This window comes from Tachyglossus aculeatus, chromosome 16 (genome assembly GCF_015852505.1).
Source record: "Tachyglossus aculeatus isolate mTacAcu1 chromosome 16, mTacAcu1.pri, whole genome shotgun sequence".
In the NCBI taxonomy this organism is placed as follows: domain Eukaryota; kingdom Metazoa; phylum Chordata; class Mammalia; order Monotremata; family Tachyglossidae; genus Tachyglossus; species Tachyglossus aculeatus.
Genome location: NC_052081.1, coordinates 20,309,305 through 20,438,073, shown reverse-complemented (window position 1 = coordinate 20,438,073; position 128,769 = coordinate 20,309,305). Strand labels below are relative to the sequence as shown.

Sequence of the window (128,769 nt, the reverse complement as noted above, 5' to 3'; positions counted from 1 at the left end):
CTGACTCCTTGAGGGGACTGAATTTAAGGCTCCCCTGACCCAGAATCCATTCTTTGCTGCCATCCGAAGTGGCCTCATTCTGGCCTTTAGGGTGTTTTGGGGGTGCACAGTCCCAAGCGCTTAGTACAGTGCTCTGCACACAGTAAGCGCTCAATAAATACGATTGAATGAATGAATGAGCCCCCTCCATCCTCTCCCCCTCCTCCCCTCCCCATCCCCCCCGCCTTACCTCCTTCCCCTCCCCACAGCACCTGTATATATGTTTGGACGTATTTATTACTCTATTTTATTTGTACATATTTATTCTATTTATTTTATTTTGTTAATATGTTTTGTTTTGTTGTCTGTCTCCCCCTTTTAGACGGTGAGCACGCTGTTGGGTAGGGACCGTCTCTAGGTGTTGCCAACTTGGACTGTACAGTGCTCTGCACACAGTAAGCACCAATAAATACGACTGAATGAATGAATGCTAGCTCCCGGTCCCATTTTTTGCTTTAAAAAAAATTTCCTTGAAAAATTTTGCAGTTTGAATTTTACATAAATCCAACGTTAGTATTGGCAAGGTGAAAGATGCGCACATTTTAAATGTGAACTGGTCAAAGAAACCAAGTGAAGCAGAAGTAGCAAGGCCTAGTGGAAAGTTCAGGGGCCTCGGAGTCAGGGGGCCTGGGTTCTAATCAGAACAAAGCCACTTGTCTGCTGTGTGACCTCTGGCAAGTCACTTTACTTCTCTGTGCTGTAATTACTTCATCTGTAAAATGGGGATTAAGAGTGTTAGCCCCATGTGGGACAGGAACTGTGTCCAACCTGATTAGCTTGTACTTACCCCAGCGCTTAACAAGTAACATAATTATTATTATTATAACTATTATTGAGCACCTACTATGGGCAGAGGACTGTTTCCTCATTTGTAAAATAGGGATTAAGACTGTGACCCCCATGTGGGAAAGAGACTATATCCAACCTGATTAGCTTGTACTTACTCCAGCGCTTAACAAGTAACATAATTATTATTATTATAACTGTTATTGAGCACTTACTATGGGCAGAGGACTGTTTCCTCATTTGTAAAATAGGGATTAAGACTGTGACCCCCATGTGGGAAAGAGACTATGTCCAACCTGATTAGCTTGTACTTACCCCAGCGCTCAACAAGTAACAAAATTATTATTATTATAACTATTATTGAGCACTTACTATGGGCAGAGGACTGCTTCCTCATTTGTAAAATAGGGATTAAGACTGTGAGCCCCATGTGGGAAAGAGACTATGTCCAACCTGATTAGCTTGTACTTACCCCAGAGCTCAACAAGTAACAAAATTATTATTATTATAACTATTATTGAGCACTTACTATGGGCAGAGGACTGTTTACTCTTTAGAGAAGCAGCGTGGCTCAGTGGAAAGAGCACGGGCTTTGGAGTCGGAGGTCACGGGTTCGAATCCCGGCTCCGCCACATGTCTGCTGTGTGATCTTGGGCAAGTCACTTAACTTCTCTGAGCCTCAGTTACCTCATCTGTAAAATGGGGATTAAGGCTGTGAGCCCCACATGGGACAACCTGATTACTTTGTATTCCCCCCAGCTCTTAGAACAGTGCTTTGCACATAGTAAGCGCTTAACAAATGCCAACATTATTATTATTATTACTCATTTGTAAAATAGGGATTTAGACTGTGCCCCCCATGTGGGAAAGAGACTATGTCCAACCTGATTAGCCTGTATCTACCCAGCACTTAGTGTAGTGTCTGACCTATAGTAAACGCTTAACAAACACCATTAGAGAGCAGCATGGCTCAGTGGAAAGAGCACGGGCTTTGGAGTCAGAGGTCATGGGTTCGTATCCCGACTCCACCACATGTCTGCTGTGTGATCTTGGGCAAGTCACTTAACTTCTCTGGGCCTCAGTTACCTCATCTGTAAAATGGGGATTAAGACTGTGAGCACCACATGGGACAACCTGATCACCCTGTATCCTCCCCAGTGCTTAGAACAGTGCTTTGCACATAGTAAGCGCTTAACAAATGCCAATTATTATTATTATTATTTAAAAAAGAGAAAGTGCAAAGGGGAAAAATGTCATTTAGGGAGTATTTGTAATCTGCAATTTGAGTAATGACCTGTAGGTGGGGCTACTATCACATAAGCACACGATGCCCAGTGAGATGCCTTAAATTTGCCATTTTTCATAATAACTAGCCAGAAATCACAACTTCAAGAAAGAAAGAAAGGCACAGCAGAGCCAGGATCCACCCCGCTTGAAATCAAGATCCACTTATTTTCTTTGTCCTCACTTAATTAAGGTGCTTGTTAATTACGGTACTTGTTAAGTGCTTCCAATGTGCTACATTGTGCTACATTGTGCTACACATTGGGGTAAATACAAGATAATCAGGTCGGACATAATCCCCATCCCACATGGGACTCACAGTCCAAGTACTTAGGGAGTAGGATCGAATCCCCATTTTGCAGGTGAGGAAACTGAGGCCCAGAGAAGTTGTGACGTGCACATAGTAAGCGCTTAACAAATGCCATCATCATTATTATTATTATACAGCAGACAAGTGGGAGAGCTGGGATTAGAAGCCAGACCCGTGCCTTTCCACTAGGCCATGCTGCTTCTGAAAAGACAAACCAAGGCTGGTGGTATTGTACGAATGTCTTTCAATTCACCTGAAGGCACATGAAACAACCAGACGTAGGGGAATCCTTCTAGGACAACCCCAGAAGAAGTGCTGAGAGCTCACCTCCTCCAAGAGGCCTTCCCAGACTGAGCCCCCTTTTTCCTCTCCTCCTCCCCGTCCCCTCACCCTACCTCCTTCCCCTCCCCACGGCACTTGTATATATATTTGTACTTCCCAAGCACTTAGTACAGTGCTCTGCGCACAGTAAACGCTCAATAAATACGATTGATGATGATGATTTGTACAGATTTATTACTCTATCTATTTTACTTGTACATATTTACTACTCTGTTTTGTTAGTGATGTGCATATAGATTGAATTCTATTTGTTCTGATGACTGACACCTGTCTACATGTTTTGTTTTGTTGTCTGTTTCCCCCTTCTAGACTGTGAGCCCATTGCTGGGTAGGGACTGTCTCTATATGTTGCCAACTTGTACTTCCCAAACGCTTAGTACAGTGTTCTGCACACAGTAAGTGCTGAATAAATACGATTGAATGAATGAAAAGTAGTGAAGGTTTCTAACATCTAAGACATCGCACGTGGTGGACGGGTCAGCAGGAATCCTGAAAATACCTGGGGAACTAAGGATGTCGAAGGCCACAGGGGCATCATGGCAACCACCATGGTGACTACCACTGGCCTGTGGTGCTACAGCACAGCAACAGCACCACTTTGCCATCACTGGACTTTGTATGAAAATGAGTTTTTGTTCTAAAATTCTTGTGCGAACTTCATAATGTGCTGCATCCTGCCTTTCTCCTGGCTTGAGGTTTTGTGAGGGGGCTGCACGTACCTCTAGCATTAAAGGCAGTACTTTTGTGAGAGTTCTCTGACCCAAAGTCTCTGTGATCCGACAGCCATTCTCAAAGGTTAAACTCCACAAGCACTTAGTACAGTGCTCTGCACACAGCAAGCGCTCAATAAATACGATTGATTGATTATTATTCATCATCATAATGATATGTTAAGTGCTATGTGTCAAGCAGTGTATTTACAGTTGGGGTATCAATCAATCAATCAATCATATTTATTGAGCGCTTACTATGTGCAGAGCACTGTACTAAGCGCTTGGGAAGTACAAATTGGCATCACATAGAGACAGTCCCTACCCAACAGTGGGCTCACAGTCTAAAAGGGGGAGACAGAGAACAGAACCAAACATACCAACAAAATAAAATAAGTAGGATAGAAATGTACAAGTAAAATAAATAAATAGAGTAATAAATATGTACAACCATATATACATATATACAGGTGCTGTGGGGAAGGGAAGGAGGTAAGACGGGGGGATGGAGAGGGGGACGAGGGGGAGAGGAAAGAAGGGGCTCAGTCTGGGAAGGCCTCCTGGAGGAGGTGAGCTCTCAGCAGGGCCCTAAAGGGAGGAAGAGAGCTAGCTTGGCGGATGGGCAGAGGGAGGGCATTCCAGGCCCGGGGGATGACGTGGGCCGGGGGTCGATGGCGGGACAGGCGAGAGCGAGGTACAGTGAGGAGATTAGTGGTGGAGGAGCGGAGGGTGCGGGCTGGGCAGTAGAAGGAGAGAAGGGAGGTGAGGTCGGAGGGGGCGAGGTGATGGACAGCCTTGAAGCCCAGGGTGAGGAGTTTCTGCCTGATGCGCAGATTGATCGGTAGCCATTGGAGGTTTTTGAGGAGGGGAGTAATATGTCCAGAGCGTTTCTGGACAAAGATAATCCGGGCAGCAGCATGAAGTATGGATTGAAGTGGAGAGAGACACGAGGATGGGAGATCAGAGAGAAGGCTAGTGCAGTAGTCCAGACGGGATAGGATGAGAGCTTGAATTAGCAGGGTAGCGGTTTGGATGGAGAGGAAAGGGCGGATCTTGGCAATGTTGCGGAGCTGAGACCGGCAGGTTTTGGTGACGGCTTGGATGTGAGGGGTGAATGAGAGAGCGGAGTCGAGGATGACACCAAGGTTGCGGGCTTGTGAGACGGGAAGGATGGTAGTGCCGTCAACAGAGATGGGAAAGTCAGGGAGAGGACAAGGTTTGGGAGGGAAGGCAAGGAGCTCAGTCTTCGACATGTTGAGCTTTAGGTGGCGGGCGGACATCCAGATGGAGATGTCCTGAAGGCAGGAGGAGATGCGAGCCTGGAGGGAGGGGGAGAGAGCAGGGGCAGAGATGTAGATCTGGGTGTCATCAGCGTAGAGATGATAGTTGAAGCCGTGGGAGCGAATGAGGTCACCAAGGGAGTGAGTGTATATTGAGAACAGAAGGGGACCAAGCACTGAACCTTGGGGAACCCCCACAGTAAGAGGATGGGAGGGGGAGGAGGAGCCTGCAAAAGAGACTGAGAAAGGGTAGATACAGTTGGGGTGAGAAGCAGCCTGTCTCAGTGGAAGGAGCACAGGCTTTGGAGTCAGAGGTCACGGGTTCAAATCCCAGTTCCGCCAATTGTCAGCTGTGTGACTTTGGGCAAGTCACTTCACTTCTCTGGGCCTCAGTTATCTCATCTGTAAAATGGGGATTAAGACTGTGAGCCCGCCGTGGGACAACCTGATCACCTTGTAACCTCCCCAGTCCTTAGAACAGTGCTTTGCACATAGTAAGTGCTTAATAAATGCCATTATTATTATTATAATACAAGTCAATCAGGTCAGACACAGTCCCTGTCCCATGTGGAGGGAGTACAAGAATTGAATCCCCATTTTACAGAAGAGAAAACTGAGGCCCTGAGAAGTTAAACCACCTGCCTGAGGTCAGCAGGCAAGTGGCAGAGCTGGGATAAGAACCCTGATCCTCTATTAGGCCCATGCTCTTTCCACCCACCAGACCATGCTGCTCATTTCCAAATGCTGCTATCGTTATTACTGACATTGACTAATGCTCACAGCATCACAGGCATTGCCCCAAACTCTGGGAAGACTGTGGAACAATCGCTTCATTCATTCATTCATTCATTCAATTGTATTTATTGAGCGCTTACTGTGTGCAGAGCACTGTACTAAGCGCTTGGGAAGTACAAGTTGGCAACATCAAGTTGGCACTCCATCTGCAAAAAATAACTCACCCACCTTAAATGGATATAATGAAGCATTGCATCTATTCAGAATCACACTGAAATAAGAAGAGTAATTAGTCTGAACCAGAACTATCCACTAATGATAAATATTACATTTGTGGGTAGGAAGGACAATGACAATACCCAAGATCCCTTTAATACACACATAAGTGCTTAGTATAGTGCCCAAACATTTAAGGCTTACCCACAATAAATACCCAAAAAAGTGTTCTGCAAACAGCAGCTGCTCAATCAATACCAATGATTAATTGATTCAGACTTGTCAGAAGCAGCGTGGCTCAATGGAAAGAGCACGGGCTTGGGAGTCAGAAGTCATGGGTTCAAATCCCGGCTCTGCCAATTGTTAGTTGTGTGACCTTGGGCAAGTCACCTAACTTCTCTGTGCCTCAGTTCCCTCATCTGTAAAATGTGGATTAAGACTGTGAGCCCCACGTGGGACAACCTGATCACCTTATATCCTCCCCAGCGCTTAGAACAGTGCTTTGCACATAGTAAGCGCTGAACAAATGCCATCATCATCGTCTGGGGTCTTGCACTCTAAATCTGGAGGGCCAGACTCAGAGAACAGTGAGAGTCGAATCCAGGGAGCAAGATAAAGCGGGTTAAAATTCGACAATTCAACCCTACCCGTAAACCAGTAAACGCACAAGGATCTAACACTATTTGGTGCTGGAATCCCTCGGTAACCTCCCTCTCCGGCAAAACCATCCCAAGGAAGCCGACCTTCCCATCATTCTCACCGAAGTGAAGGAGGGAGAACCTGCAGGAAGAAGAGCACTTGGTTAATCAGTGGAAGAGGGAAGAGGGTGACCCTGGCTATCAATCAGGCTGCCTCCCCTCAAACCCCGTGGCATCAAAGGAGCTACAGATTGAAGATCGTGAGACGGCCGAGGCGCGGGGGCTGTGTCTAATTCCTACCTGTCCATTCTCTCCCAGTGCTTAGCACATTGCCCTGCACACAGCAAAGGCTTAATAAATACGTCTACCATGACTGGCCAAGGATAACTTCCTCCTTTGCTCCCGCAGGTCACTCAGCACCACATTTTCAGCAACGGTACTACATTTCTCCTCTGTCCTACCCATATATATCATCTCATTCACCACCTTAGCACTGTCGCATATAGATTTTATCGCTTTCATTGTCGTGATGATTCTTTTACCTACTGTACGTTTGGCAATCTGTATCTGCCTGTCTCCTCAGTGACTTTTATTCTTAGGTCTTTCATTCTTACCTATGTTCCCAAGCGCCTAATGCCATTAGGCAATCCCTGGTATTTATTGAGCATTTACTGTGTGCAGAGAACTGTACCAAGTGCTTGGGAGAATACAGGAGAGTTGAGAGATACAGTCCCAGCCCTGAAGGAGTTTAGAGATTAGTGCAGTGCTCCGCACACCATAAAAATGCTCAATAAATCCGGCGTGCAAACACACACGCACGCACTTTTCTCTCTCTGTCCTGTATGCTTTCCCACTGGACAGTATCCACATTAGGAAATACGGAACCAACCTCCATATTCCTCGTCATTCTCCCTGCTGCTACTACTGCTCTCCCCATAAGGGCCTGGCAGGGCACTGTCTCTCGTTATTGCTGTACTGTACTCTCCCGGGAGCTTAGTACAGTGCTCTGCACACAGTAAGCGCTCAATAAATACAACTGAAGAATGAACGAGACTGCGTGGAGGGTGGGCTCGGGACTCCGGGAGACCCACAGAGGTGCCGCAGCTTCAACCCCTTCGTTCATTCATTCAGGCGTATTTATTGAGCACTTACTGTGTGCAGAGCACTGTACTAAGCGCTTGGAAAGTACAATGCCGCCATAAAGAGAGACAATCCAGGAATTAGCCCTGGAGGTGGGTGGGAGGTGGTGGGAGCACCTGGCTTAGTGGCAAGAGCCCAGGCTTGGGAGTCAGAGGTTGTGGGTTCTAATCTTGCTCCGCCACTTCTGCGCTGTGTGACTTTGGGCAAGTCACTAAACTTCTCTGTGCCTCAGTTACCTCATCTGGAAAATGGGGATTAAGACGGTGAGCACCACGTGGGACGACCTGATGACCCTGTATCTACCTCAGAGCTTAGAACAGTGCTTGGCACATAGTAAGCATCATTATTCCAGCCCCTTGGCCTAGTTTATTAGGCTGCCCATCGGCGGGGCTCAGTTTAGCAGGGCCCTAATGGGGCCCAGGAGGTCTGACCTAACTTACCTCCAGCCTTATGGACCCATCCAGGCAAGGAACTGTAGCCACAGCATGGAGAAGGCACAATCCCTCTGAAACTCTGGGAAGAAAGTAAGGAGAAGGAGCGTGGCTTAGTGGACAGGCTTGGGAGTCAGAGGTCATGGGTCCCGGCTCTGCCACCTGTGACCTTGGGCAAGTCACTTAACTTCTCTGCGCCTCAGTTACCTCATCTGTAAAACGGGGATGAAGACTGTGAGCCCTACGTGGGACAACCTGCTTATCTTGTATCTACCCCAGTGCTTAGAACAGTGCTTGGCACATAGTAAGCGCTGAACAAATACCTTAATCATTATTATTATTATTGGAAGCCCTGGACCAGGTCTGCGAGGAGTAAAGGGAACTTGTTCCCACTGTCTCCACTGTGGGATCTAGTGGTGGGGAGGGAAGGAGGGAGGAAGAGGATGGGGGGTGAGACAGACAGAGAGGGCAGGTGGGCTGCTCCTCGTGAGACAGAACCTGGAATCTGACTGATAACTCTCCCTACGGCCCAGGGTTAGAAATATTCATTGAACACAAAAGAAAGAAGGTCCTGGAAGGCTTGCTCACCGGTGATCCCGTTGTATTCCCAGCAGGTAGTAACCTCTCCCGTCTTCACCGCTTCCATATTCACTGAGCATAATTTTCCAAGCATCCTCTTGGTGCTGCCGACGGATGCCCCTTTGCTGGCCTAGTGGATAAAGCATGGGCCTGGGTGTCAGAAGGACTTGGGTTCTTTCTAATCCCGGCTCTGCCACTTGCCTGCTGTGTGACCTTGGACAAGCCACTTGACTTCTCTGGGCCTCAGTTTCCTCATCTGTAAAATGGGGATTAAGACTGTGAGGTCCATGTGAGACAGGAATTCTCTTCAACCCCATTTACTTGTATCCAACTCAGCAGTGTCTGGAAATACCACAGTCATTATTATTACTATTATTATTATTAATAATGATCCAGATTGGCCTTTTCTAAACTATTCTTACCTTGGCTTCAAATCCAAAGAGCCCAACTCAAGGTTCTTCAGACACTTGTTTCCCTTGAGACAGTTGCACAAAGCATTCCATATTGGCTTTCCCAAATTGCCAAGATAGTTCTAAGCGTCTCTCCCTACGGGAGAGGGTCCTCCCTGAGATGCACGGGCACTTTGATTTCAAGTCTGCTCGCTCCATGAACATGTTCTAGAAATATTTAAAGTGAGTCTGAGTTCTTTTGGTTTATTTTAGAAGAGATATCTTAGCAAATCTCGTCACGACTTTGAAGTGCCCAACTAACATATGTCTAAATCCCCGTAAGCCATATAGTATAATGTGAATTCTCTTTGGAACTTAGGCTGTTTCCAGTGAGTTCAAGGTCATTTCACTCTGTACTATGGTACCAAACCTAGTTTTCCTTTTATGTTTACAGTTTAATCAGGATCCAGAGCCTGTTATTGTTTCAGTGAGTCACAGGGTTATGCATGCTTAATCCTAATGGAGACTACTTTCTCTGGACGTCAAAGATTCCATACACGGAGCAGTGGTGTTTTTTTTTTTTTTTACGGGTGATGAACTTTATTAGAAGCTTCAAGCCTCCATTAGGCTACAGTTTAGTCAGCACTTAGTAAACTGAAGTTGTTTTCTGTTTCTATTCAAGCCACATTTACGTGATCGGCAAGACGAGAGTTGCCGAGAGCAGCCAGTCTCTCCAGAAGGGGCCTCATCTTACCCTAGTCTCATCATCATCATCATCATCATCAATCGTATTTATTGAGCGCTTACTATGTGCACAGCACTGTACTAAGCGCTTGGGAAGTACAAATTGGCAACATACAGAGACAGTCCCTACCCAACAGTGGGCTCACAGTCTAAAAGTCATAGTCTCCTTGGCTCCTGGGGACTGGGGTGGGCCGAGGGGAGAGTTGCCTTTTTCCTTGCCTTTGGTGCCACTTTGGCACCTCCAGGACCTTTCCTTCTTGAATCCTGTGTCATAATAATAATAATTAGTATTTGTTAAGCACTTACTATGTACCAAACACTGTTCTAAACGCTAGGATGGATACAGGGTAATCAGGTTGTCCCATGGCGGGGCTCATGCTTTTAATCCCCATTTTGCAGATGAGGTAACTGAGGCACAGAAAAGTTGACTTGCCCACTGTCACACAGCAGACAAGTGGAGAGGCGGGATTAGAACCCACGTCCTCTGACTGCCAAGCCCGGACTCTTTCCACTAATACATGCTGCTTCACATCCACCGCTACCACCCGCTTCAACTTCCACGCCAATCCCAGCCACACTTCTGCTTTCCAGAGCAACCTTGTCCCCTTTCTCTCTTTCTCCTTTCCTACCCTGATCCTTAGGAATGACACTATCCACATGGACATTCCCTTCTATACTCCAGCAGTCTGATTTCTCTCACTTCTCAACTCTGAAGACAGCCCTCCTCTGCTGTACCCATCTCACCCGTGCCTCTACCTGGATAATAATAATAATCATCATCATCATCAATCGTATTTATTGAGCGCTTACTGTGTGCAGAGCACTGTACTAAGCGCTTGGGAAGTACAAGTTGGCAACGTATAGAGACAGTCCCTACCCAAAAGTGGGCACACATAATAATAATAATAATGGCATTTATTAAGCGCTTACTATGTGCAAAGCACTGTTCTAAGTGCTGGGGAGGTTACAAGGTGATCAGGTTGTCCCATGGGGGGGGGCGGGGGGGGCTCACAGTCTTCATCCCCATTTACAGATGAGGTAACTGAGGCCCAGAGAAGTTAAGTGACTTGCCCGAAGTCACACATTTGACAATTGGCAGAGCCGGGATTTAAACCCATGACCTCTGACTCCAAAGCCCGGGCTCTTTCCACTGAGCCACACTGCCAAAACAGAGCCCATGAAGTTGTGTTGTGAGTCAGTTTGCCTGGAAGGAGGGGAAGTGGGGCAGAGGAAATTTTATTCCTAAACTGTTTTCCTTGCCCTGGTTCTAGCTCTTAACTAAGAGGTAGTCAGAACCATGAAGTACGCTAAAATAAATACTTTAGCCGCATTGAGAAGCAGTATGGACTAGTAGAAAGAGTATAGGGCTGGGATTCAAGCTTAGTGGAGAGAGCATGGACGTTGGCGTAGGAAGACCTGGGTTCTAATCCTGTCTCCACCGCTTGCCTGTTTTGTGACCTTGGGCACATCAGTTCTCAGTGCCTCAGTTTCCTCATCTGTAAAATACTCTTCCCAGGCGCTGCTGCCACCCCACACTGCCCCACCGGGGTCTCCTCACAGAAGTAGCGTGGCTCATTGGTAAGAGCACAGGCTTGGGAGTTAGAGGTCATAGGTTCTAATCCCGCCTCCGCCACTTCTCAGCTGTGTGATTTTGGGCAAGTCACTTAACTTCTCTGTGCCTCAGTTACCTCATCTGTAAAATGGAGATTAAGACTGTGAGCCCCACGTGGGACAAACTGACCACCTTGCATCCCCCCCAGCACTTACAACAGTGCTTCGCACATAGTAAGCGCTTAACAAATACCATCATTATTATTTATATCATATATATGTACATTTATATATATTTATATAATATATAGAGATATCTATATCTATACATATATATATCTGTATATATATGTATAGACATATATATATATACATCTATACATGTGTATATATATATGAACAGATGATAGATAGATAGATATAGATATATATACCATCAATCATCACCTGAGACAGAGACCTGCCAGAGGATGCCGAGATCTCTCCACCGAAAGGACACAAACCAGCGCAGACCATTTAACATCGTCCCGGACGGAGACCTGCTCAAAGGCACCGAGAGGCTGCTGACAAGCACGGACCATCGACATTGAACGAGACAGAAACCTACCGGAGGACCCTGAGATCCCTCCTCCGAGCAGCCTCAGCCTGACCAGATCACCAGCCACTGGAACCACTGCCTACTGTCTACCCACGGGCCAGGATTATAGGACATTCTGTTCCCAATCTGCTGCAGCCGAGAAGCGCACATTTCTCCACTTTCCCTCTTTACCTGCAGTCAGATCAGGGAATGGCTGCCTAACCCTAAGGTGACAAAGGCCCAGGTTCGTACATTTTTACATTTAATCACTGGCCTCTTCACTCTCAAGGGCCCAAGGACAATTCCACCACCCACTCAGGATATCACCGGATTAAGTGGTTACTGCTGTCTTCTACCTCAACTACAATGTTTAAACTTCACCGACCTTACCATGACCCCACTACTGTGGGCCGTCAACTCACCCCCATTCAACCCCTCCCGAACCCTTGCATCTTCCTCACCTCTCTTCCCCACCCCATCCCTGTCATTGGGCCACCCCTCGTCCCCCTTTCCTTGCCATGGTCCCGGTCAACTCACTCCCATCCAAACCTCCCCACCCCTCATGCCGTACTCTCTCCCAAAACCCTCCTCCACAGCCACAACTAAGTGTGGCCTGTTCCTAATAATTATAATGTTGGCATTTGTTAAGTGCTTACTGTGTGCAAGGCACTGTACTGTGCGCTGGGGTGGATACAAGCAAATCAAGTTGGACACAGTCCATGTCCCACGTGGGGCTCAGTCTCGATCCCCATGTAACAGATGAGATATCTGCGGCACAGAGAGGTGAAGTTACTTGTCCAAGGTCACACAGCAGCGAAGTGGCAGAGCCGGTTTTAGAACTCATGACCATCTAACTCTCCAGGCTGTGCTCTATCCACTACAAACATGCTGCTCTTCTTGACCCAAGCATTACTCCTCCTCATCACTGAAACCTGACAACATGTTCTCCCCTGCTGGTTCTCTCCCGAGGGGGCCTCATCTTCTCCCACTCCCCCAGACTCCCTAGGAAAGGAGGGAAATTCTCATCCCACAACGCTGCTTTCGCACCATTCTACCTCCCCCGTCCCGTTCTTTCCCTTCCTTGGAATCATCCGTCACTACCACCCACACCAGATTCTAGTAATGGTTATTTCTGGCCGACCTCGTCCACTTCAAGTTTATCCTTCCAAGCATTTGACTCAGCCCTATCCTCTACCCGGCAAAATTATTTCTCCACCCTGATTTACTCCCATGCCCATCACCCTCACCAGTTGTTCCAGACATTTAACTCCCTCTTCTGACCCCTGGCTTCCCCTCCCTCCAATTCCTTGCCCCCAGTGACCCGCACACCAACTTTATTAAGAAAAGTGACAATATCAGGGCCTTCAACTCTCCCTCTTTCCTAGCAGCATCTTTAGATATCACCTGCTGTCTCTCAAAATCCACCCCTTCCACCTGCTCATCCAAGCCCATTCCTTCCCATCTTATTGAAACTCTCGCCCCCTCCCTTCTTCCTTCCAACAGCCATCTTCAACTGTTCGCTCTCCAATGGCTTCTTCCTCACTGCTTTCAAACATGTTCATGTCTTACCCTAACCTAAAAAAAAGCCTCCCTTGACCCCATGGCTCTCTCCCGTTATCACCTCATCTCCCTCCAGCATACACCTTGTGTGAGTTGTCTACTCCTGCTCTCAAATTCCAGTCCTCCAATTCTTTCCTTGACCCCCTCCAATCTGGCTTTCACCCCCTTTACTCCACAGAAACCACCCTCTCAGAGGTCACCAATGATCTCCTTCTTGCCAAGCCCAATAGCCTCTACTGCAACCTAATCCTCCTAGACATTTCAGCTGCCTTCGACACTGTCAACCACCCACTTCAAGTTCTATTTTCTATGGTGTGGTGGTTCGTTCATTCATTCATTCACTCAATAGTACTTGAGTGCCTACTGGTCACTAGGTGCTTGGGAGAGCAGAGTGGATATAAAACATTGCTCCTGCTCTCAATACAACTGCTCCACAATGAATGGTGGAGACAGGTAATCAAACTATACAGCGGGAGCAAGATTCAATTAGTACCACTTCAAGAGCATGTAAAAATGATTAAATGGAGTACATAAATCAATATTAACCCAAGTGCGAAAATGATGGGATGACGGGACTGGGGTGGTGGGAATTAGTTGGGCATAGATGGGATTCTCAGACTTCGAAGATGGGAGAAGATGGAGGGTTTCAAAGGCCAGGGGCTTCTAGGGAAGCCCGTTTGGTGTAATTTCCCCATTGAAGGAAGAAGTCCAAGGATCAGTTTGGTACAGGGAGCTATGGGATGTGGGAAGATGGAGAGGCTGAGAGTAAGACAGATGCTCTCAAGGTTGAGCCTATGGAGTCCTGGGACATTCCTGCCACCTCATTCCAGCCCATCTCCCAAGAGCCATCAGAATAGCGGGTGGGTACATGGGTTTGGAAGAGGCTACAAGGTGGAATGGGTGTTCGTTGGGATGGTGGGGCTAGTTGGAGGGGAGATGGAGGAGCCGGAGGGGCCAGAGGAAGTGAGGAACGGAAACCCACGTGCTTGTTCCATGTAAAATATATTTTTTCCACTTTGAAGGAAACGGGAACGACATTCCGAGAGAAAGCGGCAACTATTCGGGTATTCAAACTAATTTATTGACCATTCAAATGTGTTATATTTACAAGAAATGGCACAGGTTTGAAAATAATTTAACAATTTTCATAGATTTGAAAACCTAGTATTAGGTGACCCTGACAATTACCAACCACAAGAATACTTGTCCTATGCTACTGAACTACTCGAGCAGTTCTATTAGAAAGTCCCTAAATGGAGCTAAAAGCTTGGCCTCCACCCATTACGTTAAGCTGCCAATACCAAAGTATACCAAGATGAACATGCAGTGTAAAAGCTGTACCAAAGAGAGTGAATTTAGGTTTTAAAAGTACAATAAAAACATTAATGCAAAGTATCACATGCTCATGAAAAGTAGTATTTCAGAAGAGCTATTATTTTTTACCCAACATTTAAATCTGCTTTATTTAAAACTGGTTAAAAGGTTCCATTCTAAGGTTAGTTTTCACATGTAGTTACGAAGGACATTTTCTTTTAATTATAAATAGAACACAAAAAACAGGTTAGCTTATGATTATGACAACTGAATAGTTCTTCTGTAATCTGCTTTTTTAACTGAAGTTTAGTCTACCCTGGTTTTGGAAAGACTGCTTAACCTTTGGATCCCAGTCTTTTAGTAGACAACTTATGTCATAAGTCCAACTCAGAAAATGAAACTTTGGGACAGAAATCTATTAATTTCCAAAACAAGAACTATTGCCAAACTAAAAAGTTTGAATCACAAAAAAAGCAGCACATTAAATTCAAGATTCTGTTTGGTTTAGGCAGGCATCTTTTGAGATTGAACCACGAAATAGTACATGCTCAATCTAGACTTAAAATGATCCTAATTCAACTTTTGAAATTCAAAGGTTCTTAAATGGAGTTGTTTGCATTTATGACACCCCCATGTGACATATAACCTGAATTATATCTGAAAAACATACATATTGCACAGCTAGCAGATGCAGTACCAGCATCCTGGAATTCCCCTAGCAGAAAAAAAAACAAAAACATTAATACCTTAAATAGTCTTACACAAACTTTAACTTTCAAGAACAATTTAATCCCAAGGTTTAAAACCATTAAAGTAGAACAGTACGCACATCAATCTCAAAATGTAAAAAACAAAATGAGAAGACACAGGCACTTGAATATAGATTATTAGTGCACAAAAATTACAGGCCACAATAGTAGGATTTTGAACACATGTTCATCATCAATGTCATTCCAAAAAAATAAACTTGAGGTCTTTCACGGATCCAAATATAGAAACAAGAAGTGTTCACACAACATTGATAAGAAAATTAAAATCTCTCAGAAAACAGATACCAAACAATATAATTTTTATTATTTCATAAGTAGTCTCTTGCAAAGCCTGACAAAATACAATATAAAATCTAGTAATAAGTTCAAATATCAAAGACGCGGCATTTTGATCTCCTTTAAACCCCCGGCCTCAACCCATTCCCCTCAATCAAAACACTCGGTGGTCCGACAGGATTCAATGTGCAAAAAATAAAAATCAAACACAAAAAAGAGCTCACCGCGGGAGAGGCGTGCATCCGAAATATTGTTAAATATCGGAAATAGTAACGCTAGCTTCCTAATGCAAATATTCAAGCACCCTTGGCAAAATTCTAAGTAATATAGAAATCTTGGCCTGCTGGTGCTTCCAAAGTAGAAACTGATCAGAATCTACATAATTTACTGTGTGTGGGGATACGCACGATAATCAAGCCGATCTTTTCTTTTTAAGGATTGAAAAAAAAAAATCCCCAGATACGCTTTAATAGTCATATCATCTATTTAGTGTTGAAACCGACTCATTTTTCTACAGATTGAAAACTACAGTAAAAATGGTCAAAAATTGTAACTGCCCAAATGAGGCCAGAAAAGCTTTACAGATGTTGGTACCTAGACACACTCAGGAACTGTATGCACTGTATTAGTTTGGCTCCTCCCCATTTTAAGGGACAGGGAGAAAAATACAGTGTCCATTCTCCATTCGGACCTACCAGAACCCAAATATGTGTATATCTGTGTACCCACACATCATTGCATTTTCCCCCCTTTCTTTCTCTTTGGCTAGAAACCCTGGGCCCAGAAGTTGTTGAAGGGCCCACGGGTGGATCGTTCTCTAAGCAGTTCCTCCGCTACACATCACTAACTGGAAGGCTCGCGTCATCCAAATCCACTGGGCCGAAATCCCGTTCCGGATCCCCGGGGTCAGAATCTTTTTCCTGAGGGCCATTTTCACTTGGCGGTTCCAAGGGGACTTGCCCAGTCACTTTGGAAGCTGGTTCTCTTGGAGAGACAGTCTGGACCTGGACGCTCCCTGGCTTGGCCTTGGCAAGAGATTCGTAAAATCCTCGCTTCTCCATGGTAAAGCTTGAGACCAGAGAGTTGTCGCGAGAGGCTGTGGAATGTGAGGGGGCTGCTGTGGCACCGGCAGCCCGGAAATTAGAGGAGGAGTCTGAAGGACCGCTGGAATGCTCCTGTAAAGAGGAGTGTTGATCAGACACACCATCAGTCACCAGTGACGGGTTAGTAACTCAGTGTGAGACTTTATTCTCTGAAAAACAACAGCGACAACAAAAAACAGAGAACGTACACACTGCAAGCTTCAAGCCACGACAGCAATAAAGCAGGGTGAGTGGGTAGCAGACAGCCAACACCCATTTCAGCCAAGAGACAGCTTTCCTCGCTCGTAGGATCTAGAAAGCCCAAGCTGAGTTTTACTGAATCAAGGGTTCCAGTGGCAGCTGAACTGTGCTTAAAGAGATGAGTTTTGAAAGACGCTTTACAGTCTTTTCATCTTACGTTAATCATCGACCACATTCTCATTCTACTGAAGCGTATGAGGGTATCCGATCGTAATGCTACGGGGAAATACAGGGTACCTGTTTTCCCACTCTTCTTCCAAAACAAAAACCATCATAAGAAGTCTACAGAGGATTTCATTAGGTAGCTGAATGCCTCAGATGGGGCTTCTATTTCTTATATCTTCAACATCGACTTCAATTTGAGGTAAATTTTAAACAAGTTCTGATAGAACAAAATGAAATGACAATGATGAAGGCCATTTTTCTGTGTTTACTAAATCTCACCCAATGACTTTTTTTAAGCATGATTATTCTAACTGGTCGTAATTCCACAGCCCAGGCAAGTATGACATGAATGGCTTTGAAAACAAAAAGCCGCAAATGCCTAAAAGACAAAAGGCAGTTGCCGTTTGGAGGCTACCTTTCACCTGAACTTTATCAATGCCATGCAGGCTCTCGGACTGTGCAGTTTTCCAGGTAGATCTGCATAGATGAATTTGCACCCATACAGTTTCTAGTTTGGAAATGGACTTGAATTACTTGCAACACTTCTCAGTGGGATGGATAAACGGAAATAGGAACTCCCACAGGAATTAAATTCAATCAAAACTAGAGGCAGATTCCGTTTTACGGATGGGCAACTTTTACACCACATCAGATGGGAATCTTCTTACATCACAGAGCCAATCTGAAGGTTTTCAATGCATACGTCAAACCCGATGACTGGTGTAAAACAGTGGATGAGTTAGTGTTAACAAAGGAGGTTATGGTCACTGCAAAAGGGGGTTGAGTTCACTCAACTTCATGTAAGTTGTTAAGGAGTGTTGTAAGTCCTAGCCCTCTCCTAAGGAGGCAAGTTTACATCAGACCCCACATACGTGCTGCATTCACCAGTTCTTGCTGTATACCTCGGTATACAAGGATTCGACAGCCTTCTGGCCTGCCGCATCTGGAACACAGTGCAAAGCTAAGATTAGAGTTGACCTATACTTGGGAAAGGGAGGAAGACAGAGAGAGAAAGTGTTGCTGAGAGTCATGAGCTGGATCACCCAGTTTGCCCCCACCACAAAGCACAAACGTGAATACCCTCTCCATCCTCTCTTCTCCCCAACAGTCACTGTTTTTGCAGAGAGTCTCATACTGGAACGTTGGAAAACGTTACATGAAGCACTAGTCAATTATACAGTTATCATCTGTACAAGAAAGAGCTTAGGTAGTCAAGGGAACACACGGATCAAATGAGTTAATGTTGAGAAGCAGGTAAAAACAAATCCCCTGTGTTTCATGCACATCTGCTGCTTGCAGGGGTGGAAGGTGGGGTTTGGTGAGGGGAAAGAAGACCATACCTGACCAAACTCTGACCTGAGAACACCCCATGGGTAGAAAGAAGCAGGACACCACATTACCGAACTCCCCACATGAAGGTTCAGAAGTTGGTGATACTTGAGAAGAATTTTCTCACACTTCACTGGGCACAGATCACCAGAGGAATTAATTCCTCTAGGAATTCATTCAATTGTATTTATTGAGCACTTACTGTGTGCATTTCTAGGAGTGAATTACTGATCACCAGAGGAATTAAATATCCATTCTCCACCCCAGATATGTGTGAGTCTGGGTGTTTTAGTCTCTCACCCTGATCCCTTTTCTTGCCTTTCTTCCTGTATTTCTTACTTTCTCTTGAGCCCTGCTCCCTTTGCCTCAAAGAATGATCATTCTCTGCTGTCCTAACAAAATGAAGTGTTACGGTCTCCTACTTGTATTCTGGCTTTTCTGATTTTTTTTTTCATTCGCTTTGCCTGTTCTCTCTTTCCTGAAACCTCTAACCCATAACCCTCACAATCTATCTGTAGGCTCTTCCTTCTTTGCTGCCTGATTCTGTCAACATCCTAACTACTTTCATGCACAACAACTTCACTTTTATTAATGACAGGTTGTAAAACCTTTCTCTTGCATTTTTCTCTTTCAGTTTGTCTGTTATTACTTCTGTTCTTTTCCTTTTCTGATTTCCTCACTATCCCTCTACCCCAACCCTCTCTGTGACTGCTTTTCAATTTGTCTCGGAGAGATTAGGCTGGTTAATGGGCAGGGAACATGTCTGCAAATTCTGTTGTACTGTACTTTCCGAGCTGTTAGTACAGTGCTCTGCACACAGGAAGTGCTCAATAAATATAATCGATTGATTTTTGGCTTTCTTGGGTATTTTTCAGTTGTCTCCTCTTTTTCCCAATTCCTACTTTGATTTTCCCTTACTCTCCCTTCCCTCATTCTGATCCTCTGTCAGTCTCCTCCTTTTTTCTCTCTTTCTAATGGTACAGAACAACCGCCTACAGAACAAGGAGAACACACTGATGTTTAAGCTGCACCTATGCTCAGCATAAACTGGGCCCAGAATAGGAATCAAAGCAACCAACAGCCAGAAATTACCCATTGGATGAACACTGTGGTTCTCTGACACCCTCAACATAAATGGCCACTTGGATGGAAAGATACAATTAAATATATTTTCTAAGTGTTTTGTTAAAGCCCAAGATGTATTGCTGTTATAATAGCATAACAAATTAACTCAAGCCCTTGGAATGAAAGGAGTAAGGCCAAGATTAAAAATCAGGCTCTGAACAAAAACCAAAATAGCACAAGCACAAATTCTGTCATTCACTACGTTCCTTTTGCTCAGAGCTTCTTTATTCTTGGTAAATGTGGGAACAGCTGGTGAAAAAATAGTGAGCTCGGTTTTTTCTTCAGTTTTTCTTAAAGGTCTATTACATAGTGCACGGAAAGAAATCTGCAACATTATTAAAACTAATGCTCAACCCTATTATTATTATTACAATGATTAAATCCTTATCTTCTAGAATAAGCTCTCTCCTCTTATGCTCAGGTCCCGTTTGTGAATTTTTATGTTTTGAGGACCTGGAATAGCATAAAGGACCTCAAAAATGTCACGGGGGTGGTGGTTGAAGGAGAGAGGTGGTAGAGGGAGGAATTGGGGGAGGAGGGAGGAGGAAAGGAAGACAGTGAGGGTCAACGGCTGGGGCACAGGGCGTGACCTGCAGGAACTTGAGGGGCAAAATGTTAGAAGGGACCAAGAGATCAGGCTTGAGAAACTGCCCCTGATTTCCTGCTGAGCTGGGTTGGGGGCAGCTAGTCTCTTCCTTGCCCCTCATAGTGGCATTTTTTTCCAGCCTCTCCTCCATAAGGCTCTTGTTGGCCAGCTCAAAACCTGATCCAGACGTCATTCCTCAAGAGATTGTGGCATGATTAATTTTGATTGGTTATCAACTCTTGACATATGCACGGGAGGTCTGGATAATAATAATGATGATGATGATGGCATTTGTTAAGTGCTTACTATGCGCCAAGCACTGTTCTAAGCGCTGGAGGGGGATACAAGGTAATCAGGTTGTCCCACGTGGGGCTCACAGTCTTAACCCCCTTTTTACAGATAAGGGAACTGAGGCACAGAGAAGTGAAGTGACTTGCCCAAAGTCACAGAGCTGACAAGTGGCGGAGCTGGGATTAGAACCCATGACCTCTGACTCCCAAACCCAAGCTCTTTCCATTGAGCCACGCTGCTTCTCAAACAAGAAGAAGATACCCGTCACAAATCGCTCAGGTGTTAATCACGGTGCAGACTGCCCAAAATGAATCTTTTAGAAAGGCTCTTCTAAGCAGAAAATTTGGGGTTTTTCTGCATATTTAATAACGGATTTCTAATAAAAGCCTTCCTGCACCTGTAGGTCTTACTAAAGCCCTCTCCTTTTTAATCACAGTTCAAGACAAGCCTCTCCCCAAAGATGTCCCTCAGTAGCTCCACCCACTCTCCAACTTATTTTCACAACCTAAGGCCAAATTCTGGATGGAATTCAGGGGTTCTCTACAGAATAAGGCTTCTAATTCACGCTTTAATAAATAAATCCCACTTTTCTTTTGCAAGGAACATGAATATTTAGCACCTCTAACTTCACTGATTAAAAACTCTATTGAAGATATTACCTGATTCTGAGAATATTAAAATTATTTCCTGACAAAACTACATTTTCATTCATTTAGTTACGAACTTTCAGTAACTCGCACAAGAATATTTAGAATTAGTGAGGCTGATTTTTTTTTAAACCTAATGGAAGTAATTACAAGTTCCTACTCTTAACTAAGCCAGGAAAAATGTTCACACTCAGCAGTTGCCCTGCCTGTGCATTGAAGGCAAAACAATGCACAGCAGAAGGTAAATACAGATAACACTCAGAGGAAGTATTAAATCAGAAATGCATTAATTTTTTGCTAGTCCAATCGGTAAGAAAGACTTCATGCAAATATACTTCACCACCAACGGAAAGGCAAGGAAGAATAGTTAGAGAGAAAGGAAAGAAAACCACTGGATTTAATGGGTGAGTTGGGAACCATCTAGAAGAGTATTAAAGGCTCAGGAGACAGAAAACATACAGAAGCTGCTGATCTTCCAGGTCCGCGCTGTGCTACTATAGCTCCAGAAATCGCTTTAATCCAGCTATGCATTTCTTCTGGACTGTCAGCCTGATGGAGAATGAAGGAAAAAACAACAAAAAACATTATAAAAGGCAAGAGACGCAGCTGATACCTATTTTCTTAGAACGTAGTTTCTGTGATGATTTTAAAAAAGCAATACGGAAAACTGGAAAATGAAAATATATTAGGACCACTTTTGAATAATATTTTTGGAAGTACTATTGGTTTAGTTTATTAATTTAAAAGTGAGAAAGGCGCTAAGGCCAAACTGTACAGACGTCACCTAGTGACAATTCAGAGAAAAAGAGTCACAGAATCTGTGTGAGTCCAGTGATATCTAATTCATTAACCAGATGCAATTTGACATCAGCACTCGAGGCAATTCAGCGTGGAAGAGCCGAAGCTGGGCCGTTGCTCACCCAATTGGCAGTTGCTGCCGGTTACTACGCTTTTTCCATCCCCTGCCAAAGCCGTCAATCAATGTTTTTTATTGAGCACTTACTGTGTGCAGAGCACTGTATTAAGCACTTGGGAGAGAAAAATACAAGACTGGGTAGACACGTTCCCTGCCTATAAAGAGCTTACAGTCTAGAGGAAGAGGCAGACATTAAAATACACTACAGATCTACATGCTGTGCGAGGGAAGGTGAGATGATTATCAAATGCTTAAAGGATACAGATCGAAGAGCATAGGCAACAAAAAGGGAGAGGGAGTATGGAAAAAAAACGCCTAATGAGGGAAAGCCTCTTGGAGAAGTGATTTTAATAAGGCTTAAAGATAGAGAGAGTGGTGGTCTGTCCTATATAAAGGAGGAGGGAGCTCCAGGCCTGAGGGAGGACAAGGAATCAGTGGTGGGATAAAGGAGATGGAAATACAGTGAGTAAGTTGGCTTTAGAAGAACAAATTGGGCAGACTTGGTTGTAGCAGGAAAGCAGCAAGGTAAAGTAGGTGAGGATGAGCTGATAATGTCTGAAAGCTGGTGGAAGGAGTTCTGCTTGATGCTGAAGGGGATGGGCAGCCTCTGGAGGCTTTTGGAAAGTGGGGAAAGATGGACTTAATTTTTTTTTTTTTAATGACCTGGACAGCAGAGTGAAGTATGGATTGGAGTGGGGAGAGACAGGAGGTGGGGAGGTCAGTGAGGAGACTGATGCAGTTGTCACAGTGGGGTGTTAAGTGGATCAGCAGTTCAGCTGGGAAAGGAAAGGGCAGATTTTAGTGATGCTGCGAAAGCAGTATTAACAAGGCTTGGTGACAGACAATATCTGGGCTGAATGAGAGAGGAACTGAGGATACCGTCAAGATTACACGCTTGTGAAACAGGGTGGATGGCGTTGGCTTCAGTGATTTTCGCCTTCTAGACCTTAAGCTCATTGTGGACAGGGAATGCGTCTGTTTGTTGCTCTCCCAAGCACTTAGAACAGTGCTCTGCACCCAGTAAGAGCTCAATAAATGACTGACAATGAATGAATGACTGGAAAGATGGGGGAGGACAGGGATTGGGTAAGAAGATGAGTTCTATTTTGGACATGCTTCAGCAGTCTTGTCCCTCTCTATTCCTGGTCCCCTGTTGCCTCACATTTCCCCTTTTCCTCTGACACTTTACTCTCTTTTGTTTCTGCTGTAATTCACATTTCATCTCACCTTTGTTTTTTAACTTCCTTGCAGGCTCTCCCTATGCGTTTTTCTCCCCCTCTGCTTTTCATTCTCCACAGGACTAGTTTTCCCAGACTTTTGTTTTTTCTGCCTCCCACCCCCTAAAAGTGGGAGGCCCTCAAGGTTCATTTTTGGATCCCCTTCTATTCTCCATCTACACCCACTCACATGGCTTCAACTACCACCTCTGTGTGAATAATTCCTAAATCTACATCTCCAGCCATGACCTCTCACTTTTTCTGCAGTCTCGCATTTCCTCCTGTCTTCAGGACATCTCTACATGGATGTCCTGTTGACACCTCAAACTTAACATGACGAGAACTCCTCATCTTCCTACACAACCCATCCTCCGCATGACTTTCCTGCCACTGTAGAGAGTACCACCATCCTTCCTGTCTCACAAGAGCAGAACCATAGAGTTATCTTTGACTCATCTCTCTCATTCAACCCTCATAAATTAATCTATCTCTAATTCCCGTCGGTTCGACCTTCACAATCCTGCTAAAATCCACCCGTCCCTCTCCATCCAAACTGCTACCCTGTTAATTCCAGCTCGTGGCCCATCCTGCCCGATTACTGCATCAGCTTCCTTGATGACCTCCCTGACTCCTGTCTCTCCCCACTCCAGTCCATACTTCGCTCGGCTGCCCAGATTATTTTTCTACAAAAACATTCAGTCCATGTTTTCCCACTCCTCAAAAACCTCCAGTGGTTGCCTACTCACCTCCACATTGAACAGAAACTCCTTATCATCAGCTTTAAAGCACTCAATCACCTTGTCTCCTCCTACCTTACTTTGTGCTTAGTGCAGTGCTCTGCAAACACTAAGCACTCAATAAATGATTGATTGACTGACTGCTGCTTTCCTACTATAGCGTAGCTTGCACACTCTGCTTCTCTAATGGCAACCTACTCACTGTGCTTCAATCTCATCTCATCTAGACTGTGAGCCCACTGTTGGGTAGGGACCGTCTCTATATGTTGCCAACTTGTACCTCCCAAGCGCTTAGTACAGTGCTCTGCACACAGTAAGCGTTCAATAAATACGATTGATTGATTGATTTATCTCACTGCCAATCTCTCGCAGTGAGACGACTCTCCAGACAGACGATCCCTCCCCACCTTCAAAGCCTTACTGAAGGCATATCTTCTCCAAGAGGCCTTCACTGACTAAGCTCTCATTTCCTTTTCTCCCTCTTTCTTTTGCATCACCTTTGCACTTGGATTTGCTCCCTTTATTCACCCTTCCCTCAACCGCACAGCACTTATGTACTGTAATTTATTTATTTATATTAATGCCCTCTAGACTAGGAGCCTGTTTGGGTAGGGAACGTCTCTACCAACTCTGTTATACTGTACTCTCTCAAGAGCTCACTACAATGCTCTGCACAAAGTAAGCACTCAGTAAATATAACCAATGGATTTTTCTTTCCTTTTGTTGGTCAGCTACCCTGCTTGCAGCTCAAAACTCCTGATTTCAACTTTTTCCTATCCCACCTTCTTTCCCTCTGCTCAGCTTTCCTTTCCATTCCCTCTCTCACACATATCCCTCTTCCCCATCTCTCTCTGTCTTATCCAATTGCAGTCTGTTCTGTTTCTGCAAAATGCAGATACGGTTAAGTCACAAAAGGGAAGTAAATGAAAATTTTTGCTTGTGTTTTGGCTGTTTCCCTTCCCTCCCCGTTCGGGATGAGAATCTGTACCGCCAAAGGAGATGACTCCCTAGCCTGTATATATCATGCTGTTGGGGGAGAGGTATGGGGGTCGGGGAATGTCTTTGCTTAAGGCTGTGAAACCCTGGTGGTCACTGCCATGTGGCTATGCCTTATTTGTTAAATGTATAGAATTAATATTTAAAGGAAAGAGTCTTGCTAGCTACTTTGATTGTTAGCGTCACCTGAAATAACATTTAGACAAAAAATATTATTTTAAGCCTGTAATTAAACGAAACCATACACTTCAAAACCTTCAGCCTAAAGAGTCTACATTCATTGTTATCCTGGACTGAATGTTCCAGAAAGTATAGAGGTAGATCTTTGCCACAAATTGATCAAACCTGCATCACCAGGAAGAAAAAAATACTTTCCTATTTTGAATGTTTCAAACATCTCTTATTCTGTCAACTGCTGATTTGTATTGTATGTCTAGGAACTCTTTCTTATGGAAAAAATCAATAACTGATTAGTTTTTTTTTTACCTGAACAAAGAAGGTGCGAGATGCTGTTACGATTTCAAAGAGATTGTCCCTCATCATAATATCACTGCGGACACAAAAAAATTCCAGTTATTTTCACAGAGCAGTGAATTGTGGGTATTATTTCTTTTACTTGTTCAATTCTGCATCAAATCGAAACTTAAAGCACACAGGACAATTTAAAAGAATTTCCTTCACAATAAATTTTAATTTAAATTAAAAAAATCAAATGCAGCCACTGCAAATTATACTATAACTCACTCTACTTTGTTCAACATCCAACTTGAGCCCGGTAGCTCTAAGTGCTCAGATTTGCCTTTAGAGAAATTTTCTGAGATAAATGTAAAGAAGCTCCTTAATATTCTTAAAAATGTATACCGATTAATTTGTTACTTTAAAACTTTCAGGTTGAGTTTTACAGAAACACCAGCAGAGTTGAAAATCTATTATTTTCCCCCTTATCTAGCATTTTTTTAATGGTATTTGTTAAAGGTCTACTATGTACCAGCCACTGTATTAAGCCCTGGGGTAAATACAAGATAATTGGGTTGGACACGGTCCTACATAGAGCTCACAGTCTTAATCTCCATTTTACAGATGGGGTACACAGAGAAGGTAAGTGACTTGCCCATGGTCACACAGCAGACAAGTGGCAGAGTCGGGTTTAGAACCCAGGTCTTGTGACTCCCAGGACAATGTTCTTTCCACTAGGCCAAGCTGCTTCTGACCACACATAAGCCTCATTAAAGGTAAAACCTAGATTACCATTGCAGCAACTTCAGGAAGGTTATAGAATGAGTATTCCTCACCTTTGTTTACATTCCTGGACTTTATGAACCTCTTTAAGTGGTATTATCCGGAGAGGTTCCTTTTCCTGTGAAAAAGAAAAAAAAAATAACCAAAGAAGAAATCCAAGACATTACTTTAAAAAAAAAATACATTTTAAGAATCAGATTCATTAACTGATGTTATGAGTTCAAATTGCAATTTTACTGTTAATCATTCATAATAACATGAGTAACATCCTTAAAAGGTCAGAACTAGAATACCTGCTGTTTGTGGATCTAGATGAATACACATTTTCTGGAATATTTGGGAAAGCTACACGCAGTATTCATAGTTCTAACATTTAATTTGCAATCTACAAAATGTACAAGCATCACAAAAAAAAAAACCCTAAGGAGGTAAACCTAGAACCTTTAATGCCTCTTGCTACCTCAGAAATAAAAACTCACTTCTGGATTAAGGGAAGCAGGGCCTGAGCATTAGTGAACCTAATTGAAAAAAATATTTTTATGCAGTTTTATTACATGGTCTGTGGATCTGTTCCTCTGTACTTTCTGGTGTATTTTTCTGTCTTCAAATCAATTTATGAAGTACTGGTAGATTTACAAACTGCTCTTTTCCCCATGGGCTCTGCATATTCCCCTACCAGCCAGGTGGCTTAACTAAGGATTTGTCAACCACTGCAGTCAAAAGCTTCTGAATACAGAACACGACCTGCCATTCCTAGGTAGTTTAGCAGACCATGGTTTCCTCAGCCTTCCTTCCAGTCCAACTGGCTTCTGGAGTTCTTGGGAAGAAGGTTAGGATATCCAATGGTATTAATTATTAATTAGGGCTTACTATATGCCAAGCGCTGGGCTAAGATATACTATGATCAGATGGGACACAGTCCCTGTCCCACATTAGGATCACAACCTAAGGAGGAGGGAGAACAAGAATTAAATCCCCATTTTACAGATGAGGAAAGCAGGGGTTCAGAGAAGTTAAGTGACTTGCCCAAGGCCTACACAGCAGACAGGTGGCAGAGCCAGGTTTGGAACCCAGGTCTTCTAATTCTCAGGTCCGTGCTCTAGGCCTGGGACTTTGTACATCCTTAAAGCCCTCTGGGTTTTCCCTACCAGGAATGGGGACCTCTGAAAAAGAAAACACTAATTCTCCACCCGCCACTACTCCCACAAAATGGGTCTCAGACTTGCACTTTGAAACAGCAAGGGGATCGTTAGGACTCCAAACCGCCCTCCCTCACAAGACTAAGCGGCTGGAAGCTCAGAGAAGTCTTACCTCCTTCCCCACAACCAGTACCTGCCCAAATACTGACATGACAGTTGGAGTTTTTCTGGATTTTTTTCACAGAAAACTACAAACACTCTCAGATTAATAAGGTAACAAAGATAAAAGAGCTCCAATCTAAAATTCCTTCCCCTTTCCTTTATCACATTCTCTTCGGGAGCTTCACATTCTGTCCCCCATGATCCTTTCTACTTTTCTGCATGTATTCTGGTGTTTACGCTCTTCTGGTCCAGTCGGGCTCCAATCTAAAATTCCTTCCCCTTTCCTTTATCACATTCTGTTCGGGAGCTTCACATTCTGTCCCCATGATCCTTTCTACTTTTCTGCATGTATTCTGGTGTTTACGTTCTTCTGGTCCAGTCTCCTTAGGATCTCTTGGGGAATTTCAGGCTGCCTTTTTTTTTCTTTTTATGGTACTGGTTAAGCACTTACTTTGTGCCAGGAACTGTATTAAGTGCTGAGGTAGATACAAGCTAATCAGGTTGGACACAGTCCATTGTCCCGCATGGGGTTGGTTCACAGTCTTAATCCACATTGTACCAATGAGGTAACTGAGGCACAGAGTAGTTAAGTGACTTGTCCAAGGTCACAGAGCAGACAAGTGGTGGAGCTGGGATTAGAACCCAGGTCCTGACTCTTTCCACTAGGCCACGCTGCTTCTCAATTGATATACTTTGTGCATGTTCTGTTGACCAATCATGATGTTAAGAAAAAGAAAAAGGACAATTTTCAAAGTGGCGACATATACTCACTCCAGTAAGGCTGCCCTTTTTTAAACCTTGAACAACATATTTCCAGTTTGGAACGTGGACCTGGGTTCTAATCCCAGCTCCGTCACTTGTTTGCTATGTGACCCTGAGCTAGTCACTTAACTTCTTGGCCTTCAGTTATCTCACCTGTAAAATGGGGATTAAGACTGTGAGCCTCAAGTGGAACATGGACTGTGTCCAACCTGATTACCTGTATCTAACCCAGTGTTCAGTATAGTGCTGGGCATATGGTAAGCACTTAACATAAAATAAAAATAAATAAATGAATTTAACAGGACTCAGAGTGACTTAGATGTATGCCAATGGGAAAAATGGCATTTCAAAACAGGATGAAATTGAATAGGAACAAATGAAACATAGCACAATGGGGAAAAAAAAACCCAAAACCCTCATAAATCAGATGGGGAAAGAATTACTAAACAAAAGTCCAGCAGAAAAAGACCTCAAATTCATATAATCCATCAAAAATTAGATGAGTGAGCAATGAGGTAACATCAATATGGCCCTATGATACATCAACAAGAATGATATGCAAGAGTTGGGAAGCAATCCTTCAACTAAACCCAGTCTACTTTGAGTTATCATACTTTAAAGGTTTTAGGACACAGAGAGAAGCAACAGAAATGATTAATAAGATGGAAAATAGGTCCTTGGAGGGAAGGTCGAAGAAAGTGGGTTGTTTATTCTGGAGAAGAGATTGAACTAATATTTATCTTCAAGTACATGAAGGGGCTTTATGGACCATTAAGTTATTCATTTCTACTGACAACCAAACTAAAAGAAATGTATTTGAATTCAGGCAGAAAAGATTCAGCTGGATATCTGGAAGGAAAAGTTGCAGAAAAAATCTGAAATGGGTTATCAGAGGAGGTGAAAATTCTTATAATAATAACTTTGATGCACTTACTATGTGCAAACTATATTAAGCCCTTGGGTAGATACAGATAAGCAGGTTGGACACAGTCCCTGTCCCACATGAGGCTCACAGTCTAAGTTAGGAGGAGAACAAATATGAAAACCCTATTTTACAGATGAGGAAAAACAGAGGAGGTAAATAACTTGCCCAAGGTCACACAGCAGGTAACTGGTGGAGCCAGGGCTAGAAACCAAGTCCTCCGACTCTCGAGCCCATGCCCTTTCCATTAGGCCACCCTGCATGGAAATTATCCTTAAGAAAATACTAAACAATCTTTGGTACTGGATGGTTTAGTTGATTAGCATATCTCAATACAGTGGGGTTATGTTCTTGGAAATGAATATGTATCATGAAAGGTTGTGGAGGTGTATTTTCCACTGGAATTACATGACACAAATTAGGATCTGTTCCAGAACCTCGGGAAAAATTCAAAGAAATTCTTTTGTGTGCTACATACTGAAAAAATAAACAGAGCTAACCTATTGTTTAATTTGTCTACTAGTAATTCAAAGCATACCATAATAACAGTAACTGAATGAGTAGGAATAGGGTTGTTTTGAATCTGCAGGAGACTGCAGAATTAGAAGCTGGTTCTAGTGACTGCTAGTGGCTTTTCAACTTTATTGTAGAATTTGTCCCTTTTAGTTTGAGCAGTCTTTTTTTCTTCATGAAGTACCCTGTATCTTCCCCAGGACTTAGTACAATGCTTAAACTCCATATGGTGTTAACATGGTATCACAGAGGGCAAATTCTAAATTAAGTTGCCTCCCCAGTGCAAAACCTTCTTTGTTTATTGGTTTAGAGGTCCTCTTTTCTACACTTTGAAACACTGCCCCAAACTGGGGCAAAACGTCCTCCAAGATTTATCAATGGCTGCTTAATTTCAGGCCAGGTGTAGAAGAGGCAGAGGAGGGGTTTACTTGCTGGTGGTACTCAGATGAAACACCAGGCTTGTCAGTATCAAAAAACACCGGCTGTATCCGTGGGGTGCCTATTACTAGCTGTGGATTCAGTGTATTGAGGCATGGTTGTGTCAGAAGTAGAGCTGTATACAGAATATTCATCCCCGACTAGATCAGAAGCTCCTTATGGGCAGGTACGTCTCTCCCAACTCTATTCTATGCTTAGTAGCAGCGTGGCGCAGTGGAATGAACATGGGTTTTGGAGTCAGAGGTCATGGGTTCAAAACCCGGCTCCGCCACTTGTCAGCTGTGTGACTTTGGGCAAGTCACTTAACTTGGCAAGTCACTGTGCCTCAGTTACCTCAACTGTAAAATGGGGATGAAGACTGAGCCCCCCGTGGGACAACCTGATCACCTTGTAACCTCCCCAGCACTTAGAAAAGTGCATTGCACATAGTAAGTGCTTAATAAATGCCATTATAATTATTATTATTAGTAGTAGTAGTATAGTACTCTGCACACAGTAAGCGCTCAATACCTACCATTGATTGTATTTATTGAGTGCTTACTGTCTGCGGAGCACTGTACTAAGCACTTGGGAGAATAGAGTTGGGAGAGATGTTTCCTACCCACAATGAGCTGACAGATCGGGGGTCACGTAGAAGGTCACTTCTAATACAATTTAAGGCTTGTCCAATCCCCCGGCTGCGGAAGAGCTCTGCCTGCCATCCTACTGATGACACTTTCTTCTCTTACAGTGTTCTTACTTGAAAACCATATCTTCTATTTTTAGGTGCACTTGTTCTCAGCTCCCAAGGGCCCTTGGGGACAAGGGGAAATTGGGAGAGAAGCTTAAAATTTGGGATAATATTCAATTTACCTACAATTATGTACGTTGATCACAGTTTCAGTCTTACTGTATTATAATCCATCTTCAGAAAAATTAACCACAATGCAATTTCTTAAGGGGAAAAATACATTTTAAGGCAATTGTATGTCTATAAAGCATACCAGTTCAGATTTGAAGTAGCCTATTGTATTTTCGTCTAATTGAAAATATCTTCTCTTCCAGTTCTTCATCTATCAGAGAGAAAAATAGAAATGTCAATACTGAACTCCATTCATAATCTAACAAATTGTTAGAAATCAGAAATGCAGAATATTGGAAAAAAAAATCTTTCAACAGATACCTAAGTATGTTGAGTCAGGGGAATACATCTGATATCTAGAAGCAAGGGTAATACTATCCCTTCTCCACTAGCCCCGCATCTCAACTATCTTTTCAATATTTTGAATGACTTCATGCTAATACAGAAATGTATAATGCCAGTAAATTTTAGGCATTTCTAATATTACATACATTTTAGAATGATTTTTTAACAACCGACTTGGGACAAGAATGCTGGAAAATCTATCAATGGGCTGCCAGAATATTTAGCAATTGTACGCCCATCACATGGGATACGAACTATCTAAGATGAGTGAAAGTGTTGATGAGTAGTGAAAAATAGTGCTGGCTAGCATTTACTACTAGACTGCTACAATATAAATATGACTGAGGAACTAAGTTGTCAAACTTAATATTGTTATATTATACTCTCCCAAGTGCTTAGTACAGTGCTTTGCACACGGTAAGCGCTCAATAAATACAACCGACTGACTGATTGGGTCATCTTCATAACGCAGAAACCAGAATGAAAATATTTAGTTTACTCGGAAAATAATGTGACATTTGTGAGTAGCAGTTTGGCCTAGTGGAAAGAGCAAGGGGCTGGGAGTCGGGAGACCTAGATTCTAATCCCAGCTTCACCACCGGCTTGTTATGTGACTGGGAAAATTCACTCTGCTCCGTTGCCTGTTTCCTCATCTGCAAAATGGAGACTCAATACCTGTCTCAATACTAAGTCCCCCCATTAGACTGTGAACCCCATTTGGTCAGCGACTATGTCTGACCTATCTTATATTTACCTCAGTGCTTAGTACAGTGCTTGGGAGTCAGAGGACCTGGGTTTTAATCACAGTTCCACCACCTGACTGCTGTGTGATCTTGGGCAAATCGCAACTTCTCTGTTCCTCATCAGTAAAATGGGGATTGAGGACTGTGAGCCCCCCATGGGACATGGACTGTGTACAACCTGATTAACTTGGATCTAACCCCAGCATTTAGTACAGTGCCTAGCACATAGTAAGAGTTAACAAATACCATTAAAAAGCCAAAACTAAACACAAAGTAAGCACTTACATACTATAATTATAATTATCCTTATTTGCAAAAAGATCGGCTGGACTAGGAAATGCTTATTTTACAGTACTTACCACTGCTCCTTGTTTAACACAGTATCCAGCTTTGATAACTGCATTATCTGGGGGAGGTTTAGGAGTGAAGTACGGAAGATGACTTTGTGACCTTTTCAAATTGTTTCTGTCAATCCCATCTGCACACTCATTTAAATCTTCTTTCTAAAATTAAGCAAAGATCAGATTCTTCATGTTTCTTCCTGTAGGTTGGGCAGACCATACCTTAACTCCTGTCTCAAATTTCGTCTGAACTAAAGTAATAATTACAATAATTGTGGTATTTGTTAAATGCTTACTGTGTGCCAGGCACTGTACTAAGTGTTGGGGTAGATACAAGCAAATCAGGTTGGACAGAGTTCCTGTCCCACGTGGGGCTCTCAGTCTCAATCCCCATTTTACAGATGAGGTAACTGAGGGGCAGAGAAGTGACTTGCCCAAGGTCACACAGCAGACAAGTGGTGGGGCTGGGATTAGCACCCATGACCTTCTGACTCTCACACCCACGATCTACCCACTACGACATGCTGCTTCTCTAAAATAGTCTAATCAAAACTACATTACTTCAATTTAACTCAAAGAAAAGTGAATCTCTTCAACTGAGAGTGGGTATGCGCATGTGTACACGCACATGCCAATATTCCACCATTTCCTTCTGCCATAATTCCCTCTGGCACATGTTTACAGACCATTTTAATTTCCTTAACATTTCCCTTTCAAATTACACCGTTTTTAATCTTATAGTTTCAGGTCTCTTTTCCTCCCGACTTTCCAATAAATAATGACAGGTCTTTGTTCCTTTCCGTTCGACTAACCCTTCCAGGGCCTACTCCTTACCCACTACGACATGCTGCTTCTCTAAAATAGTCTAATCAAAACTACATTACTTCAATTTAATTCAAAGAAAAGTGAATCTCTTCAACTGAGAGGGGGTATGCACATGTGTACACGCACATGCCAATATTCCACCATTTCTTTCTGCCATAATTCCCTCTGGCACATGTTTACAGACCATTTTAATTTCCTTAACATTTCCCTTTCAAATTACACCGTTTTTAATCTTATAGTTCCAGGTCTCTTTTCCTCCCGACTTTCCAATAAATAATGACAGGTCTTTGTTCCTTTCCGTTCGACTAACCCTTCCAGGGCCTACTCCTTACAGTATCCGTCTCAACCACTTCCACAATAAAATTCCATTTACTGAATCCTTCCCCTGATACCTTAAGACCATCCTCACGCTTTATAAGCTGTCGTCCCAAGTCATACTGGTTCCCAAGGGCTCTTGAACTTGTGGTTCTTCCCTCTCCAACCTGTTGCCTATCAAAGCTTGGGAATTTAGGGTGGGCTTTGATAGCAGCACAGTGGCACTGCCAGAGCTGAGTCAGGAAGAGTGAGGGGCAGTGGGGGGCTCAGGAGAGCCGCTGCCACTTTCAGTCCCTTCTGATTTTAAACCACAAAGGATTCATTCCTATTTACTGAGCACTTACTGTGTTTAGAACACTGTATTAAGCGCTTGGAAAGTACAATTCAGCAAACAGAGACAATCCCTGCCCACAATGGGCTCACAGTCTAGCGGGTGGGGGCTGGAAGGCAGCAGGTAAGAAGAGATGCTGTGCTGGAAGTTTTGTCCCACCATGCAGACTACTTATTGTACTTGTTTAAGATAATAATAATAATAATGATGGCATTGTTAAGCGCTTACTATGTGCAAAGCACTGTTCTAAGTGCTGGGGTAGATACAAGGTAATCAGAGTGTCCCAAGTAGGGCTCACAGACTTCACCCCATTTTACAGATGAGGGAACTGAGGCCCAGAGTCGTTAAGTGACTTGCCCAAAGTCACACAGCTAAGTGGCAGAAGAGGGATTAGAACCCACGACCTCTCCAGCCCAGGCTCTTTCCACTAAGCCACGCTGCTTCTCCAAGACACAGAGTGTGTTGGCAAAGGACAAAGAAACCAGACAACTGATTCACAAAATGGAGATCAGAGATGCCCAGAAAAATCCAGAGAAGCAGAAATCCTACTGGGACCCTAATTTGAGTAACACGGTCCGAATTCTACACCATACTTAATTTGCAAATATTTTCAGGGCCAGTCTTCTGGTCAGTCTCATTACAATGTTCCTCACTGACGTTCAAAGTTTCAAAGTCTTTGGACAGAGTCCAAGTTTGAATCAATCCTTTAGATGTATCGCTGAAGTGCCACTATTCTTAGTAAGAGCCAGATGGCAATTTAAATGTCCACTGGAAACAGAGGGGGTTTTTAGGCTTTACATATAACAGCCAGAAAGACCACTGAAGGAGAATATTTCTCTTAGACTGAGGTTTTATCTTTGTTACATGGACAACTCATAAGTGGACTGTACTACTAATAATAATTGGGGTACTTGTTAAGCGCTTAATATACGTCAAGCATTGTTCTAAGCATTGGGGTAGTAACAAGATGATCAGATTGGACACAGTCCCTATATCTGATAGGGCTCACAGTCTAATAGGAAGGAGAACAGGTACTGACACATTTTACAGATGGGGAAACTGAGGCACAGAGAAATTAAGTGGCTTGACCACGGTCACACAGCAGGCAAGTGGGAGAGCCTGGGTTAGACTCTGTTCTTTCCACTAGGCCATGGTACTTCTCTGTCTTCAAGGCTCAAAACTCCTCTCAATTCTCCTCACAGAGGAGCAGTGTGGCTCAGTGGAATGAGCACGGGCTTTGAAGTCAGAGGCCATGGGTTCAAATCCCGGCTCTGCCACTTGTCAGCTGTGTGACTTTGGGCAAGTCACTTCACTTCTCTGGGCCTCAGTGACCTCATCTGGAAAATGGGGATGAAGAATGTGAGCCCGCCAGGGGACAACCTGATCACCTTGTAACCTCCCCAGCGCCTAGAACAGTGTTTTGCACATAGTAAGCGCTTAATAAATGCCATTATTATGAATTGGCTTCAGGGCTCTCCACCATTGGGTCTATCTATCTGTTCTCTTTGCCTGCTATTTCCCATCTCGCTCTCTTTGTTCCTCCCAAACCAACCTTTTAGCTGTCCCTTGCTCTCGCCTCACCCACCTCCATTCCCTTGCCCCTGCTATTCCCCTAACTTGGAATTCTCTCACCCTCCCACCTCAGACAGAACACAGTTCTCTACATATTCAAAGCCCTCCTCGAGTCCCACTTTCTAAATCAAGCTTTTCCCAATTAATTTCCCAGCACCCTCAGCCACGTCATCCCTTCAGCAAACTGTAGCACTTGGGTAAATATTTAGATTTTCCCTAGCATTCATTGTTCATATGGCCACTCTATTTATTTTGACCAAGTTGCAACTATTTTTATGCTTGTCTCCTCCAGAGCGTAGGCTCCCTGAGGCCAGGGAATGTGCCACTTCATTAATCAATTTTTTTTAAATGCCTAATACAGAGCACCTCCCCAAGCGAGCACTTAATAATTACTACTACTCTACACAATGTAGACGTAAATTTTTCCAACTCATATTTTCAAGTTTGAGACAGTACAAAGTGCTAGAAAGTCAATCTAGCTACTGCTTTAACTAAAATCACACTAGATAGCTACCTCTGGAAAAGTTCTACAATCCTGGCCCGTCTGGTTCCACACACTGGAAAAAGGTATGTGGGTTAAGAATTTTCTCTGCCTGTCTTGCAAACAAAGCGTGAAAGATCCAGCACAGAATGTAATTATGAGCTATTCTTCCTCTGTTTACATCATTTAAAAGTCTGGAACATGTGAACTCACGACTGGCATGGCCAAAACATCTCTTTTAATAACACCTTATGACACACACATCTTCCAACAATAAACAGGGGTTTATGCTTTTTAATGCAAAATTTGAACAACTGGATCGGATTCTGTGTTTTTTAAGTAACACCACCTTTAAAATAAAATAATTTTGCAAACATACTGTTCAAAATTTGGTGAGTTGCTGGCTCAGTATTATCTTCATTTTACAGAGGGAAACTGCTCTGGACTGTGAGCCCGCTGTTGGGTAGGGACCCTCTCTACATGTTGCCAACTTGTACTTCCCAGGCGCTTAGTACAGTGCTCTGCACACAGTAAGCGCTCAATAAATACGATTGAATGAATGAAAGAAAAATACAGCAATGAAATGAGTTGACTAAAAACACAAGTTAACACATCTACAGATCAAACCGCAAAGTACCTGCGTCTTAGTCTTTGCTGAGCAGGCAACCACAAAACTAATCAGAAGAGCATACTCCCAAAAGACTTTAATTGTGTAGCTAATGAAGTTGAGGATCAACTAGGTAGCAATGTGAATACACTGCAATGTGAAATCAAAAATTTAAGTCAGAGATATTTAGTTTTACGTTACTACCTGAGTTGGCGTAATGATAGGTACTCCACCAACAATTTCAGTTCGATAAGATACTTGCTTCTTTCCACCGGGATTTTCAACTTGGCGATTTATATTATCAGAATGAGTTTGAGGATCTGGTTGCTTTGGTACCTGAAAAATCAGGGTAACAGGATTACTCTGTAGGTCTTCATTTAGAGGTCACTCCTGAGAAATACCGAAATAAGTAGGTTGCTATGTTACTTGTACAGGCTTAACGATACCTAGATTTCATTTACTATCAAGTATGTAGCAATTCATACACATTTATAAACCAAAACTTTTTGAGGGGAAAATTAGAAAAGAAATTCGAAATACCATGCAACAAAAACTGTCACCTGGCATTTCATCATTGAGAACTTCTAGAAATGAGCATTTCTGAGATACCCAATATTGGGAGTCAGAGGTCGTGGGTTCTAATCCCGACTCCGCCAGTTATCACCTGTGTGACTATGGGCAAGTCACTTAACTTCTCTGTGCCTCAGTTACTTCATCTGTAAAATGGGGATTAAGTCTGTGAGCTCCACATGGGACAACCTGATTACCTTCTATCTACCCCAGTGCTTAGAACAGTGCTTGGTGCATAGTAAACACTTAACAAATACCATTATTATTATTATTATGAACAATCTTTGCTGGTAACTGCCTCTGTACTTCCCAAGCACTTAGTAAAGTGCTCTGCACACAGTAAGCGCTCAATAAATACGACTGGATGAATTAATGAATGCCTGCCTGGAGACATGTGCAATCATCACAATAAGTGTACATCCTCCCCCAGAGGTAGGCACGGGGTGGAGAAGAATCAAAACCTATGAATTCTAGTGGAGTTGTCTTAGGAAATAGACAGTAGTAATAGTATGTATTAAGTGCTTGCTGTGGACAGAGCACTTTATTAGGCCCTGGGAGACAATATACAGGTGATAATTAGACATGGTCCTTGTCCCTCAGGGAATTTACAAGGTCAGGGCAGGCAAACCACATGTTCTCCAGAGGCAGCATCCCCACCAAACAGCTAAATCCTAATTATGTTTAAATTAATCAGTTTTTGTAATCGACCAACTTCTAGACTGTACGCCCGTTATAGGCAGGGATTGTCTCTATTGCTGAACTGTACTTCCCAAGTGCTTAGCAGTGCTCTGCACACAGTAAGCACTTAATAAATATGGCTGAATGAATGAATGAATCAATGGTACTTAGTACTTACTGTATGCAGAGCACTGAACTAAATGCTTGGGAGAGTAAAATGGGTTAACAGACCTGTTCCCTGCTCTCAAGAAGCTTATAGGTGGGTGAAGCAAACAAGTATAAATAGTAATTGCTTATTTCATATTATTTATTATATTAGTTATTATAATTATTGCAGAAATTTTTAAGCACTTACTATGCCCTGGGGATGCCCTTAATGGATATGGACTCAAGTGACTAGGTGGTGCAATAGAAAAGCAAGTAGCTAATAGATAGTCCATATCCATTAAGGGCAGACTTATTCACTCTACCCTGCATCCCGCATTTATGTACATGCGTAGTGGATAGAGCATGGGCCTGGGGGTCGGAGGGATCTGGGTTCTAATCCCGTCTCCGCCACTTATCTGCTGTGTGACTTTGGGCAAGTTACCTAACCTCTCTGTGCCTCGGTTACCTCATCTGTAAAATGGGGATTTAGACTGTGGGCCCCACGTGGGACAGGAACTGCGTCCAACCCAACCTGCTTGTATTCACCCCAGCGCTTCGCACAGTGCCTGGTGCATAGTAAGTGCTTAAAAAATGCCATAATTATAAGTAATATAATAAATGATACAAAATAAACAATTACTATATATACTTGTTTGCTTCACAGAAGTTACAGCTTCCTTATCCGTAAAAGGGAATTAACATGAGCCCCATGTGGGAGAGGGACTGTCTCCAACCTGATTACTTTGTACCTACCCCAGCACTTAGTACAGTGCCTGGCATATAGTAAGCGCTAAATACCATAAAAGGTGTGGGGTGGGGGGAGCTGGGAGCTTAGTTAGGGAAGGCTTTCTGGAGGAGATATCATTTGAAATTTGAAAATAAGGGCAACTGCTCCTCTCAGTAAGAGACAAGTCTCTGGGTGCATGAAAGAAGGGCTCTGCTGGTTTGCCTGGCCCTCATCCCCCCACCCTTCTTAGCCTAGCCGTGATGTCTGGAAGGTAGAATATCATTCATCATCATCATCATCAATCATATTTATTGAGCGCTTACTATGTGCAGAGCACTGTACTAAGCGCTTGGGAAGTACAAATTGGCAACATATAGAGACAGTCCCTACCCAACAGTGGGCTCACAGTCTAAAAGGGGGGAGACACAGAACAAAACCAAACATACTAAGAAAATAAAATAGAATAGCTATGTACAAGTAAAATAAATAAATAAATAGAGTAATAAATATGTACAAACATATATAATATATATATAACAGATAGAATATGGGGACTGAGGCATCCAGGCCATGGCAGAGCCCAGCTGGGTGGCTTTGAGCCTGCTTCCATGGCTCCAATCTGTCTCTGGCTGAAGGATGAGTTTGTGGGAATGGGATATGAGGGCCTCATACGCTCCCACATAAGGAGAGAGCTGAGAGAGGAAATACTGAGCAGCACTCTGTATTTCACTTATTCCCATTGGGAATGGACAGCAGTTAGGGGTTCAGACCACTACAGATGAAGGACAATCAATCAATGGTATTTATTAAGCAATTACTGTGTGCAGAGCTCTGTAATAATAGTAAAACTAAGGTATTTGTTAAGCACTTACTATGTGCCTAGCACTGTTCTAAGTACTGGGGTAGATACAAGGTAATCAGGTTGTCCCACGTGGGGCTCACATTCTTAATCCCCATTTTACAGATGAGGTAACTGAGGCACAGAGAGGTTAAGTGACTTACCCAAGGTCACAAAGCAAACAAGTGATGGCTCAGTGGAAAGAGCCCGGGCTTGAGAGTCAGAGCTCATGGGTTCTAATTCCAACTCTGCCACATGTCTGCTGCGTGACCTTGGGCAAGTCACTTAACTTCTCTGTGACTCAGTTACCTCATCTGGAAAATGGGAATAAAGACTGTGAGCCCCACGTGGGACAATCTGATCACCTTGTATCCCCCCAGCACTTAGAAGAGTGCTCTGCACATAGTAAGCACTTAATAAATGCCATTAAAAAAAAGGAGCAGAGGCGGAATTAGAACCCACGCCCTCTGACTCCCAAGCTTGGGTTCTTGCCACTAGGCCATGCTGCTTCTCCACTTCTCTGGACTAAGTGTTTGGGTAAATACAACAGAAGAGTAGATAGACATGATCCCTGCCCTCAAGGAGCATCTAAACAGCAATACATGGTTTGAGCGCCAATGCCATTATAAAATGCAGAGAAAGGGCTAGAAAAATAATGGGACTATGTATCAGTGGGCCATGTGAAGAATCCCAATTAAAAGGCAGACTTCTCTCAAAACAAATATTAGCTCACATGCACGTATTAAATGAAATCACGGTGAGCCTACAGGAAAATCACAAAGCAGACAATTCAGACTACGCAGCAGATCTAAAATACCCCAGCTTTTCTTCTACTTCCTTGTTTGGTTTCCACAGAACTCTTTGGGAATCTGGGATTGTGAAGGAAGTGTGGGTGTATTGGCTGCAGGCACCATGTTCATGTTTCCTCAGCCCAGCCTACGAAACAACAGGAGGTGGTGGGAATGATAAGGAAGAAGGGAAGAAGTGAGCTGGGACCATGGTTTTGTTGCAGACAATTGACTTTTGAACTCTTTGAAAATCTGATTACCTGAATACTGAGTACTTTAGGATTTTTTATTGTTTGTTAAGCACTTATTACTTGTTACACACTTATCTAAGCACTAGAGTACTTAGTTACTTGTAAATGGAGTTACAAGTTAGAAACGACATAGTCCCTGTCCCTCATGGGGCTCACGGTCTACATAGGAGGGAGAAAACACATCCTCATTTTTGCTGTTGAGGAAACTGAAGCACAGAGAAGTTAAGTGACCTAACCAAGGTGACACAGCAAGCCACTGGCAGAGCTGGTATTTGAACCCACGTCATTCTGATTCCCAGGCCCACGGTTCTCCAGTTGGCCCCATTGCTTTTCCATGCAGCTCACACTCTAAGGCTTCCCGTCCCGGCGCCTCCATGTAAAGATGAGGAAAATGAGGCACAGAGAAGTTAAGTAACTTGTCGAAGGTCACATAGCCAACAAGTGGCAAAGCCGGGATCTATCCACTAGCTACGCTGTTCCTCTAAATACTCAAGATAAGCCCCAAGAGACATTCAATGACTAATCCCCCCACCTCCCTAATCATGATATCCCATCATCCACCTCAGCATTCAGATCTTTATTCATATTCATTTGTATTCTATTTATTTCACGGCCTACTTAAAAAAAAAATCCCTTGTAACTGTGATCTTTGTAATTGGGGGTTTCTGCTAGGGACCCTGGCAGTTGGATGGCTGGGTCCTGGTTTTGTTTAGGGGCAGGGACCGGGCTTGGCATGTCTGACATCCCCTCCTGTTTGTCTGCTGGCCAGGCAAGAGAACCGTCTACGCCCTCCCACGTACACCTCCCCATTGGTTCCCCACTGCTGCTGGGGGCATAATCCCATTATCAGGAAAACAGAAAAGGGTTAGCAGCCGAAGGACACACGGCAGCTGTAGAAGCAGCATGGCCTATCGGATAGAGCACAGGAGGCCTTGGAGTCAGAAGGACTTGGGTTCTAATCTGGCTCTGTCCCTTGTCTGCTGTGTGACCTTCGGCAAGTCACTTCACTTCTTCTGGGCCTCAGCTACCTCATCTGTAAAATGGGGACTGTGCACCCCATGTGGGACATGGACTGTGTCCAAACTGTTTAGCTACCCAAGCACTTAGAACAGTGCCTGGCACATAGTAAGAACTCAACAAATGCCATTTTTTTTTTTAAAAAAAGTGGTCCCTAGAGGGGCTCCCATGGCTGGGGGACTTCAGAAAGTGGGAGGCTATTGCCCTGAGGCCCTCTCCGGCCATCTGACACTGCATGCTGATCCAGGGAGCTGGAGGGAACTGCAAATCAGCATTAGAGGAGCAGCATAGCTCAGTGGAAAGAGCAGCACGGGCTTGGGAGTCAGAAGTCATGGGTTCGAATCCCAGCTCCGCCACTTGTCAGCTCTGTGACCTCAGGCAAGCCACTTAACTTCTCTGGGCCTCAGTTACCTCATCTGTAAAATGGAGATTAAGACTGTGAACCCCACGTGGGACAACCTGATCTCCTTGTATCCCTTAAGTGCTTAGAACAGTGCTCTGCACACAGTAAGCGCTCAATACGATTGAATGAACAGTGCTTTGCACATAGTAAGCGCTTAACAAATACCATCATTATTATTATTATTATTATCAGCATCCCTGGTCTGAGCATCTGCTCAGGTAGTGGCTAATGTCAACCATCTGCCCCAACCATGTGGAGGGAAGCTGGCAGGATCTGGGAGAGTGGACATTTGGGTAAAATCAGCCAGCAGCAGAACCCCTTATTTGACAAGAAGCAGATAGGCAGGAGTCAAAAAGCGACCAGTAAACACCTCCCTCCTCAGCCCAATCATCATCATCAATCATCAGTTGTATTTATTGAGCGCTTACTATGTGCAGAGCACTGTACTAAGCACTTGCAAGCCAGAGGCCGAGACCAGGCTTCCTAATAGCCATTGACCAGAAGATGGAAGCCAGAAACTCTCCACAGGACGATAAAGCTAAGGGTGGAAAGTGGGGCAAGTTTTAAATTCAAGGAATCAAACAGTCCTCTGTAGCATGTTGAGTCAAGACCTGGCATGCTGCCCTCGCGGGATGGGAGTGGGAAATAAGTGCTCAAACCTGCTTTTGAACCCTTAATCTTACCTGTTCTAACCTGAACTGGTCATGTTATCACTGAGAACTTATTGGTTTCACCCTTATCTACTGCAAAGTTGGCAGTGAGTGTGTCTACTTGCTAGGTTCACTAATTCTGGGGGCAGGGACGGGGTGTTTTAATCCTATTGTATGCTTCCAAATAACTCACACTATGTGCTCCTCTGGCAAAAACTCAAATGCATTTAGACATTCACCTCGCAATACAAAAGTTCCACACTGGCATGGAGATTTTTGAGAATACCTATGCAATTCTGAGGTGCATGTGGTAAAAATTATTTGACAGTTTTCTTAGAAATTCTGATGGCAAGCCATAAGTAGCAACACCAAACTACACTTCATCAATGCAGACATTAAAATATTGTTGACTAACACTAAACATTTACGCAAGCACAAATGGTCTCAAAGATCTTCACAAGCTAAAGTTGTGTTTATGAAGTATTCAATGTCACATTTCCACTGCATTACTGAAATGGTTTAATCATTTTTTTCCAACATTTTATAGTAGTAGTAACAACTGTGATATTTGTTAAGTAATTACTATATGCTAAGCACTGTACTAAGTGTTGGGGAGAGACCATGCAATCAGATCAGACACAGTCCCTGCCCCTCATGAGGCTCACGGAGTCCAGGAGAATGGGGGAGCAGGTATTTACACAGACGTTCAGTGATTTGGCTGAGGTCACACAGCAGGAAAATGAGGAGATGAAATTAGAAGCTAGGTTTCCTAACTCCCAAGTTTATGGTCTTTCCACTAGGCCATGCTACATCATGACAAAATACCTTAATAGTGTGAATATGCTATTTGCTGATAGGATGACTATTCTAGCTCCTATGTTTATTGCCCATATATCTGCTGATGTGTACAATATTTACCACCCTAAAAGGACGATCTTTCTTCCTCCCATTTGCAAATTATTCGCTTACTCATTCATTCAATTGTATTTATTGAGTGCTTACTGTGTGCAGAACACTGCACTGAGCACTTGGGAAATACAATTCAGCAACATTAGTTTAATGTCTGTCTCCTCCCCTAGAATGTAAATTCCTTGAGGGCAGGGATCAGGTCTACCAACAATACTGTACTCTCCCAAGTGCTCTGTAGATAGCAGGTGTCCCAAATGATTGACTGACTGATCTTGCATATCGCCGCAGGAACTGTGAGTCCTAGTAATAATGACTTTAATTAAGCACCTACTAAGCACCTGGGAAGGTACAAGGAATTTATAATTATCTGATTAAGAAATATTTGCTTTCAGAGCCTGCGGTGGTCACTTCAACTAGCTCCCATGCTTGGGAAGGAAAAGGGAAACCCAGAAGATTCACTCCTAAGAGCCCCTCCATACGGGAAGCTTAATTAAAGCTTTATTTGACATTATTTACAATTGAGCCAATCAGAAGAAAGGCTTGGGAAGGACCAGGGGAGCCAGAAAGTTGGGAATGAAGACCCTCAGCCACTTTGAAGGGAGAGGGTCGGAGCCATGAGCCAGAGGAAGGGATTGGAAGTGATCTAGATGGAGACAAGGATAACCTGAAAGTTCGTTGGTCCAGAAATTAGGACGGCGGAGGGATGATGTGGGAGAAATGAAAAGAGGAAGCTGAACCCCAAAATGCCTAAAGGAAAGTGCGGCGGGTTCCGGGGAAAAACTGGGAAAAGGTGGCTTGAAGGGAATTCTGTTTGTTGCCTGATTAAGAACAATACTTGCAAGAACACTATCAAACGTCATTTGGGAAGCAGACTGACCTAGTGGAATGAGCACAGGCTAATAATAACGGTATTCGTTCAGCACTTCCTATGTGCCACGCACTGTACTAAGCGCTGGGCACTGCATTAAGTGCTGGACCCCCAGGTCTGCCATTTGTCTGCTGTGTGAGCTTGGGCAAGTACCTTAATTTCTCTGGGTCTCAAGTTTCCTCAGCTATAAAATGGGGATTAAATACATGTTCTCCCTCCTATTTAAACTGTGCACCCCATGTCTGAAATGTCATAATCCATTTCTGTGAAGAATGTTTATCTTTTGAATACACCGAGAAGCAGCATGGCCTTGTGGAAAGAGCCCAAGCTTGGGAATCAGAGGTCATGGCTTCTAATCCCAGCTCTGCCACTTGTCAGCTGTGTGACTCTGGGCAAGTCACTTAACTTCTCTGTGCCTCAGGTATCTCATCTGTAAAATGCGGTTTAAGACTGTGAGCCCCACGTGGGACAACCTGATTACCTTGCATCTACTCCAGCGCTTAGAACGGAATAAATGCTTAACAAATACTATCATTATTACATCAGACAATAAGTAATTAAGTTATAAGAAGCTCAACTGTTCACCACTAATTATTATTTAATACATCAACTTGCAAAAATCAAACACAGACATGCAACAGGATACACCCATGTAACGCTCCTTGAAAATGCGGCATCAGGCCGGGGGATTGGGCGGTACATTTTCCCACAAGTTATAAATTGGGATCTATTTCAGAACCTCTGGAAAAGTAATATGAAATGCTTTCATGTACTGCATCCTATGTTAAACATCACTCACTACACATTATTATTTTAATATTTGATAAAGTAGTTCAAAGCAGAATGTCGTAACATTAACTAAATGAATAGTTGTAACATGATTCTGAGTCTTTGTAGGAAGCTGCAGTCATAGGGTGACTATGGGGGTGGTTTTTCGAAGTTACTGAAGAATTTGGGCCATGGTTTGAACAGCAACATTCATCTTACCTTCAACAAATACAAAGTAAAAACTAAATAGATTGTACCATGCTAAAACCTTTGGAAAACCTCCCTACACCTTTGAACACCCCTCTTCAGTGGGGATTTTCTTCAATCAATTTAATAAGTATATCTGCATTGTTGAAAACTGATGCCAGATTTCTTAACCCGCAAATTTTAACACATAGTAGAGAGATCATAACTTTTTTATGGTACTTGTTAAGTACTTACTATGGTTCAGGCACTGTACTAAGTGCTGAGGTAGCAAATCAGGTTGGACACAGTATCTTTCCCACTTGGGGCTCACTGTCTGAGTTGGAGGGAAGATAGTTTAATCCCTATTTTATAGATGAGCTAGCTGAGGGCCAGAGAAGTGATTTGCCCAAGGCAAGTGATTCCCGCCCCTGCCCCCCAAACTAAAAGATCGTTGTGAGCAAGAAGCAGAGTGGCTCAGTGGAAAGAGCACGGGCTTTGGAGTCAGAGGTCATGGGTTCAAACCCCAGCTCCACAACTTAGCTGTGTGACTTTGGGCAAGTCACTTAACTTCTCTGTGCCTCAGTTACCTCATCTGTAAAATGGGGATTAAGACTGTGATTCCCCCCGTGGGACAACCTCATCACCTTGTAACCTCCCCAGCGCTTAGAACAGTGCTTTGCACATAGTAAGCACTTAATAAATGCCATCATTATCATTATTATTACTTTTCCAAGCACTTAGTACAATGCCCTGCAGTCCCAGGCCCTTTCCACTAGGCTTCCTTTCATTCATTTATTTATTCATTCAATTGTATTTATTGAGCGCTCACTGTGTGCAGAGCACTAAACTATTACTATCTATTATATTGGCATTACTACATCTGTTTCAGAAATCCGCAGTGCTGCACTGGATTGCTGAAATTTGACAATTCTTTTCATTACTCATTCCTCTGAGATGCAATTCATGCTCTGGCACCTGCATCAACCTGCTTCTAAATGAAGCCGACGTTCCTCCACCGGTCCCCTGCCCAAATTCAACGACTTCTCTGGACATCTGCTCAAAGGGATCTCTTCTATACCTTGAAAATGTGACACAACCCGTAGGTAGAGTTTCCTCCAAGATTGTCTCCTGATTCATTATTGATTGCTTAAACTCAGCTCTCCTGCCAGGTGTGAAGAGGTGTAAGGAATTTAGCTATCCATAGCGATCGACCAAAATTTCAGGATAATCAGGTTTTCGGGTAGGATGAGACATCAAACCATGCAGGTTTTGTCTCTGGGATGGTTACGGAATGGGCTGGTTTTAATCTGGGACAGAATATCACACAATACCTGATCTCTCCATGGGATGTACGTTTCGGAGTAGCCTATGGTGAGGTATTAGGGGTATTAGATGCACCCCTGGGTCATAAAGTATTGTGGGGATTCCGAAACCATGGGTGAAGTATCAGACAATCATGGTTGTGTCCCCAGTCTGTATATTTTGTGGGGTTGCTAAATAATAATAATAATAATGATGGCATTTGTTAAGCGCTTACTACGTGCAAAGCACTGTTCAAAGTGCTGGGGGGGGGGGGGGATACAATGTGATCGAGTTGTCCCACGTGGGGCTCACAGTCTTAATCCCCATTTTTACAGATGAGGGAACTGAGGTTCAGAGAAGTTAAGTGACTTGCCCCAGGTCACACAGCAGACTTGTGGTGGAGCCGGGATTCGAACTCACGACCTCTGACTCCAAAGCCCGTGCTCTTTCCACTGAGCCACGCTACAGTAAGATACAATGCAGAACGGAAATGGAATAAAATATATTTTCTCTACTACAAATTGCACAATTAAAATTCATCAAACACGGACCCCGGGAAAGGTTATTTTCCTGAAGTAACCCAAAATAGGGACAAATTATTTTGAGTTAAAATGTGAATTGTAAATACAGTCAGTTCTCCTGTAATGTAGGAATTGCAGTCTTGAAGAACCTCCATTTAAAAGAGAAATCATATTACAGTACTCTCACTTTGAATGACGCTGCAGATATATGCCAACTGCTTCATCCAACAACTAAAGTCGGAAAAACTTTCCCTAATTCCTCAACAGGACGCGACCCAAAATGTGCAATGCAAATATGCTTTAAGAGAACTGGCTACATCTGAATCAGGTTCAGTTTGACTCTCGCAAGAATGTACACTTTTGACTCAGCCTATGAAATTGCTTCTCTAAAGCTGCACAAAGATAAACACCCTTAAAATAGCTTCTACTTCACGTAGAGATCAGATGTAACGTGTGGGTGTTTTCTGCTTGTGGTAACAAGCTGTTCTGGAGCAACATACATAAAAAAAGCAATCTAACCCCTGAGAACAGCTTTCGCTAACTTAACTCCTTAGACTTTGGATTTTAGCTCAATATATTTTGAAGAAAGCACTGAATGCTGTTAATTTTGGAGAAACAACGGACTTGGTTTCAAAAATACAGTTTACCTTCCAATCATTTTTAAGGAACGCACTAAGAAAGGCACACAGCTAGGATTTTAAAGAAAAGCAGAAAATGTTCCAATGCACTCAACTTTAGAGAATAAAACATTATGAAATAAAGTAAATTTCTTATAAGTAGATTTCTTACTGTTATTTTTGTAGCTTTGTTCAAAACATTTACCCATTCTACTAGGTCTTGCTGATCATTTGCTTGTAGGAAATATTTCCTCATCCCTGCATTCATAACTGTGAAGACAATAAAGGAAAATTTACTAGCGCTAAAACCCGCAATTCAATGGGAGCAAAAGGAAGAACCTGAATAGTGTTGACACATACCTGTTTCAAGCAAACTGTATAGGATGGAACATCAGCATTCTAATGGCCAGTTAAACAAATCATGGTGACTTCCCCCACAAAAAAACACACACAATTTACCCAACTGCAAGGTAGGTTAGTGCTTTCTTGAACTGAAATGGTGGTCTTAGAAATGAAGTTGGTGAGAAAGAGGAACTGAGCATATCTAAAGCAAAATGTTACTAATAATAATAATGGTATTCGTTATGTGCTTACTATTGTACCAAGCACTGTTCTAAGCGCTGGGGCAGATAGGAGACAATTGATCAGGTTGGACACAGTCCCTGTCCGACATGACGCTCACACTCTTAATCCCCATTTTACAGACGAGGTAACTGACACACCGAGAAGTGAAGTGACTTGCTCAAGGTCACACAGAAGACAAATGGCCAAGCCGAGATTAGAATCCACTGATTCCCAAGCCCATGTTCCTGCCACTAGGCCATGCTGCTTCCCTGCTACAGAATATTACAAAACAATTGGTCAAAAATAAACAATCTTTATAACATGTTCTGTGCTACAGTGACTACACAGTATTGGGGATAGTGAATATAAGTGAATACTGAGTGCAATAAACTGTATTAAGCGCTAGGGAAAATGCAACAGTACTTGTTCAAGAAATTCCCCCTGGCCACAAGGAATTTACACTATAAGGGCCAAAAGACATAAAAATATTTAACAATAATAGAATTAAAGTACTAACCTAATGTACCAATATCCATGTACACACACTGGTGTTGCATGGATAAAAAAGAATAAACACTGAGGCGGCTGTTGGGTTGATGTGGCTTGGGAATCTTTGGAATTAACTGGAATTAGAGCTAAGGGGATATACACATGTGCTTCCTATCTTTCCTCTTAAATGACTTAAAGGTGTTGTATCTTCAGTTCAATCAATCAAATCAATAGTGTTTATTGAGCACCTACAGTATGCAGATAACTGTACTAAGTACCTGAGAGAATATAAAAGAAGGAGTAGGCATGAAGCAAAGTGGCCTAGTGGAAAGAGCACAGGGCTGGGAGTCAAAAGTCCTGGGTTCAAGCACTGAAACCACTGAACCCACTACTGAAAGCTCACTTCCTCCAGGAGGCCTTCCCTGACTGAGTGCCCCCTTTTTTCCTCTCCTCCCCATCGCTCCCCCGCCCTTCCCCTTCCCACAGCACTTGTATATATTTGTACATATTACTCTATTTTATTATTTTTATTTTATTAATGATGTGTATGTAGCTATAATTCTATTTATTCTGATGGTACTGACACCTGTCTACTTGTTTTGTTGTCAGTCCCCCCCTTCTAGTCGTTGGGTAGGGACCATCTCTGTATGTTGCCGATTTGTACTTCCCAAGCGCTGAGTACAGTGCTCTGCACACAGCAGGTGCTCAATAAATACAATTGAATGAATGAATGAAAGCACCTACTCCATCACTGTGTGACAATGGGCAAGTCACTTGATTGCTCTGGAACTCAGTTTTCTCACTCATATAATGGAGATGAGATGGATTATGAGTCCTGTCTGGAACGGGGACTGTGTCTCATCTGATAGCCATGTACCTAGCCCAGCACTTACCATGTTGTACGCATTTAATAAATGCCATAATAATTATGATCCCTGATCTCAGAGAGTTTACAGTTACATTAAATGTTCAATTCTGTAGCACTATACACTGAGGCTTTGTTTCACTGAAAAACTGAAGCGCCCCAGCTGAAAACTGGGAGTCAAATGCTGAGGATAAAAGAGAGGGTCTCTTCAAGCAAAAGGTACATAAGGAATGAGAGACGAGGAGGCAAAAAAGAAAAACACAGTTCTGGGTGCTGTAACCTTTAAGCATAACACCAGGCTTTTCAGGTGCAGAATAGGGCCAGGACTGTGGGTCACACATTGGCCTTTTCAGCAACACACGCACTTGTAGGTGAATTTCACTAACAGTGATGCTTCTTTGAATTAGAAAGGACAATTATATAAACCATATATGCTGAAAGAAATCCCATAAGATATGAGACTTGAAAGGCTGCACAACTGTAATGGCCTGGTACTTCAGCCACTTAAAATCCGATTCTTTAGTTTTGGAAAGAGAATAGAGGTTTTAATAGGAAGGAGTACATCGAGTACCCTACACCATTAATTCTTTCAATCGTATTTATTGAGCACCTACTGTGTGCACAGCATTAATCTGAATGAGCCGCCCAATCTATTATTGGTGCTACAAAACAATAGACAGACTGGGCTAAATGGAGAAATCCCGGTCCCCGAGCAGAGCCTTCTAGGTTATCAGGATTTCCAAAGGTAGATTTGAAAACGACAGTGTTGCAAATTCATTTATTCATTCAATCGTATTTATTGAGTGCTTACTGTGTGCAGAGCACTGTAATAAGTGCTTGGGAAGTACAAGTTGGCAACATATAGAGAGGGTGCCTACCCAACAGCATGGCAAGCGTTCCCTGCTCTAGCAACCAGAAGGCAGCCAACGGGGGGCAACTGCCCCTCCCTACAAGGGACAGAGTCCCTTGGTGCAGCAAAACATGGGGACTGCTGTTAATGAAAAAATATTAAATCTGAATGCTTACTGGCAAAAAGGACATCTATTGCCAAACTGTACTTTCCAAGCACTTAGTACAGTGCTCTGCACACAGTAAGCCCTCAATAAATACAACTGAATGAATGAATGATTTCTAACCTGAAAGAGTACAATCTAGGAACTATTTCCCCACATGTCCTTTAATATTAATTTAAATCACATAACTATGTAAATAAAAACAACCTATGATAATAATAATTGTGGTATTTGTTGAGTGCTTACTATGTGCCAAGCATTGTCCTAAATGCTGGGTGAGAGACCAGATAATCTGGTTGAACACAGTTCCCCATGGGGCTCACGGTCTAAGTTGGAGTGGCAAAGGGGAATTTTCTCCCCATTTTACAGATTGGGAAACTGAGGAACCACGATGTTAAATGACTTGCCCACAGTCACACAGCAAGTAGTGGTGGAACTGAGATTAATCAGATCCTTACACTCCCATGCTCTTCTCACTTCTTCTAAATGTTTCCCTTTGTTGTAACTCCCTATGTGAATGAGAGGTTCAATTATAAATCAAGGACTAGATTAAACTCACTTGGTTTTATTGTACTTTCCCAAGTGTTCAGTACAGTGCTCCCTACGATTGACTGATGTGACAGAATTCTTTGCGCAACTGCAAGATAAATGTATTACACGTTTTTAATAACATTGCTAAGAAATACTCTGATAAATCAGAGAAATGAAGTTTAACTTTCCCCCATTTCTGCCAGAATATGGGTTTTACCTGCACATTTTGGCCAGAACACAATTAAGGAATTAACAGTTGTCTTCCGACATGCACCAGTTGGAAGATGTCAAGCAATCGGAAGTAACTGCTTGTATGCATGTGCAGAGTGACAGACACTGCAAGTATCACGGGGGTTTCCGAGAATGTATCCTCCAAATTTCAGAAGAATTGAGAGTGTGATCAAATTTCAGTTAGTGCCAAATGAGAAAAACTGATTAACTCTGTTAAATGAACCATTCAAACTTATTAACCGAGGAGAAAACAGTTTAAGAAAACCGAAAAAAAAGTTAGTCATTATTCATGAGTTATTTAATGTTGAAATAGTAAATGCTTCATTAGTCAAATCCCAGTAACAAAATGAACACTTATTTTTTTGGAGAAGATACTTTTGGATTTAAGACTATCATTTTTAAAAAGCAAATACATGAAATACGGTATTTGGAACTTGATCTCCTGGTACCCAGGAGACTGTCAAAAGACAAAGACAGCCTGGGAAGAAAAACATGGAGAGGAAGACAGAAAGCCCTGACAGAGGATGCAAATCTGACCAATATTAGAAAGATGGACTCTACAGATTAGGTCAAATAAACTATTATAACTCAATCCGCTGCAATTTTTAAAATAATCAGAGTTATAAGCAAAACTTAACTTTAAAAGATAAAATTACTACTAGGGATAAACGATACAGGATTCAAAATATTTGCCTGACTGAGGAAAAAAAAACATGAATAAATGGAGGTATAAACTATCACTTACCAAAGCAGAATTCTGCCTTTGGCCTTAGTTTAGTTGCATCGCTAACCTACAAAGTAAAATGAAATGTGTCAATGTATTTTTTGACAAGCTAAACAGCCAACTTTGTGTAAACTCTAAGTTTTTTCCTAAGCAATTATTCATTTCTGACCGAGGAAATGTAGTTACAACTACAGCTGACCTTTGAAAGCAGTAAAAGCAAAGGAACAATGAAACAAACAAAAATTCAAGGTTCCATCTGTAAGAAGTTAAAAAAAAGTCAATGTTTTGTTCAGGCAGATTTGTTTTTTCCTCAAGGGAAACGTGAGGCGGAGGAGAAAAGCAAACTATTAGCATTATGTCAAATATGTTGATATTTCTGGCTTGGGAAATTTAAGTCCATCACTGATTGCATAAAGCTAGATATTTGAAATCCTCAAGGTTATATTAAAAAGCTATCTTTTTCCCCAACACTTAATTTACGTAAGTTAATTCTGTACTGGTAGGGAAGGAAAAAATAATAATTTTGATGTTTGGAATTTGAGACAGAAGGAGAAATAACAGATCTTTTATTAAACCTATTATTCTTATGCTACTTGGAATCCTTCTTTTCAAATGAATGAACCTCCCCCCTCCCACATACCTACCAAAAATATTGAATCATGCTTCCAAAAGTGCTTCATTCATCTAAAAAAGGCAGACCAAAAAAAGACCTTCTTGCAGATTTAAAAATAAACCTAGCTCTTAAACATCTGTTTAATTACACTTAGTCCATCCCTCCCTCCCTTCCTTCCTCCTGGTAACTCCTGTTAGAGTTGTATTGGAAGCACACAAAGAGCCTTGGTCTGCCGTCGCTAATCTTAGTTCCAGAAGTCAAAGATGAAATTAAAGGGAAAAGAAGCCCTTTGGGAAATCCAAGTTTTCCCAAATGAAATGATCAATGTATTTTCCCCAAAGCAAATTCTTTAATAACAATTTAATGCTTCTGACATTACCTCCTAAATAAGATGAATTAACTACAAATAGCTGAGCACCATGCTTTCAGTTCTTATAAGAAAAGCGCTCAATAAAAATGGCATAAGGGAAAATAAATGTGTTTTTTTCTAGTACATAACTGCTGTAACATCAAATTACGTTTTCTTTTGACCACTCATTCATTCATTCAATTGTATTTATTGAGCGCTTACTGTGTGCAGAGCACTGTACTAAGCGCTTGGGAAGTACAAGTTGGCAACATCAAGTTGGCACTCCATCTGCAAAAAATAACTCACCCACCTTAAATGGATACAATGAAGCATTGTATCTATTCAGAATCACACTGAAATAAGAATAGTATTTAGTCTGTAACCAGAACTATCCACTAATCATAAATATTACATTTGTGGGTAAGAAGGACAATGACAATACACAAGATCCTTTTAATACACACCTTTGAAATATAGGTAAGCTTAATAGCTCCAACAGGCTGTGATCCAGAGGGAAGGTTCTGAAAATAAAAAGTATTGATGTGATATAGTGACACTCATTTAGTTTACTATCACATTGGTGAGCAAATATTCTCGAAATGTTAGTAAGAAATGCAATTCTGAACCATTCTGGAAATCTTTTTGAGCAGCTTTATTTCAAGAGTCTTACCAATTACCCATCAATGCTGTGGTAATTTGTCTACTACAATTCTACTTTTGCCCTGCAACATGATTTTAGGGTTTTAACCATTTTTATATTTCCTAATTTGAGTCCTATTCTTTTCAGCCCAAATTACAATCCAAAACCTTCACTTCACCTCAATCTTGTCTATCTCCCCGCTGACCACTGAGCCAAACCCTGCCTCTGGCCTGGAATAATAATAATAATTTTGATATTTATTAAGCGCTTACGGTGTGCCAAGTACTGTACTAGCTCTGGGGTAGACACAAGAAAATCTAGTCAGACACAGTCCCTGTCCTACATGTGACTCAGAAGGAGAAAGAACAGGTATTGAATCTCCATATCACAGATGACGAAACTGAGGCAATGAGAAGTTAAATGACTTGCCCAAGGTCTCACAGCAAGTAAGAGGTGGAGTCAAGATTAGCATGCTGATCCTCTGATGCTCAGGCCCATGCTCTTTCTATTAAGCCACACTGCCTCTCATGACTATCTTCATAAAAGAAATATTCTGCTTCTGGGTCCCCTACTCATCACTTTATTCTTTTTCCACTTAGGAGCTCGTTTGCTGCCATTACTGCAACAGATGACTCCCAAAACTATCTCGCCAGAACTGACCTCTCTTCCCATCGGCAATATCACATTTCTTCTTGCCTGCAAGACATTGATTTCCCTAGGATGTTCTGCAGGCAGAACCTTAAATTCAATGTCTGAAAGCAAACATCTTCCTTCTCAAACACTCTCCTCCACCTAACTTTCTAATTAAACCACCACCCTCACTGTCACCAAGCCCACAAACTTGGCATTACCTGACTCCTTGCTCTTTCAACTCTTACATTTGCTAAATCATGGTTTTTTTTTCTTCCACAACAATTTTTACATCTGCTCTTTCCTCTCTATTCCATCACCACCCTGGTTCAGGCACTCTTCAAATCCCAGCTAAATTATTAATAGCAGCCTGCCCACTGGTTTTTTGCCTTTGGACTTTCCTTTCTCCAATCTATGCTTCACTCTGTTGCTTTTATCATCTTTCTATAAATGTCATTATGCACACCTCTCCCCTCACTTCAAAAACTTTCAGTGCTTACTCATTCTTCAACAAAAACTCCTGATCATAGACTTTAAGGGACTTCATCAGCTCCTTCCCATTTATCTAATGTCTTCCCACTGAAACTTTACTGTCTGTCCCCCAACTTTCTCATCACTTTAGACACCAGCATTCCCCATCTTACGTGCCTGTAACCTTGGCATTATCCTCACTTCATCTCTCATTCAGTCTGTTACCAAATCCGGTTAAGTTCTTCCTTCACATTATCTGTAGAATCTGCCCCCTTCCTCTTGTTCCAAACTGCTACCATGCTGATCCGAACATTTATCATATCCTGCCTCGACTACTGCCTCGGTCTCCTTGCTGACCTCCCTGCTTCCAGTTTCACCCCTCTCCAGTACATACTGCACTCTGCTGCTTGGATCATTCAAAAAAAAAAAAACAAAACAAAACCCAAAACAAACGAAAAAACATTCTGTACATGTCTGGATTACTGGATTGTACTCTTTCCTGGTGCTTAGTACGGTAAACACTCAAGTAAACACCACTGATTGATTATCCACCCTCTTACGTCCTCTGTAAGACAGAGTTTTCAAAACTAGGCATAGTACTCCAGACGTCGACTTTCCTGTTTTTAATATATTGGTAAAACTGCATTTTTCATTTTAGATATCCTTCCTGATGGCCAGTAATTTGTTGGCCTTTCCCCCTACCATCACTCAATGATTTGAGTGGGCAACATTCCAAGATCTCTTTCCTGAATTTTGACTGAAAGAAAATAACATATACTTTATATCATTTTTTCCTAGATGTACCATCAGCCAATCCATCAATGGTGTGAGTGCTTACTACAAGCAGAGCACTGTACTAAGCATTTGTACTTACTTGATCATACTGCAATTTATCTGCCATTTTTAGTCCACTTTCTCTGCTCCATAAAACCTTACTGCCCTTTACCCTCAAAAACATGGCAATTCATCAACCAGAAGAACTTAGCATCTTTATCAAAATTTGGAGATTTCACTATACTTTGGCATCTCCACACGGATATCCTGCAGGCATCTCAGGTTCAATATGTCTAAAATGGAACTTCTCATCTTCCCTTCCAAACCTATTCCTTGTCATTACAGTCAATACCACCACCATCCATGACCATTGTCCCAGAACCCCACAATCTTGCTATTATCCTAAATTCCTCAAATATCAGGTGTAAAGGCACAAAAGGCTGCCATGTTTTCCTTTGCAGTCCCCGGATTTGGCCCTCCCTCTCCATACAAATGGTCACTATTCTGATCTGGGTGTTTGTCATATCCCAATTAGACTACTGTACGGGTGTTCCCAGCCTTTCTTCAGTCCATACTTCACCTCTGCTGCCCAGGTCACTTTCCTAAAATGTGGGTCGGTTCACAACTCTCTACACCTCAAAAAACCCTCCAATGGTTTCCCATTTCTCTCCACACCTAGGAAAAACTTCAGGCAATTGTCTTAAACACATTCCATGATTAGCTCTTTCCTCACACAACATCCCATCTCAGACTCTTTGTTCCTCCTTAGTTAACCTTACTGTACCTCTTATTTCTCCTGCTTCCAACCCCTTGAACACCCTGAGCCTCCAGCCCCTTATTCGCCCCCTTCTCTCTGCCTGGAGCTCCGTCACACTTCAAGTGCTCAGAACAGTGCATTGTACCCAGTGGTAGCTCAATAAATACCATTACTACTAAATCTGCCAAACTGTGGCTTTTCCCATTTTCAAAGTCTTCCTGAAAACACACTTTCTATAGGAAACACTCCTCAAACTCCACTTTCCCAAGGCACATCTGTCCAACAGCTGCCCTTGGCACTTCTGCATAATCTCAATTTATGATCGTTTAATTAATCTATTTTTTCAAACTCCTGCTATCAGTTGTGGTATCATTATTTCTTTCTGCTCTAAATTTGTGAATAGCTTGTGTTTGTCAGACTCCTAAGATAGATTGAAAGCTCCTTGAAGGCAGGGTCTTTCTGTTTTGCTCAACTGTACAAACAGACTGATTGCATGCTCTTCCAAGTCACTCAAGATCCTCCATAAAACCAGTTGTAGCACTGATCCCACAATTTTCTCTTTCCATTCTTAAAAGTGTTTGCTTACCTCAATCCTCATACATTTTTCTGTCAATGATAGAACATTCCCTTTTATGATTATCCCATTTTTAAATGATTCTGGTGTGGATCATTATCTAACAATTCCCTTCTATTCATAGGCCTACTGGCTATTTTTTCATAGGCTTTTGCCATATTTGAAAATGATAAGGCCTGCCTAGTTCTCAAATATAAATATCGATAATTAGTTACTTAATAATGACAATAATAATGACATTTATTCATTCAGATTTCTTCTGATATTTCATTCTAGGAATATTTGTTTTACAAGAAAACTGATCCTTGTTCTTTATAGTCTATTTGTAAATATTCTGTATGCCTTTCTCCTCCATTAGACTGTCAGTGCCCTGTGGGCAGGAAACCTGTCTTTTGTACTTTCCAAAGGATTTAATACAGGGCCTTGCCCTTAATGTATCGTAACTAATACTGCCATCTGGGTTTCAAGAAGCTGTGTTAGTGCATTAGGTGATTTTCACTCATCAAATTTACCCCAGATTCAAATTTTCTTTTAAGAAATGAAATTAACTTGCAGCTCCAAGAAATTAAACCTACTTTCCACTCATGGGGAAATTCAGACAGCAACCATCGTAATCTCTACTTCTGGTAAAGAGTAACTTCTATGACTAGTATGAGACTTCTGTATTAATTTCCGTTTTAGAGGAAGTTCTGGTTCATTGTGGTTTTAATTTCTTAGAGTAGAAAAATAATATCAATTTTCTCTCTGTAGGGGGGTGAATTTAAAGAAATGTTCTAATTAGACAGGACAAATTGTACACTACATAGATATTTTTCCTTCATTTTTGAAGCTGTTCAATTAATCAACAGCATTTACTGAGCACTTACTGTGCTGTGTGCAGAGTAGCCTTGCCAAGGAGAAAGAGCACAGGCATGGAAGTCAGAGGACCTGGGTTCTAATCCAGGTCTACAGTATAACCAAGAGCAAGTCACTTGACTTCTTGGTGTCTCAGTTTCCTCATCTATACCTGTTCTCCCTCCGATTTATCCACTGTGAGCTCCATGTAGAAAAGGGACTGTGTTCAACTTCATCAAATTGTATCAACCCCAGTGCTTGATATATACTAACTGCTTAAATACATAATAACAATTAAGTACAAAGTGCTTGGGAGAGTGCCCTAAGTCTATGAGGCAAGATCCCGGCACACAAGAATTTTCCAATCTAGCAGAATAATTTACAGACAGGAGAAGAAGTTCTTAAATAACAGAGTATGTAATCTGGTAAGTACAGAAGTACTGAGGTGAGGCAAAAATACTGTGATGATCGTTAAGAGGATGAAATCTGGGGAGAAGAAAAATTAATCAGGGTAAGCTTGGGGAGGTAGAAATTCAGAAGGGCTTTGAAGACAGGGAAAGCAGAAGTCAGGCAGATTTAAAAGGGGAGGTATTTCCAGGAAGAAGAGGATGTGAGCAAAATAGCAGCAGGAGAGATGAGAACCAGACACGGTGAGTAGGATGACTTGAGCGAAACAAAAAGGAAGCTGGGGTTTAGTGAGAGAAGAAAGTAGATATGTAGACGAAACAGATAGTTGGATGCCTTTGGATTTGCCTTTGGTAACCATTGGAGACTTTAGTGTGTCTTCAAACATTTTACTCTGCCCCTCAGCATGTATGTGCCTTCTTTCACTTGTATATATGTTTGTACTTATTTATTTATTTTACCTGTACATATCTATTCTATTTATTTTACTTTGTTAGTATGTTTGGTTTTGTCCTCTGTCTCCCCCTTTTAGACTGTGAGCCCACTGTTGGGTAGGGACTGTCTCTATATGTTGCCAGCTTGTACTTCCTAAGGGCTTAGTACAGTGCTCTGCACACAGTAAGCGCTCAATAAATACGACTGATTGATTGATTTCACTTCCCCATACTACACCTGTGTACGTGACTCTAGGGCACAGTCATATCAATATAGCAGTTTCTGAACCACTGTCTCAGATTCTCGACGACACAGTCTGTTCGGCACTGCTCCCATAGACTGGAAGCACATCCCTGCCTTTGAGCCCGTTGGTGGGTAGAGACCGTCTTTATATGTTGCCGACTTGTATGTCCCAAGCGCTTAGTACAGTGCTCTGTGTACAGTAAGCGCTCAATAACTACGACAATGAATGAATGAATGACTTCTGTTCCTACACCTACAATAACATCTTCAAGCAAGGTGACATGGAATAGGTTGAGCCGGACTGGTGCTGCCGCTTATTCTTGCTGCCCTCTGACAGAGATGGAAAAAGGCTCAGATAGCGTTCCTCTAACTCTGACTTCGCAAACCACACCAAATGAAGAAGCTTGGTGATAAATAAATAAAGATAAATAAAGATGGTGGTGAATTCCACAAGACAGATGATGCTGCTTAGCAATTGCTAGAGTCCTGATCTAGTGATGGTTTCAAATGTCTCTTTTTAAGGTCAGTTAAGGCAGTACAGAAGTCCTAGTGTTGCCTTTTGTACTTTTCCTGAATTTATACTCCTACAAAGCTCTCAAGTGCTCAGCTGAATTTTAATTTGAAGCAACATTTTAAGTCAGGTGGTTCACACGACTACGTTCTTCATAGCTCTGTTCAAATTTTGTATAATGCTTGTCTACAATGGAAAGGAGTGATATTTCCTATTTGTTTACAGTCAGTTATTTCCTCTTTCTTCTAATATTTACTAAACAAACTTGTTTGTCCACCCATCTCTTTCCTCCGTTTTATATGCCCCGTGAGGCCCAGGAGGGACAAGGGACTGGATCTGATCTGCTCGCGTGATATCTATCGCAGAACACAGAAGAGTGTTTGGTACACATTTAGCACTTATCTACCGCTAAAAAAATGATGAAAAACTTATTTCTGAAGCTTATGTTTTTGAAACCCTTTAACTACATCCCAAGTAAATTTTCAAGTCAGAATAACTACTTCAATCTGTGTGGCTCCCCGAACCTTTGTGTCTTTCAGGAGCTATTAAACTATCTGACTCCTAGATAGTTCTCTGCAACAGAATGAAGTATGGACTGGAGAGAGGAAAGACTGGAGGAAGGGAGATCAGAGAGGGGGCTGATGCACGAGTCAAGCCAAGATAGTACCAGTGTCTGGTCTAGCATGATGGTTGTTTGGATGGAGAACAAAGAAAGAATCAAGCAGCAAATGGGCACTGTTCACATTGGGTATTGTGGTTAGGGTTTCCTGTTCTAGTAGGATGCGTTATTACATTTTTTTCAACATACAGAGAAAAAACTATTAATTTTCCTTTGTCTAATTCTGAAGATACTGACATTAAAGCAGTATGACTACTAATAATTTTTTCTTTGTATGGACTTGGAAAATCTGTAAAACCAAAAGCCATCCACCCCGAGTCCAATTTCATATTCACAACCTCACATCTTCTCTCTTATCTGGTTGGGTGGCATTTCTGGGCAGTGAAAGAGGGGTTCTTTCTTTCCTGAAGGTCGGAAGCTTGGAGGAGAGCAAACAGGTGACCAGGAGGAAGGGGACCAGATGACAAGTGATCTTCCCCCTACTTGTGAATTTTAAGGGATCCTGGGTACTAACAACCCCCTCCTCCCATTTCACTTATGAATAGATATTTATACATTATTTGCTTCCTCTACTTGCAACTTAAGTTCTATCTCCCCAACTAAATCAGAAGTTCCTTGAAGGCAGGGATCATGTCTCCTAATTCTATTATACTCTTCCAGGCACTCAGTGCAGTGCTCTTCCCAGAGCAAGGACTTAAATATTATTGATTGACGGGCCTAACTAACTTTACAAAATACTACTAGAGAAGACAATAGGTACTGAGTTTGGACTACAGCACATTGCTCTAAAAATCGCTTTTTGTGAAAATTCCTGAAATTCTAAAATTTAGTTTTAGATGAGTTAGACAGGGAGGTCAGAACCAAAGTGGTGTGCAAATAAACACCTTTCAGACAAACTTGGTTAAAAACTGGCTGCCAGAGAATTAAATGGAAAGAAAGCAAGAAAAACTGCCCAGCCCCGAGGGCAAATGGGTTAGATTGCATAAGTCTCCAAATGGCCATTGGCATCTCTTGGGAGGAGTTTGTTTTCCCTTGCCCAAAGTGGAAGAACTCCATACCACCTCTGGGAGCAGCTGATACTTCCTCAGAAATTACTCTGGGATGAGCCTCAGTCTGGAATGCTTCTTTCTGAAGACCGTATGCTCTCTCTGAACTTTAAGCTCCTTGTGGGCAGGGATCACGCCTACCAACTCTGTTGTAATGCACTTTCCCAAGTGCTTGGTAAAATGCTCTGCACACAGTAAGCGCCCAATAAATATCACTAAATCTTGCTAGCTGCTCTGCTTCCCTGCAGCATGACCTGTTCCAGCCTAGGTCTTCGCAAGAAGTTGTGCATGAGACGGGGTCATTTCCTCTCTTAAATTATGCTTTAGGTAGGTGGGGCTAGGGTGAGCTATTTTGAGACTATTTCAGTCCCAAACCTTTCCCATCTCTCTCCCCAAGCAAAAGCCTCAGGCTCAGGATGTCCATGTGGCAGAGGACATATCAAATGGCTTTTGTAATCAGGAAATCAAGCGTTGCATTGGCAGTTTCACACCTCAGTGCTATAAAATATTCTATAACCCTCTGCATTTTTACCTCTCCATAGTCTTTCCAATTTGTAATCTTAACCAAATCTTTCCTTTGGCCATTATTTTGATCAGGAATCTGACTCAACCATGACTACTGTGATCTTTGCAGGGACAGCAAATGGATCTTGACTAATATCTATACAACCACTTTTCCCTTTAGATAGTTCCGAATATCTGATGGGGGGTGGGGAGAGGAGTTCCTATTTGTTTTATATTTAAATTCAGCTTAGAGTAAATCAGCTAAGCTCCAACAACCTCTCAAAGCAAAAATTTCTGAGTCCGATGAAAACTTAAAAATGCTCTCTGTAAAGGATTTCCCCTAAATTATTTATACAATTCTACTGACCTGTGGATTATCCATGTACCACACCAGACTATCTTCTCTGGTGTCCAGTATGAAGTACCTCCGCAGAAACTTGCCACTGTTTTCATTTTCTTCAATGTCTAGAAAGCCACAGATACGATTCTGGCGATCAACATAAGGCATTTCTGAGCCGGAACATTACACTGCAATACAAAAGTCAGAACCAATGAGTTACTTATGAAGGAGGTTTGGAATAACAGTATATTAGTTTTCCCTTATTGGTATCAGAAAGATATACCAATGTATTCAAAACAGCTAAATCCATCAATCAGTGGTATTTATTGAGTGCTTACGGTGTGCAGAACTGTACTAAACGGTCTAAATGAACAATAAATTGACTTACATGCAATTTCAATTGTTACGTGGAAAATATAAACAGCCCTGGGAAAGAGGGGAGAATTCTGACAAAAATGCAACGGAAATTCAGGGATAACTAAAATTACTTTAATGTACAGAATGAAATTATGCAATATGCAAGGCATAAAACCTAGTGATGAGAAAAGAAAAAAATGTACTACTGTGAACTATTTTTCAACTTCTTAAATATCCCATTCCAATTTTAGTACTCTGATCTTATTTACGTATTAACATAGTTTCAGAATTAATAATGGTGACAAGGGGACACAGGAGGAAAGGTATATGGGGGTGACAAATGAACGGTTTGCCCTCAACTAGATGATTGACCTGACATGCATCATACTGTCGGGTTGGCCAAGTTCAGTGCAACCTCTGGACTCGCTGACCTCATTTGACAAAATTAATCACGCCAGATGATTCAGGAGAAGAAAGCAGCTTGCCTTAGTGGAAAGAGCATGGGCCTAGGAGCCAGAGGACCAGAACTCTAATCCTGGCTCTGCCACTTGTTTTCTGTGTGACCCTGGGGAAGTCACTTTTCTGCACCTCAGTTTCAAATGTAAAATGGGGATTCAACACTTAGACTGTGAGTTCCATGTGGAAACAGGAATTGTGTCCAACCTGATTAACTTGTATCTACCCCAGCGCTTAGAACAGTGCTTGACACATAGTAAACACCTAACAAATCTGTTGAAAAAAAGGAAGAACCTCCTACAAGACCAGAAATTCTAGCATCCCTAATCCAATCAGCCTCCTACGAGGGATTAAAACTGTACCTCAGTGAATCTGGCTTTTGAACACCCACCAGAGCCCACTGTGTTAATCACATGGGAGAATACTTAGACTGGGAGTCCCATGTGGGACATGGATAGAGACCGATCTGATTATCTAGTATCTGCCCCAGCAAAGCAGTGTGGCATAGTAGATAGAACATGAAGTCAGGGAGTCCGACGGACCTGGGTTCTAATCCCAGCTATGCCACTTTTCTGCTTTGTGACCTTGGGAGCCCTATGAGGGACAGGGACTGTGTCCAACCCAATTTGCTTCTATCTATTCCACCTCTTAGTACAGTGCTTGGCACTTGGTAAGCACTTAAATACCACAATTTTTATTATTATCAATATTATTGTGCTTGACATCCCTGCCCTCAAGGAATTTACAATCTAGCTGGGGAGACAGACATTAAAATTATACTAGGAGGAAGAAACAGAGTATTAAAATATGTATCAAGGTGGCAAAGAAGTGGCAATGGGGAAATGATATGGGGAAAATGAATCAGGAGAAGCCTCCTGGAGATATGATTTCAAAAACGTTTTGAAGATGAGCAGAGTTCATTCATTCATTCAATCGTATTGAGCATTTACTGTGTGCAGAGCACTATACTAAGCGCTTGGGAAGTACAAGTCGGCAACATATAGAGACTGTCCCTACCCAACAACGGGCTCACAGTCTAGAAGGGGGAGACCGACAACAAAATAAAACATGTACACAGGTGTCAAAATCGTCAGAATAGAATTAAAGCTAAATGCACATCATTAACAAAGTAAATAGAATAGTAAATATGTACAAGTAAAATAGAGTAATAAATCCATACAAATATATACAAGTGCTGTGGGGAGGGGAAGGAGGTAGGGCGGTGGGGTTGGGGAGGAGGAGAGGGAAAAGGGGGCTTAGTCTGGGAAGGCCTCTTGGAGGAGGTGAGCTCTCAGTAGGGATTTGAAGGGAGGAAGAGAACTAGCTTGGCAGATGTGCGGAGGGAGGGCAATTCCAGGCCAGGGGAAGGACGTGGGTCGGGGGTCGACGGTGGGACAGGGGAGAACAAGGTACAGTGAGAAGGTTAGCGGCAGAGGAGCGGAGGGTGCGGGCTGGGCTGTAGGAGATGTAGGAGAGAAGGGAGGTGAGGTAGGAGGGGGCAAGGTGATGGAGAGCCTTGAAGCCGAGAGTGAGGAGTTTTTGCTTGATTTGCGTGTTGACAGGCAGCCACTGGAGATTTTTGAGGTAGGAGGGGGAGAGGGGATGGAGAGCATTTGTCTGGGAGGATTTTTCTACAACCTGAAAAACTGTCTTACTAATTGTCAAAACTCTACTAAACTGAGCATAATCCGAACATAGTTTATACCCATAATCATAAACTGATGAAAAATATTGATTTTACTGAAAACCTCCTGAGGCCAGATCGGTTCTACCAACTCTACTGCACTGTTCTCTCCCAAGCACTTAATACAGTAAATGCTCAATAAATACCACTGTTTGATTTATTTAAGCCACTTTCGAGGATATGAGAATATCTGGAGCAAAAAAGCAAATCATTCTCAAATTCATTTAAAATGTTTCAGTTCATAATTCACCCTCCCTTAGATTCACCAGTCTCATCTTTGGTGATTAAAGCATAGATTTGCTCAACTAAAGGACGTTTTCTTAATCCTATTACAGTTTCCATACACAGAAGGTATGCCCATGACTTTACACTGGGCTAGGCTGATGCACTACCAGAACAACTGAAGATGGAGACGGGGCATTCTGCGAGAGATGTGTCCATGGCATCACTGTGGGTCGGAGACGCCTCGACGTCATAAGACGAGGCCTGCCTTACAAGAGACTACGGGTGATAAAATTTGGAATTGCCATAAAGAGCAATAGAGGAGTTTCATCTGCTGGGGGAGGGATTCTCTCTCACATGCAAGAAAGGTGTGGTCCTGATTTTGCTTGCTCATCACCAGTTCACCAAGTTGAAACACCCAAAAAATACTTTTAGAAAATGATTTTTCATAAGCCTGGAGCAACACATATTGGTTTCTCACTCAAGGAACAGAAAAAGAAATGGCAGTAGTGCTGTTCTAAAATCACTGGGTTTGATACATTAGAAGCAAGTAGAGCAGTCCCCAACCCACGAGAGCAGTCCTGTTAAAAAAAATAAATAAAAATACTTCAAAATTTGAATGGCCTAGGAAAGAATGGAAACAGAAAGATGCAGCATTGCAATTGCATGCACATGTTCTGAATCATGAGTTCATTGCAACAATCTTCAACTCTTGCTTATAAAAAATACATTTAAGCTGGACCTATAATGACAATTGTCATTTCGGTATCAAAGGCTTTGGTGAAATTAATAAGGCAGTGTAAAATGTAAATTCTAAACATCTTATTAAAAGAATATTTAAGCTGGCATTTGGCCATTTTAGGAGATTAAAAATACCATTCACTAACCTTTAAGATTAGAATAAAACACAGAAGGTGTGACATGAAGTTTGTAAATAAGACCAAATAAGAGACAGAAGTGCAACTGGCTCAGCTACAAGTTTAGAGATGCTTTGAAAAACCTCATGGCAGAAAACCAATGCCAAAGACTGCAATTTCAAATTTACAATCCGTGGGTGAAAACTCCTGATGGTAAAAAATTGCAACCTGCTCTTACACCCACTTCATCAACACAGAGAAAAAGCCTAAAAGATTACTGGTCCAACCAAAATCTTGATTTAATGTTTGCCACAATAAGTAAAGGAAAAATAAGAACTAAATGCCGATTATGTCTCCCCGTACAAATTACCTGATGCCGAGTATCAATCGACATCCACGTATAAATTTTTAAAATGCCATTTCAAACAAGTTAACACGATTTACCAGCTGCCTATTTGTAAAACTGACTACGCTTTTCTCCCTTCAGACAGTCTACATAACTGTCCTCCAGCTTCAAGGATGATGTAACTGACAGTGATATTTTGGCAGGGAGAGTGGATGTAGCTGTTGAAATTCAAATGGGACTGAAATCCTTCCGAAACAAGTGCAATAGTATTTACTGAGCACCTACAATGTGCCGGGAACTGAACTGAATGCTTGTGAAAGAACAAAAGCTGGTAGACACAAATACTGTCCTATAGGGACTTACAATCTTGTACGGAGACAAATACTAAAATAACTTAAAAAGGTGGAAAGTAGACAGGCAGGTAAGCACTTAAATAACTACTTCTACTAAAGCACTTTCTGCGTATAAGCTCTTTGTGGGCATGGAATATGTACCAACTCTGTTGTACTGAACTCTCCCAAATGTTTAATAGTCAGTCAGTCAATCATTTATTGAGTACTTACTGTGCACTAACTAAGCACTGTACTAAGGACTTGGGAGAATACAATGTAACAGACACATTTCCTGCCCAAAACCAGAGTAGCATGGCTTAGTGGAAAGAGCTCGGGCTTGGGAGTCAGAAGTCGAGGGTTCTAAGCCCGATTTTGCCACTTGTCTGCAGTGGGACCTTGAGCAAGTCACTTAACTTCTCTGTGCCTCAGTTACCCATCTGTAAAATGGGGATGAAGACTGTGAGCCCCACATGGAACAACCTGATTACCTTGTATCTATCCCAGCCCACAGAACAGTGCTTGGCACACAGTAAGCGCTTAACAAATGCCAACTATTATTATTATTATGTGCAAAGCGCTATACTAAACACAAGGCTTGTTATGGGCAGGGAACATTTCTGCTAATTCTGTTGTATTGTACTCTTCCAAGTGCTTAGCACAGTGCTCTGCACATAGTAAGCACGTGGCCTAGTGGGTAGAACACAGGCTTGGGAGTCAGAAGGACCTGGATTCTAATCCCAGCTCTGCCATTTATCTGCTGTGTGACCTTGGGCAATTCACTTCACTTCTCTGTGCCTCAGTTACCTCATCTATAAAACGGGGATTAAGACTGTGAGCCCCACGGGGGACAGGGACTGTATCCAACCCAATTTACTTGTATCCACCCCAGTACTTAGTTCAATGTCTGGCACACAGTAAAGTCTTAACAAATACCACAATTGTTAAATACCATTGACTGATTGATGGGGTGTTGTCTACCAACTCTATTAAATTGAACTTTCCCAAGAGCTTAGCACAATACTCTGCACACAGTAAACGCTCAATAAATATCACTGACTGACTGACTGGATGAGGTATGGACCCCATCTCTGGCCAAGGAGCTAACAGTCTAGGAAAAAGGTGCGGAGGCGGGGTTGATGAAAGGCATGTAAGGAAAGTGAAACCAAAATACAAGTGACAAAGAGCGCTATAAATATGAAAGGAGCAGCAGGATTTCAGGTCCCTCGGAGCTCAGACTAACAGTCACAGGCGTCACAGCTGTGCTTAAGGCGGTGACCTACTGAACATCCTAAAGCTTCAGTAGGCGGGCAACTGCTGCTGCCCACCTGCATCCTCCGAGGCTGGAGCAAGAGCCGGTGGGAGTCCAGGTGGCATAATGTTAAAGCAGGGTTTCTCTTATGTAGCTAGGCCCCAGAGGTTGGGTATTAGAGGAGTAGAGGACGGCCCATACTGCTGCCACTGGTCAAATCCCTAATTCTGCCACTCCAGCTCTTGGCTTCAAACTCCCAGGCTGAGAACTGAAAACAGACCTTTCTAAGGTGGAGGGAGAGAGGGACAGAGACAGAGAGAGAGAGAGAGAGAGTGTGTGTGTGTGTAATGGATGCACGAAAGAGAGAGTATGATGGTATGGAAAGGGTCTGTAGCCTCAGAGCACACTCCCCTCTTTGCAACACAGAACAAAGTCTGAAGAGCAGGGCATAAACCAATTAATAGCATTCATTGAGCTGTGTGCAGAGTACTGTCCTAAATGCTTGGGAGAGTACAACATAACAATATAACAGACACATTCCCTGCACACAGTGAGCTTACAGTATAGAGGATTATGCTTGACCTCCTTACCTTTCCCACCAAGGGTTCAAGGGAACCCTACTGACAACTGGCAGGGAATGAGTCTGCTAATTCTATTGTATTGTACTCTTTCAAGCACTTAGTATACCTCTCTGCATGAGGATGGAGATGATGGCATTTGTTAAGCACTTACTATGTGCCAAGCACTGTTCTAAGCACTGGGGGAGATACAAGGTTATCAGGTTGTCCCAGGTGGGGCTCACAGTCTTAATCCCCATTTTACAGATGAGGTAACTGAGGCACAGAGACGCTAAATGACTTGCCCAAAGTCACACAACTGACAAGTGGCGCAGCGGGGATTAGAACCCATAACCTCTGAAGCCCAGGCCCGTGCTCTTCTCACTAAGCCATGCTGATTCTCTAGTAGGTGCTCAATAAATACGATTGATTGATTGATAATAATATGTCCAAATATAGTGAGGCTGATGAGATCACTATACGTTCAATAATCCCTTCCCAACTGCGTAAAAGTAAAAACCCCTTGATGTGTTTGAAGCCCAAGTTGAAGACGCTAGCTCTATTTCTGATTTTGCATCTCACAAGAATGTTCTTCTTGAACTCCTTAGGAAAGCTGTTCCAATTCTGAATGTTTCCTGCCAGTTAGATCTTTTGTTGTTATTATGCATCTCACTGTCCCAGGGCCTGTCTGCCCTGTAACAACATCTGTAACACATTTATACTATGAAATGCATTGTATTAAACATGGAAAAAAGTCCTGGCGATATTCAGATCCAATCCCTGACCTACATGGGATTTAAAACAAGAGGTCAAGGAACCACAGTAATAAAACTGAACAGTGCAATCTCTTAACTGCCGCAGACGGCACAACTTTCCCAATAGTCTAAATGTTGGGAAAGCGGGAATGGCTCCCACAATTTTGGGCAGGAAGATGGAAGAGGAAGATTATGGTTGAAGAGGCCCTCAGAGAACCCCCTGCAGAGCCCAGAACTCAACTGCTTATGAAACTTCTGGAACTGCTGAAAAAATGTTTTAAGGCCTTGGAGAAAGCTGAACACCACAACTATTCTTGCATACTGTCAGTTCAGTCTGTAGCTCAATCCATTCTCTATATTATTCCAAGATCACCTGGGGTTTTGGGATTCAACTTTCTACTTTTTTTGTCTATCCATTAAATATGTACTGCCAGAATTGCAAAGTGATTGTAGTATGATGGCACCGTTCCACAGGTTACTTGAGCAACAATTCAGAGACGGCTTTCAACTCTCTGGAGCAAACTGAAACCTTAGTTCTAGCATAAGGTTTGCTATGGCTAGGCACTGCAGCAATAATAATAGTGGTGGTGATGGTATTTAAGAGGTTTTTTTTGTTCTAAGCACTGGGGTGGATAGAAGACAATCAGGCCCAATAGTCCCTGGGGCTCACAGTCTAAGGGGGGGCAAAACAACAGGAATTTAATCTGCATTTTTCCAGCTAAGGAAACTGAGGCAGAGAAAAGTTGCCCACGGTCATATGACAGACAAGTGGCAGAATTGGGATTCAAGTGCTAAGTACAGTGCTCTGCACACAGTAAGCACTCAATAAATATGACTGAATGAATGAATAAACGAACCCAGGTCTCCTGACCCCCAGGCCTGTGCTCTTTTAGACTGTGAGCCCACTGTTGGGTAGGGACTGTCTCTACATGCTGCCAACTTGTACTTTCCAAGCGCTTAGTACAGTGCTCTGCACACAGTAAGCGCTCAATAAATACGATGGATTGATTGTTGATTTCCAGGAAGCCAAGTTGCTTCTCCTGTTTTCTTCAGGCTAATGGTTAAACTTCAGAAATCAGTTTCGGGGGATCGGGGAGGGGAGGGTTTTTTTGAGAAATGGCTTATAATCATTTGCATATCTTCTCACACGTTCCAGAACCTGGCCTTCAACCCCTAGCACCTCCTGAAATGTCAGACGTACAGTCAAGCTAATTTGATGACTACTTTGCGCATTTTCCAGTACAGCAGCCCAGCCCACACACTTCACTCCTGTAGCAGCTCAATGTACCTCAACCTCATCTACTCTACCGCTGAATTCATTCATTCAGTCGTATTTATTGAGCGCTTACTGTGTGCAGAGCTCTGTACTAAGCGCTTGGGAAATACAAGTTGGCAACATATAGAGACGGTCCCTACCCAACAGCGGGCTCAGAGTCTGAATCTTTTGCCACATCCTCCCTCTGCCCTGGAACTCTCTGCCCCTCCATACTTTCCAGACCACCACTCTTCCCACCATCACAGCCTTATTGAGGTCACATCTGCTCCAAGAGGCCTTCCTCAATTAAGCTCTCTCTTCCCTGTCTCCCTCTCCCGTCTGCGTCATCCATGCACGTGGATCTGTACTAATAACAATAATTGCGGTATTTGTTAAGCACATACTATTTTCCAGGCACTAAGTGCTGAGACGGAAACAAGCAAATCGGGTTGGACACAGTCCCTGTTCCATGTGGGGCCCACAGACTCAATTCCCATTCTAGAGATGCGGTAACTGAGACATAGAGAAATGAAGGGACTTGCCCAAGGTCACACAGCAGACAAGTGGTAGAGTCTGGATTAGAACCAAGACCCTCTAACTCCCAGGTCCAAGCTTTAACCGCTCTGCCATGCTGCTTTTCATTTAAGTACCTGATAGTCACCCAACAACATTTTTGTACATTTGCAATTCATTTTGTCTGTCCTTCATTCAATCGTATTTACTGAGCGCTTACTGTGCGCAGAGCACTGCACTAAGTTCTCCCCTCTAAAACTGTAAACTCATTTTTTTAATGGCTTTTAAGGGCTTACTATGTGCCAATCACTGTTCTAAGCACTGGGGTAGATACAAGCTAATCAGGTTGACACAGTCCGTGTTCCAGATGGGGGCTCAGACTTAATCCCCCTTTTACAGATGAAACAACTGAGGCACAGAGAAGTGAAATGACTTGCCCAAGGTCCCACAGCTTCCATGTGACAGAGCCAGGATTAGGACTCTCCCCGCTAAACTGTAAACTCATTGTGGGACGGGACCATGTCTACCAACTCGGTTCTACTGCAGTCACACAAGCCCTTAGTACAGCGTTCTGCACACAGGAGGTGCTCAATAAATACCACTGATGGTGATGATGACCACTTACTCCCAGGCCTGAGCTCTTTCCACTAGACCACTCTGCTCCTCCACAGTGTGGGCAGGGAACGTTTCTACCAACTCTGTTATACTGTACTCTCCCAAGCACTTAGTACAGTGCTTTATGTATAGTAAGCACTCAATACCACTGGTTGATTGATAGCACATTTAAAGCAAGCAATCACATTTACTGAGCTCTTACTATGTACAGAGCACTGTACTAAGCACTTGGGAGACTACAACAGAATTAGCAGACACGTTCCCTGTCCATGAACAACTTACAGTCTAGAGGGATATGCTCCACATGGGATATGGACTGTGTCCATCCTGATTATCCTGCATCTGATCCAGAACTTAAAACAGTGCCTGGCACTTAGTAAGTGCTTATCAAATACAATTTAAAAAAAAAGACAGGGAGGTGTACCACTGGTTTCCCTAGGGCAGGGGCCCAGAACAACTGCCCTGATTGACCCTAAACTATTGACGGCCCTTGACCCTTCACATATAATGATCTTCAAAGGCTGGGGGATGCCCACTTTGTCCTACTTCTCTGAACCTCACTGGCCCTATAGAGGAAAGGAATCTGAGCCTGGCTGAAATCCAGAATTCTTTTTTGGCCCAACCCAACAAATGAGTGAGATAAGTTCAGAACCAGTGGACTACCTAAACCTATGTGGGTGTCTACCAAAAACACAGGCAACACTTAGGCTCGCAAGAAAAAAATTGGGGTCAAGGTTTCTTTATAAATGCCACAGATAAAGTAGAAGCAGGCACTCATCCTCTCCTAAAGCTTCTCCTGACCCCACATCAGAAACCAAGGGGAACCTAACAGAAGCTAACCCCCAGACAGTTTCTGGTATGTCCTTGGAAAAGAAAAGTTAGCTGTAACTTGTCAAATATTAAAAGTAAACTAGGAAAAAAGTGGCAGGTAGAACTGCTCAATACAATATCAAGATCTCTTAAGCTAAATCTTCGTATCTGGGAAGAATTTGTTCACATCCTTCTATGAATAATCAATGCCGGACTAATTTTTCCTGATTGAGATACAAAAATTCAAAATACACAGAAAATAGAGAGCGAAAAAGGAATAAAAAACTCACCTTTGTATCTATCGTATAGCTGTTCTAACTTCTTTCTGTCCAGTGATCCTTTAACACTCCCTCAAATATAAAGCTCAGGATTTTGAAAAAAACTGTCTGTGGCAACATCTAACATCTCAGTCATTCTGAGAAAGACAACGCGCTGCGGTCTTTTCACTGGACTCTGTGAAGATCATAAATTGACGAATTTTATCCTTCTGCGAAGACTTCAACTTGTTCATGTTGAGGAGTCTAGACCTATTACACAATGCAATTTTACCCTTTTACTGATGGGGAAGGGTTAGATAAGGTACCCTCAACTCTGACACAGTAGCTATAACATTGTGGTGTGACTGGAGGATGTCTTACACCCAAACTTGTTTAGTAGTATCCACTGTCCAGCCCCAATGATGGTGTCAAATGGCTGTTTAAGGGCTAGGGACACTGTATAATAATAATAACGATGGCATTTATTAAGCGCTTACTATGTGCAAAGCACTGTTCTAAGCGCTGTGGGGGGTACAAGGTAATCAGGTTGTTCCACGGAGGGGCTCACAGGCTTCATCCCCATTTTGCAGATGAGGGAACTGAGGCCCGGAGAAATGAAGTGACTTGCCCAAAGTCACACAGCTGACAATTGGCAGAGTCTGGATTTGAACCCATGACCTCTGACTCCAAAGCCCGTGCTCTTTTCCACTGAGCCACGCTGCTTCTCTGTATGCTGTTCCTGAATTTATCCTGACTCCAAAGTGAAGCAAAGATCAAGTCTATGAGGCCATTTTGTGGCCTACAGCCATATTCTGATTCAGGGAGCACATGTTAAACAATACTCTTTATTAAAGGAAGAACTCTCACTAGAAGAAGCCTTGTCCTAGCCATCATCATCATCATCATCAATCGTATTTATTGAGCGCTTACTATGTGCAGAGCACTGTACTAAGCGCTGGGGAAGTACAAATTGGCAACATATAGAGACAGTCCCTACCCAACAGTGGGCTCACAGTCTAAAAGGGGGAGACAGAGAACAAAACCAAACATACTAACAAAATAAAATAAATAGAATAGATATGTACAAATAAAATAGAGTAAAAAAAATATGTACAAACATATATACATATATACAGGTGCTGTGGGGAAGGGAAGGAGGTAAGGTTGGGGGGATGGAGAGGGGGACGAGGTGGAGAGGAAGGAAGGGGCTCAGTCTGGGAAGGCCTCCTGGAGGAGGTGAGCTCTCAGCAGGGCCTTGAAGGGAAGAAGAGAGCTAGCTTGGCGGATGTGGGGAGGGAGGGCATTCCAGGCCAGGGGGATGACGTGGGCCGGGGGTCGATGGCGGGACAGGCGAGAGCGAGGTACGGTGAGGAGATCAGCGGTGGAGGAGCGGAGGGTGCAGACTGGGCTGTAGAAGGAGAGAAGGGAGGTGAGGTAGGAGGGGGCAAGGTGATGGACAGCCTTGAAGCCCAGGGTGAGGAGTTTCTGCCTGATGCGCAGATTGATTGGTAGCCACTGGAGATTTTTGAGGAGGGGAGTGATATGCCCAGAGCGTTTCTGGACAAAGATAATCCGGGCAGCAGCATGAAGTATGGATTGGAGTGGAGAGAGACACGAGGATGGGAGATCAGAGAGAAGGCTGATGCAGTAGTCCAGAAGGGATAGGATGAGAGCTTGAATGAGCAGGGTAGCGGTTGGGATGGAGAGGAAAGGGTGGATCTTGGCAATGTTGCGGAGCTGAGACCGGCAGGTTTTGGTCACGGCTTGGATGTGAGGGGTGAATGAGAAAGCGGAGTCGAGGATGACACCAAGGTTGCGGGCTTGTGAGACAGGAAGGATGGTAGTGCTGCCAACAGAGATGGGAAAGTCAGGGAGAGGGCAAGGCTTGTGAGGGAAGACAAGGAGTTCAGTCTTCGACATGTTGAGTTTTAGGTGGCGGGCAGACATCCAAATGGAGATGTCCTGAAGGCAGGAGGAGATGCGAGCCTGGAGGGAGGGGGAGAGAGCAGGGGCAGAGATGTAGATCTGGGTGTCATCAGCGTAGAAAGAGTGGAAAGAGGCTACGGCCTGGGAGTCAGAGGACCTGGTTTTAATCCCGGCTCTGCCAACGGCTTGCCGAGTGGCACTGGGAAAGTCACTTTGCTTCTCTGTGCCTCAGTTTCCTCAACTGTAAAATGGAGATTAAATACCCATTCTCCTTCCAACTTAAGACTGTGAGCCTCATGTTGGACAGGGACTGTGCTCTACCTTCACCCACTCACCAACTTCGGATACATGCTCAATCTCATCCTCTCTAGTCACTGTACAATCTGAATCCTCACCAATCAATCAATCAATCGTATTTATTGAGCGCTTACTGTGTGCAGAGCACTGTACTAAGCGCTTGGGAAGTGCAAGTTGGCAACATATAGAGACAGTCCCTACCAATTGTGAAATCTCTCAATCTGACCATAACCTGCCTTCTCTCCCATACACTCAATCCCTGCAAATCTGTCCTGTTCCCCTACAGGGACCTCCGATCTTTTGATCCCCTCCAACTTTCTCAAGTCATCATGCCCCATTTAATAATAATTAGGGTATTTGTTAAGCGCTTACTATGTGCCAGGCACTGTACTACAAGCAAATCGGGTTGGCTACAGTGCCTGTCCCATGTGGGGCTCCTAGCCTTAGTTGCCATTTTACAGAGGAGGTAACTGAGGAACAGAGAAGTAAAGAGACTTACCCAAGGTCACACAGCAGATGAATGGCGGAGCCAGGATTAGAACCCATGACCTTCTGATTCCCAGGTCCGTGCTCTATCCACCACGCCATGCTGCTGCCCATTTGGTCTCCATACCCAAACTACCTTCTGTTAACACACAAATTGACACCTTCAACACTGCCCTCTCCACTGAACTCAACTCCCTCGCTCCCCTGCCCCTCTGCAGATCTCATACCACTAACCCACAACCCTGCATAATGCCCACAGTTTGCTTCCTCCACTCCTGTGCTCAAGTTGCAAAGCGTGGCTGGCTGAAAACCAGGCACCTGGCTCACCTCATCCATTTCAAATTCATTCTCACGTGCTTTAATTATTCCTTCTCCTCTGCCTGACGACAACACTTGTACATCCTTAGTGAGTCCCATATCCACTGCCCAGTCCAGCTGTTTCAGAGTTTTAACTCCTTACTCAAATCTCCATCTCCTGCCCCAAACATCTCTTTCCCCTAATGACCTGGCACTGTACTGATAAAATTGAAATCAGGCGTGTTCTCCCTGAAATTCCCCATTCATCTCTAGTCCCATCCTCCTCTTTGCCCTCTTCAACTCTCCCATCTTTTCCAGTAGTATCTCAAGAGAAAACCTCTCACCTCCTCTCAAAATCTATCTCCTCCACCTGTTCGCCTAACACCATCTCTTCACACCTTAACAAGACACGAGAGCCATCTTTAACTGTTCACTTGCCAATAGCTTCTTCCTTACTGCTTTCAAACATGCTTATGTCTCTCTTTTAACGCTCCCTCCAGTTATCACCCCATCTCCTTCCTACAATTCCTTTCCAAACTCTTGAGCGAGTTGCCTACTCCAGCAGCCTCCACTTCCTCTTCCAATTCTCTCCTTCATGCCCTCCAATCTGGCTTCCACCTTTCACTCCACTGAAACTACCCTCTCAGAAGTCACTAATGATATCCTTCTTGCCAAATCCAACGGCCTCTACTCCATCCTAATCCTCCTCAATTTCTTCGGCTGCCTCCAACACTGTGGACCAACCCCTTCTCCTTGAAGCATTATCCAACCTTGGCTTCACTGCCACTGTCCTCTAGTGGTTCTCCTCCTACCTCTCTGACCGCTCCTTCTCAATCTCTTTTGCAGGCTCCTCTCTGCCTCCCAGACTCTAACAGTGGGAGTCCCTCAAGGCCCCCCTTTGGATCCTCTTTTATTCTCCATCTACACTCACCCCCTTGGAAAACTCAGTCAATCCCATGGCTTCAGCTACTATTTCTACGCAGGTGATTTCCAAATCTACCTCTCCAGCCCTGTCCTCTCTCCTTCTCTGCAGTTTCACATTTCCTCCTTCCTGCCTTCAGGACATCTCTACCAGATGTCCCACTGACACCTCAAAGTAAACATATCCACAGCAGAACTCCTCCTCTTTCTACCTAAACTGTCCTCCCCATCTTTCCCAACACTTTAAGGACCATCACTATCCTCCCTTTTCCATAAGCCCCTAAGTTTGCCGTTATCCTCGACTCATCTCTCACATTCAACCCACATATTCAATCTATTATCAAATCCTGTTGGCTCTACCTTCACATCGTGACAGTCTACTCTTTCCATCCAAATTGGATGCTGATCCAACCACTTCCATCCTGCCTGGACTTCTGCAGCAGCCTCTTTGCTGACCTCCCTATTTCTTGTCACCTCCAACTCCAGTGCATACTTCAGTGGATTGTTTTTCTAAAAAAAAAAAAACCCATTCAGTCCACATCTCCCCACTCTTTAAGAATCTCCAGTGGTTGCCCATCCACCTCTGTATCAAACAAAAACTCCTCGCCAGGAGTCTCAGTCAGCTTGCCCCCTCACACCTTACCTTGCTGATTTCCTTCTACAATCCAGTCTGCACATTTTGCTCCCCTAGTGCCAGGTTGTTTGCTGTGCCTAGATCTCATCTATCTCACTTTCGAACTCTTGCCTCAGTCCTCCCTTCTCTCTAAAATATGACAGTCCACCATTCTCCACACCTTTAAAGCCTTATTAAAATCACATCTGCTCCAAGAGACCTTCCCCAATTAACCCCTCTTTTCCCCTACTCCCTTTCCCTTTTTAACTTGGATCTGTGCCCTTTTAACACTTGGCATTCACCCCATCCTCAGCCCCACAGCACCTGTGTACATATCTGTATATGCCTTCATGTCTAATCCTGATTTGCCCATTCAATCTCTATGCTCTTTCCAACCATATTGACCTTTATCCCTCTTTTCTCCTTGCCACCTCAAGATGTCAGAATCTTTAGCTTTGTGGGGATGAAAATCAGAAGCAGCACTTTGGGAGCCTGGAAATAGCAGAACAGTTAAGTCTTTATTCTGCAGTCATTTTTCCAAAAAAAGGACCTAATAAGTTTGAGCCATTGTTCAGACTTCATTTGCACCCTCTTCAATTGACCTGGCTCCACTCCCAGGTTCAAGCTGCCACACTAACATCTGACAAATGGATGGGTTGATGGCTAAACCTTGGCCTACGAGAACAAGAGGAGGATCTGAAGCAAGGTCCCTAATGGGCAGTTAAAACTATGTCCCAGTTTAAAATTATGAAGCCATATTGTTCATGCACAACGAATGCTCAGCACCACTGCAATTTTAGCCCTGAAAATTCTAATTCAAAATGTATTACTGCCAACCACTTTTGAAACCAGTGTAAAGCAAAGGTTAAGGAGCGGTTAATTGATCTCTTCACTCACCAGACTCCAACCCAAAGTCCTAAACCCCACCTGCAGGCAAGGTTGAGCCAAGCTCAGATTCCGCTTGGATCCCAGTGGCATGATTTCCATCATAGCTACTTCAGTTTCCTGAGGCCTAAGCCGGAGCTACAACAGAGAACGTGGCAAAAGATGGCTAGCAAGTACTGGCTTTTGATTTTAATTCTTGATGTCGGGAGAGTGGAGAAACAAAATGGGGACATAAGTAGAATAACAACATCCAATCCCTCTTTTCCCTCTCCCAGTCTATCCCTGCTATGCTCCTTTCTCAGTTTCTGTGTCAACGTGAATTCTGGCTCCTCAACCCCTGCCCAATGCTTCAACCAATCAAATCAAATCAATGGTGTTTACTTAGCGCTTACTATGTGCAGAGCACTGTACTAAGCGCTTGGGAGAATTCAATACAACAGAGTTGGTAGACACGTTCCCTGGTTGCAAAGAGCAAGGAATGGAGAGTGAGCCAAAACTGAACAGCAGAGTTCAGGAAACGGTGAACCAAAGGATTACCAGATCCCAGAGCAAGATCCCTGATTTCCTGATCCTCCTCAAGACTTACCCAACAGTTGACAATACCGCATTCTCCCTGTTTCACAAGCCTGCATTCATTCAATTGTATTTATTGAGCGCTTACTGTGTGCAGAGCACTGTACTAAGCACTGCAACCTTGACTGTTTTCCCTCTTTGAGCCCACTTATTCAGTCAGGCACCAAATCCTGTTAATACTATCTTTACAGCACCTTCAGAACTCTCCCTTTCCACTCCATCCAAGCTGACATCACTCTGGTCCAAGCACTTGTCAATTCCCACGAACAAAAACTGCATCAGCCTTCTCACTGATTTCCCTGCCTCCAGCCTCTCCTCTCTCCGGTCCACACGTCACTTTTCTGGCCCTATCACTTTCCGAAAAACATTGTTCTGAACATGTCTTCCCACTCCTCAAAAAACTCAGATGGTGGCTCATGGAACAAAGTGTCAGGGCTTGACTGAAGACCTTTTCGTTCATTCATTCGAACATATTTATTGAGTGCTTACTGTGTGCAGAGCACTATACTAACCACTTGGGCAAGTACAATATGATAAACAGTGACATTCCCTGCCCAAATCAAGCTTACAGTCTGGCGGGGTCGGGGGGAGAGACATCAATACAAATTAATAAAATTACAGATAAGTGCTGCGGGGCTGGGAGCGGGAAAGAGCAAAGGGAGCAAGTCGGGGCAATGAGCAGGGAGTGGGAGATGAGGAAAAGTGGGGCTTAGTCTGGAAAGGCCTCTTGGAGGAGATGTGCCTTCAATAAGGCTTTGAAGAGGGGGAGAGTAATCGTCTGTTGGATTTGAGAAGGGAGGGCACTCCTGGTCAGCGGCAGGACCTGGGATAGGGGTTGGCGGCGAGACAAGTGAGACTGAGGCACAGTGAGAAGGTTAGCACCAGAGGAGCGAAGTATGTGGGCTGGGTTGTACAAGGAGAGAAGCGAGGTGAAGTAGGAGGGGTCAAGGTGTTGGAGTGTTTGAAAGCCAATAGTGAGGAGTTTTTGTTCGATACAGAGGTGGATGGGCAACAACTACGAGTTTTTTGAGGAGGGCGGGGTGACATGTCCTGAACATTTTTATAGAAAAATGACCTGGACAGCAGAGGGAAGTATGGGGCTAAAACGGGGAGAGACAGGAGGCTAGGAGATCAGCAAGGAGGCTGGTGCAGTAATCCAGGTGGGATAGGATGAATGACTGTATTAACTTGGTAGAAGTATGAATGGAAAGGAAAGGGTGGATTTTGGCGATGTTGTAAACGTAGGACCGACAGGTTTTGGTGATGGATTGAATATGAGGGTTCAATGACAGAGAGGAGTTAAGAATAACACCAAGGTTACAGGCTTGTGAGTCGGGAAGGATGGTGATGCCATCTACAGTGATGGGAAGTCAGGGTTTAGGTGGGAAGATAAGGAGCTCTGTTTCGGACATGTTAAGTTTGAGGTGACAGGAGGACATCCAAGTAGGTACGTCTTGAAGGCAGGAGGAGATGCAAGAATGGAGCGAAAGAGAGAGATCAGGACTGGAGATGTAGATTTGGGTATTATCTGCCTAGAGATGGTAGTTGAAGCCATGAGAGCGAATGAGTTCTCCTAAAGAGTGGCTGTAAACAGAGAATAGAAGGGGATCCAGAACTGAACCTTCAGTGACTCCCACAGTTAGGGGGCGGGAGCAGAAGCCCGCGAAGGAGACTGAGAATGAATGGCCAGAGGGATAAGACGAGAACCAGAAGAGAACAGAGCCAGTGAAGCCAAGGTTGGATAATGTTTCCAGAAGAAGGGGGTGGTCCATGGTACCCAAAGCAGCTGAGAGGTCGAGAAGGATTAGGAAGAAGTAGAGGCCACTGGATTTGGCAAGAAGGAGATCATTGGTGACCTTTAAGATGGCGGTTTCTGTGGAGTGAAGGGGATGAAAGCCAGATTGAAGGGGGTCAAGGAAAGAATTGGAAGAGAGGAAATTGAGACAACGGGTGGAGACAACTCACTCAAGCAGTTTGGAGAGGAATGTTAGGAAGGAGATGGGGCGATAACTGGAGGAAGCCATGGGGTCGAGGGAGGGTTTTTTAGGATAGGGGAGACGTGGGCATGTTTGAAAGCAGTGGGGAAGAAGCCATTGGAGGGCGAATGGTTGAAGATGGCTGTTAGGGAGAGAAGAAGAGAAGGGGTGAGAGTTTCGATAAGATGGGAAAGAATGGGATCCACTGTGCACATGGAGGGAGTGGCTTTTGAGAGGAAGAGGAGACTTCCTCTTGAGATACGGCAGGGAAAGATGGGAGAGTTGAAGAGGGGGCCGGAAGGGGGAGGGACGATTTTACGTGGTGCTGGTATTCACTCATTCATTCAATCATATTTATTAAGTGCTTACTGTGTGCAGAGCACTGTACTAAGTGTTTGGGAAGTACAAGTTGGCAACATATAGAGACGGTCCCTATGGTGTCAAGACCTGGTTGGGTGCCTTAAAGCCAACAGTCAGGAGTTTCTGCTTGACGGAAGAGAAAGAAGCAACAGTCAGCTCTTGTGGCCCCGCTTAACCTCACTCCTTTCCCACTACAGCCCAGCACAAATTTAACTCCCCAAATGCCAACCTATTCACTGTACTGTACTAAGTGCTTGTTGGGAGAGTACCATAGAATTAGAAGACACAATCTTTACCCTCGAGGATTTTACAATCTAGGAGGAAGACAGACATTAAAATAAACTACAGAGAAGGGGAAACAACTGGTGGTGTTTGAAGAAACACACCACAGCACAGAAAGGCCAAAGTGACAGTTGGAAGATAGAAGGTGGGGAAATGAGAGATTAACTGAGGAAGGCTTCAAGGAGGAGATGTGATTTTCGTAGGGCTTTGAAGATGGGGAGACCTGTGGTCTGTCAGATCTGTGAAGGGAGAGGGAGTGAACAAGGAGTTGACGACAGAAAAAATGAGACACAGATTAGTGCAAGAAGAACAAGGAGTGCAAGCTAGGGTTTACTGGGAGAAAGGAGCAGGAGAGGTCTTGGAGTGCTTAAAAGCCAATGGCCGAGAATTTCAGGTTGACAAAGAGAAATGGGCAATCATCGGAGGCTTTGAATTTGGGGTCAGCACAGTCTAAGGATGTCCAGAGTTCCCTATTTATGACTGTGAGGGATCCTCTTCATATTGTCCAGGCACATAGTAGGTAGTGCTGCCCAGGGCTGGGGGCAGGGATGCGGTGGCCCTGCAGCTGTCCTCTATCCAGTGCCCGGCACAGCTTTTAAAACTTCTGGCATGGCAGAGTGGAAAATGGTACAAGCGGGCTGGAAATTCCTGGCCAGGGAAATTAAGGAATGTTTGCCTGGTATTTCAGGCCTGTTTGGATACAGTGCACCCTGGTGTCATTAGAAAGATTTGTACGGATGTGCAAGGCACCAGAACAGGTGAGAATTAAATCAGAGATTCCTTAATGCAGGCTTCTCAATAATAATAATAATGGTACTTATTAACTGCTTACTATGTACCACACATTGTCCTAAGCACTGGGTGCAACCTCCAGGTTTTAGGAGAACTGGATGTAATATAATGATCTTTACGGGAATTTCACCGAGACAAAGGATTTTTAAATGACAAATATTTGGGCACTTAGTAAAATCAAGTCACTACATAAATGCATGAAGTTTTCATTTCATTTTGTAAAAAATACAATACAGGTTCATAATTTAGATAAAATAAACAAGTGTTCAAAATGATCTGGATAGTATTCACTGCTCTGCACACGACATATATGAAATACAGCCTCAAGTTCTAAATTTGTCAGGTTGCTTTTGTTCCTCTTATTCCTTAAAAACAGTCTTAAATTACCATATTAAAACTCTTTGATGGCAAATCCTAAACATTTTGTTGCAAAAAAAGCAGTAAAAAAAGATTTTCAAGCTACCACAAATTGTTTCTCTTTGAGGAAAATCACGATAATTCCCCTATATACTTCTGAATCTATTTCTAAAGTACACACCCTAATTTTCTACACACCCTAATTTTTAATAGCTCTTATCAGGGATGTAGCTGAAGCAGCTGTATTACGAAAATGCATTCTAAGATGTAATAGACGATACTACCTCAACAGGTAACAGGTGTGTTGTCACAGATAATGTGATACTGACTAAATAACCTTGGGTAAATCATAACATCGCAGTTTTGCAATAGAAATAAAATATGCATTAGGTTAGAAGTAACTGTCATGCAATACAATAAACAATACTCGACCAACAAGTTGTATAAGAAGTCACAGAATTGCTTTGCAAGAGATTAGCGTATGACAGAAAGGATATCACTGGCTGAAATTTCAGAGAATTGGGCTCTTTCCTTCATAAAAGACATTCTTTAAATATTCAGAGGTGGATTAGGGCCCCCAATTTGACATTTAATATGGTATATCCCTTTAATTCTACCTTAGGAGCAATGATTCAATATCAGATCAGGAGGAAAGTTACTATATGCAATCATTAGTATCACTCCTATTGTAAAAGAGGAACATATATGGGGGCCTTGCACACAAATACAACCTAAATTAAAGGGGGGAAAAAAGAGAAAAATCTACATTACACAATATTTCATTAGCACTTCAAATAGACCTCTTTTAACAGTAATTTGATTTTCGTGTCCAAAACACATTTCAACCCAAAGTGATCTTTCAAGGCAAAATATAATATAAAATACTAAAAATTGGCCGGTAATTTATGGTCTTAATTCAAAACACCTAGCTAAACAGAAAAAAAAAAGGTTTCCAGAGGTAAGCTTCACATTAAAAATAAGCGTACAAGGTAAAAGAGATGTGTTTAACTCCTAAAAAAAAAATCACAAATTCTTATATTTACAGGGCAAAGAATTTTCAGGGGCAACAGTTTTTAAAAGGTTCCTTCTAAAAGTACAAATTCCTACTGCCTTGACTAGCATTAACAGGAAGATCTTATTTTCAAGAGAAATGTATTCCATTCACATTTATACACACAACCAAAAATAATGAGGCATTCATTCATTCCATCATATTTATTGAGCGCTTACTGTGTGCAGAGCACCGTACTAAGCGCTTGGGAAGTACAAGTCGGCAACATATAGAGATGGTCCCTACCTATAGCAGTGCTAAGTCTATCAAAGATTTTCAGGCAAGTAGTATTTCAATAGTCTGAAAGCCAAATTTCTGATTCTTTTATTATGCATGGCTCATCTTCAAATAACGTGACTCTAAATGGGGTCAAAAATCTAAAAAAAATTAAATTTGAACAATTTCAGTTATTCATTTTGTGTGATACAAGTCAAAGAGGTTGCTCTGGATCCTATCATTCCTTAAAAAGTAAGTATTCTTATATTCCCATATTAAAAACTTTTGTTTGATAAATTACAAACATTGCCTAGGAAACTGAGTTGGAAATGGCCAAAAAAAATTGAGTACTGGTATTAGATAATGCATTTTAATTATGATACTCAAATGTTTATTAATTTAAGCATCTGCATTACTAGGACAGGTACAAGCTATTATCTGAAATCAAATGGTGCTGTGATGACACTTATCAGTAAATAAGAAGTAGTGTGGCCTAGTGGAAAGAGCATGGGCCTGGGACTCAAAAGACCTGGGTTTTAACCTTGTCTCCATCACTCGTCTGTTGTGTGACCTTGGGTAAGTCACTTCACTTCTCTGTGCCTGCTATTTTATCTGTAAAATGGGGACTAAGACTGTGACTTCCATGTGGGAAATGGACTGTGTCCAACCTATCTTACCTCAGCGCTTAGTAGAAGGCCTGGTACAGAGTAAACATTAAACAAATGTCATTTAAAATATTGGTACCATAAGGTTAAAGGTTAAAAAGGTCCAATAGTGACAATGAAATACTACCTGCCACCTAATCTAGATGCTAAGATGACTATCTTTATCTAGTACCACACTATTCATTTGGAAAATTTTCTGTATTCTTTCCAGAGACCACTTATCTTTCTCATACCAACAATGATACAAGACATTTAAATTAGATCTACAGAGCTATTATGGCAATGCTATTAAAGGTCTGGAGATCAGAAGTACCTGAGTTCTAATCCCGGCTCCGCCTCCTGTCTGCCCTGTGACCTTGGGCAAGTCACTTTACTATGTCTCAGTTACCTCATCTGGAAAATGGGGTTTAGGACTGCGAGCCCCACGCGGGACATGGACCATGTCCATTCTGATTAGCCTGCATCTACCCCATCGCTTAGAACAGTGTCTGGCACCTAGTAAATGTAAGTACTGCCAAGATGTGCTCCTCCCATCCCCCCAAAAAAAACCACCAAAAAAAATTTAGCCTCAAAGCTATTTTCATTATAAAGATCACATTTATTATTATTATTATTGTATTTGTTAAATGCTTTGTGTCAAGCACTGTTCTAAACACTGGGATAGGTTCAAGTTAATCAGGTCAGATACAGTACCACCCAAGCGCTTAGTACAGTACTCTGCACACAGTAAGCAGTCAATAAATACCACTGACCGAAACAGGAGTTGAATCCCTATTTAAAAAATGAGGAAATTGAGGCCAGAGAAGCTGTGACTTGCCTTAAGTCACCCAACAGTAACTTGGCAGGAGAATTAGAACTCAAGTCCTCTGAATCCCAAGCCCATACTCCATCCATTAGGCTAGGTTGCGTCTATAATTTAATAGTACTTTGTCATTAAATAAATCATTTTCAAAGAAGAAAGCCAACTTGTGATACAGACTACTGCAGTTCTGAAATAATACAATTATTTTGGTGAATAAAGGCAAAGAAGTAGCATGGCCTGGTGAAAAGGGAATGCGTCTGGAAAGTCTGGGTCCTGTCCTTTGCCTGCTTTGTGCCCCTGGGCAAGTCACTTGCTTCAGTTTCCTCACTTGTAAAATGGGAATAAAATAGATCTTATACTTCCCAAGCGCTTAGTACAGTGCTCTGCACACAGTAAGCGCTCAGTAAATATGAATGAATGAATCTCCTCTCTTTTACTGTGAGCCCCATTGGGTGGAGGCCTGTGTCTGCTTCATTCAGCACAGTGCTTCGCACATAAGAGAGTGGCTTAGTGGAAAGAGCACGTGCTTGGAAGTCGGAGGTCATGGGTTCTAATTCCGGCTCTGCCACTTGTCAGCTGTGTGACTTTGGACAAACCACTTAACTTCTCTGTGCCTCAGTTACCTCATCTGTAAAGTGGGGATTAAGACTGTGAGGCTTACCTGGGTCAACCTTATAACCTCGTATCTCCCTCAGCGCTTACAACAGTGCTTGATACATAGTAAGTGCTTAACAAATACCATCATTATTTTAACATAAAATATCAGCATTTGCCCAATCGCTGAAATTTTAGTAACAGCTAGATGCCCTCATGCTCTTTAAAAAACCCCAACGATATTACATTACTGAAAAAACTTTTGCGGCATTTATTGTATTTTCAGCAATTGAGTATATATTGAGAACTTACTGTGTATACAGCACTAAGTTCTTAGAAAGGTACAATACAGAGGAGTAGGCATACAGTTTAAGGTATAGATAATCCCACCCCACAGGCGTTTACAAACTACTAAACTCGGAAAGAGAGACTTTTGCTACTGAACCTTTTCCTCCCAAGATACAATGCAAAAATTTGCAAGATTAAAATTAAAATGTAAAACCATTTTTAACTTCAATTGAAGCTAATACTGAGGTTTACTGAAATAATGTTTACTCAAGTTGCAAGGGTGATGTAAGACCCTGATTCCATGCCGTAAAGTAGGCTAAATTAGGCACCAAATAGTCTTAGACTCTGAAAAAAAAAAATTAAGCCAGTGTTTAGGGCTTTAAGATGACTGAGTTGACCTGATGATATTAAAGCAAGGATAGGTAGAAGTCAACTATATTTCAAAAATTTCTGCTTGAAATTACTTCTCTCACACTGCAGTGCACACACTGAAATTGCCTTAGGGCATAGGGCACCTGTTCTGTCGAAATTAATTCACTGAATTTAGATTTTTAAGTATTTAAATCCCACTGGGAATAAACCCACTGTCACAGAGGCAAAATAAAAAAGCAAAGTGATAGTGTGATGAGTAAAAAAGATTTTCCCTCCCTACTGACTAGAAGTTACTGCGAATGGATTCAACATGATTACTACAACCTTGAGAGAAAGACAATGTTAATTACTTTGAAGAAGACTGCCTACGGATTCTAAGATTTTACTAAACTATACAAATCTTCTGGTGGACCGCTGCTTGTTCATTTGAACGGAGAGTGTCAAACTAACACAACTCATTTTAAAGGTCACTTTCTTTGCAAAAAAACTCAACTTTCCTGAATATGGGTGCCAATCGAGGCAAAGAGCCACGGCAGGAATGACAGCCTCCAAAGTGACAGTCACTTGCAATGAAAGAAAAGGGGACGGAGGCGGGAGAGTGGGAGGTTAGAGAAAAAGTGAGGAAAGAAGAATCACCAAATTTCCCCCCCACCTAAGTACTCTTTCCTGTTGCAGCCCTCTTCGGAAACGAAATGAGTTTCGATTTTGAATTCTTGGACATTGGCTGGACATTTCCTTCTTGGTGACACTAAGCATCGCAACCCCGGTTCCTTCCTAATGAACAGAAGCAGTCCAACCACCAGGAAGGACCGGTTTCACATGTCCAACCTTTTTCCACCGAATCCCTGTTTCTTGGAGAAAAAAAAACCTCTCGACCCACTTAAGATGGCTCCGTGTGATACAAATCAAATGGATTTCCGACCAGCTTCCCGGTAAATCCAGTTCGGTTTCCTTTACAAGATCTTTTGCCTTTGAGTCGAGGGCATCTTTCTGAACTGACCATGGTGGGTGGGGGTAATCTTGTTTCCCAGGTATCTCTCTACAAAGTCTTTGCTGAAATGTTCGTTCCCCCAGTAAAAATAACGAAAATAATGATGGTGGTATTTGTTAAGCGCTTACTATGTGTCAAGCCCTGGTAGATCCAAGGTGAGCAGGTTGTCCCACTTGAGGCTCACAGTCTTCACCCCCATTTACAGATGAGGTCACTGAGGCATAGAGAAGTGACTTGCCCAAGGTCACCCAGCTGACAAGCGGCGGAGACGGAATTCGAACCCACGACCTCTGACTCATTCACTCAACCGTATCTATTGAGAGCTTACTGGGTGCAGAGCACTGTACTAGGCGCTGGGGAAGTACAATTTGGCAACAAAGAGAGGCAATCCCTGCCCCCAGCGGGCTCCCAGACAAGAAGGGGGAAGACAGATGGAAAAACAAGTCAACGGGGATCGGTACCATTGATACAAAAAAATAGAATTATAGATATAGATCTATATCTCTCTCTATATAAATCTACATATAGATTTGATTTATACTTGTATTTATACTTATTGATTCATACTTATGATAAGTTGATTTATACTTATATTTAAACTTCTACTTCCCAAGCGCTTAGTACAATGCTCTACACACAGCAAGCGCTCAATATGAATGAATGAATTTGAAAAGCAGCGTGGCTCAGTGGAAAGAACTCGGGCTTGGGAGTCGGAGGTCATGGGTTCAAATCCGGACCCCTCCACTTGTCAGCTGGGTGACTCTGGGCGAGTCACTTCACTTCTCTGGGCCTGTCATTTCACTTCTCTGGGCCTCAGTTCCCTCATCTGTAAAATGGGGATAATAATGATGGCATTTGTTAAGCGCTATGTGCAAAGCACTGTTCCAAGCGCTGGGTGAAGACTGTGAGCCCCCCCGTGGGACAACCGAATCACCTTGTATCCTCCCCAGCGATTTGAACAGTGCTTGGCACATAATAATAATAATAATAATGGCATTTATTAAGCGCTTACTATGTGCAAAGCACTGTTCTATGCGTTGGGGAGGGTACAAGGTGATAAGGCTGTCCCACGGGGGGCTCACAGTCTTCATCCCCATTTTACAGATGAGGAAACTGGGGCCCGGAGAAAGTTAAGTGACTTGCCCAAAGTCACACAGCTGACAAGTGGCAGAGCCGGGATTTGAACCCGTGACCTCTGACTCCAAAGCCCGGGCTCTTTCCACTGAGCCACGCTGCTTCTCCGCTTACATAGTGAGCGCTTAATGCTTAGAACAGTGCTTCCAGCACTTAGAACAGTGCTGTGCACATAGTAAGCACTTAACAAATACCATCATTATTATTATTACTATTATTATTAACACATGCCATCATTATTATCATTATTATCGAGACACATCATTGATAAGGAGAGAGTCCCAAGCCCAGGCTCTTTCGCACAGAGTAAGCGCTTAACAAATGCCATCATTACTATTATTATTATTAACAAATGCCATCATTATTATCGAGACACATCATTGACAAGGAGAGAGTCCCAAGCAGGGCTCTTTCACACACAGTAAGCACTTAAATGCCATCATCATTATTATTATTAACAAATGCCATCATTATTATCATTATTATAGAGACACATCATTGATAAGGACAGAGTCCCAAGCAGGGCTCTTTTGCACGTAGTAAGCACTTAAACACCATCATTATTATTATTATTAACAAATGCCATCATTATTATCATTATTATAGACACACATCATTGATGAGGAGAGAGTCCCAAGCCCGGGCTCTTTCGCACATAGTAAGCGCTTAACAAATGCCATCATCATTATTATTATTAACAAATGCCATCATTATTATCATTATTATCGAGACACATCACTGATAAGGAGAGAGTCCCAAGCAGGGCTCTTTTGCACAGAGTAAGCGCTTACCAAATACCATCATTATTATTATTATTATTAACAACAAATGCCATCATTATTATCATTATTCATTCATTCATTCAATCGTATTTATTGAGCGCTTACTGTGTGCAGAGCACTGTACTAAGCACTTGGGAAGTACAAGTTTGCAACATATAGAGATGGTCCCTACCCAACAGTGGGCTCACAGTCTAGAAGGGGGAGACAGACAACAAAACATATAAACCAGATAAAATAAATAGAATAAATATGTACAAGTAAAATAGAGTAATAAATATGTGCAAACATATATACAGGTGCTGTGAGGAGGGGAAGGAGGTAAGGCGGGGGGGGGGGGGATGGGGAGGGGTGCAGGGGGAGAGGAAGGACACACATCATTGATAAGGACAGAGTCCCAAGCAGAGCTCTTTCACACATAGTAAGCGCTTAACAAATGCCATCATTATTATTATTAACAAATACCATAATTATTATTATTAACAAATGCCATTGTTATTATTATTAACAAATGCCATTATTATTATTAACAAATGCCATTATTATTATTATTAACAAATGCCATCATTATTACAGAGGCACATCATTGATAAGGAGAGTCCCAAGCAGAGCTCTTTCGCACACAGTAAGCAGTTAACAAATGCCATCATTATTATTGTTAACAAATACCATCATTATTATTACTATTAACAAATGCCATTATTATTATTATTATTATTAACAAATGCCATCATTATTACAGAGGCACCTCATTGATAAGGGAGAGTCCCAAGCAGGGCTCTTTCGTACACAGTAAGCACCTAGCAAATGCCATCATTATTATTATTAACAAATACCATCATCATTATTATTATTAACAAATGCCATCATTATTACAGAGGCACATCATTGGTAAGGTGAGAGTCCCAAGGGGCTCTTTCGCACACAGTAATCGCTTAGCAAATGCCATCATTATTATTATTAACAAATACCATCATTATCATTATTATTAACAAATGTCATTATTATTATTAACAAATGCCATTATTATTATTATTAACAAATGCCATTATTATTAACAAATGCCATCATTATTACAGAGGCACATCATTGATAAGGAGAGAGTCCCAAGCAGAGCTCTTTCGCACACAGTAAGCGCTTAGCAAATGCCATCATTATTATTATTAACAAATACCATCATTATTATTATTATTAACAAATGCCATTATTATTAACAAATGCCATTATGATTATTATTAACAAATGCCATCATTATTATTATTAACAAATGCCATCATTATTACAGAGGCACATCATTGATAAGGAGAGAGTCCCAAGCAGAGCTCTTTCGCACACAGTAAGCGCTTAGCAAATGTCATCTTTATTATTATTAACAAATACCATCATTATTATTAGTATTAACAAATGCAATTATCATTATTAGTATTAACAAACACCATTATTATTATTATTATTAACAAATGCCATCATTATTATTATTAACAAATGCCATCATTATTACAGACACACATCACTGATAAGGAAAGAGTCCCAAGCAGGGCTCTTTCGCACGCAGTAAGCGCTTAGCAAATGCCATCATTATTATTATTAACAAATACCATCATTATTATTATTATTATTATTAACAAATGCCATTATTATTATTATTAACAAACGCTATTATTATTATTACTACTAACAAATGCCATCATTATTATTATGAACAAATGCCATCATCATTACAGAGGCACATCATTGATAAGGACAGAGTCCCAAGCAGGGCTCTTTCGCACGCAGTAAGCGCTTAGCAAATGCCATCATTATTATTATTAACAAATGCCATTATTATTATTATTAACAAATGCCATTATTATCATTATTAACAAATGCCATCATTATTACAAAGACACATCATTGATAAGGAGAGAGTCCCAACAGGGCTCTTTCGCACGCAGTAAGCGCTTAGCAAATGCCATCATTATTATTATTAACAAATACCATCATTATTATTATTAACAAATGCCATTATTATTATTATTATTATTAACAACAAATGCCATCATTATTACAGAGACACATCATTGATAAGGAGAGAGTCCCAAGCAGGGCTCTTTCGCACACAGTAAGAGCTTAACAAATGCCATCATAATTATTATTATTATATGCCATCATTATTATTATTAACAAACACCATCATTATGATTATTACTAACAAATGCCATCATTATTAGAGACACATCATTGATAAGGAGAGAGTCCCAAGCAGGGCTCTTTCGCACCCAGCAAGCGCTTAGCAAATGCCATCATTATTATTATTAACGAATGCCATCACTCTCAACAAATGCCATCATTACTATTATTATTAACAAGTGCCACTATTATTATCATTATTAACAAAAGCCATCATTATTATCATTATTAACAAATGCCCTCATTACTACAGGGACACATCACTGATAAGGACAGAGTCCCAAGCAGGGCTCTTTCCCCCCAGCAAGCGCTTAGCAAATGCCATCATCATTATTATTAACGAATGCCATCACTCTTAACAAACGCCATCATTACTATGATTATTAACAAGTGCCCCTATTATTATCATTATTAACAAAAGCCATCATTATTATCATTATTAACAAATGCCCTCATTACTACAGGGACACATCACTGATAAGGAGAGAGTCCCAAGCAGGGCTCTTTCGCCCCCAGCAAGCGCTTGGCAAATGCCATCATTATTATTATTAACGAATGCCATCATTACTATTATTATTAACAAATGCCACTATTATTATTATTATTAACAAATGCCACTATTATTATTATTATTATTAACAAATGCCATCATTATTATCCTTATTATAGAGACACATCATTGCTGAGGAGAGAGTCCCAAGCCCGGGCTCTTCCCACTGGGCCACGCTGCCGCCCCTGCGGACGACGGTTCCCGAAGATATTACTATTATTGTTATCGTTATTAATTATTATTATTATTAATAAGAATGACCAGGATATTGGTGGAGGTCTTACTGTGTTTCCGGGGGTCGATGAGTCGTGCGGGAGGTCGCTGGGCGAGCCACGCCTCAGGCCCCCGGAGGGCCAGCAGGACCCCCGGCCCGCCAGCCCCGTCCTCGCCTCGCCTCGCCCGGTTCGATCCGGTTCGATCCGGTTTGATCCGGTCCGATCCGGCAGCCCCAGCGCCCCCGTGCCCCGGCCTCCCTGAACTGAGCGCCGGGCCCCACCGCGCCTCCTCTGCGCAGGCGCAGCAGCCCGCCCCCTTCAAAACTACACATCCCGGCATGCACCTTACCCGCAACAGCCCGGAGCCCGGCGGCTTTGCATGCCGGGACTTGTAGTCTCCTCCCCCCCGCTGGGAGGGCGGGGCGGGAGGACGCTCCGAGGACCCGTGACGTCACCCGCCCCCGGCCCTCCAACGTTCGGTCTTATTTATTGAGCGCTTCCCGAGTGCGGAGCACTGTACTGAGCGCCTGAGTTGGCAACGTCTAGGGGCGGTCCCTGCCCGACAGTGGGCTCACAGGCTAGAAGGGGGAGACAGGCAACAAAACATATTAACAGAATAAAATAAATAGGTACAAGTACAATAAATAGAGTAATAAATATGTACAAACACGTTCATTCATTCAATCGCATTTATTGAGCGCTTACCGGGTGCGGAGCACTGTACTGAGCGCTTGGGAAGTCCGAGTTGGCAACATCTAGAGACGGGCCCTACCCAACAGCGGGCTCACAGGCTAGAAGGGGGAGACAGACAACAAAACATATTAACAAAATAAAATAAGTAAGTACAAGTAAAATAAATAGAGTAATAAATACGTACAAACATATTCATTCATTCATTTAACTGGATTTATGGAGCGCTTATTGGGTGCGGAGCACTGTACTAAGCGCTTGGGAAGTACAAGTTGGCAACGTATAGAGACGGTCCCTACCCAACAGTGGGCTCACAGTCTAGGAGGGGGAGACAGAGAACAAAACAAAACATATTAACAAACTAAAATAAATAGAATAAATATGTGCAAATAAAATAAAGTCATTCATTCATTCATTTATTGAGCGCTTACTGTGTGCAGAGCACTGTACTGAGCGCTTGGGAAGTACAAGATGGCAACATACAGAGACGGTCCCTACCCAACAGCGGGCTCACAGTATAGAAGAGGCAGACAGGCAACAAAACAAAACATATTAACAAAATAAAATAAATAGAATAAATAGGTACAAGTAAAATCAATAAATAGAGTAATAAATATGTACAAACATATTCATTCATTCATTCAATCGTATTTATTGAGCGCTTACTGGGTGCGGAGCACTGTACTGAGCACTCGGGAAGTACAAGTTGACAGCATATAGAGACGGTCCCTACCCAACAGCGGGCTCACAGTCTAGAAGGGGGAGCCAGACAACAAAACAAAGCATATTAACAAAATAAAATAAATAGAATAAATAGGTACAAGTACAATAAATAGAGTAATAAATATGTACAAACATATTCATTCATTCAATCGTATTTATTGAGCGCTTACTGGGTGCGGAGCACTGTACTGAGCGCTTGGGAAGTCCACGTTGGCAACATATAGAGACGGTCCCTACCCAACAGCAGGCTCACAGGCTAGAAGGGGGAGACAGACAACAAACCATATTAACAAAATAAATAGAATAAATAAATAGGTACAAGTAAAATCAATAAATAGAGTAATAAATATGTACAAACATGTATACATATGCACAGGTGCTGTGGGGAGGGGAAGGAGGTAAGGCGGGGGGATGGAGAAGGGGGGAAGGGGAGAGGAAGGAGGGAGGTTACAAGGTGATCAGGTTGTATTAAGCGCTTACAATGTGCAAAGCACTGTTCTAAGCGCTGGGGAGGTTACAAGGTGATCGGGTTGTATTAAGCGCTTACTATGTGTAAAGCACTGTTCTAAGCGCTGGGGAGGTTACAAGCTGATCAGGTTGCCCCACGGGGGGCTCACAGTCTTAATCCCCATTTTACAGATGAGGGAACTGAGGCACAGAGAAGTGAAGTGACTCGCCCAAAGTCACACAGCAGACAAGGGGCAGAGCCAGGATTTGAACCCGTGACCTCTGACTCCAAAGCCCATGCTCTTTCCACTGAGCCACGCTGCTTCTCTAAAGCATAAAGTGGAAAGAGCGCGGGTTTGGGAGTCAGGGGAAGTGGATTCTAATCCTGCCTCCGCCACTTCTCATTCATTCATTGAGAAGCAGCGTGGCTCAGTGGAAAGAGTCCGGGCTTTGGAGTCAGATGTCATGGGTTCGAGTGCCGACTCCACCAATTGTCAGCTGTGTGACTTTGGGCGAGTCACTTCACGTCTCTGGGCCTCAGTTCCCTCTTCTGGAAAATGGGGACTAAGACTGGGAGCCCTACGTGGGGCAACCTGATCACCTTGTATCCTCCCCAGCTCTTAGAGCAGTGCTTTGCACATAGTAAGCGCTTAATAATTGCCATCATCATCATTCATTCATCCATCCAGCTGTATTTATTGAGCGCTTACTGTCTGCAGAGCACTATACTAAGCGCTTGGAAAGTACAATTCGGCAATAAAGAGAGACAACCCCTGCCTACACCAGGCTTACAGTCTAGAAGGGGGGAGGCAGACATCAAAACAAGTAAACATGCTTGGGTATAAATAAATAAAATTATAGATATGTACATTTATAGTATACATATAAACTTCTCTGCTGGGTGACCTTGAGTAAGCCGTTCGCTTCAAGCGCTTAATACAGTGCTCTGCACACAGCAGGCGCTCAATAAATATGATTGAATGAACTTCTCTGTGCCTCAGTGACCTCATCTGTAAAAGGGGGATGAAGCCTGTGAGCCCCACATGGGACAACCCGATTACCTTGCATCTACCCCAGCGCTTGGCGCATAGTAAGCACTTAAAAACCATCAATCAATCAATCAATCGTATTTATTGAGCACTTACTGTGTGCAGAGCACTGTACTAAGCACTTGGGAAGTACAAGTTGGCAACACATATTATCATTATATATATATATATATCATATATACCATCATCATTATTATTATTATCATTATTATTAATATACACTCCATCCATGTGAGAGATATGAGCCTGCTGTTGGGTAGGGACCGTCTCTATATGTTGCCAACTTGTACTTCCCAAGCGCTTAGTACAGTGCTCTGCACACAGTAAGCGCTCAATAAATACAATTGAATGAATGAATATATTTTGGTTATAGGCGCATGTTTTCACTGTCCACCAAGTGTATGCAGAAACACTTTTGCATAGAGAAGCAGCATGGCTGAGTGGAAAGAGCCCGGGCTTGGGAGTCAGAGGCGGTGGGTTCTAATCCTGACTCTGCCACTTGTCAGCTGTGTGACTTTGGGCAAGTTACTTCGCTTCTCTGTGCCTCAGCTACCTCATCTGTAAAACAGGGGTTAAGATTGTGAGCCTCGCATGGGACAACCTGATTACCTTGTATCTCCCCCAGCGCTTAGAACCGTGCTTGGCACATAGTGAGCGCTTAACAAATACCATCGTCATCATCAGAAACGTGTACTGAGCACCTGGGAGAGTTCAACGGTCAGTGGACACGATCCCAGCCCCAGAGGCTCTTTCAATCTGGCCGAGGAGAAAGACGTTAAAATAATTTTTAAAGCTAGGCAGAAAAAGGAAGGAGGTATTTAGGGGAGTGCTTCGGACATGGGATGTGTGCTAAAGTGATGCAGGTGAACTGTGGGTTTGGTTGGAAGGGCTGGGGCCGTGGTTGGAGGCATAAAAACAGGGACTTGAAGGAATGATCCAAGTAAGGCCTCCTGAAGGAGGTGTGATTGCCAAGGCCTGAGAGAGAGAGAGAGATGAAGGAGAGGAGTAACGTGTCTACCGACTCTTAGTTTGGTGCCCTGCACGCAGTCGGCACTCAATAAATGTGATAGTTTGATTGAGATTCAGGCAGGAGGAAGGGAATGAACAAGGCTCAGCCAACTCCATACTGAAACGGTTGGACCATTTCTGGAATTTTGGATGGTTCATCGGAGTCTGCCGAGTTGGAAGAGTTCCCCAGAGGAGGAGTCGCATAGAACAACCTCTGCATCTGAGTCTCTTGTTGCATCGTCCAGCGTGGCTACATAAATTAAGTTGATTAGGACCAGGCCCATTATGCCTGTCTGTTTTACTCCACTGGCAACGGGGAATTCGATCATCATCAATCGTATTTATTGAGCGCTTACTGTGTGCAGAGCACTGTACTAAGCGCTTGGGAAGTACAAATTGGCAACATATAGAGACAGTCCCTACCCAACAGTGGGCTCACAGTCTAAAAGATCACAGAAGCAGTGTGGCTCAGTGGGAAACAGCACCGGCTTGCGAGTCAAAGGCCTTGGGTTCCAATCCCTGCCCCGCCACCTGTCTGCTGTGTGGTCTTGGGCAAGCCACTTAACTTCTCTGTGCCTCAGTTACCTCATCTCTAAAATGGGGATTAAACTGTGAGCCTCACGTGGGGCGACCTGATTACCTCGTATCTAGCCCAGCGCTTAGAACAGCGCTCGGCACATAGTAAGTGCTTAACAAATACCATCATTATCATTATCAGAAAGAGCACCCTCACCTAACCAGATCAGCGATGCCGTCGTGAAATAAGGCAGAACACGTTTCTGAACTTCATTGGATAGCCAAATTTGTTGAGTAATTTTCGGAGCCCACATCTACTGATGCCATCAGAAGCTTTCACAAGGGCTAGGAAAATTGTTCGGAGGTCCCAACGAGGCACCCTACACTTCTTCTGTATCTGACTCGCAGCAGAGATGGTGTCCATTGGGCAACACTGTGGCCTGAATCCACCTGTGATTCCAGGACCATTCTCTTCATTCTGGAGTCGCCAGTCTAGGACAACTTACCTAGGCTCTCCCTGGCAGTGGAAAGTGATGAGATGCTTCAATTCGCCAGAATTAGCTCTTTCACCTTCTTGAAGATGGTATTCGATATTGTGTGGCATTTCCTCAGTGGTCCATAAGGCTGAGGAAAAGTCCGTGCAAGTGTTTGAGCAGGGTGTCCCATCCACGTTTGCAGATCTCGAAAACTGTGCCTTTGGTTCCGAATGTTTTCCCATTTCCGTGGCTCTGACTGCTGTGGTGACTTCCCTGATGGTTCATTCATTCATTCAGTTGTATTTATTGAGTGCTTACTGTGTTCAGAGCACTGTACTAAGCACTTGGGAAGTACATGGTTCCTCCTACTCTTCTCAGATACTAAAAATGAGATTTCTGCAAATGACTGTTTTTTCTATCATGGACTTACTGTGCTGCACAAGGTAAGATTATAGGAGGTGCATCCTTTAAGCACTTTGATACTGACCAGGGATTGTCTCCCTTTATTGCTGAATTGTACTTTCCAAATGCTTAGTCCAGTGCTCTGCACCCAGTTAGCGCTCAGTAAATACGATTAATGAATGAATGAATGACCTCAGCCCCCAAAAGTGTGGCTTAGGGGAAAGAACCCGGGCTTGGGAGTCAGAGGTCATGGGTTCAAATCCCAGCTCTGCCAACTGTCAGCTGTGTGACCTTTTGATGGATATAGGAGGGGCGGGAGAGCCTGGAAGAACGGCAAGGGGAGTCTCCCTGTGACGTGATGGGCACAGCTCGGCTGAGGGCAGATCTGGGAGATGCTGTGCGGGAAGAAATGGCAGAATCTGGCCGTCGGTGAAACCTGACAGCTGACAGTCGGCAGGGCGTGGAGGATGATCCTGAGCCTGTAAGATTCTGGGACAGGGAAGACGATGCTGGCGTCAGCCAAGCTGGCAAAGTTAGGAGTTCAAGCATTGGCCTGGGGGCAAGAAGGGATGTGGGATGGTGTTTCGGGATAGAGGCCGGGGCCTGAGAGAGAGATTTGGGAGTTACTGGCCTAGAGGTAGGAGCTGAAGGGGTATAAACGACTGAGCTTCCCGAGAGAGGGACTATAGAGGGAGGAGAGGAGAGGGCCTAGAGCAGGGCCTGGGGGACCATCCCACTCACGGTCAGAAGAGGAGAGATGGAGAAGGAGCTGTCAGCGCATGAGGCTGAGCTGCTGTCAGAGAGCTAGGGGAGGAGCAGGGGAGTAGCCTGTCTGTATATATGTATATATGTTTGTATGTATTTATTACTCTACTTATTTAGTTATTTTATTTGTACCTATTTATTCTATTTATTTTATTTTGTTAATATGTTTTGTTTTGTTCTCTGTCTCCCCCTTCTAGACTGTGAGCCCACTGTCGGGTAGGGACCGTCTCTAGATGTTGCCAACTTGGACTTCCCAAGCGCTTAGTACAGTGCTCTGCACACAGTAAGTGCTCAATAAATACGACTGACTGAATGAATGAATGAATGAACTTAACTTCTCTGGGCCTCAGTTACTTCATCTGTAAAACGGGGATTAAGACTGTGAGCCCCCCGTGGGACAACCTGATCACCTTGTATTCTCCCCAGCGAGTAGAACAGTGCTTTGCATATAGTAAGCGCTTAACAGATGCCATCATTATTTGTACTTCCCAAGTGCTTAGTACAGTGCTCTGCATATAGTAAGCGCTCAATAAATACGATCGAATGAATGAATATTCCAATATCCTAATACTTCCCCTATCCCTAATCTGTGTAAATGTCAGTGTCCCCCAGTAGACTGTAAGCTCCTGGTGGCAGAGATCACATCCACCAACTTTGCTGTACTGAACTTCCCCAAGTGCTGATTACAGTGCTCTGCACACAGTAAGCGCTCATTAAATGCCGTTGATTGATTGATTAGGGCTGCTCAGACTTTCAGGTTGCACTGCTGTCTCTCAACCAATATCCTGGACCACCTACTCACGTAGCATGTTTTTGAATGCAGATTTGAGGCATCCCACCATCAGTAGAACCTGCGTTTGAATTGTGTTACGTTAGCGGTGAAGGCTTGTGCTGAGCCATCCACACTCTCTTTTGTATCCTGGCCCATCCCTCAAAACCCTGCACCTTTAGCAAGAATCAGGCAACACATTCGGTGCTGAAATTTAGAATGAATCACTCAGCTCTGTTAGTCACTTAATGCTATCTTCATCCAGGAGCTTCATACCCCTCCTGCGCTCAGTGGAAAGAGCACGGGCTTGGGAGTCAGAGGCCATGGGTTCTAATCCTGGCTCTGCCACCTGTCAGCTGTGTGACTTTGGGCAAGTCACTTACCTTCTCTGTGTCTCAGTTACCTCATCTGTAAAATGGGGATTAAAACTGTGAGCCCCCCGTGGGACAACCTGATTACCTTCTATCCCACCCCCCAGTGCTTAGAACAGTGCTTGGCACATAGCGCTTGACAAATACGATTATTATTATTAGTAGTAGTATTAAAAGGAAGAACACCAACAACCTAAGAGAGAGAAAGGGCTTTACCTATTCTGTGGCTCTCCCTCTGCCTGGATCTGGGTCTGGTCATTAGTGTATGTTTGTGAGACAATACCTTAATATTACAAACATGCAGCCAAGCAAGCAATAGATTTGACAGCCTCTACTGTGGACTCAGCATTGTACAAAGTGCCTGGGAGAGTAAAATTAAGTAGAGAATATGGAAAGATAATAGGCTAACAGACACATATGTTTGCTCATTAATTGATCATTTTTATTGAGTACCCACAGTTCTCCCAGCACTGTGCAACAAGGAGGCAGCATGGCCTAATGGATAGAGCACAGGACTGAGAGTCATAAGGAGTTGGGTTCCAGTTCTGGCTCTGCCACTTGACTGCTCTGTGACCTTGGGCAAGTCACTTAAGCTCTCTGTGCCTCAGTTACTTCCTCTGTAAAATGGGGACTAAGACTGTGAGTCCCATGTAGGATAAGGACTGTATCCAACCTGATTAATATGTTCCTATCGCAGCACTTAGTACAGTGCCTGGCACATAGTAAGTTCTTAGAACAGTGGTTGGCACATAGTAAGTGCTTAACAAATGCCATCATCATCATCATTATTATTATTATACTTGATTCACTCAGCACTTACATACATATCCAAAGATTATTTTAATGATCCCTGTCTTAGTGTGTAAACTCCTTGTGGGCAGGGAACATGTCTATCCACTCTGTTATACTGTACTCTTCCAAGTGCTTAGTACAGTGTTCTGCACCCAATAAGCGTTCAATAAATATGATTGATCGATTGATGTCCTGCGATGGCACTGTTTAATTTTAAAGCAGGTGTGGCCTACAGCACAATCGCTTTGGCCAAAGTGCTCCAGTTTTTCTGCACACGTGCTGTGAGCAGTGTACATGTATTGGGTACATGGAGCCAACTTAGTTACCCCCTGAGGAAATCTCAAATAGCAAAGGGAATATAGAGTCTGGCCTGCAGAATGGGCTGCAGCAAGTAGCAAACATTAGGGATCGGGCCTACCTACCCTGTTGTATTATATTCTCCCAACCTCTTAGTACAGTGCTCTGCACACAGTAAGTGCTCAGTCATCGATGATGATGATAATAAAGATGATGATGATGATTAAAAGCTCAAGTTTAAAGTTAAATTAGATATGCTAAAGTTTCTGGGCTTACGCAAGCATCAAATCAATGAACGTGAAGTTTTTGGTGAGGAGAGGTATGTTTTTGAATATCTATTCTTGCTTGGCACTTAGAACAGTGCTTTGCACACAGTAAGTGCTTAATAAATGCCATGATTATTATTATTATTATTATATGTATACAAAATGATCGCTACCTCAAGTCCCCTGGCTTCAGGCAAGACTTTTATGCCCAGTGAATGGGACTGCACATCTTCATACTAACCTTGGAGGCCAACCTTGTAACTACTTTATAGCCAATAAACACCACTGATTAATTCATTGTTTCAGTGGAAATCCCGTTTCCTTCTTCAAACCCCAATGAAGTTGTCAAATAGCTAATAATTAGTAATGGTAATTATGGTATTTGTTAAGCACTTACTATGTGCCAGGCACTGTACTAAATGCTAGGGTGGATACAAGCAAATCAGGTTGGACATGGTCCCTGTCCCACGTGGAGCTCACTGTCTCAATCCCCATTTTCCAGATGAGGTAACTGAGCCCAGAGAAGTGAAATGACTTGTCCAAGGTCACGCAACAGACAAGTGACGGAGGCAGGATAAGAACCCATGGCCTTCTGACTCCCAGCCCTTGCTCTATCCACTACTCCATGCTGCTGCTCTTTGGTATGGTATTCCTTCTTGTAGGCGGAGAGCATTTAGTCTTCCCTTATCCTTCTACTCTATAGGCAATTGAAACCATTGACCTTGCTTCATTTTCCTTGCATTTGACTCAGATTTCTGAGACTGGAGTCTCCTCACTAAAATAGCCTAAACCTGGAGCAAAAGGAACCCTCCTCCAAAGAGGACGTGAAGGAGAAATAAGGGAGATAAAGGAAAATTCTGGGCACGTCTTTTGAAAAGTCACAAAACTCAGACTGAACATGATAGAGGAGAACTCCAGACACAGTAAATGCCAGAAAATCAATCAATCAATCAATCAATCGTATTTATTGAGCAATTACTGTGTGCAGAGCACTGTACTAAGCTCTTGGGAAGTACAAGTTGGCAACATATAGAGTCAGTCCCTACTCAACAGTGGGCTCACAGTCTAGAAGTGACTAGAAAATGATATTTTACTCTAAAAATTGTACTTGAAAAAGAATGCAAGAGAAGATTCGACTTGATCCCCCAAAGTCAGAAATAAATCAGAAACCAGAAATCCAGGAAATCTTCCCCTTCTTATTTTGACTAGCTTTTTTCACAAGAATTGTTTTGGTAATGAAGAAATTCCTTACCGTGTTTTAGGTGGTCTCCGTCCAAAAGTTCCTTCGTAAAGGATAACAAATCTAAACTATTAGACGGCCATATGAGCCACAAACCCATATTTCTCTGGCCCGTTTCTCCACAACCATTGATTGAGGAGAATTGAGGAGAAAAGAGAGAGAGAGAGAGAGAGAGAGAGAGAGACAGCACTAGCTTGCCACATTGAAGATCTAGTTCAAGGGCAGGGATAGCAAACACAGGAGTGAGAGCAGAAAGACACCCAAAACCTGGCTACACCCTACCTTCCTTGCAAGAGAACTCCCGGAGCTTGGCTTTGCCCAGACAGTCCCTTTACTGTTGTGAAATGTCATGAATTACTCCATCAATCAATCAATCAATTGTATTTATTGAGCGCTTACTGTGTGCAGAGCACTGTACTAAGCACTTGGGAGGTACAAGTTGGCAACATATAGAGACAGTCCCTACCCAACAGTGGGCTCACAGTCTAGAAGGGGGAGACAGAGAACAAAACCAAACATATTAACAAAATAAAATAAATAGAATAGATATGTACAATGTGCTCCATGTGCTGTTCCTTGGTCTGAAGTCACACTGTGATTCAGAAAGCACCAAACTTCCCTTCCTTTTTTTCTATGGTATTTGTTAAGCGGTTACTAGAGAAGCAGTGTGGCTTAGTGGAAAGAGCACAGGCTTGGGAGTCAGAGGTTGTGGGTTCTAATTCTGGCTCTGCCACCTGTCAGCTGTGTGACTTTGGGCAAATCACTTAACTTCTCTGTGCCTCAGTTGCCTCATCTGTAAAATGGAGATTAAGATTGTGAGCCCCACATGAGATAACCAGATTACCTTGTATCTACCCCAGCGCTTAGAACAGTGTTTGGCACATAGTAAGCGCTTAACAAATACCATCATTGCTATTATTATTATTATTATGTGCCAGGCATGGCTCAGTGGAAAGAACCCAGGCTTGGGAGCCAAGAGTCATGGGTTCAAATCCTGACTCTGCCGCTTGTCAGCTGTGTGACTTTGGGCAAGTCACTTCACTTCTCTGTGCCTCAGTTACTTCATCTGTAAAATGGGGATTAAGACTATGAGCCACACGTGGGACAACCTGATCAGCTTCTATCCCCCCAGCGCTTAGAACAGTGCCTTGCACACAGCAAGCGCTTAACAAATGCCATTATTATTATTATTAAGTGCTTGGGTAGATATAAATTAACCAGGTTGGACACAATCCCTGTCCCACTTGGGGCTCACAGTCCTAATCCCCATTTTGCAGATGAGGTATCTGAGGCCCAGAGAAGTGAAGTGACTTGCCCAAGGTCACACAACAAACAAGGGGTAGAGCCAGGATTAAAACCCAGGTCCTTCTGACTCCTAAGTCCATTCTCTGTGTACTCGACCCTGCTGTTCTTTTGTTTCAAAAGTGTGCATACTCAACTCTGTCCTCTTTACCAAAAGCAAGTCTCTTACTCCTCAGCCCCTATGGTACTCTTTCACTCAACCTCCACCCTGAGACCACCCCTACAGTTTGCTTCCTCCACTCTTTCACACAACTGCAGCTGGATGACTGACATCACTTCAAACTCATTTACTCCCTATTATAATTTAGGTCTCATTCCCACTTGGTATAATAATTAATAATAATTATAGTATTTCTTAAGCACTCACCAAGTAATAAGGAATTTTCTAAGCACTGGGTTAGATACAAGTTAATCTGGTCAGACAAAGTCCCTGTCCCCCATGTGATTCACAGTCTAAGTGTGTGTGGGGGGGATGGGTTGGAATCCCCCCATTTTACTGTTGAGGAAACTGAGGCGGGCACAGAGAATTAGAGTGACTTGCCCAATGCGACACAGCAGAAAAGTGTCAGACATTTTTGCTACCCAAGTAGCATCTTGCCCCTCTTTATCCATAGGTTGCAAGGCACTTGTGGGCCAGAGACCATGTCTTACTATTGTCTGTGTATTTTTTCCCAGCATTTTGTGCAGTGCTTTGCACACAGTAGGTGCTTATAACCTAATGAGGGTGGCAGTCTGACACAGATTTTATGCATCCATTGGGAATAAGAGGTAAAATATAGATACCGTCGGTAACAGCAAAAAACAAACAAATCACTGTCAATAAGTGGAATAACTGAACACTCTCTCTCTCTGTCTCTCTCTCTGTCTCTCTGTCTCTCTCTCTCTCTCTCTCTCTCTCTCTCTCTTTCTCCATCCCCCACCCCTCCCTTAAGGTTGTGGGAATTCCTTGGGAATTGCCTCCTGGAAAAGGTGGCACTTTGAAGGAGAACAGTAATGTGCCTTGACAAATTTGAAAGGGGAAGGAGTTTCATGCAGGGGGAAAGGCAGGAAAAATCAGAGAAGTGAAAGTGAAGCACAAAAAAAAAGGTGATGCTGGGAGGAGCAATGAGTGCCAGCCAAGCGTGATGCTATTCAGAACTCATCATTCCCCTCCTTAAAATCCTTCACCGCCCAACCATTTCTACTTCAAGGCTCGCCATCATTTACCTCCCTCAGGGCCTTGTCTGACTCCAGCGGGGCAGGCTGGACCGGGCTGACTACAGTTGCCCCCAAACTGTGAGGGCAAAAGACAGTCCATGGGTCCATTGTATTTATTGAGTGCTTACTGTGGGCAGAACACTGTACTAAGCGTTTGGGAGACTACAGTACAACAATAAACAGACCTATTCCCTGCCCACAACAAGCTTAAAGGAGTCAACACGTGGTGTCTAGCTCAGGGAAGCAGTGCAGTAGATACCTTTGGTTGTGCTCTCCTCATGCTCTGCAGTGTCACCTCACAATGCAGGAAGTAGATTAAGGACGGCAATCAATAGTCAGAGAATCATTACCCAGGTTCTCACAGAGCTGAAAGTGCCTAGGGATTCTAATTTGATGGAGACAAACAGTATATATATCACATCTGCTAAATTGAGGGTACTCTCTCCCTCTGTCTCTTTTTTCCTGGTTATCTCTATCAGTCAGTGGTATTTATTGAGTGCCTGCTATATGCACAGCCTTGTACTAAGTGCTTGGAAGTTCAGCATGGCTCAGTGGAAAGAGCCCGGGCTTTGGAGTCAGAGGTCATGGGTTCAAAACCTTGCTCCGCCAATTGTCAGCTGTGTGACTTTGGGCAAGCCACTTAATTTCTCTGTGCCTCAGTTACCTCATCTGTAAAATGGGGATGAAGACTGTGAGCCCCCCGTGGGACAACCTGATCACCTTGTAACCTCCCTAGCGCTTAGAACAGTGCTCAATAAATGCCATTATTATTATTATTATTATTATTATTATTATTGATGCCTGGACTGGACTCATTAGCAGCTCTTGTTGGGTCCTGCTCTAATTATTCCAGTTTGGTTCTCACTGCTTGTAAGCTGCAGCACACAGATGCCTACCCTCAGCCAAACAAGTAAACTCTTGCCCCAGGAGCTCAGAAACTTGAACGACAAGATTTCACAAATCTAGGCAACTCATTTTGGGCTGGTTAAAATTTAGGACTACAACAAACTTAACTGTAGAACTTGGGAGATATTATCAAAATACATCCAGAAGAAAGCATCGCCTGTGAATTGGGACAGCAAAGCTCGTTATTTGCTTTTCACTAGGTTTCATTAAAATCTCATCTCAATTCCTCTCCCTCCTAAGTAGAACTGTCTGCTCTCTCAACTTGCTCCCAGAGCTGTGTATCTGTTTAACCTCTGAGCTTAACTCACCAAACTTCTTACACATTGACTTTTCCTTTAGAGCAAACTTGATCTCAGTAGTATTTAATGATGTCTTATTTTACCTCTTTTGATAAGAGTTTATTTTCCTTAATAACATAATGCCCAGAGCACCTGGGCTCTAATCCCAATTTTGCCACTCTTGCTGCTCCTGTTGTTTCTTATGGCATTTGTTAAGTACTAAGTGCTTAGTACAGTGCTCTGCACACAGTAAGCACTCAATAAATACGATTGAATGAATGAATGCTTACTAGGTGTCCAGCACTGTTCATTCGTTCAATTGTATTTCTTGAGAGCTTACTGTGTGCAGAGCACTGTAGCAAGCTCTTGGAAAGTACAATTCAGTAATGATGATGGTATATGTTAAGCACTTACTATGTGCCAAGCACTGTTCTAAGTGCTGGGGTAGATACAAGGTAATCAGGTTGTCCCACATGAGGCTCACAGTCTTAATCCCCATTTTACAGATGAGGTAACTGAGGTGCAGAGAAGTTAATTGACTTGCCCGAATTCACACAGCTAAGTGGTGGAACCAGGATTAGAACCCATGATCCGTGACTCCCAAACCCATACTTTTTCACTAATCAAGCTGCTCCCACAATAAAGTAATAGAGACAATTCCTGCCCACAGAGGTCTAGAAGTCTACCATCTATAGTCTACACTGTTCTAAGAACTGGGATAGATACAGGTTAATCAGGTCAGACACAGTCTCTGTCCCACATGGGGCTCACAGTCTGTGTCTGCTGTGGGACCTTGGGTAAGTCACTTAATGTCTCTGGGTCTCAGTTATGGCATCTGGAAAATGGGGATAAAATACCTGCTCTCCTCCTACTTAGTCTGTGAGCCCCATGTGGGACAGGGACTGTGTCCTAATGATTACCTGGTTTCTACCTAGCATTAATTAGAAGCAGTGTGGCTCAGTGGAAAGAGCCTGGGCTTTGGAGTCAGAGGTCATGGGTTCAAATCCCTGCTCCACCAACTGCCAGTTGTGTGACTTTGGGCAAGTCACTTGACTTCTCTGTGCCTCAGTTCCCTCATCTGTAAAATGGGGATTAAGATTGTGAGCCCCCCGTGGGTCAACCTGATCACCTTGTAACCTCCCCAGTGCTTAGAACAGTGCTTTGCACATAGTAAGCACTTAATAAATGCCATCATTATTATTATTATTATTTAGCATGGTGCTTGGCACATAGTAAGCGATTAATAAATATCACAATTATTCAATACTGCAATTATTACTAATACTGGATCTTATTTGTTGCCTTTCAAGCAAGAAACCCTTAGGTTTCAAAAGTGGGAAACAGCCTCAGTAAGCTGCTGGAATGAAAGCATGAAACCTTTTCTTACATTTTTTTTTTCTTTTCAAATGTAGGTTAGAAGTTGATAAATCATTTTGGTGGCTGGGTCCCATATGAAACCTCTGGCATTTTTTAAGCTGGTTCACTCTGAAAATAATAAATCACATTTCAATTTTATCCTTCTCTTTCCCAAGGTAATGGGGAGTTGGGGTCAGTGTATTTGAGGGTATTCATGGCGTGAGAAAGCCTAAATACTGAAAGGATTCAACATCTTTGGTATAGAACTAATGGCAAATAACAAAGTATTATCCTTCTTCTCCTCCTTGTCTTCCTGCTCCTCATCTTCCCCCTCCTCCTCCTCCCCTTCCTCCTCCTTTTTCTTCTCCTCCTCCTCCTGCTCCTTGACAGTGTCTTGATTGCTGTGAAACCGATAGGGTACAAGTTTCCCCAAAGACCTGCCCACTAACTCTTAAGACTAATGCTTATTATTTAAATCGTTGAGAACTTCTAGCCTTAGAACAATACTTGGTATTGATATCTGAACAGCCCCTGACACCCACTGCTACTGATCTCAACCACATCAATTTTAATATCATTTAATGTAAATTACCCAAGCTAGCAATACACAAAACCTTTTATTTTTCCAAGCTTAAAGCAGTGACATCTCTGAAAATAGCCTTCATTAACTCATTCTCTGTTTGTAAATACGTCTTTGTTTCAGGCTGGCATTTAATAACTGTACTTTATAGTGAAACAAAAGCCATAATCAGATTTCAACAATGAAAGCTGCAGTCAGTGCTGAACAATACATAAATTCTTATGGTAATTTCTTGCTCCAATCAAACTTTCATGGGTCATACAATCCACAGCTGTGTGAACCAGAAGTTTCAATCATAAGCTCTATTCACAATTATTCATCCGCATTTACGAGTCTTGTTAACGTCTTTCTTTCTCATTTGCATTTCTGAGGGGACAAGAAGCCATCAGAAACCTTTTTTTTTTCTGCCCGTGGTACACACTGCAGGTGTGCTCAACAGGGGAAACCCCACGTGGAGTCTCAAAATATCAGTGCCTTCATAGAAAGACCCCCTTGGGTTTAGAAACTTTAATATAGTAAACTCTAGTACAAAAGTTTAATGTGAGACTTCCTTTCTGTAAGGCTTGTGATTGTGTAAGGGGTACAGTCCTGCATCATGTGCTACAGGGACAGTTATTAACTCAGCTGAGCTCTCTAAGATTATTGGAGTTAGAAGACATTGCTACCTGGACCGTTATTGCAAAAAAAAAGTTCAGCCCACGTCTTCCCACTCCAACCTCTAATAGTTGCCCATACATTTCCACATCAAACAGAAACTCCTTACCATCGGCTTTAAGGCACTCTGTCAGTTCACCCCTTCCTACCGTATCTCACTGATTTCCTAATACAGTCCAGCCCGCATGTTCTGCCTCTCTAAATACTGAACTTATCACTGTACTTCAGTCTCATCTGTCTCGCCGTTGACCCCTTTTCCTACATCCTCCCTCTGGCCTGAAACGACTTCCCCCCACCTTTCGTATCTGGCAGATCACCACTCTTCCCATCCTCAAAGCCTTAATACATCACATCTCCTACAAGAGTCCTTTACCAACTCCCTCTCATGGCCTCATCTTATTTGCCCTCCTCTCTGTGTCACCTGTGCACTTGGATGTGTACCTACCACAAAAGCACTGTGATACTAGCTTCATTCCCCAACCCCTCAGCATTTATGTACATATCCTTTTATTCTGCCATTTCCCTATCCAAAATGTATTTTAACATCTGTCTCCCCCTCTAGTCTGTAAGCTCCTTGTGGTCAGGGATCATATCTACCAACTCTATAGTACTGCACCTTCTCAAGTGCTTGGTATAGTGTTCCACCCACAGTATGCACTCAGGAAATACCCCTGATTGAATGATTTTCTGTTTAATTCTCCTGGTTTTATTATCCTTCCAGCACATGAATGCATTAAGGAGCTAATTAGATAGAGAAGACGGCAATCAGATGTTGTTGTTATTTACTTTCCTGAAGATGCACCATGTCCCTGGCTTCTGTCTAATGTCCCTTCTTCTTCCACTTCTTGATTTCTTGAGAAAAGAATGGAAATACCAATAGACCAACAAGCAAGACTCTGATTGTTGAGAAGCTCTTTTCACCTAGGAGAGGCAGTGTGGCCTTGCAGAAAAGAGAATGGGACTGGGAATCAGGAGACCTGGGTTAATAATAATGGTACTTGTTAAGCACTTCCTATGTGCCAAGCACTGTTCTAAGCACAGGGGTAGATACAAGGTCATCAGTTGTTCCACGTGGGGCTCACAAGTCTTAATCCCCATTTAACAGATGAGGTAACTGAGGCACAGAGAAGGTACGTGACTTGCCCAAAATCACCCAGCAGACAAGTGGTGGAGCCTGGATTAGAAGCCACGACCTCTGACTCCCAAGCCCAGGCACTTTCCACTTATTCCACTGCTTCTTATTCAACCTGCAGGGTAAAATAATAGGAATATTGATTGAGCATGTTACATTTTCTCAAATTACGATTCATTTAAATGTCACTGAAGTTGAGGGAACTAGAGGTCACTATTTGGGGGCACTATGGTTGTATGACACTATTATTACAGTATTTCAGATGATTGCCATGCAGTAACTAATCTGCAAGTCAAGATACTGCCAAGTCAAGGAACCGCATATATTGCAATTGAGATTTCTTGCTTTGTTTGGCTTGAGATGGCACTGTTTACAATAGCAATTACGTCAGTGGGGTTACGGAGAGTAGTTTGAGCTAAAAGAGGAGGAAATAATGAAGGGATACGGGATGTGGCTCCCATCCTGCTAATTGTGGGGCTACAGTTCAGGAAATAACACCATTATCAACGTCATCCTTAAATATAAAAGACAATTCTATGTGCAAACATGTATGTAAGATGATAAACACAAGGATCAGTATGTATAAATCCTTAATTTCCAAGTCCAAACTTGCTCCTATAAACATGTATATAAACATGGGGAAGCAGCGTGGCTCGGTGGAAAGAGGATGGGCTTTGGAGTCAGAGGTCAGGGGTTCAAATCCCGGCTCTGCCGCTTGTCAGCTGTGTGACTTTGGGCAAGTCACTTAGCTTCTCTGTGCCTCAGTTACCTCATTTGTAAAATGGGGATGAAGACTGTGAGCCCCCCGTTGGACAACCTGATCACCTTGTAACCTCCCCAGCACTTAGAACAGTGCTTTGCACATAGTAAGCGCTTAATAAATGCCATTATTATTATTATCATTATGTAATCTGCATATTGAGGAACATTGGCATACCCACCCCCCAAGGCCTGGGAATCACTCAACTACAGTCATGAACTGGGAACTCTTCTCACCCCTTTCAGAGGTGGGGGTCAGTCTGTGAAATCCCCTCTCCCTCCCCGCCCCCTGCCCCAGTTGACAACCTGTTTGGGGTTCTTCTGAAACAGCAGATATGCACCAGTCCCTGAATTGGACAAAGTGTCTTGTGAGAGGGTAGTGGTTAAAAATGAAATAGCAACCGAGCAAACAAAGCAGGAGGTTAGGCGAAATTTGAGGGTTCTGTTTAAAGTAATGTCAAAACAAGGTAAGGTCCAGGAGAATTTGCATTATTTTGGAAAATAGGCCAGGAGAAGATGCATTCTGGGAATAATTAGGGTAACTGATATTTGGTAAATGCTTTATTGTGCCAAGCACCGGGCTAGGCACGAGATAATCAGTCAGACACAGTCCCCATCCCACGTGGGGCTCAGTCTATCTTATTTATTGAGTGCTTACTGTATGCAGAACACTGTACTAAGCGCTTGGAAAGTACACTATAACAGACTCATTCCCTGCCCACAACGATCTTGTAGTCTACAGGCTCATAGAACAAGTAGAGGAAGAACCGATATTGAATCCCCATTTTACAGATGAGGAAACTGAAGCAAAGAGAGGGCAAATGACTTGCACGCAGCAGGCAAGTGGTGGAACCAGGGTTAGAATCCTGTTCTCCTGAGTCCATCCTATGCAGCCTGAAGAAGATATCTTCTCTGGAGGAGTGAGGAAAGCAAATTGTGAGACGAAAGGGGAAAGAAGAGAAGAAGGGAAGAAAACAGCCTCCAGAAAGAAGGAAATGAGCCGTGGAGGCTCAATCCTTCTGAGCTAGAAGGCTGGGAATAAGGATTCCTTTCTTATCACCCTCACTTCCAGAGCCAGCAGGAAGTCCAGGAGGACGAGCTACATTTGTCTGATTTTGTCCCACTTTGCTGTTAAACTTTAACTAGCAGCTAAGAATAACTCTTCGCCTCTGTCAATGAATGGCAGAAATGCTATCGTCCTGCAACTGGCAGTTAAAACATCATTGTATGCGACTTTATTTCTACCAGAAAAGCTTATACAATTTTCAGTTTGGGCAGGAAGTAGTCAGGAACTCAAGGATTATGCACAGCTCTTCGGTAGTTGTGGGGCAGGGTGGCTTTTTAAACAATCACCTCCTTTCCTTTCATCTTTTCCTAGCATAGGCGATTACTTTCCAGCTGGGGTCGGTTCCTGAGTTGACTGCCTTTCATTTCCCTTTATTAATAGAGATGCCGGATTCCACTGAGCTTTCTGCTGAAAAAAAAAAAAACTATGTTGTATCCCCAGGAATTCAAAAGTACTTTAAATAAGGTTAATAAATGTGGAATCAGAAATTAATGCAGTTCAAAATTCATTAGGCTAGCAGAGAGATCTCTGTTCCATTCAAAGCAAGGCTGAGAGGCTGAGAGAAGGGGGCATGGATGCAGAGAGCATGGCCAGTGGTTCAAGTTAAGCGAGAAGAAAAAGAGACTGAGAAAGCTAGGCAATGAACAGTTACAGCAGCCTGGCTTAGTGGAAAGAGCCTGGCCTTGGGAGTCAGAGGTCGTGGGTTCTAATTCCGCTTCTGCCACTTTTCAGCTGTGAGACTTTGGCCAAGTCACAATGTCTCTGAGTCTAAGTTCCCTCATCTGTAAAATGGGGATGTAGTCTGTGAGTCCTACTTGGGGTACCCTGATTTCCTTGTATCTACCCTAGCGCTTAGAACAGTGCTTAATAAATGACATCATTATTATTATTTTTACAGAAAAGGAGGTGGGATGGAGCAACAAATCAGAGACACAGGGACTGAGAGGGGGAGCGAGAGTGGAGAAGGAGAGCAGCCAGATGGATATAACTGGGAGAGGGGCCAGTTTCTTTGAGAAGAAGCTTTCCAGAGATTGGGAACACTACAAAGCAGTTTCAAAAACAGGCAGGTACTGTATGTGGCAATCCAGCGCTTAGAACAGTGCTTTGCACATAGTAAGCACTTAATAAATGCCATCATTAGTATTATTATTATTATCAGCACAGCGAGGTATTATGTTTACTTGCCGTGGTATCAGCTGCCCATCCACACTGTCCAGCCACACTTGGAACTAGCTCATCTTCTCAAATGGAGGACAGCTTCATTTTTCTTGTGTCTTAGCACTTCTCCACTTCTCCATTTACAAGCTCCCTGTGGGCTGAGAATGTGTCAACCAACTCTGTTAAATTGTACTCTCCTAAACACTTAGTACAGTGCTCTGTGCACAGAAAGTGCTCGATAAATACGATTGATTGATTGATTGACATTTGGGATTCTAACCTAAGCCTCCAAGGAGTTATCTTCATCCCTTATTCTGTGTCTAATTCCCACCAGTATAACTTCTCCCAATGCAGAGTGCTCTGCACAGAGTAAGCACTGAATAAATACTCTTACTACTATTATTAGTCATGCATATTTAGAGAAGCCTTATTGTGTGCAGAGCACTACACTAACTGCTTGGGAGAGTACAATATAACAATAAACAGACATATTTCCTGCCAACTTCTGATACTACTAGTACTATCACTACTGCTCTTGTTCCAATATAACAATAAACAGACATATTCCCTGCCAACTTCTGTTACTACTAGTACTATATCACTACAGCTGTTGTACACCAAGCACTTCACTAATTGGAACTCATCTGTAACCTCAGTAAGCCTTCTTTCTATTCTACCATCCCAGTCTTGGTTGAAAATGTTAACAATAATATTAATAATGATGATGATGGCATTTGTTAAGCACTTATTATGTGCCCAACACAGTTCTAAGCACTGGGGTAGATACAAGGTAATCAGGTTGTCCCAAGTGGGGCTCACAGTCTTAACCCCCATTTTACAGATGAGGTAACTGAGGCCCAGAAAAGTGAAGTGACTTGCCCAAGGTCACACAGCAGACTAGCGGCGGAGCTGGAATTAGAACCCACGACCTCCAACTCCCAAGACCGAGTTCTTGCCACTACTAACCCCTGCAGAATGTCACCAGATACGTCTCTCCGGTTGGCATGGATTCAGTCTCTGAGAAAAACTGTCTAGGACCATTTAACTGTTGGTTCAGATTGATTTACAGCTAATCTAACAGCTAAAACTACCCAATCCTTAAATTTCATTTTTAAGCCTATACTTCTTCTTTTCTGTTACCAGAGTGATGGAATGGCCTGATTGTCTGAGTGTTTGTGTATCCTGCTGAAACATTTTGAAAATAGTCCATAAATTGCAATCTGAGCTACTGTGGGAACTGAGATAAGCTTTTCTTACAGGGCAGGGAAGACTTTGGGTATGAGGATGATCTTCTTTTAATAATCGTGAGAAGATAAGGGAATGGCCCAGGGCAACTGGCATTCCACCCTTCTCCATTCCCAACTTCTTCTTTCATTATATTTCAATCTGTGTCATGGGTGCTTTCTTGACTAGTATGGAATGGAGGTATTTATTTGTTCAGAACATTTTCTCGCAACCACATTCAGGTGGAATTTTCTTCTTTACAAAATACATGAATAGTTCAAACAAGCTCCCTTTCTGTTTCGGGAAAGAACCACCCTCTCTGAAAGCTTTAAAACTTCCGGGTTAAGCCTTTTGCTTGAAATCAGTATGCTCCATAGATCACAGAGAATTTGAATAACTCTACTCCTCTCAACAGTGAAGTACCTGTGGAACTGTGCTCTCACAAGCACTTCATAAAATGCTTTGCAATCAATCAATCTGTGATATTTATTGAGCATTTACTGTGTGCGGAGCTCGGTTCTAAGTGCTCAAAAGACTACAAGAGTTTCTCTCTCAGAACAGAGAAGCAGAGTGACTCAGTGGAAAGAGCACGGGCTTTGGAAGCAGAGGTCATGGGTTCAAATACTGGCTCTGCCACTTTTCAGCCTGTGTGATTTTGGGAAAGTCACTTAACTTCTCTGTGCCTCAGGTACCTCATCTGTAAAATGGGGACTGTGAGCCCCCCGTGGGACAACCTGATCACCTTGTAACCTCCCCAGCACTTAGAACAGTGCTTTGCACATAGTAAGCACTTAATAAATGCCATCATTATTATTACTATTACAATACAACAGAATTAGCAGTCACTCTCCCTGCCCCTAACAAGCTTACAGTCTAGAGGTGGGAGACAGATGTTAAGATAAATAAATCAGTAATTCATAATAATAATTTAAAGGTCTGTACATAAGTACTGTGGGGTTGAGGGAAGGACAAATATCAAATGTCCAAGGGTCACAGATCCAAGTGTATAATAAATTCTCAATAAATACCATTGATATTGATAGATTGATACTACCCTTTAACTTTCTGAGACAAAGTTATCGTTTTCTCTTTCTCAGTAAAGGATCTATTACTCCTTGAATGCAAGATGAATTTCTCTTAGAGTTCTCATTTGGCTATTTTATCACTATGGCAGTCTGTGTTCAATAGGTTAGAAGGTGTACTATTTCCCTCTTTTAGTGAATTTACAGAAAGTGCTTATGCTAAGGCTAGTTTTTAATAATTAGTAAGAAATTCTCTATAAGAAGGAAGAAGCCCTGGTGGATTTAGTGCACCAGCCCAAATCCAATTTTCTGACATCCTCATGAGAAATAGTGAAAAGCCTATTTTCTGAACAATTAGTGGTCAATTCAGATAACAGAGACTAGTTTGGAGGGTCAAAATTTCTGAAGAATCAAACAACAGTATGTTTGCTCCTGGGTTATTTGAACTTTGAGTGTCCTAAATTAGCCTTGATCTTAATTACTTTAAAACAATTGACATTCTAATTGATGTGTGATTACTTGTTACTATGTGCAGCTATTGTGCTGGGAACCATATAAACCACCTTAAAAAGATACAGTCACTGCTCTTATGATCAAAAACAATTTTTGAACAGTTTGCTAATCACAAGCAAAAGTGGAGCTACAAAAGGTGATATTTTTATTAGTATGTGTTTGTGTGTGAATATGGCTAATATGATGGATGTATGACCCACAGTATAGTCCTCTTTTCTGAGAATTTGAATTTCATTTATCATCATGCCTCTGCAAGAGTGAGATGAAGTGGGGAAGCAGCATGGCTTAGTGGAATGATCGCTGGCTTGGGAGTCAGAAGGATCGGGGTTCTAATCCTGACTCCGCCACTTGTCTCCTGTGTGACCTTGGGTAAATCACTTCTCTGTGCCTCAGTTATCTCATATGTAAAATGGGGATTGAAACTGTAAGTCCCATGTGGGACAGGGACTGTGTCACTGTGATTATCTTGTGTCTGTTCCAATGCTTAGTGCAGTGCCTGGCACATGTGAGTGCTTAACAAATACCACAGTTACTATTATTATTATTAAGATATGCTTGCCTTTGTCTTTGTTTAGCCAGGCCTCTTCCCAAATCTGCTTGGCTCACTGAGATTTGCTGTTTATTGGGTTTTTTTTTCGAGATTCTTTGTTGCTCTTGGGAATCTAGGCATTAGGGCAGCTGGCTTTCCCATGTACCTGAATTCCTTTACTTTGGGCACTTGAAAGGAAAGACCTCTCCGAGGACCCAGTTCAAAGAGCATGGAAACTGGATGACATTTATTTACCTGGGAGAACAGTCCAGAAATCCTTAAAAAATATCCAGGTCCCTTGTAGACCCTTGTAGAGAAATTCCATAGCGATAGACTGTTTCTTCTGGAAAAATACATCATAAGTTTGATGAAATAATTGGATTCGGGGATAGTGGATGAGAGTCTCTTGGTGCAATTTTGTTGCATAGGAATGACTCACAATTTCAGTCTTCATTTGACAGATATATCATTTTCCCCAGAAAAAAAATACCATTCAGATGTGTAGGCTGGATTTAGAATGGGGAAAGCATGAAAATGTTCAACTCTATAAATGGTATCAAATATCAGTGAAGAAATGTACTTTCAGTACATAAGGCAGAGGTAATAAGTATAAAGTGTCCACAGGGCACCATACACTTTAATAAGCTCTTGGGATGGTTCAGAAGAAGGCAGAGTTCAGCCAAAATCAACATTATCCTTTTGTGAAGGAACTCTTCTTCATAGATTTTGGGAATCTATGGCCTAGTGGAAAGAGCCTGGGCCTGGGAATCTGGTTAGACCTAGGTTCTAACCCCAACTCCTATACCTTAATCTGTTGTTTAACCTGGGCAAGACAATCAACCTTTCTGTGCCTCAGTTTCCTTATCTGTAAAATCTTACTGAGACTGTGAGCCCATGTGGGAAAGGGACCAGTAATTTGTATCTATCCCAGTGCTTAGACCAGTGCTTGACACATTTTTGTCTTATGCTGTGGAGTCATCCCCGACCTCTAGTGAAGCCATGGACACATCTCTCTCAGAATGCCCTACCTCCATCTGCAATCGTTCTGGTAGTGTATTCATAGAGTTTTCTTGGTAAAAATACAGAAGTGGTTTACCTTTGCCTCCTTCCATGCAGTAAACTTGAGTTTCCACCCTAGAGTCTCTCCCATGCCTCTGCTGCCCAGCACAGGTGAGTTTTGACTTGTAGCAGATTGCTTTCCACTTGCTAGCCACTGCCCAAGCTAAGAATTGAATGGGTCTGCCTCTGCTTGACTCTCCCTTGGGTAGCTGAGACTGGTCGACTACTGGAAACTCTCCACGTGCGATCCTGAGAGGGGAAAACACTGGAGTACATAAAAGTTCCTGTCCTGCATAAGGCTCACAGTCAATGTAGGAGGGAGAACAGGCATTGAACTCCCAATTTACGGTTGAGGAAACTGAGGCCCAGTGAAGATAGTAACGTATCCTAAATCACAAGCAGGCAGCTGGCAGAGCCAAAATTAGAACCCAGGTCCACTGTCCCTCAGGCCCATGCTCTTTCCACAAGCCTAGACTGCTTCTCCTTCTAGTCCTGGGGACTTAAAGGATGGAGTTTATTTATCCCCTGTGGATCTCTTGGGGGAGTGTGGCTGGAAAGTGGAGGCTAGAGCACTGGTGTTTAAGGTTGGTGATACAGGACTTCTATAGTTCAATCAATAAATCAATCAGTCACCAATGCTATTTATTAAGCCCCTACTGCGTGTGGAATACTGTACCAAGTTCTTAAGAGAGAACAATAGCACTAGAAGAGCCCTCAAGGAGACGACAGGCTAGCAGAGGAGACGAACACAAGATAATCCTGAGAGGGGAGCTTGACACATACCAAATACCATAATTATTATTGGGATCTCCATTATTCCTGTTAAAGTTATAGATATATCCAGGGTTATAGCCAACTGTACTGGGCAGCAGCAGCATAAGAAAGAGTTAAAGGTGGATGATCAAGTGATCAAAGTAATAATAATAATAATGATGGTATTTGTTAAGCGCTTACTATGTGCCATACACTGATCTAAGCACTGAGGTAGATACAAGGTTATCAGGTTGTCCCACATGAGGCTCACAGTCTTAATCCCCACTTCGGCTCAGTGGAAAAGAGCCCGGGCTTTGGAGTCAGAGGTCATGACTTCAAATCCCTGCTCCACCAATTGTCAGCTGTGTGACTTTGGGCAAGTCACTTGACTTCTCTGTGCCTCATTGACCTCATCTGTAAAATGGGGATTAAGACTGTGAGCCCCCCGTGGGACAACCTGATCACCTTGTAACCTCCTCAGCGCTTAGAACAGTGCTTTGCACATAGTAAGCGCTTAATAAATACCATCATCATCATCATCATACAGATGAGGTAACTGAGGCACAGAGAAGTTAGGTGACTTGCCCAAAGTCACACATCTGACAAGTGGCAGAGCTGGGATTTAAACGCATGACCTCTGACTCCCAAGCCCTTGTTCTTTCCATGTTGACCAAAGACAATGGCAGAGACTCAAATTTTTATTGCGCAGAAAAAGGCAATGGTAAACCACTTCCATATTTTTCACCAAGTTAACTCAGTGGTCTACATACCACAAAAACCACAGAAGAAGATGGGATGTTCTGGAGAAGAAGTGTCCATGGGGTCGCAATGATTCGGAAACAACTCGATACCATTTGACAACATAGCTACCCCATTATACACACCTGGAAAAACAGGTGTGATGCTTTACCCCAGGTTGCCCCCACCAAGATACAACTTCAGGACACCTTGACAATCCAATGCATTGTTGCAAAATGCATCAAAGAGATGAAGAAGATATGGCCTCTCTTCTTCCAGCTAAGATTTGGGCATTAAGTAGCTTTGCATCAATTTTGAAGCAAGCATAATTGAAGAAGATCCTGATGGAGAGAGGAATTCAAAGGAGCAAAGATGTCTTCAGAAGGTACTTCATAAAGACGAGAAGAAGGTTTAGTATGAATTGGGCAAATTCTTCAATAAAGTTGAAATTACCATCACTGTCAACAGAACAAGTTTCTAATTCTGCGGCCTTTGGAGTAGTTTCATAATCAAACTACAACTCCTCTTTCACTTAATGTGATGAAGTTATGCTTACTCTAGAAATGTTAAACAGAAATTTAGGAACGTTTATGTAACAGTATGTAGCATGTAAAGGCATTTTATGTTATTTTTCTAGAACTTTTGGAATAGATACCAATTTATAATATAGGAAAATAGAAATTCAATACCTGATCTTTCTCCTGTTTAGACTGTGGGCCCCATGTGGGACAGGGGTTGTGTCTGACCTAATTAATTGGAATCTACCGAGTTCTTAGAACTTTACTTCACACATAATAAGTGTTTCACAAATGCCATCATTAATAATTAATTAATTAATTACCCATGATACAGCCATTCGTGATACTTCTATCTTTTCAAAGAACATACCATGCCTGAATCACGGGGAGTGCCTGTATTCAATTATGCCTCCTAGGTTTATCTAAGCTGAACTTGGATCAAATTTTCCTCAATGTTAGCCACCTGTTGTTAGTAGTACATTACATTATGTACCCAATAACCTTCAGCTGCATTTTGATTAGCATGGTGAATACATAAAAGCCGACATTGACCTCATTGACCTCTAAGTAAATGGTTATAAATATTTAGTATGTGGCAGGGTGATCAGAGTAGGGCATAGAGGTGGGCATCTGAATGGCACAATCTGGCCAACTGGTGACTATTTTTTCCAGAGTCATGGGTTTCACTGCATTTGGGACCTAGAGAAAAGTCAATGTTTACCTCAGTCACAGTTTGAGCTTCTCTGCCAGTTTACAGTATGCAATTAGTAACAAGGAAAGGAAGGATAATGAGTATTTTGAAATGCAAGGTAAGGTCTAAGAAAATTTTTATGACTATGTATGGCACTTATTAAGCACTTATCATGTGCTAGTTGCTGGGAAAGATTCAAGGAATCAGATCGGATCCAGTCTGAGTACCACAGGGATTTACAATCTATCTTATCCTTATTTTATAGATCAGAAAACAGGTCCAGAGGGGTTAAGGGACTTGCCAATGTCATCCAGCAATGAATGGGAGGGCTGGGGCTAGAACCCAGGTTTTCTGACTCCCAGTTCCATGCTCTTTCCATTAAATGGGCTAACAAAGGAGTAAAACCACCCTACCTGTCCACTTTCCTCACTTATAAAGCAGCCAGATATCTCCCAGTTTACTCATGGTACACTCCTCACCTTCTAGCAGAATTGTATTACACTTGTCAGTTTATGTATTTAAATCTATTCATTTCCACTGATCTACTGACACCTTCAAATTAACAAAATAAATATTTCAGGCATGGACATTGTCCTCCACTTTTGAGACTATAATAATCAAGATTAAATGTGTCAAAGTGATCAGTATATTATGATCACCTAAATTTCCAGAAGAACACAGAAAAGGACTCTTCGTTGGCATGTTGAAATACTTTACCCAAAGGCTGTGTGGCTACATGATGAAAATAGGATGAAATTCAGTATAAGCAGAGAAGAAATAATGATTTCCCCTCAAGGTTTTAAAAAAAACCCAAATTTGAATTCCCCTAATTCATATAAATGACCTTCTTCATTGATGTAGAATATCTTCAAAAGGATAATTTCATTTTAATTATTTTACAAATAATTTTATACTTGGATAATAATAATAATAATGGTATTTTTAAGTGTTTACTTTGTTAAGGGTTCAGTACTAAGTGCTGGGGTGGATACAAGCAAATCGAGTTGGACACAGTCCCTGTCCCATGTGGGGCTCACAATCTCAATCTCCATTTTACAGATGAGGTAACTGAGGCACAGAGAAGTAAAGTAAATTGCCTAAGGTCACACAGCAGACAAATGGCAGAGGCAGGATTAGAACCCATGACCTTCTGACTCCCAGGCTAATGCTCTATCCACTATGCCTGAATCTTGGGGATGTGAACACCCAATTTTTTCAGCTAATTGAAGAAGAAACTGCATTTTAATTGTTTTTCCTCTTCTTTTCGTTATGAAATTCATTGGCTAGTAACATTCTGACCTCCAAAAAACCCCCAAACACTTGATATCATTCCTAATTATTAAAGAAGACCAGGTTTGCTGCATGAATAATTCTTTCTTACCAACATCTTGGCCCAAAAGGAAATCCTTTAAAAGTGCAATTTTTCAAAGAAAGCACCGATATATTTATAGAAATGCCAAAGCTATAAATTGACCCACAAGTATTTGGAGAATTGTAACAGAGAAAGAGCCATGTGATGTTGTTGTTCATTAGCTTCTGAAAGGACAAAAGAAATGGAAGTGATTTGCAAGTTAGTCTAAGTTTTTGAAGACTAGCAATGGATGCACAGAGGGGAAAACTGAAATATATATTGTATGACGTTGGGATAACGCCTGGTGGAATGAAGGAAAAAAAAGGACATCATTGTGAAATAGCAGTGGACCACTTTCTCTTCATAAACTGTGGACTATTAAACATTAACTTTTGAAACAAATTGGGACTGGCCTCTTGCCAAACACCCATTAGCACTACCCAAAGTCTTTGGAAAGGGTACACTGAAAAATCCCTTCCTGATTTTCCTGTGTGGTTTTTAAAAATCAAATTTCTGATATTTCCACCCAGGATCTGAAGGAACAGCTGTCAGTATCCACCCACCAGCTAGCTAGAATTTGGAAATCGCTGGAGTAAAAAAAAAAAAAAAGACTGGCTCATCATTTTGCACCCATCTGGAAACTGCATTTAATGCCCTAAAATATTCTCGTTTATTTGCAGGGTGATCCAAACAGTCTAACGCCAAGTTAGTAAAATAAAATGAATTCATGCAACTTTTTGAAGCTGCATTCAAACCCCAAATCCAGGGCCCCTAGGGAGAACCAGACCAATGTGGATTGAATTTTCCCTTTGCTAACATCGAAAGACTGACCCAGTGAGGAGAGCCCAAAATCTGCTGCCCACAGGTCAGTGGGGAAGAAACAGAAAATAACCTCTCTAGACTGTAAGCTAGTGGGTAGGGAATGTATTGACCTACTCTGAAATCCTGCTAATTCTGTTGTATTGCACTTCCCCAAGTGCTTATAACAGTGCTCTGCACATAATAAGGACTTAATAAATATGATTGACTGACTGATTGTACTCTCCCAAGCATCTAGTTCAGTGCTTTGCACACAGTAAGTGATCAATAAGTATCAGTGACTGATTGATTGATTCTCTGCATATAGCTCCTTCCTACTCTCTGGAGGCTCTTTATTCATTCATTCATTCATTCATTCGTATTTATTAAATGCTTACTATGTGCAGAGCACTGTACTAAGTGCTTGGGAAAGTACAATACAACAATAAAGAGTGATATTCCCTGCCCACAATGAGCTCACAGTCGAGAAGGGGGAGACAGACATCAATACAAATAAATAAAATTACAGATATATACATAAGTGCTGTGAGGCTGGGAGTGGGAGGAAGAGCAAAGGGAGGAAGTCAGGACGATGCAGAAGGGAGTGGGAGATGGGGGAAAAGTGGGGCTTAATCTGGGAAGGCCTCTTGGAGGAGACACGCCTTCAATAAGTGGGGGAGAGTAAATGTTGAATTTCAGGAGGGAAGGTATTCCAGGCCAGGGGCAGCACGTGGGCCGGGGGTTGGCGGCAAGATAGGCAAGATAGAGGCACAGTGGGAAGGTTAGCACTAGAGGAGTGAAGTATGCAGCCTGGTTGTAGAAGGAGAGAAGTGAGGTGAGGTAGGAGGGGGCAAGGTGATGGAGAGCTTAAAAGCCACTGGTTAAGAGTTTTTCTTTGATATGGAGGTGGATGGGTAACCACTGGAGGTTTTTGAGGAAGGGGTGACATGTCCTGAACGTTTTTGTTGAAAGATGACCAGGCAGCTGAATGAAGTATGGACTGGAGTGGGGAGAGACAGGAGATTGGGAGGTCAGCAAGGAGGCTGATGTAGTAATCTAGGCAGGATAGATTGAGTTATTGTATTAAAGTGGGAGCCGTTTGGATGGAGAGGAAAGGGAAGATTTTAGTGATGTTGGGAAGGTGAGACTGACAGGTTTTGGTGATGGATTGAATATGTAGGTTGAATGACAGAGAGGAGTCAAAAATAAAGCCAAAGTTATGGGCTTGTGAGACAGGAAGGGTGGTGGTACCGTCTGAAGTGATGGAAAAGTCAGAGGGAGAGGACAAGTTTTGGGTGGGATGATAAGGAGCTCCTACTTGCAGGAAAAATGGCTTGTGATGGCTTTTGTAAACATAGAGGGAAGGATTATGAGCAAACACACCAATGAGCCCTCAAATACGTACTTGTTGATCTAAATCGAAGATGAAGTTCTCCCTCAGGTCAGCCAAAGGGTCAATTAATAGCTTCTGGATAACAGCCAAGCCAACAGTGGAATATTATTTGTTTCTACTACCACTGACCTCTCAATGCTTTATAAATGGCCCCAAGGCATTTTCAGAAGACTTGTTGCTTAGGCCTAAAGTTTGGTTCTTTACATATCTGGTGATAGGAAAAACTAGAGGAATTGACTGTTTAAAAAGACTAACTTCCCAACAGAGAAATTATAAAACTAGTTGAGAGGCAACACATTTATTGTCTGTGATACAGTCAGGCACCAGTTGCAAGAACTAGGAAAGTATGTGAACAGGATTAGTCATTTTCCCTTGGTTTGTAGCCTCACAGATCCATTTCATTCCAGTGTTTTCTTTCAAGGATATGTCTGTCTTCTCCATCTCTCTACCGATTTACTTCTAATCTGCAGCAAAGCCTATTTAATTCTGTTTGATTAGAGTATGCCATGGAACATTTGCATTGCCCAGCGGAAAAAGCACAGGCCTGGGAAGTCAAGAGACCTCGGTTCTAATCCCAGATCTGTCAGTTTCCTGATGTGTGACCACGGGCAAGTCACTTAACCTTTTATGTACACAGCTGTAATTTATGTACAGTAACACGGTAAACTCACTGTGGGCAGGAAACACATCTACCAATGTTTTGTGTTTTTTTTTAAATGGTATTTGTTAACTGCTTACTATGAGCCAGGTGCTGTACTAAGTGCTTAGGAGAGTACCATCAACCAATCAATGGTTTTGACCGAGCTCTTACTATGGTAATCTTTATTCATATTAATGTCTGTGTCCCCCCTCTAGACTGTAAACTCATCGTGGACAGGGAACAAGTCTGATAATTCTGCTGTATTATGCTCTCCTAAGCGATTAGTAAGTGCTCAATACATACCACTGATTGATTGATAATCTCTCAAGCACTTAATACAGTGCTCTGCACAGAGTAAGTGTTTAATAAATATCTTTGTTTGTTTGATCGGTTTTCTGTGTTCCAGTTCTCTAATCTGTAAAATGGGACTTAAATACCTGTTCTCCCTCCCTATTAGACTGTGAAATACTGTGAGGGTCAGGGTTTTGTCTGATCTTATTTTATTGCATCTACCCCAATGTTTGGCACTTAGGAAATGCTCAATAAACACCAACACACACACACATCTGTAAAGCACCCCGAATCTAGTAACTAGATCCAAGAAGTCACAAGAAGTAACAAGAAGAGTTTGGTGCAGGAACCAAAATTGAAAATTTAATAATAGGTCAATTACTCAATAACAGGGCCAAGAGCTACTCCCGATTTTCTAAGCAATGCTTATTTATTTTAATGCATTTTTCTCAATAAATTATAAGCTTACAGTAGGAGAAATATTTTGACCATCACTGGAGGTACTATAGGAAAGCAAACGTCAAACTTGATTTATATGTAAATTATGGACTTATCTCGTGTGTTATATCAGTTGAGGTCTTTATGACACACTGATGTCTTTATGAACAGAGAATACCTGATTGATTCAATATTTATAAAAACTATGCACGTCTGATTTACTGGAAATCTTAAGTGTAAATGCACTAACACTACTATCTGACTTGAATAAGGAATGAAGAGACTTAATCCAAAGACAGAGTGACTTATTCAGAACTGTATTGGAAAGCGAAGTCTGTGGCAGATTGCAGTGAGTCATACTTTATAAAGAGGCGGATTATATTGAAGAGAATGTATCTGAGAATTGTTGTAATGCTTTATAGAGACTCATAAACAGACAATAGGCAATGATTATAGGCTACATGGTTCTCTCATGGGACAGTTTCTCCCTAAATCAAAGGAATTGTATGATGGTCATTTTTTCTAAATATTTCACTGAGTTGTTCCAAAGATGGACTCACTCTAAACTCACCCCATGCAAAGGTAAATGGGTTTCATTGGGCTGAATTGCCCAGAATCCCCGATCCATTTGATTTCTGATGGGTGTGAAGAGAGATTCTGGGAAACGTGCCCTTGTCAGCAGGAGAGGAGTGTAATAACAAACACTAGTTTTCCTTGTACCATTACACTTCAGTACTTCTGTGCCAACAATGCAGTAATGCATTCATTCACACCCACCCATATCACTTCAGTACATATCAGTTTACATTCTCTACAATTTAAGCACTTGCCCATCCACATTTCTTTCCTTGTTCCTTTATTTTAAATGGTATTTGTTAAGCATTTGTTATATGTCAAACACTGTTCTATGCTCTAAAGTAGGTTCAGGTTAATTAGGTTGGACGCAGTCCCTTTCCCGCAAGCGGCTCACAGTCTAAATAGTTCTACCTGTAAATCATCAATCGTATTTATTGAGCGCTTACTATGTGCAGAGCACTGTACTAAGCGCTTGGGAAGTACAAATTGGCAACATATAGAGACAGTCCCTACCCAACAGTGGGCTCACAGTCTAAAAGACTGTGGGTGGTTATCTTGTGGGTGTCTCTGCTGCTAGACTATCATCTCCTTGAGCCTTCTTCTAGTGCTACTGTACTCTGTTAAGAACTTAGTACGGTATTTCACACCCAGTGGGGCTTAATAAATAGCACTGGTGACTGATTTATTGATTGAACTATGGCAGGCCTGTGTCACCAGTCTTAAACACCAGTCCTCTAGCCTCCACTTTCCAGCCACACTCCCGCAAGAGATCCACAGGGGACAAATAAACTTCATCCTTTAAGTTCCCAGGACTAGAAGGAGAAACAACATAGCCTAGTTGAAAGAGCATGGGCCTGAGGGTCAGTGGACCTGGGTTCTAATTTTGGTTCTGCTAGTTGTCTGCTTGTGACTTTGGACAAGTTACTATGTTCTCTGGGCCTGTTTCCTCAACTGTAAAATGGGAATTTACAGTCGTACTTTGACTGTGAGCCTTAAATGGGACATGGGCTTCTATCTGCTCCAGTGTTTTCCCCTCTCAGGATCACACCTGGAGAGTTTCCAGTGGTCTACCAGTCTTGGCTATGGGAGGGAGAGTCAAGCGGAGGCCTACCCATTCCATCCTTAGCTAGAGCAGTGGCTAGCGAGTGGAAGGCAATCTGCTTCAAAACTCACCTGTGCTGGGCAGCAGCAGCCTGGGAGACAGTCGAGGGTGGAGACTCAAGTTGACTGTGCAGAAAAAGGCAATGGTAAATCACTTCTGTATTTTACCAAGAAAACTCTATGGGTACACTACCAAAATGATTACTGATGGAGGTGGGGTGTTCTGGGGAAGATGTGTCCATGGAGTCTCTATGAGTCAGAAACAACTTGACAGCATAAGACAAGACCCCATTGTTTGGAACGGTGCTTGACACAGATTAAGCAGTGTGGCTCAGTGGAAAGAGCCTGGGTTCGGGAGTCAGAGATCATGGGTTCTAATCCTGGCTCTGCCACTTGTCAGCTGCGTGACTTTGGGCAAGTCACTCCACTTTTCTGGGTCTCAGTTACCTCAACTGTAAAATGGGGATTAAATCTGTGAGCCCCACGTGGGACAATCTGATTACGTTGTATCTACCCCAGTGCTTAGAACAGTGCTTGGCACATAGTAAGTGCTTAACAAATACCATTATTATTATTATTATTAAGCACTGAAGAAAAACCATAATAATAATCATACAAATAATAATGCTGTTCACCTTGCTGAGCACTTCTAAGTATTCAGCCAGCACTGAACACTTTGAAGACTATCCCCTGGTTAATTTTCTTGTGTTCTAAAAAGAATGTAGGAAGCACCCACGTTATACATTCTTGGAGAGTTTATCGTTATAACAATTAGGGCTACTAAGCAGACCTTGGGTCAGTTTGCTGGTTATTCCCCTGCCAGCAAAGTGCTATGTATTATTAGGTACGTTCTGTTTTAGTCACCTGGGGCTCTCCTTTCCAAAAAGCTGTAAAGACGGACATCATGAGTAACTTAATGGAACATCATTTAGGAGAGGTGGTGTGATTGGCTAGCATTGTGCACCTGAGCTGCTGCTTTAGGGGCACCTGGAAAGTGATAGGAGTTGGGCTAGGAGGAGCCCAGACTATTTTGAAGATGGGTTTGCGGAAGCTTATCTGCTGCTGACCACAGCCCAGCTGCCTTGCTGCAACACTAGAGGAAGCTGTAACTTGTGTCAAGTGAGAAAAGGGACACTTAGCTAGGCTCTCTCTCCCACTGTCCCATGCATATGAACCCACTATCGTTCCATTTCCCTAGCTAACACTTCTCTTTTTTACCTGACCTTTCCTAAATTTTACGGGTTTTGCTTTCTAAAATACCCAAATACCTGCGTTTGAAAAATTGAGGTGAAATTGTGGTTGCTCGGTGAATAATGCCATCCTTTTAATTAGCCCCAATATCAAAAGTATAAAATATCACTTATTATATAGCCATAGAATCAACTTCACGGCAGAAGTGACCTTCCCGTAATATTTGCAAGAAGGGTTTGTTAAACAAATTTTTGTTGTCGTCTCCCTCTGGTGGAGAGTGATGAAAATCCAAACACACTCAAAACCTACAGATCCTGTAACACTGACATCTAAACAATAAAACTCTTGTAAATGGGTAAGAACAGATACAAGATAGTCTGTTCCACTGTATTGTATTCTCTCAAGTACTTAGTAAGATGCTCTCTGCACACAGTAATTGCTCAATACATACTATTGACTGATAATCAGGTCCCATTTGGGGCTCCCAGTCTAAGTAGGAGGGAGAACAGATATTGAATCCTGATTTTTGCAGACCAGGGAACTGAGGTACAGAATCCCAGAGGTGGCTCTCAGTCTTAATGCCCATTTTACAGATGAGATGACATAGACAGAGAAGTGAAGTGATTTGCCCAAGGTCACACAGCAGGTAAGTGGCAGAGGTAGGATTAGAACCCAGGTCCTTTGACAACTGTTGATTACACCTCTGCTTTTTAGACTAAATGCCCCTTGAAACCACTCTGCTGCCCAGATCATTTTAAAAAAAATCATTCTGCGCATGTGTTCCTACTACTCAAGTGTTGCCCATCCATCTGCACATCTAACAGAAACTCCTCACCGTCAGATTCAGGGCCCTCAATCAGCTCCTCATTGCTTACTTGTTCTTACTCCTCTCCCACTACAACCCAGTCTATATTCTTTGGTTCTCTAATACCAACTTACTCTCTGCACCTCATTCTCATCTCACCCACCATCCATCCCTAGCTCATGTCTTCATTCCTCCCTGAAACCTCTCTTATTGTATATCTAATAGAACAATGCTCTCTCCACCTTCAAAGTCCCTACTGAAATCATATCTTCCCAAGGAAGGCTTCCCTTCACTAAGCTCTCATCCCTCTATTCTACGTTCCTTCCCTACTGCAATTAGTCCCACACCTAATATATCACCCAACTTCCATTCCCACTGCACTTGTCTACAAATCCTTCATTTTTGGTTCCTTCCCTTACCTGCTCCCCTCTCGGGGGCACACCTGGAGAGTTTCCAGTACTCTACCAATCTCGACTATGCAAGGGAGAGTCAAGCAGAGGCATACCCATTCCATTCCTTGCTTGGGCTGTGGCTAGCGAGTGGGAGGCAATCTTCTACAAGTCAAAACTCATCTGTGCTGGGCAGCAGAGACATGAGAGAGAGTTGAGGGTGGAGACTCAAATTTACTGTGCGGAAGGAAGCAATGGTAAACCACTTCCATATTTTTACCAAGATTGTAGATGGAAATGGGACGTGCTGGGAGAGATTGCGTCACTATGGGTCGGAGATGACTTGACAGCATAAGACAAGAAGCTTACCTGTAACTTTTTTTAATGTCTACTTCATTAGCTTGTAGGCTCCTCAAGAAAAGCGACTGTGTCTACCAATAATATTGCATTCTCTCAAGTGCTCAGTCCAGTGCTCTGCACAAAGCAAGCACTCAATAAATACTACTGATGGACTGATTCATTGGAAGCCATAGCTCTCTAACTTTCTCCGGTTCTCTCCCAAGCCAGTGCTAGGTGCTAGTGAGCATTAAAGAAATAGTATTTTGTGATGATGATGGTGATGGGACATATTTTTCAAACCTCCTCAGAGAGCCAAAACAAGGAAACATTTGAAAACAAAATCCCGTTTTCAAA

At 42.7% G+C, this 128,769-nt stretch overlaps 1 protein-coding gene and 1 non-coding gene across 9 annotated transcripts; one reads left to right on the top strand and one right to left on the bottom strand.

The window, feature by feature from the left end:
• Positions 1-14,370: 14,370 nt before the first annotated feature.
• Positions 14,371-92,063, bottom strand: PLEKHA1 (pleckstrin homology domain containing A1). Of its 8 annotated transcripts, none has more exons than XM_038757646.1 (13): positions 91,927-92,063; positions 62,029-62,189; positions 53,683-53,739; positions 52,278-52,323; positions 48,045-48,109; positions 36,804-36,935; positions 32,487-32,630; positions 31,182-31,250; positions 26,316-26,380; positions 25,510-25,573; positions 21,617-21,706; positions 18,082-18,122; positions 14,371-16,846 (listed from the first exon to the last, which is right to left on the bottom strand). In XM_038757646.1, the coding sequence occupies exons 2-13, from the start codon at positions 62,167-62,169 to the stop codon at positions 16,636-16,638; spliced, it is 1,125 nt and encodes a 374-aa protein (XP_038613574.1). In that variant the 5' UTR covers positions 62,170-62,189; positions 91,927-92,063; the 3' UTR covers positions 14,371-16,635. The 8 variants fall into 8 exon arrangements, with proteins under 8 accessions (XP_038613574.1, XP_038613570.1, XP_038613572.1 ...); XM_038757642.1 differs by lacking the exon at positions 18,082-18,122 and adding an exon at positions 72,300-72,536 and having other exon boundaries at positions 48,012-48,109; positions 91,927-92,062; XM_038757644.1 differs by having other exon boundaries at positions 18,052-18,122; positions 48,012-48,109; positions 91,927-92,062.
• A 33,557-nt stretch (positions 92,064-125,620) lies between these two features.
• LOC119938865 lies at positions 125,621-125,758 on the top strand. Its single transcript, XR_005454562.1, has one exon. It is a non-coding gene; the product is annotated as a small nucleolar RNA SNORA7 (small nucleolar RNA).
• The last annotated feature ends 3,011 nt before the right edge of the window (positions 125,759-128,769 follow it).

What these genes read in the sequence shown, in the direction of transcription:
- PLEKHA1 (XM_038757642.1), bottom strand. Translation starts at nt 62,169, where the DNA reads ATGCCTTATGTTGATCGCCAGAATCGTATCTGTGGCTTTCTAGACATT. An exon ending in CTATCATTACGCCAACTCAG is followed by an intron (nt 32,631 to 36,803) that starts GTAGTAACGTAA and finishes GCTTAATTTTAG; the next exon opens with AAAGAAGATTTAAATGAGTG. An exon ending in GTGTTAAACAAGGAGCAGTG is followed by an intron (nt 31,251 to 32,486) that starts GTAAGTACTGTA and finishes TCTCTCTGATAG; the next exon opens with ATGAAGAACTGGAAGAGAAG.